The 144179-nt window shown below is 41.1% G+C and overlaps 3 protein-coding genes across 12 annotated transcripts in view; 2 read left to right on the top strand and 1 right to left on the bottom strand.

Moving 5' to 3' along the window:
• The window catches only part of agap3 (ArfGAP with GTPase domain, ankyrin repeat and PH domain 3), a 325912-nt gene extending 299997 nt beyond the window's left edge, over positions 1–25915 (bottom strand). Inside the window, exon 1 of the mRNA XM_023977106.2 lies at positions 25068–25915. Coding sequence (XP_023832874.1) covers positions 25068–25437 — 370 coding nt within the window. The 5' untranslated portion in view covers positions 25438–25915. The remainder of the gene's footprint in view (positions 1–25067) is intronic.
• A 26904-nt stretch (positions 25916–52819) lies between these two features.
• On the top strand, positions 52820–71987 carry LOC111956524 (RB1-inducible coiled-coil protein 1). Of its 3 annotated transcripts, none has more exons than XM_023976994.2 (23): positions 52820–53171; positions 54589–54721; positions 54836–54962; positions 55147–55317; positions 58591–58793; positions 59371–59797; positions 59993–60163; positions 60369–60553; positions 60797–60983; positions 61154–61235; positions 61373–61437; positions 61522–61625; positions 61783–61915; positions 62029–63956; positions 64687–64879; positions 65864–65972; positions 66190–66505; positions 67093–67147; positions 68751–68798; positions 70517–70575; positions 70815–70942; positions 71299–71363; positions 71560–71987. In XM_023976994.2, the coding sequence occupies exons 2-23, from the start codon at positions 54651–54653 to the stop codon at positions 71635–71637; spliced, it is 4905 nt and encodes a 1634-aa protein (XP_023832762.1). In that variant the 5' UTR covers positions 52820–53171; positions 54589–54650; the 3' UTR covers positions 71638–71987. The 3 variants fall into 3 exon arrangements, with proteins under 3 accessions (XP_023832762.1, XP_023832761.1, XP_023832760.1); XM_023976993.2 differs by having other exon boundaries at positions 71293–71363; XM_023976992.2 differs by having other exon boundaries at positions 71275–71363.
• A 6840-nt stretch (positions 71988–78827) lies between these two features.
• On the top strand, positions 78828–142587 carry LOC111956814 (suppression of tumorigenicity 18 protein). Of its 8 annotated transcripts, XM_023977459.3 has the most exons (23): positions 78828–79341; positions 80767–80923; positions 114021–114139; positions 116901–116952; positions 117892–117922; positions 118366–118559; positions 125064–125885; positions 126883–127017; positions 128476–128566; positions 128652–128744; positions 129501–129787; positions 130208–130413; positions 132238–132486; positions 133206–133318; positions 133990–134052; positions 134232–134300; positions 134637–134699; positions 134972–135052; positions 137578–137802; positions 137915–138003; positions 138201–138304; positions 138388–138534; positions 140283–142587. In XM_023977459.3, exons 2-23 carry the CDS (start codon positions 80773–80775, stop codon positions 140421–140423), a joined length of 3525 nt encoding a protein of 1174 aa, XP_023833227.1. In that variant the 5' UTR covers positions 78828–79341; positions 80767–80772; the 3' UTR covers positions 140424–142587. The 8 variants fall into 8 exon arrangements, with proteins under 8 accessions (XP_023833227.1, XP_023833229.1, XP_023833228.1 ...); XM_023977460.2 differs by lacking the exons at positions 78828–79341; positions 80767–80923 and adding an exon at positions 98195–98497 and having other exon boundaries at positions 129561–129787; XM_023977457.2 differs by lacking the exons at positions 78828–79341; positions 80767–80923 and adding an exon at positions 98196–98497.
• Positions 142588–144179: the final 1592 nt, after the last annotated feature.

Raw genomic sequence — 144179 nt, 5'->3', positions numbered from 1 at the left:
AAAGTTCGACAGTTGGTAGGGTTCAACTTCCTGTCGTACTAATAAAATAAAAGGTTAAATAAAATAAATGACGATATCCATAGCTAATTCCTTGAGTGCAGCACAAGTCATTATTCTTGRAGGGTGAGAGCAGTGCTTGTTAAAATTGATTACACACGGCTAAAGTACAATACCAATGTACTTTGAAACAAAACTTCCTTAAACAAGCCTCTATTTGCATAATGTAGCATTTCAGAGAACATGATCTGAATGATTCATGAGTCCGTCGCAAAGTGTTGCAAGCTGTCAAAATATGATTTATCACGTCCATGTTTCCATATGGTTGACGTTTTAATATTTTGTCATTCTGTCAGATGTCAGAAAGCACGGCAAAAGATTGTGAGGGTTTTTATAAATCTTTAGGCAATATGAAGTCTCCTCATAACAAATGCTTTGTTGGGCAAAATTACAGCCAGTATTTGAATMATATTTTGCGATGGATATCCTTGGTGTATCTGAGCAAACTTGAGGGGTAACAAACAAAAATGCTTATGAGAGAATATTTAGCAATAGTWAATTTTTTTACTGCAAAGCAATGTCCGGCTTTCCTCAGTGTGCACAATATTTCCTCAGAAAGTGTAAAGTAAAAATGTGATATTTCCTAACTTATATTGCCAGCCAGCATGACAGTAGTTAGCTCTTCTCTCTGTCTATTGAGTGTATCTAAGAGTGAGAGGTGCTGTCTTCAGTCCTCTGAATCTGTTGACTACTGGAAGCTCAATTAAATTACTGTAATTTGGTTGTCCATCCACCTTCCCGTCTGCCACGGCTGTAGTTTTGGATACTCCGTTGTTCCTACCAGAATCAGCAGCTTGAACAAYACTCACTGCTGTGCAATGGGCCTGTACCTCTTGTTTGTGGTTTTATTTTATTATTTCACCTTTATTTAACCAGGTAGGCTAGTTGAGAACAAGTTCTCATTTACAACTGCGACCTGGCCAAGATAAAGCAAAGCAGTTCGACACATACAACAACAGAGTAACACATGGAATAAACAAACGTACAGTCAATAATACAGTAGAAAAAATCTATATACAGCATGTGCAAATGAGGAAGGATAAGAGAGGTAAGGCAATAAATAGGCCATGGTGGCGAAGTAATTACAATATAGCAATTAAACACTGGAATGGTAGAACATGCAGAAGATGAATGTGCAAGTAGAGATACTGGGGTGCAAAGGAGCAAGATAAATAAATACAGTATGGGGATGAGGTAGATTGGATGGGCTATTTACAGTTGAGCTATGTACAGGTGCAGTGATCCGTGCGCTGCTCTGACAGKTGGTGCTTAAAGCTAGTGAGGGAGGTAAGTCTCCAGCTTCAGAGATGTTTGCAGTTTGTTCCAGTCATTGGCAACAGAGAACTGGAGGGAGAGGCGGCCAAAGGAAGAATTGGCTTTGGGGGTGACCAGTGAGATATACCTGCTAGATCGTGTGCTACGGGTGGGTGCTTGCGATAAGGCGGGGCTTTCCCTAGCAGAGACTTGTAGATGACCAAGAGCCAGTGGGTTTGGCGACGAGTATGAAGCGAGGGCCAGACAACGAGATCATACAGGTTGCAGTGGTGGGTAGTATATGGGGCTTTGGTGACAAAACGGATGGCACTGTGATAGACTGCATCCAATTTGTTGAGTAGAGTGTTAGAGGCTATTTTGTAAATGACATCACTGAAGTCGAGGATCGGTTGGATAGTCAGTTTTACGAGGGTATGTTTGGCAGCATGAGTGAAGGATGCTTTGTTGCGAAATAGGAAGCCGATTCTCGATTTCATTTTGGATTGGAGATGCTTAATGTGAGTCTGGAAGGAGAGTTCACAGTCTAACCAGACACCTAGGCATTTGTAATTGTCCACATATTCTATGTCAGAAGCGCTCAGAGTAGTGATGCTGGGCGGGCGGGCAGGTGCAGGCAGCGATCGGTTGAAGAGCATGCATTTAGTTTTACTTGCATTTAAGAGCAGTTGGAGGCCACGGAAGGAGAGTTGTATGGCATTGAAGCTCATCTGGAGGTTAGTTAACACAGTGTCCAACGAAGGACCAGAGGTATACAGAATGGTGTCGTCTGCGTAGAGGTGTATCAGAGAATCACCAGCAGCGAGAGCGACATCATTGATGTATACAGAGAAAAGAGTCGGCCTGAGAATTGAACCCTGTGGCACCCCCATAGACTGCCAGAGGTCCGGACAACAGGCCCTCCGATTTGACATACTGAACTCTATCGGAGAAGTAGTTGGTGAACCAAGCGAGGCAATCATTTGAGAAACCAAGGCTGTTGAGTCTGCCAATAAGAATGTTGTGATTGACAGAGTCGAAAGCCTTAGCCAGGTCGATGAATACGGCTGCACAGTAATGTCTCTTATCGATGGCGGTTATGATATCGTTTAGGACCTTGAGCGTGGCTGATGTGCACCCATGACCAGCTCTGAAACCAGATTGCAGAGCGGAGAAGGTATGGTGAGATTCGAAATGGTCGGTAATCTGTTTGTTAACTTGGCTTTCAAAGACCTTAGAAAGGCAGGGTAGAATAGATATAGGTCTGTAGCAGTTTTGGTCAAGAGTGTCTCCCCCTTTGAAGAGGGGGATGACCGCGACAGCTTTCCAATCTATGGTAATCTCAGACGATACGAAAGAGAGGTTGAACCGGCTAGTAATAGYGGTTGCAATAATTTCGGCAAATAATTTTAGAGAGGGGTTCAGATTGTCTAGCCCGGCTGATTTGTAGGGTCCATATTTTGCAGCTCTTTCAGAACATCAGCTATCTGGATTTGGGTGAAGGAGAAGTGGGGGAGGTTTGGGCGAGTTGCTGTGGGGAGTGCTGGGCTGTTGACCGGGGTAGGGGTAGCCAGGTGGAAAGCATGGCCAGCCGTAGAAAAATGCTTATTGATATTCTCAATTATTGTGGATTTATCGGCAGTGACAGTGTTTCCTAGCTTCAGTGCAGTGAGCAGCTGGGAGGAGGTGCTCTTATTCTCCATGGACTTTACAGTGTCCCAGAACTTTTTTGAGTTTGTACTACAGGATGTACATTTCTGTTTGAAAGAGCTAGCCTTAGCTTTCCTAACTGGCTGTGTATATTGGTTCCTAACTTCCCTAAAAAGTTGCATATCACAGGGGCTATTTGATGCTAATGCAGAACGTGGTACTGGGGCATTGGAAGCAAAAGAGGAATGAGAATCGAAAAATAATAAATTATATCTGATACGAAACAGAGTTTCCATCTTTTCATGATGTTCTGCAATCTGCACTTCACTGTCCATCCACCCACCCAACCATAGTACACACTAGTTTTCATCATGGTGGATGAATGTCTGAAAGTGTTCTTTTCACAAATTGAAATGATCTGTGAATCAGTTTGCTGAGCTAGAGAGAGACACACTCAGTTCTTCAGCTTCTACTTGAAGAAAGTGTTTGCAGTGAATGTCTTAAGAAGCTTGGGATACCAAAAAAGTCCCATATTTTTTAAGTGACAATGTTTAGTTCCAACTGGCAAATGTTTTAAAGAGAACTCCCACTAGAAGAGGATCAGGTAGGGTTCATAGACCACTCCCAACACACCAAGCTTGTTTTTAAAAATTGGAATGAAAGTTGMACGGGTGAAATGGTTCTTCTCAGAGCATCTCCAACCCTTCACACCATCCAAAAACCTCCCATGTTTGGCTTTACCATTATGTTCCACCCTTCCACACACACAGCCCTTGACAATGTGCAGGCTAAAAGTGTTGCATTGCTCAGCTAGCGTTTTCAATGCTACGTTTGACCTTTTCACTTCATCATGAGCATACTGTATATAAGTGTAGAGACCATTTTTTCACTCTTTGATATACATTGAAGTTAAGTATTTGCCCTCTAATTCTCTCTATTTTGGCCCCCTCTTCCATGCAGAACTGCTTTAACTCAACATTTGTGGGTTTTCGAGCATGAACCGCTCGTTTTAGGTCCTGCCACAYCATCTCAAATCAGATTTAGGTCTGGACAAGGCCATTCCAAAACTTCAAAATGTGTCGTTTCATCCATTCTGATGTAGACTTGCTTGTGTGTTTTGGATCATTGTCTTTCTGCATGACCCAGCTGCGCTTCAGCTTCAGCTCACAGACGGATGGCCTTACATTCTCCTGTAGAATTCTGATAGAGCAGAATTCATGGTTAATTCAATGGCAAGTCATCCAGGTCCTGAGGCAGAAAAGCATCCACAAACCATCACACTACCACCACCATGCTAGACCGTCGGTATGAGGTTCTTACTGTGGAATGCAGCGTTTGAATTTCGCCAGACATAACGGGACCCACATCGTCCAAAATCGTCCACTTTGTCTCTCTGTCCATAGAACATTCTTCCAGGAGTCTTGACGATCATCCAGGTGCTTCTTGTCAAACTTGACTGGACTTTTGGGTGACGTGGGTCCCGTTATTGCTGGCAAAAACCAAGCACTGCATTCCACAGTAAGAACCTCATACCAACGGTCAAGCATGGTGGCGGTAGTGTGATGATTGGGGAGGCAGTCATTCCAGTTAAAGATGGCGCAACCAGTTATTGAGTGTAAAGGCGTCCGCGTGCTTCTCAGCCGAAACATTTCAGAAGAGTTTGTGCATATATTATGACATTGTGACGTTTTTGTTAGTTTGGACTTCGGTAAGGTTCCCCCCCAGCTGTTCGGGCACGCATTTCTTCTTGAAGTGCGCCAACGTCGGTAGCCGAAGTCTACGCCCCTTGCCAGTGATTGGTCAACAGTAGGGATTATTCAATAAAGTCTTTCTTGTCCTTCAACTTTAAGAAGACTCATTTTCAGGCACATTTTTTCATTTAGAAATATTGCACCAAACATCGTAGTTAGATGTAAAATTTAGCGATTAAMATCTCCTTTGCAAAAACGTCAAAATCAGAAAGGGTGCAAATACTTTTGATAGCACTGTACATTTCCTCGTGCACCTTTTTTGAGTCTTCTGGTTGGGTCTAATTATATACTGCATGTATAACAGACCCAGTGCATAATAAATCCAGAAATACAGTGGTGCAGCAGAAAGCCATGACAAATTTGCATGGCTAGACAGTCCAAGAATAGGTCAACAAGGCTTGAGGCCTATACAATCAACAGACAACATCCCCAGTCAAAACAAAAACATCCAAGCTGTTGAAATCATATACAGTCCTTCAATAAGAACATTTCAGAGAACAATGTGTTGCAATTGCAGTCAGGGACCTTGTTATGAATGCAGCAGAGACAATACAAGCCATTGATCGGCCCCTCCTGAACAGCTTTGAACTGCAACCAACCGCTCGCTGTATGACGTGTGACGCCTTAACAACACTTCTATCTACAGTAACTGATTTCTACGGCCATTCATTTGTTCATTGAGGCAGTGCCATGAGGACAGGACAGAGTCAGATGGCCCTCTGGATGGTCTGTCCTCAGGCTACTGCCACCCTATCTGACAAGATCACATGTCTTTGTCAGGAATAAGGGTGTCTGGGAGGGCTGTAAACAACGGGAGTCAGGGAGTCATAGCGCCAATAGTGAGTGTAATAGGCGAGTGATTACTTTGAGTGAAGATTGAGGAGAGATCGGGGAGGAGCGATAGAGAGAGTGAGAGCATGAGAGAGGGGGTAGTTAGCAGTAGCAGTTGTGTGAATTGGCCCTGTCAGGCAACTAGGGTGAGGGTAGGGGGGGGGCTGCTGAGGTGGAAGACTCCTCTACCACCCCCATTACATCCCATTCATCAAACCCCTCAGGGCTTCGCACTCAACAGCCTTCCTTCCACCCAGGCAGGCGAGGGGGATGTACAGAGAGGGAGCTTCACACCTCCAGGGAGCCCCTCGACACAGAGACACCCTCCCTGGCCAACTCCTTCCTTGGCGGTTACATAACAGGCAGCCGTGCCTACTTACCGCCCACCACCCACCAGCAGCTTCGCACTGTCCTCAAAGACAGTTATATAGACTGAGATCCACTTAGAGGAAGATAGATAGGGATGCACATAAGAGATGCACAAATATAGATATATCGAGAGTGAGTCCATGGAAGTTGCATATCTAACTCAGACTGACAGGTAGGTGTATCCTACCTTCGGTCAGAATAGGTATGACAGTGAAGGCCGTAAAGTCGAAACATTGGTACAAAATAAATAAATATGTTAGGCCTTTATTAGGCAAGTTTGTGTAGTGGGCGGGGACTTCTTTTGCTTTATACTCCTATTTAACATTTCCTACTACGCACCTGCAAAACAATCCCGACATGTAACTACTTAGGGTATTTTACTGTGATTCTGGTTCACCTCACACAAACGGGAAAACCTTGATACTCCCTGTATTTGCATGGACAGAGGAGGCTCATGTTGTTCAACCTCCGTCACCAATGGTACGCCAAAGCTCCAAGGCTCTGTACAAATACTATAAGTGTTAATGGCGTTCTCTCCACCCCAACTAGCCGCACACACACACACACACACACACACACACGGCAAAATCTTGAGCCCTCTCACAAATTACACATTCAGAGAAGACGAAAGACAAGACAGTGATGGCTAATTGGGCCAATTCCTGACAAAATATCTTGCAAATTGAGATGAAAAGGGCCCCATTGTCCTCATGCAGAAACCAAAGCCAAATCTTTTGACCAATACACAGTCCAATTTCCCCAACCCTAAGGGTTATGGCACCACTTGTTCCTGAGCTGTACTAGAGTAGACTCTGAGCTGTACTAGAGTAGACTCTGAGCTGTACGTTACTGCAAGTGTCATAATTCTCTTTTTTATTTAACCTTACAGTATTTTCTGTGAGGCTAGCAGTTTGCCCCTGTGTATGAGAGGGAGAGAGATGGCAGAAAAGAGGAGAGCTCATCTTCTGAGAGCTTTTTTCTGCCTGGCCTGCTGATCACTGCACTTTTGCACACAATATGCCTACATTTCATCTCAGGTTTTGTCATATTACGTTTTGCATTGGAAGTTCCACCTCAGAGCATGACAACATTTTTGATGAGGTGTAATTAGAATGAGTCGGTCTGTGTGTATGACATGGCTGCTCGGCAATGCAGCGTTAGGATGACCTTCCTGTGCCCAAATCTCTATAGTAACCGCTTTCCTAACGAACCCGGCAGGCTATTGAGGAACAGGTCATTCATATTAATAACTCAGGATGCAACACAAGTGGTCTCCATTCCTTATTCACATCTGCCTTCTGGTGCTTCTTATAGCCTTGCTTTTATTTCTTGGTGGTGCTTTTATTTATAATAATTTCAGGACATTTGGCTTGTCCCCTTGAAAAATATGTTGTAGTTTTTCCGTTAGGGTCTACTTGTTTAAAACAGAGCAGGGTCTCTCAGTGCTCTGTTTTCTGAGATATTGTCCACCTTAACCAATGGATCTTTGGAATTGTTATAATATAATGGCTTAAAATACAAAGAAAGATATTTTCTACAAAACCACCTGTGTGTAATGCATTATGGGTGCAGTAACGCATACACTAGGATCTTGTTAGGGGGGGGTATGAGCTGTAATGAATGCTTATAGCATGTTTATCAATGTGTGTATAGTCTTTGTGTCATAAACATTGTACATATATCGGCCATAGAAAGTGTTACCAACCAAAGTGTTGAAATAAGGAAACTCCAGGATACTAGCATTCTGGTTTGCATCACAATGCTCTTTTACAGACCACTAAAACCAACTAAAGTCCTCCATTAGGATTTACAGAACAAACCAAAGTGTCAGAATCTATTCAAGCTCAAGCCAGGGCCAAAAAGTAAAACCCAACAAAGGCACAAGTTCAGTAGGGACATAAAACCAACTGAACCACATCCAGCCAAGACCGACCTAGACAAGAAACTAACAAACACCTCCTCACAGCTTGGAGCTTGTCCGTGCCCTGGCCCATACCAGTTACCCTCCCCGTGCTAACAGATGAATGACCAGCCTGGAAACTACTTCAAAGGTGGGGTCCAAAATGGCTGCCAGGGGTGTATGTGTTCCTTCCTGGGTCATAGTTACACACATGGTTCACATACTACACCACATGACACGGGTCCTGGATCAGGGCCAGGGGGAGTGGAATGAACAGCTTTGGGTTATTCCCATCAGGGAACGCAGGAAATGTGGGAATAAACCGTAACGGGGTCATATTAGTTCCCTCTGCTGTATTTCCTTTTAGAAATGGTCCTTTAGACAGGCACTCTATTAAAATGAGTCTTACCTCTACTGTTATGATAAACAATGCATGGACGGAACCCCCAAAACATAGACACTCCCCTCCGTATTTATTTGGACAGTGAAGCTAAAACTTATCCAGTATTTTGAATTATCTTACAGTATTTTCATACACCCCCCCATTTTAAGGTGTCACAAATTCACTTWTCGTGTATTAATATGGTCAAAAGTTTAGTATTCGGTCCCATATTTCTAGCACAAAAATCACTACGTCAAGCTTGTAACTTTACAAACTTGACATATGCATTTGCATTTTGTTTGGTTTGTGTTTAGATTATTTTGTGCCCAATAGAAAATGAATGGTAAATAATGTATTGTGTTATTTGAGTCACTTTTATTATAAATGAGAATATAATATGTTTATGAACACTTCTACATTAATGTGGATGCTACCATGATTATGGATAATAGGTAAAAATAATGATTAGTGAGAAAGTTATAGGCATAAATATCATACCCGCAAAAAAATGCTAACCTCCTGTTATTGGTAATGGTGAGAAGTTAGCATGTTTTGGGGGTATGACCTTTGTACCTCTAAGTTTACATTCTCAATATAAATATCTAAGAGAATGACCTGTTAAGCATAGGTTACAGAGTCCACATGTTTGATGTTGTTTGCAATGTTACTACTTTTACTGTAATTGATCTAAAGTTGGTGAAAAATAGCTCTAAAAAGAAACAGTTTGTGTGCGTTTGTAGTTAGTTGCTCCTACTTGGCATGTTTCCAACAGAAGTCCTTTGAAGTCAGTGTACACAGGGTCACAGAGCTGGCTGCTAGTCTTCAACATGATGACATCTACACCAGAAATGTAGGACGGAGGCGATAACTCTGACGCATTAAACAAGCTCTATTGACAACTGACTTGCCTCAGTAAAACAACCAAGAACACCTACACTACTAGAAAGCAGATATGCTTGTTGTGTTCCGTTAAACATTATATTAAAATGACAAGAAAATGTATATGCTTGTTGTGTTATATAATATAGTATAGTGATACTTGCCTCAGAAAAACTACAACCAAGAGCAACTACAGTATATATAATTCCATGAGAAAAATAGCGATCTGTGTGTGTTGTGTTTGTGTAATACACTGAACAAAAATATACAATGCAACATGTAAAGTGTTGGTCCCATGTTTCATGAGCTGAAATAAAATCCCAGCAATGTTACACACGCATAAAAAGCTTATTTCGCTCAAATGTTGTGCACAAATGTGTTTACATCCCTGTTAGTGAGAATTTATCCTTTACCAAGATAATCCATCCACCTGACAGGTGTGGCATACCAAGAAGCCGATTAAACAGKATGATTATTACACAGATGGACCTTGTGCTAGGAACAATAAAAGGCCACTAAAATGTGCAGTCCTGTCACACAATCCCACAGATGTCTCAAGTTGAAAGAGCATGCAATTGGCATGCTGACTGCAGGAATGTCCACCAGAGCTGTTCCTAGAGAATTGAATGTTAATTTCTCTACCATAAGCCATAACCATTTCTCTACCATCTACAGCCTCACAACCGCAGACCATGTGTAACCACACCAGCCCAGGACCTCCACATCTGGCTTTTTCACCTGTGGGATCGTCTGAGACCGGCCACCCGGACAGCTGATGAAACTGTGGGTTTGCACAACTAGGGCTGTGGCAGTCATGACATTTTGTCAGCCGTTACGGTCATGCAAAAGATGTCCGGTCTCACGGTAATTGATCAATAATTAACATAAAACACATTTAGCATATCCAGCCCTCCACACATACAAGCTGCTGATTCACACATTTGGAACATCTACATGTAAAAAAAAAAGTAGAATAAATCTATTGGATATACACCGTCACAGTAAATCCATTATTTTTTTTAGGCAGGTCTAAAGAAACATGAAGAAAATGTATTTCAGAATAACAAAATATGAGTTGGTCTACTGTATGTTATATGGCTAGGCACCATGCCGTAGTCTGTAGGCTTGTTCATTTAGCAGGCAAGATATGCTTATAAGTACCATGTCATTATTTTATAGTAAGAAGATAATGAATTTAGCTGAATAAAATAGAAAGAATATTTTCCCCATTCCAGAGGAGAGTGTGCATGTGAAATGGCTATTTTGAGTGTAAAAGTGAACATTTGAAACAGCTCCTACATGCTAGATTTAGAATTATTTGGCAACTTTAATTGTAAATGATAGAATGCCTTCGAAATCAAAAGATATGGGCTGCATGATGTGACTATAGGCTAGTGATTTGTGAAAGTTGCAAGAAATGCTTGCGCTCTGTTCCTTGCCTCAGGCTGCACACGCTGTTCTCTCCAGCTCTATTCAAGTGATCATTATGTCACCCATTGGACTATTCACAATTTAATCTGGTCTTTACTAATATGTCAAATGAGTTTAGATTTAGAATGTCCCATTATCAAATGGGCACGAACAGTGGCAAGAGAAAAAAAGCCTGTATGCACTTGAATAGTGATTGGAGGCCATTTTCCCACTGATTAGTCCCATGTCAGATAGGCTACTCCGGTTATTTCGCTGTGCAACCGGTGAAATTCTGCCCTAACTCTATATGCCATGGGCTCTCCAAACCTGTTCCTGCAGCTACCCAGCGCTTCATTTGGGAAATAAAGTTATATCTGTTCAGGAACATCGATAGTAACAGGTTTTCACAACGAAACATATTTCATTAAACTGTTGCCAGCACCTCTCTCTGCACAAAGGATTGAAGGAGAGAAGGGAGGAGATGGAAATGCACAATGGTGAGATTCTGTAGTCAAAAGGTAATGTGTCAGCCTATTAATTATGAAAATTACTGTATAAAAAAATGCCCTATTACTAGGCTATTCAAAATCAAAGGCACTATAATGCTGGCGAACTGAATCTGTTTCATTTAGGCTAGACCAATTATGTAACAAAGATCTCTTAAATCAGATTTRTGTATGTTTTTCTGCCTTCTGTAATATGTGGTAGGCTATGCATAAAAGGCACAAACATTTTAATTCAGAATTGTTTTCATATATAAGCCTATACATAAGCTCTAATATGCATATAAAAGTTTTCAATTCATCGTCACCTTAGAAAGACCTCTCCATTTCGTTGTGTTAGGCTTTGAAACATCCACAAAGACACATTTTTTCCCAACTCAGTTTCAACCAGTTGTTGAAGTTTTCAAATTTATCAATCACAGTGAGGTGAGTTTTAAAAGCACATACTTTGATATGATTTTTTATTGCATTTGCAGATTTCAGACTGGTTAGAGAGACAATAGAGCCCTGAGTACAAGGCCATTAGCGACCTGATGATTGTTAGCAAGTTGGGTACTACTAACATGTCCAGAGTGCATAAAAAGSAGATTACCATGATTCAACGGTCAAATAGAATTTTACTGTGGTCATTAATGCCAGTGTGGCGGTAATGCAGTCACCGCAACAGCCCTATGCACAACCGAAGAATTTCTGCACAAACCTTCTCAGGGAAGGTCATTTGCGTCCTCGTCGTCCTCACCAGGGTCTTGACTGCAGTTCAGCACCGTAACTGGGGCAAATGCTCACCTTTGATGGCCACTGGCACGCTGGAGAAGTGTGCTCTTCACGGATTAATCCCGGTTTCAACTGTACCGGGCAGATGGTAGACAGCATGTATGGAGTCGTGTGGGCTAGTGGTTTGCTGATGTCAACATTGTGAACAGAGTGCCCCATGGTGGCAGTGGGGTTATGGTATGCGCACGCATAAACTACGGATAAACACAATTGCATTTTATCGAGGCAATTTGAATGCACTGAGATACTGTGATGAGATCTGGAAGACCATCCACTGCTATTACCGCACGTTTCAGCATGATAATGCACAGCCCCATGTCGTAAGGATCTGTGATCAACTCCTGGAAGCTGAAAATGTCCCAGTTCTTCCATGACCTGCATACTCACCAGACATGTCAGCCATTGAGCATGTTTGGGATACTCAATCGATGTGTACGACAGTGTGTTCCAGTTCCCGCCAATATCCAGAAACTTTGCACAGCCATTGAAGAGGAGTGGGAAACATTGCACAGGCCACAATTAACAGAATGATCAACTCTATGTGAAGGAGACGTGTGAAGGAGACGTTTGCCTGCATGAGGCAAATGGTGGTCACACCAGATACTGACTGCTTTTCTGATCCACACCCTACCTTTTTTTTAATACATGTATTCCCAGTCATGTGAAATCCATAGATTAGAGCCTAATGCATTTCAGTTGACTGATTTCCTTATATGAACTGTAACTCAGTAAAATCTTTGAAATTGTTCCATGTTGTGTTWAAATTTTTGTTCAGTGRATTAATCTAATTCTATTTCAAGAGCATGAAGAAAACAAAATGTTGGGGATTATACCATATTATCAACACATTTAACCTAGAAACTATACCAAAAGACCAAATATGCCACATGATTTTGCCAGTATTGCAGAAAGTGGAAGTCCTATTGGCTCTGTACTTTCTGGTGGAAAACAGATTCATCATTTCATGACAATGTGACTGTCAATTTCCACTGAGACTTTCAAATGAGAGCAGACCTTTTCGGAAATCCGTGCAGCACACTCAACTGCACTGAGGTGTTAGTAATGCTGGCAGTGAAGGGAGCAATAAGACACTCCAAGAACATTACCCCTGAAAGAAACCCATTCACATCCTTCAACAGAACTCATCAAAACAACTCCACCAGCTATTCATTGCTCTTTTGATGGCATGGCAGCACTCAAAACTGTCCACAAATGTCCTTGAGAAGTGACTGATGCACAAGAACTGTGACATGGCCTTGTGCTAGAATTGCTATTTAAGAAATTCATTTTAATATCCCAGTTCCACAGCCTGGCCACCAACCCTTAAATAGACATTCCCAATTAGCTTTCTAGGAGTGGGAGATACAGACTCAGACTCCTGACTCCAATGTAATACCCAGCACCAGGTTAGCCCATGCGGTCATGATACTACTCTACATTATGGCCCCGCATATGCCACCTCCCGTCTCGATTTCCCTTATCCAGTATTTTCTAATCAAGGAGGAAAACGTGGTGGGCCTTGAGGGAAAGGGAAGGAATGTCACGGTCTGAAGGTTCTCTTCAGAGAGGCCGAGTAAAGTAGAGCCCTGTGGTTCAGCCGAACCCCACAGCTCCCCGCTACACCCCAACCTGTCTAGATCTCCACACAGTGAGACACGGGACTGTTGGCAGGCCTGGAGGCCTGGAGCCTTTCACTCCCCCCGTCACTGCTTTCTAAATCAGAGCCCCTTCCCTTCCAGAGACCCTGTGTGTTTTTGTTTAACTATCCTTATGGGTACCAGAAGTCCTCACAAGGATAGTAAAACAAGGACAAGTCGGACAAGTGGGGTTAGCTTTAGGTATATTTTTAGGGTTAGGGGTTTGGCGTTAAGGTTAGATTTAGGGTTAGGGGAAATAGGATTTTGGATGGGAATCAATTATTTTGTCCTCACAACGATAGCAATACAAAAATGTGTGTGTATGTTATTGKCTGTATGTTTGTTTATGTGTAACTCTGTGTTGTTGTTTTTGTCGCACTGCTTTGCTTTATCTTGGCCAGGTCACAGTTGTAAATAAGAACTTGTTCTCAACTGGTCTACCTGGTTAAATATAGGTGAAATAAAAAAATATTAAAATTACTGCTTTCCAACACCCCTTCCCTTCCTCTGTCAGTGGCCATCTGCTTGCAGGCCCAGCCTTGCAGGCCGAGCCTCACTCTGGCAGGAGAGACAGTACTTCCATGATGTGATCAGGACGGATAGAACACAGCCGGGTTGAGAAAACACATCAAATTATTTTGACCACTGCGAAACTTTGGCGACAAGGTAATTACAGGTATCAAGTGACGATACACTAATTTGTTCATGCGGTGCATACAGATAGTGCCGAAAGGACAAGCCTTCTACAAACTTTATAGAGGTACATTTCTCATCACGATGTATCACTAACAGTAATTGTGAAGATCACACTCACTTTGTATGGAGTAACACAGAGCTCCTCTCCACATTCATTATGCTTCTAGTCCTGGTGTGATCATACATTACCATAGACATGGAGTAGCAGAGAGCTCCTCTCCACATTCATTATGCTTCTAGTCCTGGTTGATCATACAATTACCCATAGACATGGAGTAGCAGAGAGCTCCTCTCCACATTCATTATGCTTCTAGTCCTGGTGTGATCATACATTACCATAGACATGGAGTAGATGGAAACATGTCTCAAAAAAGCTTTTCAAGTTTTTTACAATTCCCCACAACCCTCTACAGACGAAACCAGATTACTTAAAAAATAAAATAAACTGTCCATCAAATGAGAGAGAAAGCCTTTGTTCAACGAAACAATGGAGGACATTCTACTGTGGAGGGAGCATTGTATCACATTATTCACTAAGACCTATGCAGTAATGGCCTTGTGCAGAGAGTACAGAGGGGACGACAGAGCCACAGAGATACTGCAGTGCACACAGGCAGCCCTACCACGACCTCACAGACACATTCATGCCCTGTGATTGGCTTTGCCGCTTGGCACATCCCTGACAACTGTAGGAGTCAGAGGTCAGAAAGAATGTTGGAACTCATCTGAATAGGGATGAATGTAAATGAGCATTTTGACGCCGTAAAATCGTATGGAGTAACGATGGGACAAAGGGGCTTTTGACACGGAGAGCGAGGCGTGCGCAATCGTCATTTCCTAATGCCACCCATCCATCTGTCAAGGCTTGGGGGAAAGGCTCTTACTGTACTCCCATATTAAATGATTAAATGTTACAATAGGCTGGGCTCGATGGAAAAAAGCGATTAAGAGGATCTTTGACAGTTCTCTAAGATTCAACATAGATGAATGGTCTTAATTTTCTTGTTTTCTCTCCAGATAAATCAACATTGTGCTGCTAGGTTGGTCGATATTCAGTTGCTGGCGTAGATCTAGTATTTTCTTCTCTAAAGTGAAAGTTAAAAGCAACAGTAGAGAACACTTTGTAGAATGAGCCAATCCCCACAAGGGTGACAGGCATGATGGCTTCATACACCTTACAGGTGTTCACTCCAATCTTTGTTGGTTCACATGAATGAAAGACTGGGGATGTGGCACTCTACATCTCTTTGAAGAAAAAGGAAGCTTTGCAGTCACATTCTTTAGAGCATATAACTACCATCTTCCAGTCAACCCTATAGTAATGAGGTGCATTGTGGGTTTTGTTTTCCTCTTCCTTAAAATGAGAAAGAAAATGTGTCCATTTACAAAATAACATTTCAAATTCAAAACRGTTGGTGTCAAAATAAATAGTCAAATGTCAGAGAAACAAAAGCGAAAATTTCAACAGTCAGAGACACATTGTACTTCCAGTGATCTAAAGATGGCGGTATTTTGTTCCAGTTTGTGCTCCTCTCAGAGGTTGAATACATGAGAAATCCAACAAGCTGCAGGCTTATTTCAGGTTGTCCTAGTGTGGCAGGCAGATGTGTTTATACGCCAAGCTTCACTTTGGTACAGATTTAGAGCCAGCAAACAGTCTCCCAGCTACTCTATAAACACAACATTCCACATTAAAACATTTCATAAGAGACGCAGGTGGTGGGGCTGACTGACTCGTTCACTCTACTCCCTTGTAAAATGACTGATTCTGTGATTACAAACTGAAATATACTGGACTGGTTTTCTTTATACACTAGTAGCAGCAGTGCCTTGGCTTTGCCAAGGATGCTCCATACTGATCAATACCTGTGGACGTTATATCCCACCAGTATCCAGAAAAAAAACTATTCACTACTCCCACACATCTTATACTAGCCTCCATAATATCGATCCACCACCTAGCAGAGCTCCTGTGCAGAAAACACTCTAACTTCAATTTCCGCTCAACAGTGTGGGCCTAAAACWGTTTTTTTTGTGGATGACTGAAGGTTATTTGCAAGTGCAAAGTAAGTGAAAAGGAGAAACAGGTGCCTTAATTGGGGCACACAGACCACTTTGTCCATACTACCAGAGGAGAAACCAAATCCACAGGAGCATGCCTTACTGTTTAATTATTAGTCTGATGGGCAGTGTGTCAACACTGTGAGAGCATTGGGAATGCAAACAGCACTTGCCATAACCCCACATAAATAATCGCCATCACTGAATATGACATCAGTTAGTCATTTCATTCTCATTTCAAGGGTAGAGGAAAAATCAGCAAAAAGGAGAGACGCAACGTCTTCACTACGTTCTTATGGGCCTCTAGAGAGGTTACGTTCACTATGGTAATTGACTAAAGGAGAGAAGCATAGTGTTTAGGCAGGCTGCTTGTGCCAGAGGACAGCTTATGTTATGTGCCACACTCTGGCAGCAGGTTGGGCTCCCCTGTGTCTTCCGCTCTCTCCCGCTGCCTGCTCTCTCCCGCTGCCTGCTCTCTCCCGCTGCCTGCTCTCTCCCGCTGCCTGCTCTCTCCCGCTGCCTGCTCTCTCCCGCTGCCTGCTCTCTCGCTCTCTCCGTCTCCTCTGTGTTGTCTCTTCTAGCATTTTCTGTACACAATGTGACATTGTGCTGGACTCAATACTGAAGTGAGTGCAGCCTTGTTCGCCCATGCTCGAGATCCCCATATTGCATCACTACCTGGGGCAGCTGTGGGTTCAGGAGGTAAGGCCACCGGCCTGTCCTTGACATTGGTTAGTGTCTGGGTGAGTCCCTTGAAGCCAACGGGAGTTTGAAACAACACGCAAAGAGGTACATGAATAGTAATAATCAAACAAATGATGAACAGATGTTAAGATTATATAAACAGCAGTTTATTACAACAGTCACAGACGTCAGTTGTGTTTATTACTGTACAACTACGCTATCTTAAGACACCTCATACTAAAACATTGAAAATCTGAGATTCTATAGAAGAAAGCTGGGTTAGGTTAACTCAAGACTGACAGTCAAATCGTTTCCATACTGAACTGTAAAGGTTTAATGTAAAACATAAATGAGGGTAACAATTACAACAGCCTTCATCACCAAATGAAACAAGCCATATTCCCAAGGCAAGGAGTCTTGTTAATGGAACACTACCCCGGTCCTCATTGGAATGACTGGCTAAATATAACACAGAAATAATCGGAGGAGCTGCTTCTGTATCACACTGATCTAGATTTTACTTTTACACTTTTCACAGCTAACCCAAAAGTGTTTTCTTCCTAAAACAGGCGTGCCCTCATTCGAATCCGGCCTACCGGTAATTCCATTGAGGCTATGTGGTGTGAATGACATTACTGTTTAAAAAAATAACAAGCCTCTCTTCGCAGCCTTTGACCTATAAAAATCTCAGTCACATCTGAGATGATGTATTTAATCTGAATGGTCAGTCTCCCCGCTCTTTAAAACAAATAGATTACCCAGAGGGGATGTAATATCACCAACATGCAAACATTGGACAATAAATTCGACGAGGTACGATCACGAATATCCTACCAAAAGTACATCAAAAACTGTAATATCTTGTGTTTCACGGAATCGTGGCTGAATGATGACATGGATATTCAGCTAGCGGGATATACGCTGCACCGGCAAGATAGAACATCGACAGGGCTGTAGTGGAGCAGCATATTTGTAAACAACAGCTGGTGCACGAAATCTAAGGTAGTCTCTAGATTTTGCTCGCCTGAAGTAGAGTATTGTGTGATAAAATGCAGACAACACTATTTGCCAAGAGAGTTTTCAGCTATACTTTTCGTGGCTGTTTATTTACCACCACAGACGGATCCTGACACTAAGACAGCACTCAGTCAGCTGTATAAGGAAATAAGGAAACAGGAAACAGGAAACCGCTCACCCAGAGGCGGCGCTCCTAGTGGCCGGAGACTTTAATGCAGGGAAACTGAAATCAGTTCTACCAACATGTTAAATGTGCAACCAGAGGGGAAAAAAAATTCTAGATCACCTGTACTCCACACAGAGATGCGTACAAAGCTCTCCCTCGCCCTCCATTTGGTAAGTCCGACCACAATTCTATCCTCCTGATTCCTGCTTACAAGCAAAAATTAATGCAAGAAGAACCAGTGACTCGGGCTATAAAAAAGTGGTCAGATGAAGCAGATGCTAAACTACAGGACTGTTTTGCTAGCACAGACAACATGTTCCGAGATTCTTTCGATGGCATTGAGGAGTACACCACTGGCTTTACCAATAAGTGTATCGAGGACGTCGTCCCCACAGTGACTGTACGTACATACCCCAACCAGAAGCCATGGGTAGAGCTGCCGCTTTCAAGATGCGGGACTCTAACCCAGAAGCTTATAAGAAATCCTGCTATGCCCTCCGACGAACCATCAAATAGGCAAAGCGTCAGCACAGGGCTAAGATTTAATCGTATTACACTGGCTCCGACGCTCGTCTTATGTGGCAGGGCTTGCAAACTATTACAGACTACAAAAGGGAAGCACAGCCGCGAGCTGCCCAGTGACACGAGCCTACCAGATAAGCTAAATCACTTCTATGCCCGCTTTCCAGGCAAGCAACACTGAGGTATGCATGAGAGCATCAGCTGTTCCGGACGACTGTGTGATCACGCTCTCCGTAGCCGACGTGAGTAAGATCTTTAAACAGGTCAACATACACAAGGCTGCAGAGCCAGACGGATTACCAGGACGTGTGCTCCGGGCATGTGCTGACCAACTGGCAGGTGTCTTCACTGACATTTTCAACATGTTCCTGATTGAGTCTGTAATACCAACATGTTTCAAGCAGACCACCATAGTCCCTGTGCCCAAGAACACAAAGGCAACCTGCCTAAATGACTACAGACCCGTAGCACTCACGTCCGTAGCCATGAAGTGCTTTGAAAGGCTGGTAATGGCTCACATCAACACCATTATCCCAGAAATCCTAGACCCACTCCAATTTGCATACCACCCAAACAGATCCACAGATGATGCAATCTCTATTGCACTCCACACTGCCTTTCCCACCTGGACAAAAGGAACAGCTACGTGAGAATGCTATTCATTGACTACAGCTCAGCATTCAACACCATAGTACCCTCAAAGCTCATCAATAAGCTAAGGATCCTGGGACTAAACACCTCCCTCTGCAGCTGGATCCTAGACTTCCTGACGGGCCGCCCCCAGGTGGTGAGGGTAGGCAGCAACACATCTGCCACGTTGATCCTCAACACGGGGGCCCCTCAGGGGTGCGTGCTCAGTCCCCTCCTGTACTCCCTGTTCACCCACGACTGCATGGCCAGGCACAACTACAACACCATCATTAAGTTTGTAGACAACAGTGGTAGGCCTGATCACCATCAACGACGAGACAGCCTATAGGGAAAAGGTCAGAGACCTGGCCGGGTGATGCCAGAATAACAACCTATCCCTCAACATAACCAAGACTAAGGAGATGATTGTGGACTACAGGAAAAAGAGGACCGAGCACGCACCCATTCTCATCGACAGGGCTGTAGTGGAGCAGGTTGAGAGCTTCAAGTTCCTTGGTGTCCACATCACCAACAAACTAGAATGGTCCAAACACACCAAGACAGTCGTGAAGAGGGCACGACAAAGCCTATTCCCACTCTGGAAAATTTAAAGATTTGGCATGGGTCCTGAGATCCTCAAAAGGTTCTACAGCTGCAACGTCGAGAGCATCCGGACTGGTTGCATCACTGCCTGGTACGGCAATTGCTCGGCCTCCAACCGCAAGGCACTAGAGAGTAGTGCGTACGGCCCAGTACATCACTGGGGCTAAGCTGCCTGCCATCCAGGACCTCTACACCAGGCAGTGTCAGAGGAAGGCCCTAAAAATTGTCAAAGACCCCAGCCACCCCAGTCATTGACTGTTCTCTCTACTACCGCATGGCAAGCGGTACCAGAGTGCCAAATCTAGGACAAAAAGGCTTCTCAACAGTTTTTAGCCCCAAGCCATAAGACTCCTGAACAGGTAATCAAATGGCTACCCAGACTATTTGCATTGTGTGTCCCCCCCCCCCCCCAAACCCCTCTTTTTACACTGCTGCTACTCTCTGTTTATCATATATGCATAGTCACTTTAACAATACATTCATATACATACTACCTCAATTGGCCCGACCAACCAGTACCCCCACACATTGGCTAACCGGGTTTCCTGCATTGTGTCCCGCCACGCCCTCTTTTACGCTACTGCTACTCTCTGTTTATCATATATGCATAGTCACTTTAACCATATCTATCTACATGTACATACTACCTCAATCAGCCCGACTAACCGGTGCCTGTATATAGCCTCACTACTGTCATAGCCTCGTTACTGTTATTTATTTTTCACTGTTGCTTTTATTTCTTTACTTACCTATGTAACGGATGTGAAATGGCTAGCTAGTTAGCAGGTACGCGCTAATAGCATTTCAATCGGTTACGTCACTTGCTCTGAGACCTGAAGTAGGGTTTCCCCTTGCTCTGCAAGGGCCGTGGCCTTTGTGGAGCGATGGGTAACGATGCTTCGTGGGCGACCGTTGTTGATGTGTGCAGAAGGTCCCTGGTTCGCGCCCGTGTCGGGGCGAGGGGACGGTTTAAAGTTATACTGTTACATTGATGCTGTTGACCCGGATCACTGGTTGCTGCGGAAAAGGAGGAGTTTGAAAGGGGGGTGAGTGTAACGGATGTGAAATGGCTAGCTAGTTAGCGGGTACGCGCTAATAGCATTTCAATCGGTTACGTCACTTGCTCTGAGACCTGAAGTAGGGTTTCCCCTTGCTCTGCAAGGGCCGCGGCTTTTGTGGAGCGATGGGTAACGACGCTTCGTGGGTGACTGTTGTTGATGTGTGCAGAAGGTCCCTGGTTCGCGCCCGTGTCGGGGCGAGGGGACGGTCTAAAGTTATACTGTTACACCTATTGTTCACCTAATACCTTTTGCACTGTTGGTTAGAGCCTGTAAGTAAGCATTTCACTGCTGTATTCGGCGCACGTGACAAATAAACTTTGATTTGATTTAATATCATATCTTGCTTAATGATTATAGCTTAATATTAGAAAAATACGAATAATCAGTTAACTAAAGATTAAACAATGAATAAGTAATCCCCTCTTTTAATTGGATAAGAAACAAGGCCCAGAAGTCAAATGGAGGACATTTGAATGATCGACCGATCCGATTCAGATTCTACTGCACATGATTATCTCTCTGGCCCTCCTGTAATACTGTAAGGGACAAGGAACCATTTGGTCATGTTTAGTTAATGACAACCAGAAACTGACCCAAATTCATCTTCTGCTTTGATCCTAACCCCTCCAAAAGACACACACAGGTTGGAGAGGTTAATGTTAAGTGTTCCACCTAAATCTATTTACTTCTCTTACATAAGTGGTCAGGGTGGACCCTAGCATGGAATCTTTCACAGATGCTTCCAATAAAAAGGGACATTTTGTTCTTCCCCTTGACACGCTTGGTACATGCATACACCGCTTCTCAAAAAGTCACATTCATAGCTTGTCATATTCCTCAACACCAGAAAATGTTCAATCAGTTATATCAGACAGTGAGCTGTAAACAAACAAGGTAAAACATTTATATTAAACAAACTGTCACTATAAACCATGTCTTCTGCACTACATTGTTTGTATGAAAAGCATTGGTTATTCTGTATTTTCTAAAAATCAATAAAACATTGATCACCCACAACAAAAAACAAGCTCCTGCTGCTCCTTTGTCTCAGTTCTTGTAATTGCATTAAATGTGCTCACTGAGACAAACTGGTGCTTGGCATATCAAACATTACTGTGAAGGGAGTGGTGAGAAGAGAAACCTCACCTAGTATTATCACTACTCCCTATGATCTGTCCCTAACGATTCACACAGAAGAAGATATGTTCGACAGAGGCTGCATTTTTCTGTTAGCATAGAATTGTTATTCTCTCTCTAGTAGTTTCAACTGAAGGCATGAGAGCCATTGGTTTCTTAGCAACAGAGACTGCAATGATGCAAGATGGAAGGGGAACGTGCAGTCCTACAGTACAGGTGAAGTCTAGTCGACTACACTAATGTCTCCTGTTGCAGCTCTTCAGGCTTTCTGCAACGGGGACATTAAGAAAAGAGRTAAAACACAGGGTGTGTCAAATATTAATGCATCTAAAAATGGGGAGCGGAGAAAAGAATACAAATAGATGTTCATTGTTTTGGGGCATTGGACTTCGTCATAAGGTACACTAAAACAAATGCATAACTTGCCTTGCCTGGGGAAGAAAAATAACTGTCTTTCATTTCAGACTAATAATTGTTTTGTATAATTGAACAATCTAAAATGATCAGATTTTAGAGGGGAAATGTTTTTTCCTAATTTGTGTCACACTCCGATCTGGCAGTGAACCAGAAAACTGCTCATCCTCATTAAAACAAATACTCTGCATTTTTTAAGAGGGCAACKTAAAAGGCTCTAGTGTTACCATATTCAGCCATTGCATAAAGCCACGCATTCATTGATAAAATGATGTAATAATTTTCATCAGAACAAGTCGGTGCTATTCCTCAAAGCCTAAAAGGAGACTTTTATCTTAACACATCCATGACAAGTACTACAGGATCAACCCCATTCGCTGAAACACTGCTGTGTCAGCCACGGTGAATGTTATGATGGTACGAGGCACAGGTCATAGACCTCATCGCGTACCCACACCAAGGGAACATTTCTCATTCAGCACTAATGGCTCATGCCTGAGTAGAGCTGCTACTAAGAAGAAGTTTCTCAGAATCTATTAAAACACGCCTTGAGAAAAAGTGAGGTCATTGTCTGCCATTTAAAGACGGCATAGTGAAGTTTGTGTAACTTGGAGGTTAAATCTGATGGAAACATGGTTCCAGTTGGTGAGAACACACAGAGTACCTAATCTAATATTTAATTATGTTAACTGCACCTCTACTCAATAGTTATCAAACCCATACAACTGCAAATACACTGGGTGTACAAAGGAACACCTTCCTAATATTGAGMTACACACACACAAGGTGTCGAACGCGTTCCACAGGGATGCTGGCCCATGTTGAAGCCAATGCTTCCCACAGTGGTGTCAACTTGGCTGGATGTCCTTTGGGTGGTGGAGCATTCTTGATACATATAGGATACTGTTGAGCGTGAAAAACCCAACAGCGTTGCAGTGCTTGACACAAACCGGTGCGTCGATCACCTACCACCATACCCCATTCAAAGACACATTTTTTGTCTTGCCCATTCACCCTCTGATTGGCACACATACACAATCAATGTCTCAATTGTCTTGAGGCTTAAAAATCCTTCTTTAACCTGTCTCTTGAAGTGGCTTTAACAAGTGACATCAATAAGGGATCACAGCTTTCTCCTGGTCAGACTATGTCATGGAAAGAGCAGCTGTTCTTAATGTTTTGTATACTCAATATACAGTAAGCATCATTCTAGCAAGTCAGCATAATGGTACAGATATTGATTTCTGTGTAGGTTAGACAACCCAACCTATTCTACCTGTTCCCTTGCTGCTCTGTTGATAAGTTTATGCCTGTGAATAATAGTGTTGCTCCAATGCATTTATTATGTTAGAGCTCCCAAGTGGCGCAACGGTCTAAGGCACTGCATCTCAGTGCAAGAGGCATCACTACAGTCCCTGGTTTGAATCCAGGCTGTATCACATCCGGCCGTGATTGAGGGTCCCATAGGGCGGCACACATCCTGGTTTGGTGGTCATTGTAAATAAGAATTTGTTCTTAACAGACTTGCCTATTTAAATTTAAAAAATGTAACGTTACACTGTCTGAGACATGAGAATTCACTGTTGGTGGAAGTGAACCCCTGGCTTTCACATGGTCACACAATAGACCTACATCTTAGGTTTATTCACAGTTCCTCTTATGACAACGACCTGTGTGGGTCATTTCACTAGATAATGGCTCATGTTACAGGTACTATTAACCCCCCTGTGGTTTGAACTGACTACTTTTCCTTTCAGTCTCCTATGCAAGTAACAAAATACATTGGTAAACACTTGATGTTAGCACAAGAATTTGCCACCACTTAGACCAGCTCTTTATCTTAAATCCTTAAACATGAGTGTAAGAATGAATCTCTAAATCCAAATGAGGATTTAAGTCAATGAGCCTAATTTAAACCTTTGGAAATGGATAGAGCGGTGGTGGAAACGTGCATTAGATCTAGGTGTCTCGCCAGAGCTTAAAGTGTGATGTACAGAATCTAAACCACTATGTCACAGGTGATGCAGAGTACAGTTTGAGTGGCATCTTTTAAGAAATAGGTGTTCTTACTGTTAGGTTATATGGGATACTGCTTAGCATTTGAGAGAAATAATGTGTGCTGCAGTGAGGCATCTTTATGCAAATCTGTAGGCTACTGAACTCAGATTGCAATGTACAGCAAATCCATGCATGTTTTTGTTGTTATTCAGCTGTGAAGTATATTTCCCTGTGTAGCCCTACTGTCATAAGCACTACTAGTAGGTCATATTCTATGATGTGCCTATATAAGAAGCAATAAAATAAGAAATGTACAAAGAAATGGTGGTTCAACACAGGAGCACTGAGAAAAGGTTTTCTATTCACCTCGCATGACTTCGGAAAATTCAGGCATATGGAATACTCATTTATCTGCTTGTATCCTAGATTACAGTAGGCTAGCCCTTGGATGAATGAATGAATGCATTTGCAATGTTATTTCCTACACTCCTCCTAGGAGGTTCCTGCGCTGAGCCCCCCAGAAAGTGAGATTGTTGTCACCAAACAATGAGCTGTAGACTACCTCCATGGAGACCATGTTGCCATTGCCCATCAGAGGAGATGACCGACTTGGGGGTTACATTGCAAGTAGCCTACTTGTGACAATTGCTGAGAACCACACTAGCTTTTATCCCTCCTACTCACCTTCAATAGAGATCACATGTTCTCGGATCTGGTTCTGCAGGGCCATGTCATCGATGCGTTCGATCAGGTCGTAGATTGAGTAAATGTTCGGGTGGACCGATTCGAACCGATGGATCTCAGCCCGGATGGCTGCCGAGTTGGACAAAACAAACTGCTGGTTGCCTTGTTGGCCGGCCTGGGAAGCCTGTCCTGATACTGTCCCCGAACCGAACTGACCCTGCCCAGAACCTCCGGATGATCCTGATCCGAACTGGGACGGGATGGACTGGGGTACTGGTACAGGAACGGGCGCTGGGACCGCGCCTGGGGTGGGCATGGCTGGTTGAGACTGCTGCGCGATACCGGACACCGACCCCGATTGGAAATTCATCTTGGTTTGAACAAGTAAGTCTTTACAATTGGAAAACAAATGAATAGACCCCTATTCTAGGAGTTAAAAACGATGTGATCAAAATAAGTCCGCGGGAACTAGCTAGTTGTCTGAAAACGAGATTGCACAGACGCATCAATAGTTGGTCACCAATTGCAACAAAACGCGGTTCTTATTCATACTATCAAAACTTGAATGTGGTTCATTTTCCGTTATAAGCTATAGGCTACTGGGCACTTCCGCTTTGGCCGTGTCCTGCCCTTTTCCGGAGATCACAAACCGCAATGCCTACCACTAGACACTCCTTTTCTGGGCTATTCGGTCCCTTTTAATGGTTTAATTAATCGAACGGTTTTCTTTGGCTGCTCTGTCAAAAGCATACGATGGGCTCGGCTTCGGCACTGCCCACTAAATGCGTTGTTTCTGCGTTGAAATGAAATCGCGTTGATTCCTCTTTGGTCCAAGTGGTCCCTGCCCAGCGCCCTCCTCCGCATTTGGAACGTCACATATAACGTAATTGTACTTGAGATGGGGGAGGGAGTAATTCGATTGGATGATTATGTGGAGGAAGAATAAAGCAACGTGCTCATCATTTTAATAACCTAGCCTATTTGACAGTTATGCAACCAAATAATTTGGATGATAAGAGAAAATAATTACTCAGATACGTTTTATGTAGGCTACTATATTGATGTATTCCCTTTTACCCCCTCCCCAATAGGAGACACACGGTCAGTTGCTCTGGTGTGTCTCCTCTCTTATGGTTTACCTAAAAAGCAACATTGAGGGGGGAGCTATTATCTATGTGTCTCTTCAACATCCTTCATCATGTCACAATACCTTCAGGGAAATATTTTCAGCTTTATACCAAACAAGCAACACTATTTTGACCTATACAATATACAACCGAATGTGACATTTAGCCAATTTCTGCTTTCATACGTTGAGTTCAGACTATTCTCTGAGGGGTTCCCTTCCTCTGATTATTTTCCTTCTATAAGGAAAGGATGTTTGCAGTGTTTCAGTTAAAAAGTCTACAGAGCACCATTCAGCCAATTAGGTTGAAAAGTATCCTTTCAAAATACATCATGGCCGATCTTCAAATAGCCATGAATATTATGTAGAAGACATAACTTCTGAATGCATCAATCAAATGTAAATATCACTTTTCTCAAACAAGCAACATAAATGTAATGCATTTCTCAACATAATCAAAGATATGCCATCACCATGATAGGATACTGAGGCATTAGTTATCCTTAGTTAGAAGTTACGCCAAGTGAAGAGAAGAAGCAATCTACTGGTCTGGCTGTACAACAGCCATTCTGCAGTGGTGTGGTGTGAGAGTCTGGATACAAAATTATTCAGACTAATGTGACTAGAGGAGATTCCAGACAAACACTAAAATAACCACTTGTGGGAAAACGGAGAAACATGTATTCAGCATCACATCACATGTTTTGTAGAATGAGCTCTGATGAAAAACCTTTTCTGCAAATAAAGTACATAGGCTCATCCTTCTGGGTAATATTTGACATTAGTAACGCTGAAATTACCAGTCACAACACAGTGGTATAGAGAATGTTGCTACATTGCCGTCATCGCAGTCCCAGTTTCAACATAGTTTCATTAGATGAGATTCATAAAATGTTATGTAATGAAATAATGCGTCTACCCCTCTGGTAGATTACAAAACAGGAATGAAAAAGTCTGCATGCAGTACATACAGTGCATTCCGAAAGAATTCAGACCCCTTGACTTTTTCCACATTTTGTTACATTACAGCCTTATTCTAAATTGTATTAAATCGTTTTTGACCTTCATCAATCTACACACAATTTATAGATTTAAAAAAAAAAATATTTAACAAGGTAAGCCAGTTAAGAACACATTCTTATTTACAATAACAGCCTACCCCAGCCAAAACCGGACGACGCTGGACCAAATGTGCACCGCCTTATTTGACTCTCATTCACAGCCGGATGTGATGCAGCCTGGATTCAGCCTGAACCAGGGACTGCAGTGACACCTCTTGTACTGAGATACAGTGCCTTAGACCGCTGCACCACTCGGGAGCCCCATAAGTACAAAGCAAAACAAGGTTTTCTGAAAATTTTGCAAAAAAACAACAACTGAAATATTTACACAAGTATTCAGACCTTTTACTCAGTACTTTGTTGAAAAACTTTTGGGTATGATGCTACAAGCTTGGCACACCTGTATTTGGGGAGTTTCTCCCATTCTTCTCTGCAGATCCTCTCAAGCTCTGTCAGGTTGGATGGGGAGCGTTGCTTCACAGCTATTTTAAGGTCTCTCCAGAGATGTTCAATCAGGTTCAAGTCCGGGCTCTGGCTGGGCCACTCAAGGACATTCAGAGACTTGTCCCGAAGCCACTCCTGCGTTGCCTTGGCTGTGTGCTTAGGGTCATTGTCCTGTTGGAAGGTGAACCTTTGACCTAGTCTGAGGTCCTGAGCGCTCTGGAGCTTGTTTTCATCAAGGATCTCTCTGTTCTTTGCTCCATTAATCTTTCACTCGATGCAGACTAGTCTCCCAGTCTCTGCCGCTGAAAAACATCCTCACAGCATGATGCTGCCACCACCATGCTTCACCATAGGGATGGTGCCAGGTTTCCTCCAGACGTGAAGCTTGGCATTCAGGCCAAAGTGTTCAATCTTGGTTTCATCAGACCAGAGAACCTTGTTTCTCATTGTCAGAGTCCTTTAGGTGCCTTTTGGCAAACTCCAAGCGGGCTGTCATGTGCCTTTTACTGAAGAGTGGCTTCCGCTCTTTCATAAAGGCCTGATTGGTGGAGTGCTGCAGAGATGGTTGTCCTTCTGGAAGGTTCTCCCATCTCCACAGGGGAACTCTGGAGCTCTGTCAGAGTAACCATCAGGTTCTTGGTCACCTCCTTGACCAAGGCCCTTCTCCCCTGATTGCTCAGCGGCCAGCTCTAGGAAGAGTTTGGTGGTTCCATTTAAGAATGATGGAGGCCACTGTGTTCTTGGGGACCTTCAATGATGCAGACATMTTGTGGTACCCTTCCCCAGATCTGTGCCTTGACACAATTCTGTCTTGGAGCTCTACGGACAATTCCTTCGACCTCATGGCTTGGTTTTTGCTCTGACATGCACTGTCAACAGTGAGACCTTATATAGACATGTTCAATCAATTGAATTTACRACAGGTGGACTCCAATGAAGTTGTAGAAACATCAAGGATGATCAATGGAAACAGGATGCACCTGAGCTCAATTTCGAATCTTATAGCAAAGGGTCTGAATAGTTAGGTAAATAAGGTATTTCAGATTTTTATTTGAAAACATTTCTAAAAACCTGTTTTTGCTTTGTCATTATGCAGTATTATGTTTTTTTTATTTAATCAATTTTAGAATAAGGCTGTAACATAACAAAATGTGGAAAAAGGGAAGGGGTCTGAATACTTTCCGAATGTACTGTACATTAATAGTGAATGTGTACTGAAACATTGGTATTTCATCTTGGCTTGCCACTCTAAAGAATACAAATGTGAGCCGGGTGTTTTATAAATGTTGTATTGCCTCAAGAGTGAATTTCAATGGCACAATGTAAAACTGAGCATTTAGATGATCAAGGCAACTTTTTCACTTCGATCCCCAAGAGAAGTACATTCTTGCCGTTASAAACAGAATAGAAAGAGCTATTAAAAAAGGGTTAATTTGTAATAAATGGTACCTATATCTATAGAATGTGCATATGCCCCTATAATATACACTGCTCAAAAAAATAAAGGGAACACTAAAATAACACATCCTAGATCTGAATGAATGAAATATTCTTATTAAATACTTTTTTCTTTACATAGTTGAATGTGCTGACAACAAAATCACACAAAAATGATCAATGGAAATCAAATTTATCAACCCATGGAGGTCTGGATTTGGAGTCACACTCAAAATTAAAGTGGAAAACCACACTACAGGCTGATCCAACTTTGATGTAATGTCCTTAAAACAAGTCAAAATGAGGCTCAGTAGTGTGTGTGGCCTCCACGTGCCTGTATGACCTCCCTACAATGCCTGGGCATGCTGAGGTGGCGGATGGTCTCCTGAGGGATCTCCTCCCAGACCTGGACTAAAGCATCCGGCAAACTCCTGGACAGTCTCTGATGGCAACGTGGCGTTGGTGGATGGAGCGAGACATGATGTCCCAGATGTGCTCAATTGGATTCAGGTCTGGGGAACGGGCGGGCCAGTCCATAGCATCAATGCCTTCCTCTTGCAGGAACTGCTGACACACTCCAGCCACATGAGGTCTACATTGTCTTGCATTAGGAGGACCCAGGGCCAACCGCACCAGCATATGGTCTCCACAAGGGGTCTGAGGATCTCATCTCGGTACCTGATGGCAGTCAGGCTACCTCTGGCGAGCACATGGAGGTCTGTGCGGCCCCCAAAGAAATGCCACCCACACCATGACTGACCCACCGCAAACCGGTCATGCTGGAGGATGTTGCAGGCAGCAGAACGTTCTCCACGGCGTCTCCAGACTCTGTCACGTCTGTCACATGTGCTCAGTGTGAACCTGCTTTCATCTGTGAAGAGCACAGGGCGCCAGTGGCGAATTTGCCAATCTTGGTGTTCTCTGGCAAATGCCAAACATCCTGCACGGTGTTGGGCTGTAAGCACAACCCCACCTGTGGACGTCGGGCCTCATACCACCCTCATGGAGTCTGTTTCTGACCGTTTGAGCAGACACATGCACATTTGTGGCCTGCTGGAGGTCATTTTGCAGGGCTCTGGCAGTGCTCCTCCTGCTCCTCCTTGCACAAAGGCGGAGGTAGCGGTCCTGCTGCTGGGTTGTTGCCTCCTACGGCTCCTCCACGTCTCCTGATGTACTGGCCTGTCTCCTGGTAGCGCCTCCATGCTCTGGACACTAGCTGACAGACACAGCAAACCTTCTTGCACAGCTCGCATTGATGTGCCATCCTGGATGAGCTGCACTACCTGAGCCATTGTGTGGGTTGTAGACTCTCGTTCTATGCTACCACTAGAGTGAAAGCCCGCCAGCACAAAGTGACCAAAACATCAGCCAGGAAGCATAGGAACTGGAAGTGGTCTGTGGTCACCACCTGCAGAACCACTCCTTTAATTATAGGCAATTGCTAATTGCCTATAATTTCCACCTGTTGTCTATTCCATTTGCACAACAGCATGTGAAATGTATTGTCAATCGGTGTTGCTTCCTAAGTGGACAGTTTGATTTCACAGAAGTGTGATTGACTTGGAGTTACATTGTGTTGTTTAAGTGTTCCCTTTATTTTTTTGAGCAGTGTATATTGGTTGGCTATCCTACACTCAGAAAAAAAATATTCGAAAAGGGTTATTTGCAAAAACCCTTAATAATWAAAAAAACCTTCTTCCCTTCCAAAGAATCATAAAATATATTTTTGATTCTTCAAAGTAGCCACCCTTTGCCTTGATGACAGCTTAGCACACTCTTGGCAATCTCTCAACCAGCTTCATGAGGGATGCTTCTCCAACAGTCATGAAGGAGTTCCCACATATGCTGAGCACTTGTTGGCTGCTTTTCCTTCACTCTGCGGTCCAACTCATCCCAATGAGTCTAATGTCCATTGCTCATGTTTCTTGGCCCAAGCAAGTCTCTTCTTATTATTGGTGTCCTTCAGTAGTAATTTCTTTGCAGAAATTTGACCATGAAGGCCTGATTCACGCAGTCTCCTCTGAACAGTTGATGTCGAGATGTGTCTGTTACTTGAACTCTGTGAAGCATTTTTATGGGCTGCAATTTCTGAGGCTGGTAACTCTAATGAACTTATCCTCTGCAGCAGAGGTAACTTCCTTTCCTGTGGCTGTCCTCATGAGAGCCAATTTCATCATAGTGCTTGATGGTTTTTGCGACTGCACTTGAAGAAACTTTCAAAGTACTTGAAATGTTCCATATTGACTGACCTTCATGTCTTAAAGTAATGATGGACTTTTGTTTCTCTGCTTATTTGAGCTGTTCTTGCCATAATATGGACTTGGTCTTTTACCAAATAGGGATATCTTCTGGATAGCAACCCTACCTTGTCACAACACAACTGATTGGCTCAAACGCATTAAGAAGGAAAGAAATTCCACAAATTAACTTAACAAGGCACACCTGTTAATTGAAATGCATTCCAGGTAACTACCTCGTGAAGCTGGTCGAGAGAATGCAGAAAGTATGCAAAGATGTCATCAAGGCAAAGGGTGGCTACTTTGAAGAATCTCAAATATATTTTGATTTGTTTAACACTTTTTTGGTTACTATATGATTTCATAGTTTATGTCTTCACTATTATTCTGCAATGTAGAAAATAGTCAAAGTAAATAAAAACCCTTGAATGAGTAGGTGTGTCCAAACTTTTGACGGGTGCAGTAGCTATCACAAAGGCACAACATTTTATTGCTATAGTGCAGTGTATTGTACAATATATACAGTACAGTGATTTGACTACTCATCCTGGTACAACACATTTAGTTTACATCCAATAAATAGAAGAAAAACAATCAGTCTAGATGTAATTTGAGATCCTCATTTCTGCAGAGCTCAAATCCCTGAGTTCAATATTCATCCATTACAGAATAATGCTGATGATGCGGCCACTGATTATACAGGACTTTCAGATTATGCAAATTAACATAATTCTCTCATTTTATTTAAGAACATTGCACTCTTGCTTCTCAGCATTTTCCACCACCAGTTGTACTACACATAAAAAGAGCTGTGGTTTGGAGAAATGTCTCTGAATTCCGTTGTTTATCAAAACATTCAGATAGAGGCCCTCTGACTGGACCATAGGCTATTCAATCAAACTATGATACCAGGTTTCCTGGAAAATTAAAATGATGATTATGCTTACACTAAAAGCATAGTTAAAGGCCCAGTGCAGTCAAAACAAATGTGTTATATATATATATATATATATATATATATATATATTTCCACTCTATGAGGTTTGAATAATATTGTTAAAATGTTAAAATGTAGATAATCTTTTCAAACAGCTCTTTAAAAAAAAGTACCTGCCTATTTTGGTTGGATGGAGTTTTTGCCTGCCTGGTGACATCACCAGGTGGTAAATTAGGCAATAGACCAATAAGAAGGACCGTTCCAAACCGCTCTGATTTTCAGTTTTCCCCTCCCCACTCAGACCACTTCCAGACAGTCCTTGTAACATTCTTGCTTGAGAAATGTGTATCCGCCTTTAAGCTATTTTTGTTTATTTTTGATAATTTTATTTGAAAACAATCACAGTAAGGTACTTAATTTTACCCAGAAATTATTTGATTAAAACGGCTGCATTGGACCCTTAAGGTTTTAGGTTCAAGTGTGTATAAATTCACATTCATTATTGATTTTTGTTAGGCGACCTGGTTTCTAAGCATGATGGTGCTAACCATCATGCTAGTTACAGCTAAGGGTTTGAGTATGAGGATAAGAGACATGCACATTTTAACAATATATCAATGGAAAAGTATGTAAAACCCATTATAGCTGTAGGAGAGCCAAAAGAAGAGCCAAACTGTGTGGTATTCACTGCCTTCTGCCACCATCTGGTGACCAAATCTGGAACACTCTCAACCACATTCTTATCCAAACTCATCATTATGCTCACTAGCCATGATTGGGAAACCATAGTGTTGTCAGTATTTCTGATCTGACTGGTTCTGAGGTACATTTGTCATGAGGATGGAAGAGAAGGGGATTCCTTAATTGTAGAGCATATGAGTGTATATATACAGATTTTTAAAATATAATGTTTAACCCCATATTCAAGCAAAATACTCTCAAAAGTGAAATAACACATTATGCAGTGCATCTGATCTATAAACTGTGACATGCCTGATTAAGATTTATCGGTTAATCGGCACATCCCAAATCAGCATGTTTCTGTACATATCACACATAAACTATGCAGCCCTTTCCTCTTGTACCCATTTATAGCCTGAGGACAGATGGCTTTATTGGCACCACTATTATGGAGCGTGATCTATTCCAACAAATGAGGGATGAGTACACAGTCTGCAGGGTTTTCCTTTCTGGTGTTGGCCAACAACCATAACCAGCTTTCAGGATAACAACAGTCCAAACTTCCTTCCACCCACCCACTCTCTGACTGGGGCGTGAGCTTGTAACATGGTGTCTATGAATGCTATGTATGCATATTACAATGCATCATATTCCATTATCTCCGATTTTATATTTAGGCCAGAGATTTTGCTGAAAATTACTCTCAGAATCCTATGGTTAAGCCAGTGTTACGCGTTTTGTGTTGGTATGTGCTTGGCATTTTTACGGCAGTCTACTTAAAAAACACAAACACACATGCACACACACAGTACATTTGAATATTTCTAGATGGAGTTTGTTCCCAATTTCACCTACCTTGGTCTTAATGGTCTTTATGGCCTCAGTAGATGAAGTGTCTCTCTACTCCACTGATTGCTTCTTCCTCTTCCTCCCAGTGCTGTGGGGAGCCTATGGAAGCATGCTCCAGGACACTGAGTTGACGTGAATACAGGATCATCAGCAAAGTGTGGAAAAAGTACCCAATTGTCATACTTGAGTAAAAGTAAAGATACCTTAATAGAAAGTTACTCAAGTAAAAGTGAAAGTCACCCAGTAAAATACTACTTGAGTAAAAGTCTAAAAGTATTTTGTTTTAAATATATTGAAGTATGAAAAGGAAGGGCCTCCTGAATGGCGCAGCGGTCTAAGGCACTGTATCGTAGTGCTTGAGGCGTCACTACAGACCCAAGTTCGATCCCAGGCTGTGTCACAGCTGGCTGTGACCGGGAGACCCATGAGGCCCAGCGTCGTCCGGGTTAGGGGAGGGTTTGGCCGGCCGGGATTTCCTTGTCCCATCGTACTCTAGTGACTCCTTGTGGCGGGCCGGGCGCCTGCAAGCTGACAACAGTCGTCAGCTGGATGGTGTTTCCTCCGACACATTGGTGCGGCTGGCTTTTGGGTTAAGCGAGCAGTGTGTCAAGAAGCTCTCGAACTTCGCTTCTCCAGAGTCGGGGAATTGGGGAGTTGCAGCGATGGGACAAGACTGTAACTACCAATTGGATATCACGAAAAAAGGGTAAAAAGTTAAATCTTTTCAAATTGCTTATATTAAGCAAACCAAACGAATCAATTTTATCAAAAGTAAAAGTATAAATGATTTCAAATTGCTTATATTAAGCAAACGGCACGATTTTGTATTTATTTTTTTACAGATAGCCAGGGGCACACTTCAACACTCAGACGTCATATACAAATGAAGCATTTTCCCATCCTGCTAAGCATTCTAAATGTAATGAGTACTTTTGGGTGTCAGGATAAATGTATAGAGTAAAAGGTACATTATTTTCTTTAGGAATGTAGTGAAGTAAAAGTAAAAGTAGTGAAAAAATAAATAGTAATGTACAGATACACCAAAAACGACTTAAGTAGTACTTTAAAGTATTTTTACTTAAGTACTTTACACAACTGAGCAGGGGTTCATGGGAACAGAACAGAAAGCCTGGAGGGGCAATGCATATGAAATCTCCCTGAATGATTGATCTTCATTGTTCCCCCTGTAGGAATGGAGACTAATTCTTCATCTTCAAGATTACTTTAGTTGCTGTTTAAAAGATCTTCCAAACTTGGGTGTTTAATGTTCTCCAGTCTCCCAGCCATTAATATGGAGTATGAATTGTAACCTTTATTGATTCAGTGGGGAACTCTAATTTCTGGCTACACCCATAAAGCCTCAAGGAGCACCATACTGTACCCCAGTTGAATGGAATAGAATGGGTGGGGAGAAGTTCCCAACTGACCTCTATGAATTTGCATGAGGCGATGGTGCAACATACATAGACCAGGGTCCAATATTTTGGTTCAAACATCTAGTAATTACATACATAGGTAAATTATAATTAACAACCTTTTTTGGGGTAAATGTTTTGATATATCTGCTGGATATTCTGAAAATTACACCATGCTCTGAGAAGCTATTGTAGAATTAGGCTAATAAATCCATATATATATATATATACAAAAGTGTGTGGACACCCCTTCAAATTAGTGGATTCGGCTATTTCGGCCACACCCATTTCTGACAGATGTATTGAATTGAGCACACAGCCATGTAATCTCCATAAACAAAAACATTGGCAGTAGAATGGCCTTACTGAAGAGCTCAGTGACTTTCAATGTGGCACCGTCATAGGATGCAACCTGTCCAACAAGTCAGTTCGTCCTGGTCAACTGTAAGTGCTGTTATTGTGAACTGGAAACGTCATGAAGCAACAACGGTTCAGCCGTGAAGTGGTAGGCAACACAAGTTCACAGAACGGTACCGCCGAGTGCTGAAGCGTGTAGCACCTAAAAATGGTCTGTCCTCGGTTGCAACACTCACTACCGAGTTCCAAACTGCCTCTGGAAGCAAAGTCACCACAAGAACTGTTCGTCAGGAGCTTCCTGAAATGGGTTTCCATGGCTGAGCAGCCGCAAACAAGCCTACGATCACCACGCGCAATGCCAAGCGCCAGCTAGAGTATTGTAAAGCTTGGCGCCATTGGAGCATTGGAAACGCTTTCTCTAGAGAGTGAAGTGTGATTCATCAATCTGGCAGTCCGACTGACAAATCTGGGTTTGGTGGATGCCAGGAGAACGCTACCTGTCTGAATACATAGTGCTACTTGTAAAGTTTTGTTGAGGAATAATTGTCTGGGGTTGTTTTTCATGGTTCGGGCTAGGRCCCTTAGTTCCAGTAAAGGGAAATCTTAACACTGCAGCATGCAATGACAACCTAGATGATTCTGTGCTTCCAACTCCATATTATTGCCCATGATTTTGGAATGAGATGTTCAACGAGCAGGTGTCTACATACTTTTGGTAATGTAATGTAAATCAGACAGTGATACCAGCTTTCTGATATATAGTCTGAAATAAAGCACTGCAACGACTTGGAAAAATTGCTTACAAGCCAGAATGTTGAATAAAGACAAAACAGTGACAAAATATACACAGGAAAGTATTAGTTATCCAACTTTTTAGTGCCTCAGTAAATCACCTGGCAAATGCGCAAAACCATGTAAACTCCTACAAGAATTTGGTTAGTATGCATGCATCGCGTGCATAGAAAAATATAAAACGCAACATGTGTTGCTCCCATTTTTCAAGAGSTGAAATAAAAGATTCCAGAAATGTTCCATATGCACAAAAAGCTTATTTCTCTCAAATTTTGTGTCCAAATTTGTTTACATCCCTGTCAGTGAACATTTCTCCTTTGCCAAGATAATCCATCCACCTAACAGGTGTGGCATATCAAGAAGCTGATTAAACAGCATGATCATTACACAGGTGCACCTTGTTCTGGGGACTATAAAAGGCCACTCTAAAATGTGCAGTTTTGTCACACAACGCAATGCCACAAATATCTCAAGTTTTGAGGGAGTGTGCATTTGGCATGCTGTCTGCAGGAATGTCCAACAGAACTGTTACCAAATAATTTAATGTTAGTTTCTCTACCATAAGCCTCCTCCAATTTCGTTTTAAAGAATTTGGCAGTACAGCCAACCGGCCTCACACCAGCAGACCACGTGTAACCATGCCAGCCCAGGACCTCCAGATCTGGCTTCTTCACCTGCGGGATCGTCTAAGGGGGGGGAGCGGTGCTGAGGAGTATTTCTGTCTGTAATAAAGTCCTTTTGTGGGGAAAAACTCATTCTGATTGGCTGGGCCTGGCTCCCCAGTCAGTGGACCTGGCTCCCAAGTGGTTGGGCCTATGTCCTCCCAGGCCCACCCATGGCTACGCCCCTTCCCAGTCATGTGAAATCCATAGATTAGGACCTAATGAATTTATTTCAATTGACTGATTTCCTTCTATGAACTGTAACTCAGTAAAAACTTTTAAATTGTTGCATTTATATTTTTGTTCAATCTTGTGCATGTGCCTTAGGTGATGAGCAAACAAATCGTGATAGCCACACACAGAGACCCGCGTTTTGAAGTTGGTTTAATAAATCTTCCCTGTGAATATTTTTCAAAAATTTCCACCAGGATAAGAACGAAATCAGTGGACAACAGGTAAAGTTCAAATTAAGTTTATTCAACATTCTGACCTATAAAAGGACAGTTTGGAATTTTTTAAAATCTAAAAGTTAGAGAGACGAGAGTGGACCAGTCCACACCCGGATTCGTAGAGGCTATTGTAGAATAAATATTGCTTAGCCTACAATAGACTACTATTGTGTAACTGATTCAATATTGTGACATATTTATTATTACTAACCCCAGGTTCTATGCCCATTTATAGGGAAACAGTGAAGTAGATATAAAAGAACAAGCAACGTTTATTAAAGGATTGGGGTTTAAGTTTGCTTGTAGTGAATAGGTAACTGTATAAACCGTGGACAAGCAGGAGTGGAGTAGACTACTCAAGATGTTCTCAGTTCTACTTCTGCTGGAGGGTCTAATCACAGCATAGTCACGAAGTGTGGCGATGCCTTCAATCGTGTAGGCAACACCTAGCACATTTACATAGAAAAAACCTAAACGTCCCTTGTCTGTCACGAATGTTGAATAAAATTATATTTTAACTTACTCTGTCGATTGTCTGTGGTGTTGGTCCTTCAGCTGGTCGAAATTTGAGACAAAATATCCACAGGAAAGTATTATTAAACCAACTTCAAAACATGGGTCTATGTGTGTGGCAATCAAGATGTGTGTCACGTCTGCTTCCAACTCACACTCTCAAACATGTAGATCCCCTGAATGCAGCTCACACTCTCAAACACATGGATTCCCTGAACGCAGCTCACTCTCCAGATCCCAATCACCTGAATTCTGATCACCTGTATGCCATTTAGACACACTATTTAGTTCAGTTCTTTGCACCCCCATAATTGTGAGGTATTGTTTGTTTTGATACACATTTATATTTGGCGCGCTGGGTTCCCTTCCCTCATCAACCTCTTGCCTGATCTCCTGGACTATGTCATTAGCCTTCTCCCTGCCTGTACTGTTGCCTTTTTGGACACCTGTGTATGAACTTCTGCCTGCCCCTGGACCCAGCTACCTGCCTCCTCCTGTGGTCCTTTATAAATAAACACCTGCAACACCCTGCGCTTGAAACCAGCTCTCTGTCTACAATCTTATTCATTACAATGTGTTCATGACCGAAGGCACGTGCACAAGACGGAAGTACATGCACACCATGTATGCATAATGACAGGCGTTTACATGTTCTTGCGCATGTGCCAGGTGATAGAAATGTTAACTTCAGTATAGGCACTATAAAAAGTCAGGTAAACAATACTTTCCTGTGGCTATTTTTGTCGCATTTCGAGGAGCTGAAGGATCAACCGCACAGACAACCAGTAGAGTAATTTCAAATGAAATGTTATTCAACATTCTAGCTTGTAAGGAAAATGTCCACGATTTTGCAGTGCTTTGTTTCAGACTGTATACCAAGAAAAATCTGACTTGTTAGGCAAATCACTAGCTATAAATTAAACAGGATATGTGATGCTCCATACCTGTTGCAGATTGGCTAATGGAAAGCCTCGCAAGGAATTTCACACCTAACCTGTTCTTGGTATTACTTTGTTCTCAATTCGGTAAAAAGTGTATCTTCTAAATGTCTGTGTCTAGTTGCAGGTGGATCTCCAAAAACCAGAGAATATTTACAAAGATATTAAATGCATGTTTTTTATTGACTGACCCAGTACACAAATAAACCAAACAAAATCTCAGATATTGAATTGGAATGAATTGAAATAGGTATACAAAATTAAAAACAATCACCTTAGGTCACTGGAGGACAGGTTCCTTAGGCCTTGCATAAACTGCAACAAAAAATACATTGCAGTAGCATAACTTTCAAACAAACATCTTGAATTATTGTATAACTTAAATGAAGAAACACTAAACAAATTCAACCACACCCCAAACATTTATTAAAAAGACTGCATGGCCCTAAAAATGGTCAAAAAGACACCACCCAGTCTGGACACACCTTCAGGTACAAAAGCTCTCATCAGAACTGCTGTAATGCTGCGTTCATAACCAAGTGGGATGGTGGTATATACCACATAAGACCTGGAAAAATTTACTTGGAAACTCGGCTATCATCCCTGAGCGCTGACTTCTCCCACATGCTGACCTCAGACGTCAGCTACTACAGAAAGAGCATTTTCGGCAGTTAAATGTAACAAAACATAATTTATAAAAATGTATTAATATTTTTTTGCACATAATTTGTTTACAAGTATGATAGCTGTACTTTTAGTTCATGGTTGATGGAGCTTGTTGCCATTAGCCAATCTGTGTTTCTCAATGAGTTCAAAGCACAAGAATGCATCCAATTGGTATTTACGACTTCACAACTGGTAATTAACACCTTCCTTCTTGGTTATGAACACAGCATAAGCATTGAGCTATAAAAGAGGCTGTAAGGGGCATGCTTTTATACTTAGCTGTTCCACGCTAATTAGCCTCGTCAGAAATAGTGACAAAAACAAAGGTTCCCATCCTTTCATATTTAAGCAATTGAATGTGTCATTATATTGAATTACTACAGTGCAACTCCAAATACTATATAAAGAGATTAAAACCAGATGCAAGTTCATCCAKAAAATTATTCAATCAATCATCAACAGTTGTCACAGTGTTTATACAGAAACCCAGCCTAAAACCCCACAGATGTAGATGTAGAAGCATGGTGGCTATGAAAAACTCCCTAGAAAGGCAGGAACCTAGGAAGAAACCCAGATCGTTCTTCAAGATGTTCAAATATTCATAGATGCAAGGTCAAATAATAATCTTGGTACTTATAGAGGGTGCAACAGGTCAGCACCTCAGGATTAAATGTCAATTGGATTTTCATAGCCGAGCATTCAGAGGTCGAGACAGCAGGTCGAGAGAGAGGGTTGAAACAGCAGGTCTGGGACAAGGTAGCACGACCGGTGAACAGTTTGGGGTTCCATAGCCACAGGCAGAAGACCACAAACTGGATCAGCAGTACGACCAGGTGGATTGGGAACGGGACAACTAGGAGTTGTCAGGCCAGGTATTCCTGAAGCAAGACTGGAGAATTACACCAGATAGGCCAGACTGACCCTAGCCCCATGGCACATAGACTATTGCAGAATAGATACTGGAGACTGAGACGGGGGTTGGGGACACGGGCCCTGTCCAAAGTTATCCTCCAGACAGGGCCAACCAGGCAGGATATAACCTCACCCACTTCGCCAAAGAAAAGCCCCCACACCACCAAAGGGATATCAACAGACCACTAACTTACTTCCTTGAGACAAGGCAGAGTATAGCCCACGAAGATCTCCCCCACCGCTCAAGCAAAAGGGGGCACACTCAACCTACTCAAGCCGAGTATAGCGAAAAAAGCAAAAATGTAATAGGGTAAGTAAGAGAATCCCAGTGGAGAGAGGGGAGCCTGGCAGGCAGAGACAGCAAGGGTGGTTCGTCACTCCAGTGCCTTACCGTTCATCGTCACACCCCTGGGCCAGACTACACTCAATCATAGGACTTACTGAAGACTTAAAAGTTGAGACTGAGTGTGTCTCTCACATGGATCGGCAGACCATTCCATAAAAATGGGACTCTGTAGGAGAAAGCCCTGTCTCCAGCTGTTTGCTTAGAAATTCTAGGAGCAATAAGGATAGCTACATCTTGTGAGCATAGAGTACGTGTAGATATGTACGGACCAAATCGGAGTGATAGATAGGAACAAGTCCATGTAATGCATTTTAGGTTAGCAGTAAAACCTTGAAATCAACCTTAGCCTTAACAGGAAGCCAGAGGCTTGCACTGGAGTAACAMGCTAAAATGTTGGGGTTCTAGTCAAAATTCTAGCAYCCGAATTTAGCACTAGCTGAAGTTTTATTTTGTGCTTTATCCGGGTAGCCAAAGAGTAGCGCATTGCAGTAGTCTAATCTTGAAGTGACAAAAGCATGGATTAGTTTTTCTGCATAATTTTGGGATAAAAAAAATCCTATTCTTTTGCAATGTTACGAAGATAGAAAAAAACCTGCTCTTGAATTTTTTTWAATATGTTTGTTAAAAGAGAGATCAGGGTCCAAAGTAACGCCTCACAAGTCCTCAACTGGGAGCTTCATTAAATAGTACCTGCAAAACACCAGTTTCAACGTCAACATTGAAGAGGCGACACACGGGATGCTGGCCTTCCATGCAGAGTTGCAAAGAAAAAGCCATATCTCAAACTGGCCAATAAAAAGAAAAGATTAAGATGGGCAAAAGAACACAGACACTGGACAGGGAGATGTCTTTTTCTTTGCAACTCTGCCTAGAAGGCCAGCAACCCAGAGTCGCCTCTTCACTGTTGATGTTGAGACTGGTGTTTTGCGGGTACTAATTAATGAAGCTGCCAGCTGAGGACTTGTGAGGCGTCTGTTTCTCAAACTAGACACTCTAATGTACTTGTCCTCTTACTCAGTTGTGCACCGGGCCCTCCCACTCCTCTTTCTATTCTGGTTAGAGCCAGTTTGCGCTGTTCTGTGAAAGGAGTAGTACACAGCGTTGATCTTCAGTTTCTTGGCAATTTCCCACATGGAATAGCCTTAATTTCTCAGAACAAGAATAGACTGATGAGTTTCAGAAGAAAGTTATTTGTTTCTGGCTATTTTGAGCCTGTAATCGAACCCACAAATGCTGATGCTCCAGATACTCAACTAGTCTAAAGAAGGCCAGTTTTATTGCTTCTTTATTCACCACAACAGTTTTAAGCTGTGCTAACATAACTGCAAAATGGTTTTCTAATGATCAATTAGCCTTTTAATATTATAAACTTGGATTAGCTAACACAACGTGCCATTGGAACACAGGAGTGATGGTTGCTGATAATGGGTCTCTGTACGCCTATGTAGATATCCCATAAAAAATCTGTCGTTTCCAGCTACAATAGTCATTTCCAACATTAACAATGTCTACACTGTATTTCTGATCAATTTGATGTTATTTTAATGGACCAAAAAATATGCTTTTCTTTCAGAAACGAGGACATTTCTAAGTGACCTCAAACTTTGAACAGTAGTGTACATACCTACTTCAAATACCTCATACCTCTGCACATTGATTTGGTACTGGTACTCCCAGTATATAGCTCCATATATAGTATTTTATTCCTCTCTTGTTATTATTTTTAATTTTCTTATTATTTTTTAACTCTGCATGATTGGGAAGGGCTCGTAAGCAAGCATTTCACGGTAAAGTCGACACCCAATGTATTCGTCGCATGTGACAAATATTATTATAATTTTACAAATTAAACCCACCCCCTCCTCCCCCACACACATCTGGGGGACAAAACTATTATTATTACATGTTTTATTTATTACATTTAATCATTTTTGTTAATGTATTCTTTTTGTTGTTGCAAGGAGATGTCTTTTTTGTATTTCTGGGGGGATATTTCTTTCCTTGTCTTTCGTCCTCCAAAAAATCAGTCGTAGGCAAGTAATACCATTGACAGCCATTACAAATAACCTTCACACAGTAGGGAAGTGGGAGCTAAAGGTTCATGGTCCCCCAGACTACCCGTCACACCTCCCCCAGAACACCCCACCCAGCCCACTACCTCTACCTCGATGTGGTGGACACAAGCAATAACCTAACAAACTAAGAAAGGATATAAAAAGGAATTACATACAAAAAAATGAACAATCACAATAAATACAACTCAACAAACAAAAACAAACAATAACTAGAATTGTCGTATTACTGGCGATCTGGACCACCTTTCCTTTGTATATGAATGTGTATATGAGTTCGGTCCCACTTATCAGTAAAAATGTTAGACCTCCCACTTTCTTTTGCAATCCATGATTTTAGTGTATAAATCCTGTTGAGGATAGAGGGCGCTATTTTCACTTTGGGGGAAAATCGTGCCCAATTTAAACGGCCTCGTACTCTATTCTTGCTCGTACAATATGCATATTATTATTACTATTGGATAGAAAACACTCTCAAGTTTCTAAAACCGTTTGAATTATATCTGTGAGTAAAACAGAACTCATTTTGCAGCAAACTTCCTGTCAGAAAGTGAAAAAGATCTTGAAATCGAGCTCTGTTCCAGGCCTCCTATTTAATTTGCTTGAAATTTATGACTATACATGCACTTCATATGCCTTCCACTAAGATGTCAATAGGCAGTGAGAGGTGAAATGGGGAGTCTAGCTATATCTATGGTCAAAAGAGAGTCTTGGAATGACATGACCCCAATTCCTTTTTTCAGGAAGACGCGGGAAGGACATCGGCATTGGCTTCTTGAAAAGTTTCGCTTATAGACGGCTAATATCTCCGGCTTTGATTTTATTTGATAAATGTGATAATATCATCGGTAAAGTATGTTTTTCAATATAGTTTTATCAGATTATTGAATTTTTTTCGGGAAGTATTTGGCGTGTTCCGTTCTTTGCGTTTGGTGACGATGGACAGCTTCGCGCCACTTGGCTAGTTTGGTTGCTAATTCAACAGACGAAGAGGACATTCTAAATCCAAACAATGATTATTCTGGACAAAGGACCCCTTGTACAAGATTCTGATGGAAGCTCACCAAAAGTAGGACCCATTTATGATGTTATTTCGTATTTCTGTGAAAATGTTTACTATTATTTTCCGCCCAGATTTTGGGCGCGTCTCGCTATAACGTAAGCTGTATGTCGTACTAAAGTTATTTTTAGAATTCTAACACGGCGATTTGCATTAAGAACTAGTGTATCTAATTCATTTGCCTGTACCACATGTATTTTTTAGTAAGTTTATTATGAGTTATTTTGGTCAGAATAGCGTGAGTGTCAGAAAATATATCCGGAATTCTGGAAAAAAGTTGCACATTTTCACAATGTATTAACCACGGATTTCAGCTCTAAATATGCCACATTTTCGAAACAAAAACATTAAGTGTATGTATAACCTGATGTTATAGGACTGTCATCTGATGAAGCTTATCAAGTTAGTGAAAAATTATATATCTTTTTGCTGGTTTTTTACGATCGCTAACTTTTGCTGCTGATAAATGGGTTGTGTTTTTGGCTATTGTGGTAAGCTAATATAATGTATAATGTGTTTTTCGCTGTTAAAACACTTAAAAATCTGAAATAATTGGCTGGATTTCACAAGATGTTTGTCTTTCATTTGCTGTACACCATGTATTTTTTCATAAATGTTTTATGATGAGTATTTAGGTATTTCACGTTGGTCTCTGTAATTACTCTGGCTGCTTCGGTGCTAATTTGATGGTAGCTGCAATGTAAAACTATGATTTATACCTCAAATATGCACATTTTTCGAACAAAACATAGATTTATTGTATAACATGTTATAAGACTGTCATCTGATGAAGTTGTTTCTTGGTTAGTTTGGTTGGTTCTTGGTTAGTTTGGTTGGATTTGTGCAAGCTACCTGTGCTGTGAAAGAAATGTCTGTGCTTTTTTGTATTTGGTGGTGAGCTAACATAAATATACGTGGTGTTTTCGCTGTAAAACATTTAAAAAATCGTACATGTTYGCTGGATTCACAAGATGTTTATCTTTCATTTGCTGTATTGGACTTGTTAATGTGTGAAAGTTTAATATTTCTACAAAATATTTTTTGAATTTCGCGCGCTGCCTTTTCAGTCGAATGTGGGCGGAGTTCCGCTAGCGGAACCCCTGTCCTAGACAGGATAATAGTGTTTGACAATTATTTTGAAAGAATCCAATACTAGCATATTACTTTTCTGAGTTTTAAAAATGAAAACCTTTCCCAGCAGAATCAAGAGATTGTATATCGTGTTGCGTCTGTCCCTTAAATCACCCAATATAAATGTTTGTGGAGAGATAACAAAATTGTGTAAAACAGGAAGTAACCCCTCCCGAAAGGGAGCCACTATGGGGCAATAACTTAAAATATTTAACAAATCTTCCACACAACAAAAATGTCACAAAGGAGATTCGTTGATGCCCTGTAGCTGTAACATATTCTTAGTAGKCAGAAATGTGTACAATATCTTCAACTGAAACATTTGGATTGTGGAGTCTAATGTTGTTTTATAAATCAAACCAAAAACTTGTTTCCAAGGGATGGGAGTAGTAAACTGCTCCTCCCAGTAAACGTGGATTTTGAGTGGGATGGCAACCAATTGGTTGTTTTCCAAATGAAAATGGTACATACTTATTTATTTTATCTCTAGTTAACCATCTGTGAGATTTAATGTGAGATCTACAAACAAACAGTTTCTCCTTTCTTTCCCTTAACTTTTTCTTCTATTCTGTTGGAATTTCTGCCGGTAACTGATTGCAATTCTGATTTGTACATATGTTCCCATACCTTGTGCACAGTGTTTCAAACCAAATAAAATTCCCATTCCTATCAATGATATCAATCTAATTTGATTTGAAGCCACTTTATAATGACCTCAAATGGCCGGAAGGCAAATGTAATACATTCAAATGTTCTCTCCCAGTTTGCCAACAGTAGCAACACCTGTGCTTTTCGTCTCTTGGGTCATCAGAGCAACAAAGTCTCTGACATCACCATCAATCCACAGCTGTCTGCACCACAGGACTGACTACATTAGTTTTCCCCAATTGTTTACACACTAAAACTGCCCCATGAGGCACAATGACCAAGACCTGTAACTCATTTAGCAGAACCATACACCGAATCTGCAATACTACTGGCACGTTTTGCTTTACACTCAGATTGAAATTGTATAACAAACATTTGGCACAACCTTCACAACTAAAATCTCTTGTGTGCAAATMAAAAGCAACACTGTTCAACAAGCTAAGCTCAAATACCAACTGATCAAGACCAAGAACAAGGGCAATGGTGGTGGACCATGTGGTCAACCATGGTTTGACCTTGAGAGAGGCTGGGCAGAGAGTGCAGCCCAATCTGAACCACTTCACCGTAGCATCCATCATCCGGACGTTCCAAAATGAGAATAGGTCCGATGTCTGCAGTACATACTGTACCTATCTACTACTTTTACTACTTGACAGTAGTTCAACATAAAGCACAGTAAAGACTGTAGATTCCAATACATACTGTACGGGGAAACTGTTTCATGTATTACTGTTATGTATGAAATTGGGAGCTATACTACTTTGTCACATGTTTATCTTGTATACTGTATAACTGTAGTGTTTACTGTACTGTAAGCTATTTTGGTTTTATTGAACTGAAAGACTACCACCAAGTGGTGGTAGAACGTGTCTATTTACAGACGAACAGGAGACTGCCATTGTACAAATGGTAGTTGAAAATTCGGCCATAAAACTACGGGAAATCAAACAACAGATTATTGAAAATCCTGCCATCTTCCATAACATCAGAGTGAGCTTATCAACCTTAAGAAACACCATCTCCGGATGAAGCATATGTACAGAGTCCCATTTGAAAGGAATTCCCAAAGAGTGAAGGATAAATACGAATATGTGCAAGTAAGTAATGTACTAGTATTACACTCTTGAAACATTAGAGACTCATTGATGTTGTCAGTGAACTTTACTATACAGCAATTACAGTATTTACTGTCATTTCAGAGAATCATGGAGTTGGATGCAAGTCCCATCCCCCAGCAACTCATATTCAGAAATGAGGCTGGATTCAATTTAGCGAAGATGAGGAGTAGAGGTAGGAACATAATTGGTCAAAGCGCCATCATTGAGGTACCTGGGCAGTGCGGAGGAAATATCACCACATGAGCAGCTATGAGCCACAATGGGGTCCTCCCTTGGACCATACAACACTGCCCATCTCCTTAATTTCCTGAACACCTTACATGACAATATTTTTCAGCCAGAGCAGAGAGGGCCAGGTGACCCTTAGCAGCAAATGTATGTTCTAATTTGGGACAACGTGACTTTCCAATGGGCTGCTTAGGTCCTCAACTGGTTCCATGACCATCCCAGGTTTACAATTCTCTATCACCCACCATATTTCCCATTTCTCAACCCCACTGAGGAGTTGTTTTCAGCATGGCGGTGGAAGGTGTATGATTGTAAACTCAATGAACGTATGGCCATTCTCCAGGCAATGGAGGAGACCTGTGGTGACATTTCAGCAGAGTCCTGTCAGGGGTGGATGCGTCATGCCATAAGATATTTCCCCCACTGTCTGGCAAAGGAGAATATCGCCTGTGATGTTGATGAAAAGCTTTGGCCAGACCAATACAACAGACATGCATGCTTCTTATTTATTTTTCGCAATGGAGTATTTCTTTCTTGACTTATGATTTTAATTTTACTGTATTTTAACAGTTTCCTTATCTGTTCTGTACATTTGATCTAACATACAGTACAGTAGTACAAATAAGACTCTTCCTTTGCATATGCAAAAAATATATGTACTGTATGTTTGCATTTTTACTGTATTTGTGCTTACAGTATGCTGTTTGACTATGTATCGAGTCATGTTGTAATATAAAAAAAATACATTTATGTTCCTTTCTTGTTTGAGTACACACAAACAATATACAGTGTAACAACAAAATCATAGTCTTTACAATGAAATTGGTTCTGAGAATAATGTTATGAATATGTCACATTAGTGTGATGTCGGTAGTCACTAAATTTGATTAATTTGATGTGTGTGTGTGTTTCATTTTGAGCATAGAGTACATGATTTTGATTGCTGTGTTTAATTCTGCAAGATGTCTGTGGGGTTTGGGGAAATTGGCTAACTGTTTTGTGTTTAAAGTTTTGAGTACCTGAGATGTAGTTTCAGCAAATGTGTGTTAACTGGGAAAAACTGTAATTAGTATAGCCTTGTTGATTGAAATGTATGATTGCAAATTGGTCTAGAACTTAGTCTATGACTGCGAACTACAAATAAATGCTAATATGACTACTACTTTCCCGATATAAGCCTTGTAGAAGTCTTTAAACAGCTTGGAAAATTCCAGAAAATGATGTCATGGCTTCAGAAGCTTCTGATAGGGTAATTTACATAATTTGATCAATTGGAGGTGTGTACCTGTGATGTTCACAGGCCTACCTTCAAACTCAGTGCCTCTTTGCTTGACATCATGGGAAAATCAAAGAAATCAGCCAAGACCTCAGAAAAATATGTAGACCTCCACAAGTCTGGTTCATCCTTGGGAAAATTTCCAAACGCTTGAAGTACACGTTCATCTGTACAAACAATCGTACGCAAGCATAAACAAAAAATGGGACCACGCAGCCATCATACCGCTCAGAAGGAGACGCATTCTGTCTCGTAGAGATGAACGTACTTTGGTGCGAAAAGTGCAAATCAAGTCCAGAACAACAGCAAAGACCTTGTGAAGATGCTGGAGGAAATAGGTACAAAAATATCTATATATACATATACACTGCTCAAAAAAATAAAAGAACACTAAATAAACACATCCTAGATCTGAATGAATGAAATATTCTTATTAAATACTTTTTTCTTTACATAGTTGAATGTGCTGACAACAAAATCACACAAAAATGATCAATGTAAATCAATTTATCAACCCATGGAGGTCTGGATTTGGAGTCACACTCAAAATTAAAGTGGAAAACCACACACAGGCTGATCCAACTTTGATGTAATGTCCTTAAAACAAGTCAAAATGAGGCTCAGTAGTGTGTGGCCTCCACGTGCCTGTATGACCTCCCTACAATCCGGGCATGCTGAGGTGGCGGATGGTCTCCTGAGGGATCTCCTCCCAGACCTGGACTAAAGCATCCGCCAACTCCTGGACAGTCTGTGGCAACGTGGTGTTGTGGATGGAGCGAGACATGATGTCCCAGATGTGCTCAATTGGATTCAGGTCTGGGAACGGGCGGCCAGTCCATAGCATCAATGCCTTCCTCTTGCAGGAACTGCTGACACACTCCAGCCACATGAGGTCTAGCATTGTCTTGCATTAGGAGGAACCCAGGGCCAACCGCACCAGCATATGGTCTCACAAGGGTCTGAGGATCTCATCTCGGTACCTAATGGCAGTCAGGCTACCTCTGGCGAGCACATGGAGGGCTGTTGCCCCCCAAAGAAATGCCACCCCACACCATGAATGACCCACCGCCAAACCGGTCATGCTGGAGGATGTTGCAGGCAGCAGAACGTTCTCCACGGTGTCTCCAGACTCTGTCACGTCTCACATGTGCTCATGTGCTCAGTTGAACCTGCTTTCATCTGTGAAGAGCACAGGGCGCCAGTGGCGAATTTGCCAATCTTGGTGTTCTCTGCGAATGCCAAACGTCCTGCACGGTGTTGGGCTGTAAGCACAACCCCCACCTGTGGACGTCGGCCCTCATACCACCCTCATGGAGTCTGTTTCTGACCGTTTGAGCAGACACATGCACATTTGTGGCCTGCTGGAGTCATTTTGCAGGGCTCTGGCAGTGCTCCACCTCCTCCTCTTCACAAAGGCGGAGGTAGCGGTCCTGCTGCGGGTTGTTGCCTCCTACGGCCTCCTCCAAGTCTCCTGATTACTGTCTGTCTCCTGGTAGCCCTCCATGCTCTGGACACTACGCTGACAGACACAGCAAACCTTCTTGCCACAGCTCGCATTGATGTGCCATCCTGGATGAGCTGCACTACCTGAGCCACTTGTGTGGGTTGTAGACTCCGTCTCATGCTACCACTAGAGTGAAAGCACCGCCAGCATTCAAAAGTGACCAAAACATCACCAGGAAGCATAGGAACTGAGAAGTGGTCTTGGTCACCACCCGCAGAACCACTCCTTTATTGGGGTGTCTTGCTAATTGCCTATAATTTCCACCTTTTGTCTATTCCATTTGCACAACAGCATGTGAAATTTATTGTCAATCATGTTGCTCTCTAAGTGACAGTTTGATTTCACAGAAGTGTGATTGACTTGGAGTTACATTGTGTTGTTTAAGTGTCCCTTTATTTTTTGAGCATGTATATATATATACAAGATCCTATATCGACATAACCTTAAGCCGCTCAGTAAGGAAGAAGCCACTGCTCCAAAACCGCCAAAAAAGACAGACTACGGTTTTCAACTGCCATGGGGACAAAGATAATACTTTTTGGAGAAATGTCCTCTGTCTGATGAAACAAAAATAGAACTGTTGACCATAATGACCATCGTTATGTTTGAGGAAAAAGTGGGAGACTTGCAATCCGAAGAACACCATCCCAACCGTGAAGCACGGGTGCAGCATCATGTTGTGGGGTGCCTTGCTGCAGGAGGACTGGTGTCACTTCACAAAATAGATGGAATCATAAGGGAGGAAAATGATGTGGATATAATGAAGCAACATCTCAAGACATTAGTCAGGAAGTTAAAGCTTGAGAAAATGGGTCTTCCAAATGGACAATGACCCCAAGCATACTTCCAAAGTTGTGGCAAAAGGCTTAAGGACAACAAATCAAGTATTGAGTACCATCACAAACCCTGCCTCAATCCCATATAAAATGTGTGGGCAGAACTGAAAAAGCGTGTGTGAGCAAGGAGGCCTACAAACCTGACTCAGTTACACCAGCTCTGTCAGGAGGAATGGGCCAAAATTCACCCAACTTATTGTGGGAAGCTTGTGAAGGCTACCCGAAACATTTGACCCAAGTTCAACAATTTAAAGGCAATGCTACCAAATACTAATTGAGTGTATGTAAACTTCTGACCCACTGGAATGTGATGAAAGAAATATAAAAACTAAATAAAATAATGTTCCTATAATTGACATAAACACACTTCACATTCTTAAAATAACGTGGTGATCCTCACTGACCTAAGACAGGGAATTTTTACTTGGATTAAATGTCAGGAATTGTGAAAAACTGAGTTTAAATGTATTTGGCTAAGGTGTATGTAAACTTCCGACTTCAACTCTATATAACACAAGGAATAAATACATAATGAGTAACGATAACTTAGCTATATACACGGGATACCAGTCCCGACTCGATGTGCAGGGGTACAAGGTAATAGAGGTAGATACATACAGTACATATAGGTAGGGGTAAAGTGACTAGGCAGCAGGACATATAATAAACAGCAGCAGTGTATGTGATGAGTCAAAAGATTTAGTGCAAATAGTATCAATGCAGCTAGTCCYGGTAGCTATTTGGTTAACTATTTAGCAGTCTTATGGCTTGGATGTAGAAGCTGTTCAGGGTCCTGCTGGTTCCAGASTTGGTACCTCGGTATCGCTTGGATGACTTGGGTGACTGGAGTCTTTGACAATGTTTTGAGCCTCTGACACCACCTGGTATAGAGGTCCTGGATGGCAGGGAGCTTGCTTGGCCCCAGTGATGTACTAGGCTATACGCACTTGCGGTCAGTTGCCATACCAAGCGGTGATGCAGCCAGTCAAGATGCTCTCAATGGTGAAGCTGTAGAACCTTTTCATAATCTGAGGGCCCATATCAAATATGTTCTGCCTCCTGAGTGGGAAGAGACGTTGTTGTGCCTTCTTCACAACTGTGTTGGTGTGTGTGGACCATATTAATTCCTTAATGTGGACACCAAAGACCTTGAAGCTCTCAACCGACTCCACTACAGCCCCGTCGATGTGGATGGGGGCGTGCTCACCCCTCTGTTTCCTGTAGTCCACGATCAGCTTCTTTGTTTTGCTGACGTTGAGGGAGAGGTTGTTGTCCTGGCACCACATTGCCAGGTCACTGACCTCCTCCCTATAAGCTGTCTCATCGTTGTCGGTGATCAACCCTACCACCGGCGTGTTGTCGGCAAACTTAATGGTGTTGGAGTTGTGCGCGGACACACAGTCTTGTGTAAACAGGGAGTACAGGAGGGGACTAAGCACGCACCTGAGGGCCCCCCGTGTTGAGGGTCAGCATGGCAGATGTTTTGTTGCCTACCCTCATCACCTGGATGCGGCCCGTCAGGAAGTCCGTCAGAGTGCTACGGGGCGATAGTCATTTAGACAGGTTCTCCAGGAAAGACTGTGACCCGAATCCAGTGACATGCCTTGCTTATTTCAAGTTTGCTAATGCTGCATGGATGTCTGCTTTCAAGTATAATGTGTAGGCAGGTAGCTTAGCGGTAAAGAGTGTTGGGCCAGTAACCAAAAGGTCGCTGGTTTGAATCCCAGAGCCGAATAGGTGAAAAAAAATATGTTGATGTGCCCTTGAGCAAGGCACGTAACCCTAATTGCTCCTGTAAGTCGCTTTGGATAAGAGCATCTGCTAAACTTACATAAAATGTAAAATATGTATTGGAGGTGGAGAGTTATCAATCTCGACATACAATGCCATATGTGTTTGTCGTTGGATTATCAAGTTGGTGGGGTAGATCATTAATTAAAGGTCCCCAGTCTATGTGTAGTGGAGCCCCTCTCTACCACACCCCTTCACATGTTGCAGCAAAACACTGCCATTATTTTTTCTTCTCCCAGAATGCACCTTGCTGTGCAGTGACGACGAAGACAACAACAAAACACAGCTGCAGAGTAGGGTGTTAGCTTGCTAGCTGACGTTACTTGAAATAAACCTTAAGTCTTGTCACATAACCCTGGGCAAAAAAAGATACCCGTAACAAACCATGCACATGTGTAGTTACATAGCAATATGAATCAATCGTAAAAACTAGGATTGAGTCAGACTAGCTAATCATTCCACACAGCTAGCTAGATTTTCGGCTAGCTTTCTAAATCCAGCTAGCTATTAACGTTAGCTAAATCGATGCCGTTAAAGCTAAACCAAGCTAGCCAGCTAAGTTAGCGTGCTACCGGTAGCTCGCCAAAGCGGAGGAGGAGATGGTATTAAACAAAAAAGGTAAGAGTTTGTCTTATTGTTAGACACATGTCAGTCATGTAACATTTATGTAAATAGGAGAGGGCACTTTGCGGACCCATTCACTGTCATGGTTGTAAACTTGCAGAAATATAACGCTAGTTAGTTAGCCAACGTTAGCTAAACTAGTTAACAGTAGGTAGTGATTAGGCAACGTCTGCCAACGCTAAGTTGTTGAGAAGCGTCAGAGAAAATTGATTTAAGACATTTATTAGTTAGTTCATTAACCAAATAGCTATTTCGATATAAATGTGTCTTTAGTTCGTACTTTTCTTTGCCTTTTATTTAGTCCAACCTTGACTTCAAGCTAGCTGGCTAACGTTAGCTACTAACGTTAATGGTCTATTACGCAAGTATAGCGAGCTAACGTTAAAGCTTGCTAGCCACGGCCGACGGTGTCAAGGCTTCGTATTTGATCGGCGGAGAGGCATACGGTCATGTTTCACATGTAGACAAATCATTGTTTTTTTCCCGCTGGTGCGTGCCGGGGCGTATTTCCAATGTTTTTACGTGTCTGTTGTGTTTGGCTGATCAAACCTCTAATTTAGTTGGCAGCTAGCCATATTGCTTGTTGTTTCTAGACCAGTTTCAATGTGAGACAGGCGTCCTCAGTCTTGTTTACAATGTAGTTCGCCGACGTTAGCGTTTGCTTGCTAGCTAGTAGCCACCATGACTCAGCCTGTAACTAAACCCCCTGACTGCCTATTTAGTGAGTGTGTCCAAATGTAAATCTTGCCTGATAATAATTTTGCTGGACAATGAACGTTTGCCCAACTAGGAAAGTAGCAGCGTCTATTCACTTTGGAACAAGCCAGATGCTGTGAAATTGAAATAAACATTATTTAGTTGAGTTCAAGCAACTACTGAATTAGTTTAGGTTAGAAGCTCCACATGTGTGGCTGCTTTTTAGTTATCTTCTCAGTAAGGCACGAGGGTGTGTGGTATATGGAAAATAGACCAGGCTAAGGGCTGTTCTTAATCGCGAAACAACGCGGAGTGCCTGGACACAGCCCTTAGCGATGGTATATTGACCATATATCACAAACCCCTGAGGTGCCTTATTGTTATTATTAACTGGTTACCAACGTAATTAGACCAGTAAATATAAATGTTTTGTCATATACCACGACTGTCAGCCAATCATTCAGGTCTCGAATCATCCAGTTTGTAATTATATTTTTGGGATTAGTTTTCTTACCAGTACAGGACCACTGTCTTTCAAAGAAAATTAGCTCGAGATTGTGATTTATGTGTCAATAAATGTCTTTGGTAGACTTGAACGAATTGTCTAAAATTTAAGGTAGCTTCCAGTAGTATAAATAGTAAACAGTATAGAAAATCATAACCAAAAGTAAATACCTAGCTATTGTAAATACCTTTTTTTTTTTTATCTTCACAGGGTGGTGTTGAATGACTAAATGATCAAAATAAAAGAGTGTGAAGATCGCTGGAGGATTCAACATGAAGTTGTATGTGTTCCAGGTCAACAATGGAAGCACTCTGACATTTGACACAGAGCTTGCTGTCCAAACGTAAYACCCATTTATTTAATCTTTCAGATTATCCTTATCCATTTTCTACTAGTCTCTATAGAAAATGTAATTTGTGCGGAAATTAAAACATTCTCTGAACCTGTCTTCTTGCAGAGTGTTGGACCTCAAACATGCCATCCAGGTCAAGTACAAGATTGCAACCCAGCATCAAGTCCTGGTTGTCAATGGAGGGGAGTGTATGGTTGCAGAGAGGCGTGTCTGCAGCTACAGTGCTGGCACGGTAAATTTTGGAATGATTGTGTGTTTTTGGAGGTGATTGTGTGTTTTTGGTGGGGATTGTGTTGTAGAAAGGAGCTGGTTTTGACTTGATTGATGGCAGTATTCTGATGCAAAAAAAAAAAAGGATGTCATAATTCCAGATGTGTTCTGTTCAAGAGTCTTGACACATTGTTTTTGTTTCCCAGGACACCAACCCCATATTCCTGTTCAACAAAGAGATGATTTTGTGTGACCGGGCTCCGACTATCCCCAAAACCACATTCTCTATTGAGAATGAGATGGAGCTCAAGGTGGAGGAGTCACTAATGATGCCAGCAGTCTTTCACACCGTTGCCTCGCGAACACAACTTGCTGTGGTAAATGTTTTGTTGCTTTCTGGTCTAGTTACTACTTTCTCAAAATAAGCCATTAATGTCGCTCTACCTTGTTTTACCATACTCAATATTACAAAAAGGGTATTTAATTTTTTATTCAACCTATATTTAACTAGGCAAGTCAGTTAAGAACAAATTTTTATTTACAATGACGGCCTACCAAACGGCAAAAGGCCTCCTGCGGGGATGGGGGCTGGGATTAAAAAATATACACTGCTCAAAAAAATAAAGGGAACACMTAAACAACACAATGTAACTCCAAGTCAATCACACTTCTGTGAAATCAAACTGTCCACTTAGGAGGCAACACTGATTGACAATACATTTCACATGCTGTTGTGCAAATGGAATAGACAAAAGGTGGGAAATTATAGGCAATTAGCAAGACACCCCCAATAAAGGAGTGGTTCTGTAGGTGGTGACCACAGACCACTTCTCAGTTCCTATGCTTCCTGGCTGATGTTTTGGTCACTTTTGAATGCTGCGGTGCTTTCACTCTAGTGGTAGCATGAGACGGAGTCTACAACCCACCACAAGTGGCTCAGGTAGTGCAGCTCATCCAGGATGGCACCTCAATGTGAGCTGTTGCAAGAAGGTTTGCTGTGTCTGTCAGCGTAGTGTCCAGAGCATGAAGGCGCTACCAGGAGACAGGCCCAGTACATCAGGAGACGTGGAGGAGGCCGTAGGAGGGCAACAACCCAGCAGCAGGACCGCTACCTCCGCCTTTGTGCAAGGAGGAGCAGGTGGAGCACTGCCAGAGCCCTGCAAAATGACCTCCACAAGGCCACAAATGTGCATGTGTCTGCTCAAACGGTCAGAAACAGACTCCATGAGGGTGGTATGAGGGCCGACGTCCACAGGTGGGGGTTGTTGCTTACAGCCCAACACCGTGCAGGACGTTTGGCATTTGCCAGAGAACACCAAGATTGGCAAATTCGCCACTGCGCCCTGTGCTCTTCACAGATGAAAGTAGGTTCGCATGAGCACATGTGACAGAGTCTGGAGAACGCCGTGGAGAACGTTCTGCTGCCTGCAACTCCTCCAGCATGACTGGTTTTGGCGGTGGGTCATTCATGGTGTGGGTGGCATTTCTTTGGGGGCCGCACAGCCCTCCATGTGCTCGCCAGAGGTAGCCTGACTGCCATTAGGTACCGAGATGAGTTCCTCAGACCCCTTGTGAGACCATATGCTGGTGCGGTTGGCCCTGGGTTCCTCCTAATGCAAGACAATGCTAGACTCATGTGGCTGGAGTGTGTCAGCAAGTTCCTGCAAGAGGAAGGCATTGATGCTATGGACTGGCCCGCCCGTTCCCAGACCTGAATCCAATTGAGCACATCTGGGACATCATGTCTCGCTCCATCCACCAACGCCACGTTGCACCACAGACTGTCCAGGAGTTGGCGATGCTTTAGTCCAGGTCTGGGAGGAGATCCTCAGGAGACCATCCGCCACCTTATCAGGAGCATGCCCAGGCATTGTAGGGAGGTCATACAGGCACGTGGAGGCCACACACACTACTGAGCCTCATTTTGACTTGTTTTAAGGACATTACATCAAAGTCGGATCAGCCTGTAGTGTGGTTTTCACTTTAATTTTGAGTGTGACTCCAAATCCAGACCTCCATGGGTTGATAAATTTGATTTCCATTGATCATTTTTGTGTGATTTTGTTGTCAGCACATTCAACTATGTAAAGAAAAAAGTATTTAATAAGAATATTTCATTCATTCAGATCTAGGATGTGTTATTTTAGTGTTCCCTTTATTTTTTTGAGCAGTGTATATATATAGCACAAAACACACATCACGACAAGAGAGACAACACAACACTACATAAAGAGAGACCTAAAATAACATAGCAAGGCAGCAACACATGACAACACAGCATGGTAGCAACACAACATGGTACAAACATTATTGGGCACAGACAACAGCACAAAGGGCAAGAAGGTAGATATAACAATACATCACGTGAAGCAGCCACAACTGTCAGTAAGAGTGTCCATGATTGAGTCTTTGAATAAAGAGATTGAGATCAAACAMTCCAGTTTGAGTGTGTGTTTGCAGCTCGTTCCAGTCGCTACCTGCAGCGAACTGAAAAGAGGAACGACCCAGGGATGTGTGTGCTTTTGGGACCTTTAACAGAATGTGACTGGCAGAACGGGTGTTGTATGTTGAGGATGAGGGCTGCAGTAGGTATCTCAGATAGGGGGGAGTGAGGCCTAAGAGGGTTTTGTAAATAAGCATCAACCAGTGGGTCTTGCGACGGGTATACAGAAATGACCTGTTTACAGAGGAGTATAGAGTGCAGTGATGTGTCCTATAAGGAGCATTTGCGGTGTCAGAGGAAGGCCCTAAAAATTGTCAAAGACCCCACCCACCCCAATCATAGACTGTTCTCTCTACTACCGCATGGCAAGCGGTACCGGAGTGCCAAGTCTAGGACAAACAGGTAATCAAATGGCTACCCGGACTATTTGCATTGTGTGCCCCCCCCCCGAACCCCTCTTTTTACGCTGCTGCTACTCTCTGTTTATCATATATGCATAGTCACTTCAACTATACATTCATGTACATACTACCTCAATTGGCCCGACCAACCAGTGCCCCCGCACATTGGCTTACCTGGCTATCTGCATTGTGTCCCACCCGCCAACCCCTCTTTTACGCTACTGCTACTCTCTGTTCATCATATATGCATAGTCACTTTAACCATGTCTACATGTACATACTACCTCGATCAGCCTGACTAACCGGTGTCTGTATGTAGCCTTGCTACTTTTATAGCCTCACTACTGTATATAGCCTGTCTTTTTACTGTTGTTTTATTTCTTTACTTACCTATTGTTCACCTAATACCTTTTTTGCACTATTGGTTAGAGCCTGTAAGTAAGCATTTCACTGTAAGGTGTTGTATTCAGCGCACGTGACAAATAAACTTTGATTTGATTTGGTGGCAAATCTGATGGCTGTATGGTGAAGAACATGTAGCCGCTCGAGAGCAACCTTACCTGCGATCTGTAAATTATGTCTCCGTAATCTAGCATGGGTAGGATGGTCATCTGAATCAGGGTTAGTTTGGCACCTGGGGTGAAAGAGGAGCGATTACGATAGAGGAAACCAAGTCTAGATTTAACTTTAGCCTGCAGCTTTGAAATGTGCTGAGAGAAGGGCAGTGTAGCTAATCAAGTGTAGGATTGTTTTGGCATTTTTAGTGTGATCAAACTTCTGAATACCTTTTTATTATGCTTCTCTAGGAAATGTTTGAAGTTGCCAAGAAACTTTGCTCTTTCTGCGAACGCCTGGTTCACGATGAACACCTCCAACACCAAGGCTGGGCTGCCATCATGGCCAACCTGGATGACTGCACGCTGTCCTATCAGAAGCTACTGTGGAAATTTGACACAGCATACATGAATTATCAACAAGACTTTGAGGATATCAAATTGAAACTGACAAAGTAAGTGACTCCCTGCATAAATTTTAAGTTCAATGCAATTGGAAAGGAGTGGGGGGGAATAATGGAATTTGGATGTGTTGGCCTGCTGTGATACTTCAGTCAATAGGTTCAATTTCAATTAATTATTCAGGTTAAATGAATGTATCTCACAGATAGGGCTGTATCAGGTTATAGATCTCTGTGTGGCATACCACATCAGCTAATTATGTTCATTACATTTGAGTCATTTAGCAGACACTCTTATCCAGACTGACTTACAGTACTAAGTGCATACATTTTCATATTATATATTTTTTCTTTCATACTGGTCCCCATGGGAATCAAACCCACAACTCTGGTGTTGCAAGGGCCATGCTCTACCAACTGAGACACACTCTTTCTCTGTCTCTCTCGGTCTGTCTGTCTCTCTCGGTCTCGCTCTCTCTCGGTCTCGCTCTCACTCAGTCTGTCTCTCTCTCTCTCGGTCTGGTTGTGTGTGTGTCCTCCCCCTGCCACACTTGCATTAATGAATCTGTATCCAAAGATGTAAATCTATATTCTATGGTTGTGAACTGAGATTTGGCATGTCTTTTTCTAGACTGGGGACAGCAGTCTCAGTCATGGCCAAGATCCCCCTACTGGAGTGTCTGACCCGCCACAGCTACAGAGAATGTCTAGGGAAGTCCTGCTCCACTCCAGCCAAGGACTCCGATGAGACCGAGGACGAGAAGTCCACTGACTCTGTGCTCTGCCCCACCCCCACCGAAACACAAAGGAGCTCCACCAAGTTACCTATGTCAGTTTGTGCTCCGGGGGCMGGGGGCTCACCCGACACCGCCCAAGCCCAGGAAAGCAGTGAGATGACTGACAGTAGTGGGCTGAGGGCAGCCCTTCAGGAGGCAGACTCTCCAGAGAGGGCCAACCCCCCGTCCTTCAACGTCACACTGCTGGACTGGATCAACGTTCAAGACCGGCCCAATGACGTGGAATCAGTTGTGAGGAAATGCTTTGACTCCATCAATAGGGTAAGTCACTGTTGTTTGTGTCTGTATGTTGACTTTACTGTGCCTGTCTGTATTTGTGTATGTGTGACTGAATAGGCCTCTGTGGCCTTGCCATGACTCCACAGTGTAATTCTTTATAAACATGAGTCCACGGTCAGTTATGAGAGTTTATTCAGAAACAGTTCGGATGGAGCCACATCATCCTTTCTATTTCAGCTCGACCCACGGATCATTCAACCATTCTTGTCGGAATGTCGAGACACGATAGCCAAACTGGATAATCAGAACATGAAAGCCATCAAAGGGCTTGAGGACAGGTTATACGCTCTAGACCAAATGATCGCAAGCTGTAACAAGTTGGTCAATGAACAGAAGGAACTTGCTCAGGTAAACAAAATAAATCTTATCTAAATTATGTTATTGTACCAAATGCCAATAGTGATTAAAACACTGCATAGAAATGTGCCTAATCATTCAAATGACTACTTGATAAAATGATGTACTGTATGTATACTGCAATCAAGCTTTTAGTTGAAAATGTGTTCATGAAATCTAACTAAACTCCCCTATTAATCAATCTATTGGCTGTTAGGGATTTCTGGCCAATCAGAAGCGTGCTGAGAACCTGAAGGATACGTCCGTGCTGCCTGACCTGTGTCTTAGTCACGCCAACCAGCTGATGATCATGCTGACCAACCACCGGAAGCTGCTGGACATAAAACAGAAGTGCACCACTGCCAAACAGGAACTGGCGAACAACCTACAGGTTCGACTCAAGTAAGACATCTGTTCATCTGTGTCATTTTTTATTAAGATGTTCTCCGTGCATCTTCATCCCAGAAGCCAGAAAACATACTGCTGAAAATCCCTTGACCAATGAAATTAACAAAATTGCTCTACTGAATCCAGATGTGTAACTGGTCAAATACAGCCATTGAAAGCACGAAACGAACTAAGCTAACACTGTAGAAATAATGGTAACTTAGCCAAGCTAAAGCATCCTGACCACTGTGAATGTAGATGGTGCTGCTATGTGATGCTGCACGCGGATCAGGATGGAGAGAAGCTGCAGGCCTTGCTGAGGCTGCTGACAGAGCTGATGGAGAGGGTCCGGGTGGTGGACGCCCTCAGCACCGTGCCTCAGATGTACTGCCTGGCCGTGGTGGAGGTGGTCCGCAGGAAGATCTTCATAGGCCACTACAGAGAGGTCAGAGCACAGAACCATCATGTGACCACTTCTCAAAACCCAATCCCAACCCACATCTCCCCTCAGTTCCAACTTGCAGACCTAAAACAAGCCTCAACCTCCAGCCGGGCCTATAGATATGCGGCGAAACTCAAAATAGTGCTCTTCTGTTCTTCTCTCTCTCTCCTCAGTGGGCCTGTGCTCTCGTGAAGGATGGAAAACGTCTCTATGAGACTGAGAAGTATAAAAGGGAAACGTTTGGCAAGTTGTTCAGTAAGTTCCTTTATTTAATAAAAAAAATAAAAAAAATCTCATTTGATGATATTTAACAAGTGTCCCCTCTGAAATTAACATACATTCATTCCTACCAACAGCTGAGCTGACATAAAGCTCTGTGATCCTCTTTGCAGGGAAATCTTTTCTCAGAAATCGCTTGTTTAGAGGACTTGACTCATGGCCCCCCACTTCATTTTGCGTAAGTAGTCAGTCAATTCCCAAAATATTGTAATCCAATCCATTTCTCATGTTTTTGTTGTTTATCCCTCTTTTATCGTGTTAGACGCGAAAGCCCAGAAAGTTTGACTTTGAGCTTCCAGATATTTCCCTTGGTGACCTGCAGTACTTAAAGACCTGTTGTCCTACAGAGGTGCAGCCTTTCCTCAGGTAGGCCGTGGTTTCCCTCTCGTGCATAGTGGAGCAATTACCAGGCATGCCTGCCTTATGTTTTAGTTAACTTGTGAACACTTGGCTGTATTATCTGTTGCGATATGCAGTGCAATAACCCAATATGCAGTGCAATAAACCTGCTACTTTTCCCCAGGCTTCCAACACTGTGTGACTTTGAGCCTTTGCACCAGCACGTGGAGATGCTTCAACAGTTGGTGCTAGCTACTCAAGCTGCCAGTGTGGACGAGATGTCTCGAACTATCACTGACTTGCTGAGCGAACAAAGGGTAATCACAATCTACAATGGAATATGCACTGGAAATAATCCAAAAGCACAGAGATCACTGTCCCTTAATTGCATATTCTTCACTCACTCCCCTTCTAATTTCTGTTCCTCCAGGTGTCGTGCAGCCAGAGTGCTCAGAGATCCACGGCAGCGGTGACCCCGTTAACCACGCGGTCCAACAGCACCCCGGGGACCACCTTTACCTCCTCCATGACCCCATCCTCTCTCAGTCTCCCGGGCCCACTCTGCCAGCCCCTCCCTGGCCACGGCCCCACAATGCTGGAGGACCTGTCTCCAGACAGCATCGACGCTCAAACCTTTGACTTTGAGACCATTGGCCACCCCAACATGGACCCTGTCCTGCAGCAGGCCGGTTCCCTGGACCTGGACTCCCTGGCTGAGAGCCCCGAGTCAGACTTCATGTCGGCGGTCAACGAGTTTGTGATTGAAAACTCGCCCACCCCCATCAGCGACCCCACCAGCCCAGGGATGATGGTGGAGTCGCTGTACTCTTCGGTCATCAACGCTATCGACAGCAAGCGCATGCATGACACCACCACTTTAGAGAGGGAGAACTCCAAGATAGCCGCGCTAAAGCTGAGCATGGAGAAGTACCGCACTGCCGCCGAGGAGTCCCAGACCAACCTGCGGAGCGTCAAGGATGACCTGTACCGCCACAGAGACCTGCTGCTGAAGGAGCAGCGAGACTTTGGTTTCGCCCTGAAGACCATGACAATTGAGGTGCGCAACATGGTGGACACCATCCGTAAGAGAGAGGAGGAGGAGCACCAGGCCGAGCTCCTCTCCCTGCAGCAGGACCACGAGAATCAGCTTCAGGCCCTGATGGAAGAGAACCAGGTCAACAAGAACATTGTGAAAGACGTGCAGCGGGCCATGCTGGAACTGGAGGGGCTGCTGGAGCACAAGAAGAAGGAGCTCACCCAGTTGGAGGTCGAGAGAGAGGACTGGGCCGAGGCAGAGAACGGACACACTCAAACAGCCAGGGTCCTGGAGCAGAAGATCAGCGATCAGGCCCAAGAGGTGKAGACCCTGGCTGCCTCCAGAGACTCCCTGGCCAGCCAGCTGGAGACGCTGCACATTGAGATCGAGCGCGGCCAGCAGAAGATCCGCCAGGAGCTGGAGGGGGKCAAGCAGTCCCACCTGCAGGAGCTGGAGGAGAGGATGAGGCACCAGCACCAGGCCCAGCTAGATACCCTGGCCCGGGAGAACCAGGAGGCCCTGGAGCATCTGGCCACAGAGAACAGGGCCAAGCTGAGCGAGGTCACTGACCTGCACACCGCCACCCTGACAGAGAGGGACTGCCAGCTGAGGGACCTGGAGGCCCGGGTCATCGAGCTGGCTGACCTGCGCTGCAAGCTGGAGGTGGAGCTGGCCCTGAAGGAGTCTGAGACGGAGGAGGTGAGGCTGCTGTACGAGGAGGCCAAGCAGGGGCAGCAGGAGGCCAATGTGGGGAAGGCCACCGTGGAGGCTGAGACCCAGTCCCTCAGCGAACAGCTAGCCCAGGTTAACAGGCAGCTGCAGGCCAAGAACGAGGAGTACGAGACGGACCTGGCTGAGCTGAGGAGGCTGATGGAGAAGGACCAGTGTATCTCTGAGTTGGTGGACAGGCACGAGGAGGAGAGGAACCAGCTCCACAGAGAGCTGACTGCCCTGCAGCAGCAGACCCTGGACACCGAGAGGAGCCAAGTTGAGCAGCTGCAGAACCTCCAGCGAGACCTCGACCTGCAGACAGTGGCACTGTGCGAAGATAAGGAGAAGCAGCGGGGGAGTTCTGAGGAGCAGGAACAACACTTAAGGACTGTTATCTACGATTTGCAGGTGGAGAACGACCTGCTCGCCAAAAGAATAGAGCAAGACACACAAACAGCCCAGGAACGTTTGGAGAAAGAGAAGGCCTTGAAGGCTGCTGTACCAGATGTCTTTAAAGACTTAAAGCAACAGAAGGTGGAAATGGAGAAAAGACTGTTAGACAAAATTAGACAACTTGAATGTGACCTTCAGGAAAGACAATCCTCTGAAAGGTAAGAGCTGATGAATGCCCCACTGCTCTCTACTTGCATTAAACAGTGATTTGCTATAAAAATGTCATTCGCCCTGTAATGAACAAGGTAACTATTTATACAGATCATTATTAGTTGTGACATTAGCTTCTCCATGTGATATACTGTATCTAATATAGCAAACATTTGAGTGAATCCCACCCAGACTTCAGCCTGTGTTGACTTCAGTGAGCTGTAGTATACGCTGAAAATAGCACTTTTGTAATGTGGCATAGCTGCATTTTGGGTTGGGGTACCACTAAGTGCAATGTTTACATCATGAAAAAAGGGGCCTGTGTTAAATGCTAGGGGAAACCAGCGCTTGTACCGTGTACTGTGTCAAGCGTGCATGTGGTTGGATGTTTTTGACATACCTGTTGCCAAAGGGATTAACATGAGTTTAAGTTGTGAGGAGTTAGTTTTTATTTTGACCTGGTGTGTGTGTGTGTCTGCCTGCCTGCCTGTGTCTCTGTCTGTCTGCCTGTGTCTCTGCCTGCCTGCCTGTCTTTGTCTCTGTCTGCCTGCCTGTCTTTGTCTCTGTCTGCCTGCCTGCGTCTCTGTCTCTCTGTCTGCCCGTGTCTCTCTGTCTGCCCGTGTCTCTCTGTCTGCCCGTGTCTCTCTGCCTGCCCGTGTCTCTCTGCCTGCCCGTGTCTCTATCTGCCTGCTACTTGTGTCTGTCTGCCTGTTACTTGTGTCTGTGTGTGTCCCTCAGAGAGGCAGGGTTGTCGGAGGTACAGACAGAGGGTCGGGGGTCTGATGCAGGGGCTCCTCTCTCCCTGGACTCTGCATTGCAGGAGCATCTGCAGCAGGAGACTGCCTCGCTGCACACCCAGCTGGAGCTCCTGGAGAGGAGGAAGGACGAGGAGATGCAGAACCTCAAGACCTCCCTCATTGCAGAACAACAGGTCAGTGTTAGGCTAGTCCTCCCCAGATCTTCAGACGGTTCCTCTGTCAATATTGACCAGCACCAAATCTAGGAGCAGCACCTAGATACACTACAATTTAAATCCTATAGTCTGTCGTTTGTCTGCCTAAAATGTTTAGCTTTTATCTAATTGTTAGCCAAATGTTTAAGTTTTTTAGCGTTTGTCTCCAATTAGCTTTCCATTAAGTAGGTCTAATTGTGATCCACTGGCAACTGCAAACAAACTGACCGCTAGTGACCAATATCTAAAATTCTTCAAATACTCCATTACATCACTACTACTAAGTCTTAGTCACCCCATAATGAAGCAGGTCTGTGGGGCAGTATGTGTGTATTATAATTAGAGCACAGTGTTCTCATGTCGTCTTGCTTGCTGGGGAGCAGTCCAAATGGGAATATGATACTGGTCACTGTGTGTGACCCTCTTGGTGGAACGTGGTTAGGCCTAAACCATGTTGTTGGGAGAAAAAGCGTTAGAACAAGTCAAACATTGGTGAGAACACATTCTGCCTCACAAATATATATATATTTTTACTATTTTTATAAATTATTATTATAATCATAGATTTTGCTACCAAGCCTAAGGTCCTCCGAGCTAGCCTAAGGTCCTCCGAGCTAGCCTAAGGTCCTCCGAGCTAGCCTAAGGTCCTCCGAGCTAGCCTAAGGTCCTCGCGAGCTAGCCTAAGGTCCTCCGAGCTAGCCTAAGGTCCTCCGAGCTAGCCTAAGGTCCTCCGAGCTAGCCTAAGGTCCTCCGAGCTAGCCTAAGATCTTATGTTAAAGTGAGCAGGCTTGATTGTGGTCTATTGTTCTGAGCCATGACTCAACCCTCAGTTGACTCACTGAGCCTGTCACCTGTCTGGTAGTTCTTTGTACTCTGTGACTGCCTCACTGTGTGTTAACTTACCTCCCAGACAATGCAGTAGCAGTATCTGAAAGCCTTCATTTCCCCCTCCTCCCTCCCCAGACTAACTTCAACACTGTGCTGACGAGAGAAAAGCTGAAAAAGGAACAGATCATCAATGATCTGACAGAGAAGCTGCGGAAGGTTACCCAGCAACAGGAGAAGGACAAAGGTACAGGACAGGCAGACACGTACAGCTATGGCACTGAGAGAACGGAATGATTTCTGCCTTCTGAAAACTTAATGTGCTGGATATACTGAAACTAGATTGCATTTTCTATGCTGTTATTGGTTTGTGGTTCGTTCAATCCTTGAATATGTTGGTTGATTGTATTGAAAGTCAGTCTTGCTGCAGTCCAGTCATGCTGATATGTTCACTGTGTCTCCAGGTCTAATAGAGACACTGTCTGAAGACCGGGCCATCGTCATGCAGGAGAAGAAGCAGTTGGAGGAGGACCTGAACCGGCTGCGCAGCACCGCCCTGGTGTCCTCGGCCTACTACAGCCCTAACCTCTTAGCTCTGGGGCCCACTGGAGCCGGGCCTGGACCTGGGCTTTGTCCTGGTCCTGGGACTGAAGTTGAGGTTGGGGCTGGAGCCTGCTACTCAGAGCCCTTCCTTGACACAGACAGACTGGCCTCTGTGGCCGCCATCAGAGAGGACGACAAGGTGGACTCAGCTGTGGAGGCCAGTATGGTGACCGTACAGTAAGCATCTCCCAAACATAAATAGTCCAATAAACAGTGACTCATAATAACCCCCTAACATCGCAATGAATCTGTCATTTTATAGAAATAAGTTAAGCTTTGACAGATCTACTTGTCAAAATATTTGTCTAATGGTACTTGTTTAAACTTGGAGACTTATTTGGTTGAACTGAGGACAGTGACGGCCTTTGAAAGGCATTAGACCATTTTATGAATAGAAGTTGTAAGCTGTCAAAGAATAATGTTGAAGATAGTAGTAGCATGTCAGTTTTAATGTGTAAAAGATTAAGAAGGATGTTGAAAGTACTTGTTTGAGATAGCCAGACAAGGATGGACAACGTGAGGACAAATAAGACAGAACAAGGGAGGCTAGGATTAGAAAATGTAAGTTATTTATTTATTTTTACTTTTAACTACAATCAAGCAGGCTAGCAATCATTATTACCCCAGAGAAGGTCACTCTAAATTCATATTTATGCTTGTTGAATCTTCATATTTCAGAGTAAGAATTTGTTTGAATGATTCTCAAATGTGTTAAAAGCTGTCACCACAGTGATCTGATTATTCATCCGTTGTTTCCTTATCAGCGATAACATCCTGATGATGTCCGAGGAGAAACAGCGGATACTGTTACTTGAGAGGGTGAGTAGACACCTCTATGACATAATCTTCTAAATGGAACCGGAGGAAGTTGGGCTCATTGAATGAGGAATTACAATACTAAGAGGATCTAAACTCAGCAACAAAAAGAAACGTCCTCTCACTGTCAACTGCGTTTATTTTCAGCAAACTTAACGTGTGTAAATATTTGTATGAACATAAGATTCAACAAGTGAGACATAAACTGAACAAGTTCCACAGACATGTGACTAACAGAAATTGAATAATGTGTCCCTGAACAAAGGGGGGGGGGGGTCAAAATCAAAAGTAACAGTCGGTATCTGGTGTGGCCACCAGCTGCATTAAGTACTGCAGTGCATCTCCTCCTCATGGACTGCACCAGATTTGCCAGTTCTTGCTGTGAGATGTTACCCCGCTCTTCCACCAAGGCACCTGCAATTTCCCGGACATTTCTGCGGGGAATGGCCCTAGCCCTCACACTCCGATCCAACAGGTCCCATACGTGCTCAATGGGATTGAGATCTGGGCTCTTGGCTGGCCATGGCAGAACACTGACATTCCTGTCTTGCAGGAAATCACGCACAGAACGAGCAGTATGGCTGGTGGCATTGTCATGCTGGAGGGTCATGTCAGGATGAGCCTGCAGGAAGGGTACCACATGAGGTAGGAGGATGTCTTCCCTGTAACACACAGCATTGAGATTGCCTGCATTGACAACAAGCTCAGTCCAATGATGCTGTGACACACCACCCCAGACCATGACGGACCCTCCACCTCCAAATCGATCCCGCTCCAGAGTACAGGCCTCGATGTAACGCTCATTCCTTCGACGATGAACGCATATCCGATCATCACCCCTGGTGAGACAAAACCGCGACAGTGAAGAGCACTTTTTGCCAGTCCTGTCTGGTCCAGCGACGGTGGGTTTGTGCCCATCTTTTGTGCCCGTCTGGTGAGGACCTGCCTTACAACAGGCCTACAAGCCCTCAGTCCAGCCTCTCTCAGCCTATTGCGGACTGTCTGAGCACTGATGGAGGGATCGTGCGTTCCTGGTGTAACTCGGGCAGTTGTTGCCATCATGTACCTGTCCCGCAAGTGTGATGTTCGGATGTACCGATTCTGTGCTGGTGTTACACGTGCTCTGCCACTGCGAGGACGATCAGCTGTCCGTCCTGTCTCCCTGTAGCGCTGTCTTAGGTGTCTCACAGTACGGACATTGCAATTTATTGCCCTGGCCACATCTGCAGTCCTCATGCAGATGAGCAGGGACCCTGGGTATCTTTCTTTTGGCGTTTTTCAGTCAGTAGAAAGGCCTCTTTAGTGTCCTAAGCTTTCATAACTGTGACCTTAATTGCCTACCATCTGTAAGCTGTTAGTGTCTTAACGACCGTTCCACAGGTGCATGTTCATTAATTGTTTATGTTTAATTGTTCATTGAACAAGCATGGGAAACAGTGTTTAAACCCTTTACAATGGCGATCTGTGAAGTTATTTGGATTTTTACGAATGATCTTTGAAAGACAGGGTCCTGAAAAAGGGACATTTCTTTTTTTGCTGAGTTTATATGGGTTGTTCTAGAGTTTGTCCTGAGTTGTTTGTCCTAACGTGTGCTGTCATATTTCAGACTTTACATATGAAGGAAGAGGAAAACAAGCGCCTCAGTCAAAGACTGGTAGGTTTGATTCATTTTGATGACTGATTAGAAAATGTGGAAATGTTGCTGTTAATATAATGTGATTGTTTAACTGTTCTAGGGCAGATATACAACCAGATATTGCCATTTCTTGATACATACATTTTTTACATGGTTTCCATGTGTATAGTTGTCCCCCACGATGAAATCGGGGAGGGGACTGTGCATCTGTCTCTGTACGTTTGTACGTTAGTCACACGCAATATATCAGACAACACTGGCCCGATTTTGATAAAACTTGGGTGAATGATGCGTTTTGCCGTAGACATACGGCATTTACAAAATTACACTGATAGACCCAATGGAGGTGCTATAGGAATCAACTGAAATTCTAAACTTTCAGCATCCGTATCTCCTGTACCGTTTGAGCTTGAATTGTTGTCACTAATTGGCGCTGCATCATTTGTGGGGGACAGCATATTTACTATTGCCTTGTTACTTATGGATATACACTCATTGGCCAGTTTGTTGGGTACACCCATATTGTACTGGGTCGYACCCCCCTTTGCCCCCAGAACAGCCTGAATTCTTTGGGGCATGGAAACATTGCTCAATTGGTATCAAGGGACCTAACGTGTGCCAGGAAATCATTCCCCACATCATTACACTACTGCCACCAGCCTGTATCATTGACACCAGGCTGGATGGGGCCATGGACTCATGCTGCTTAGGCCAAATCCTGACTCTGTCATCAGCATCACGCAACAGGAACTGGGATTCTGTTTTTCTTTTCTTCAATTGTCCAGTGTTGGTGTTAGTGTGCCACTGGAGCGGCTTCTTCTTGTTTTTAGCTGATAGGAGTGGAACCCGGTGTAGTCGTCTGCTGTAATAGCCCGTCCGTGACAAGGACTGACGAGTTGTGCGTTCCAAGATGCTGTTCTGCACACCACTGTTGCACTGCGCTGTTATTTGCCCATTTGTGACCTGCCTGTTAGCTTACACGATTCTTGCCATTCTCCTTCGACCTCTCGTCAACGAGCTGTTTTTGCCCACAGGACTGCCGCTGAGTGGATGTTTTTTGTTTGTCGCACCATTCTCTGTAAACCCTAGACACTGTTGTGCGTGAAAAGCCCAGGAGGCCGGCAATTTCTGAGATACTGGAACCAGAGCACCTGCCACTGATGATCATACCATGCTCAAAAGTCGCTTAGGTCACTCGTTTTGCCCATTCTAACGTTCACTCGAGCAGTAACTGAATGCCTCTCCTCCTGTCTGCCTGTGTTATATAGCAAGCCACGGCCACGTGACTCACTGTCTGTAGGAGCGAACCATTTTTATGAATGGGGTGGAGTACCTAATAAACTGTTTTAGTGTATATCCCATTTGAATTCATTTAGCTTAGACACAGGTATTGTCAGTGTACCCCAGTCTATTTTACCCCAGCACCACTAGATGGCAGTAGCATCAAAGCTTATGTCCCTGTCCAGCAGACCTAGGAGATTTCTGAGCCCTAACAGTAACTTCCTCCATCAAAAGGAAAATCAATACAGTCCTTCAGGCAGTTAAACATATTGCACCATTATTGCACACATACCTTAAAAATAAGTGCCAAAACGTGTATGTTCCAGCAAATACATTTCACGCCATACGGTGGTGGTATTGACAGCTGCCATGCAAAGATCAGTCAGACTAGGAAAGCATCCATGACCAGCAGTGTCAAGAAGATCATACTCACCATTACCTTTCTCTCTTTGTAGATGTCTCAAAGCATGTCCTCGGTGTCGTCACGGCATTCAGAGAAAATCGCCATCAGAGAGTAAGCTTATAAGATTGCCACAAGTGCTGATGTGTAGAGTGTGTAGATACAGTGCTTTCTCCTTTGTAAAAAATGAAATTAGTTTTCTCCAGCAAATCTCTGTTTTTCATCAGTATGAACATCAAAGCTTTTTTATGTGTTTTTTATTTCATTTTTGTCTCTTAATATCTGGTTCATCCTTTTGTTGTATCTAGTATCTAGCACCATTTTGTGTCAAGGTTGACCTCTGTCCTTTTCAGTTTCCAGGTTGGTGACTTGGTTCTGATCATCCTAGATGAAAGGCATGACAACTATGTACTGTTCACCGTGGGTCCCACCCTGTACTTCCTCCACTCCGAGTCCCTCACTGCACTGGACCTCAAACCAGGTCAGACAATCACCATAGCCTATACTTAAAAAACAATATGTAGCTATTTAAGTTATTATAGAATATTTAGTTACTAAGTTATAATATACAAAGTTATATACAATTTTAACTTTTGTTGCGTAGATACAAAGTTGCATACAATTATACAAATTTTTGTATAAATGAAGATATGTTTTGTCGAACAAGTTGTGCAAAAAACAAGCATTTATCTCCTCTTTACAAACTCTAAATATTGTTGAATTTATTAACTTGGACAACTGAATTGGAGTAAGCTATGTCAAAATGTTTGTGTGTATTGATTGTATTGGTTTTATTCTGTCAATCGCTGACAGATCCTATGTTTACTTCAGCATCAGGAGCCTCAAGACGCCCGTGGGTTCTTGGAAAAGTGATGGAGAAGGAATATTGCCAGGCGAAAAAGGTAATTAGTATATAGGTAATGAATTGTAATAGTCATTTAATAGTCCAGTAGTATAGCACAGTATCTTTTCTTAATATAGATTGTCATTAAAGAAGGTAAAATGATAATTATAATAGTAAATTAATAACTGACTAAAATAATCAACAATCAAAGGGTGACGTTTTAAAAACATGTATGTGGTGACTGTTTCCCTTAGGCTCAAAACCGGTTCAAAGTTCCTTTGGGCACCAAGTTCTACAGGGTGAAAGCTGTTTCATGGAACAAGAAAGTATAATATAGCCAAGTTATGATCTAAAATGTATGTTTATATTGCATAAAGTTTTAAATAGACTCTCACATCATTCATAAATACATCTCTTATCAACTTGAAAATGAAAAGAAAGATGATAATCAGGCTATTATTTGGGCTTTCAGTTCAACATCCCATCAACCCTCTCTCTTTTTAATCCAGAAGATTTGTTATTGTGGACCAAACGCTATTTCTTTATTAGGGCATGGCCCTAAACACTGGCAGAAAGCATTCATACCTGGGTGTAAATTAAACAAAAAGTATTTGGATGTTTATATATTTCATTCATTATCAGCATTTGTCCTCTTTGTGGAAAATACTGTATCATTACCAACAACAAATGAAAATATACATTTATTATAAATGTTTATGAAGGAATGTTCATGGCATGCATATTGATATATTTTCTTTGATTTCACTTATCCAGTTAAATGTCGTAGTTGGAAGTGTAGTCAATGCTGTTTGTTACTCACAGCGCAGTATGGCCCTGTGTTAATACTGACATGTACATTTTGGCCGACTGGTGAAAGCGGTCGTCATTGCAATCCTTGAAAATGCACTTTCAAAAAAACAATGCTTTTTGTTGATTCAAAAGGGAAGGAATTGTGCTGACAAATAAAATAAATACGTAAAAATGAACTACAACAGCTCAAAACTTCCCGCTGTCATAGAATATTGATATGTAGAAAGGAATACTTTGCTTGTGACTGTTTCATTACTGGATGACATTGTACATTACCCATCATTCAAATCACACAAGTAACAATAAATGACTGTATTGTAAAAGACTTTAGAGTTTTGAAACAATAAAAGATTGACCCCAAAAAACTTTACTCTACTGTTATTTCTATACATAACTGAAATACTCACCCATAAAAGCATTGGTGGTTTACAAAATATTTACACACAAAATATAAGACATAAAGACATGACAGATTATGTTTTAAAAAGATGCAATTCAGTAAAGTATGACATAAAATGTCCATGATGAGCAACATCTCAAAGTGCAGCATTAGAGAGAATATCATATATCGAATATACCTCTAATGACCTGATTTCTAAAGCTCATTTATAGAAATCATGTCACTGAGCTGATCCTGCCTTTAGAATGCTCATAAGGACATAGGAAGGAAAATGCTACTTCTGTAGTTAAAGGACAAGCAACGCATTCATTACACTTAGTGACAACCTGCCTGTTTTAAAACCTGGTTTGTTGGCTCTTCAGGAAATATAGTAGGCCAATATTAATGCTCACTATCTAAGGACATTTAATTAGAATATTTTCATTGTACAACAACAAAATCATTGATAAGAGACCAAAGAAAAAGGCTCTTTATTGCTATGGATTTATTTTAATGGCATGGTGTTTTCCCCCACCAGTATGACCAATTGAAAAATTACAAATAGACAAAGAAAATGTGTAACGTTTTGATAATAGCAGTTGTTTCAGAAATCATTGGTTTGGAAATCCGTGTAAGTTCCCACAAGCTATAAAGAAAATACWTTCTTATTTGATTTAGAATTTCTGCTTTTGTGGAAGGCATTAGCTAACGTGGCAGTAGTGTTGGCATGCTATGGCAGGAAACAGACTTCAAAAAGGCTTCAAATCAGGACCCAAGAACGGTGCGGCCCTCATGGAGGAGGAAGCGCACCAACATCACTTTCCCAGATCACAGCAGGGAGCATCGCAGCTCTCTGCAGAGCAAGCGCTCACTAACCGTGTGGGTCTAGGGGTGTTTTAACAATGTTTAGCTCTATTTTCTCCATTTAGCATAAGCCTGTTGTCACATTTGGACAGCTTCTTCATAAATGAATGGTGTGATTCCTACAATTTTTTTCGGGACGGGCCTGAATGAGAAAATATGCGACACAACACAGCATTCGATGATACCGAGGTGGCCTGGCACCCACCAACCATGTGCACTGGACAGGCTCTTAGTGTAAATGTTTACGACCCCCCTCTGAGCTTGGAGCTGCTTGGAGTCACTTATCAGGCTAAATGGGATTTTAGCATTGCCATGTTCACAGTCAATGGTTTAGGATTGTACTCCAACTAGTTCCATTGATTCCACCAGTATTAGTTTAAGACTGCTAGCTCCCTCAAACGTGTCTCAACACTAGCTAAATTTACTATCACACCAAATAGTCTATTATTCAAGTCAATTCGATGGGCAAGTGACGATGTCATGCTTATGGGTCCTGTCCCCTAACCCTTTGAATGGGCTTGATTATATCATCAAATTCATGAAGAGGCATTTTTTTTAATTCCTGGAAAATGACACGTCACTTTCATACCATATAGGCCTTGTGCTGCTCCAAATGCATCAGATTTGAGCTATACCATACAAAATATTCAACAACTCAAGTAGTTGTGCAAGGTGAATAAGGAGCTAAAAATGGCTAGCAGGGAAGAAAGTGTTGTCTGTCTAAATAGACAGGTTGTTCTCTGTATGTGGAGGAGCATCTGAACACAGTGGCTGTCTAATACAGTATTTGTCGGCCGCAGGAGTAGGAATGAAAAGGAAAAGAAAAGGACTGCAATGCAGGAACGTTGGCTTATTTATAGAACCATACAAGGAACGTTGAGAGTTATTTGTAAAACTATACAAGAAGTGTTGAGTTATTTGTAAAACCATACATCTGCAGTAAATGTGCAACCTGTTTTTCCAGAAACATCTGAGAAAACATTTTAAAACGTGATATTAGAGATTGGATAGCTACATGCATAATACCCAGAATGCTAGCTATGCAAAAAATAGTAGTAGCTTGTCATATTGAATTGATCTCTTGAATACCATCAGTGCAACAAGAACGATCTTGACTCTCAGCTCATGTATGAAACAACAATAATRATCAAAGATACTCCAAACTGTAAAAGGCCAAGGGATAACCAACCACCCCTGCCTTGAAATGGCATAGTCAAAGGATTCTTTCCTCCAGGCATTTATTCACCTGTCATCATGCTATAGAAACACTCAATGTTGTGGAGAGTTATAGTGACATATCAAAAAGATTAAGTGAAGACAGGACACACAAAGAATGTCATATTTAGTGTTAGATTCTACCCTTTGTTACTCATCTCATTCAAGATCATACATACGTTGCATTAGATTTTTCCGCATCTTTGACACTATACATTAGATAGCGGGGCAGCAAATAAACAAGTATTGTTCACGGAGTAAATATGCACTTAAAATGGTGGATAAATGAATGGGAATGCATTATAAAAATCTTATTTTTGGAAAATCAAAATGAAAAGAGTCTGTTGAAGAACACCCAGTGGCATCAAGAAGGCTGAAACAGCAAACCAAGGAGTAAATTGACTTAATGCCATCAAATTCCCCCCTATTCATGCTATAAGAATGGGGTAAGGGAAAGAGATTAGGCTATAAATCTGCTGTCAGAGACTGTAGAGACCAAGCAGAGAACTTCACCTAAACAGAATGATGATCAAACAGACATGCCTCCTATCTTCTCCTTTATTGTCCCTTCTTTCCTTCTTTCACTCGACTACAGGCACAAACCCAGACAGGGGCAGATTTAATTCCTGATGAAACGAGTGAGAAATATGAGGGAGTAAGCAGCAATATCTGGATCTGAAATGTTCTACCCACCACATGAAACCCCCCCTCCCCCCACAATGTCACTATTAGTAACACATTCACATAAATATGGATATTTTTTTATTCAAACATTTACTGTGTTAGTGTAAATCTACATCTGATGACATAGCTTTGTAGGTAATTACTACCGTAGAGATAATTCACCATAGAAAGCCTGAGGCTTTGGGGCTTCTGCACTCACTAGGAAGAGAGAGTGCGTAGGTTTATAGTTGAGTAGCTATGCTGTGCCCTAAAGGCACATATGAGGCAAAGTTTGGTAAGTAACATTCTAACYTGTGGTTAACAAGATTTTTTTCTTATCTTAAGTGCAACAGAAAGTATACAAAATTATAACTAAACGCATTTGAAGTGCTTCTCAAGTAATTTTCACATTCAGTTCAGAATTGTATGTAATCCTCTCAAATAGAGTGAACTATTCCATTTGCAAATGAGAATAATTATTTGAATACCACAACACTGTAAATCCTATTGATTAGTGTGCATGACACATTTTTTCCGTTTCCTCCTCCGAAACAAAACCGCTAAGAAGCCAGTAAACATTACAAATATGTTGTTTTATTGGGGTAATCTGGCTGCTTAGTAACTGACAAGTAAATTAAATCAATACAAATAGTTTTGGAGTGTCTGAAAATAGACAGTGATTTAAACTGTAACTAACAGCCATGCATTTTCCAGCTGCAGTGGCAGTGTTGAGGAAATGACACCAGCTTTGATGGGTTGTATAGCTTTTGAGATGAGTCTCTTCATGTTGCTTGCAGTCCCATCATGGCTTTGTTCGAAAGCTTGTTTACCTGCTGATAACATACACTGGTGGATTCAGGAGCACCGATCCAAAATCTGCTGCCAAAGTCACTCAAGTTTCATTGTACCGCAGGAGGAGAAGAATGAACTGTTTACACGGAGGGTAATGCAAAATGCTAAATGTGAAATCAAACTATGGGACCAATAAAGAATCACAATAACTTTGCCAAGGTTTTATTTTTAGCCCCAGTTGCAATGCTAGCGTTCTGGAAAACTGTAAAAAAAAACTGCCTGTTTGCTCTGTATGGCTAGGTTTGCACTATCGGGGGGGTTATATCATTTGTGCAAAATGGACAATGAAAAAGCAACATTTATGTTAGTTGTGGATTCAGTTTTTGAGGTGAAATTAAATTAAATAAAGGATTCAACCGAAAATCATTTCTAAATCATGCATCTCATTTGGTCTGTAGATGTTTCATTTTAGAGAAGAAGCTATGTTTGCAGGTCAAAGGCATCCTTTTGCTTTGTATATATAATAACGTGGTCCTCCTTGAGCCATGGCCCAAGCATTGGGCCCCACACCCATCCACAGGCAGGTATCCAGGGGGCCAGCAGGGCCCCAGACGGCCATCTATGGGGGCCAGGTGAACCTGTCTCTGGGGTTAGCAGGATTACCACTAAAGAGGGATGGGCAGAGAGGCTGAGGAGCCACTGAGTGCGAGTGTGCGAGGCTGGTGATGGCAGCTGTCAATGGTTTGGAAGGAGAAGCCAGACAGATTGTGCGTTCTGTTGGTGCAGCCAGTTCGCCACCTGGCAGGCTTTTCCTTGTTAGAACTTCTTGCTGTTTCTGTTCTCGTCGACAGAGAGATGGAGAGATGTTTCTTTCCCTCCTCTCTCCTCATTTGCGTTTTCATCTAGGGGGGAGATTTGGGATTTGTCAAACGGTTTAGAATGCTTTTGTATGAAATTATGGAAGATATGCACTCTACGTTCTAGACAAAGTAAGTAGGTTAATCAAGGGCACTATGTCACGTCACATCTACAGCTATAGAAGTATCCCATTGATTCCCACAATGACATTAGTGATTAGCTTTCCCATGCCCATAAAACACATCACCCATTATAGCTCATTATGACAGTAATTAATCAGACATGTAGCAAGCCAGACAGACAAAACATCAGTTTGATCATTTGAATATTGCCCTCGTCATGATATGTTATTAAGAGGCATTAATTACCATTAATTAATTAACATGTGCAATAATGTTTAATGATTAATTCAAGTTATCAGTCACCTCTCCCTCCAGGCATCTGATTGACAAGATAAAGTATAACACTTAGATGTTTTTTTAAAGGCTAACAGCCTGATGCATCCCTTATTAGTTAGTCATTCCAACATGTACTGTATCACACCCAGAATCTAGCTGTCACTTCACCATTTCCTTCTATAATGCATATGTGCCTCACACCACACTCACGTCACAACAGCCACTGCCATCTCACAAGTTGATACAGAGGGATGTGATTCAGTTCCAGGTTTATCTAGGGTTCAGAATCAAGATGTAGCCCACCAGTTGTCCACTGTGAGATGTCTACAGAAGATGTATTGTAGACTCTAAATATGTCTACAGAAGATGTATTATAGACTCTAAATATGATGTCAATAGAAGATGTATTGTAGACTCCAAATATGATGTCAATAGAAGATGTGTTGTAGACTCTAAAAATGATGTCAATAGAAGATGTGTTGTAGACTCTAAAAATGATGTCAATAGAAGATGTATTGTGACTCTAAATATGATGTCAATTGAAGATGTGTTTGTAGACTCTAAAAATGAATGTCAATAGAAGATGTATTGTGACTCTAATATGATGTCAATAGAATATGTATTGTAGACTCTAAATATGATGTCTACAGAAGATGTATTGTGACTCTAAATATGATGTCAATAGAAGATGTGTTGTAGACTCTAAAAATGATGTCAATAGAAGATGTATTGTGACTCTAAATATGATGTCAATAGAAGTTCTAGGCTTTTCAGTTAAGTTTTAACACTGACTATCAAGTAACACGTGTCTTTCCAGTGGCTGAAGACCTCTTCATCCACATACAGTTATGCCTCTTTAATTCCTTAACCTCATACTTTAACAGTATGAGCTATACACATTGTGGGGTATTTTAGGAGGTGGCACAGGTCAGAGGAAGTTCCCTCCAAACAGTCACAGTAGGCGGAGACCATCAGAAATCGACTAGGCATTTGTAAAAAAAATAAATGTAACTAGGCAAGTCAGTTAAGAACAAATTCTTATTTACAATGATGGCCTACTGGGGAACAGTGGGTTACGTGCCTTGTACAGGGGCCGGGACAGAATTACATTTTTGTTTTACCTTGTCAGCTCGTGGATTCGATCCAGCAACCTGCTGGCCCAATGCTCTAACCACTAGGCTACCTGCCGTCCCAAAGTATAACTGGTTTCCAACCTTTCCCAACCGTTCCAGGGACCACCAAATCTCCGCCAAAAGAACCACTATTTGCGGAGTCCTGGATATATTTTTTTACATAACATATCGTGGACGTCAATTTTAGCAGTGAACGTATCTTATTAAAGACCTATTATTATTGTTATTATTCTAAACAATTTGCATTGTGAAAACTATTTAAATTGCTTATACTACGATTAATACTCGCAACTGTTATTATTTTTGGAAAAAAATAAATAATTATTATTAAAAAAAAAAGATTTATCAACACTTTTTTTGCGGACCCGCTGCAGTACCCACACGGACCACAGGTTGGTAACCGCTGAACTAGAGATACACCATCTTTTAATACAGCATACCTTTGCAACACAGGGGAGTGACATCAAAGGTAATGTATTGATCAGAAGTTAAAGATTTCATGAACAACTTACAATAAACATGTTGGTTGGTGTGCTAGCTTAGAAAATATGCTATGAAAAGGGCACTTCACACCAGTTTGCAAGCTAGCTAGTAGCTATATAACGTTAAGCAAATACGTTAAAAATGACTAACGTGTGTGGTTGAAGTCCACAATTTGTGAAGCTTAACTATAAGAAGTGAAAATATAACTTGTTAATTTGTAGTCTTCAATGTTTTTTTGTGACATGAGCTACAACTTTACAAAGCTAACTATACTACTTCTGAACACCACCAGAGGTAGCTACTGAAATCAATGTGTTGATACAATTTATCCATCCTGTTTCTTTATTTGTTACGGCTATTTTCCAAGAGACCACCGCAACTCCTAGAGAGACTACAGGACGAACATGGCTGTGTCCCCAAAAAGAAGAATGAGGAGCAGAGGTAAAGTGTTAAAGCCAGCTGCTAAACTGAAAAGCTCACTGTCTGTTCAAATTGGGAGGGAGGGAAGATTTTTTGCAACAGAAGTTGCACTGTTGGCCTGTTGAGTGTGGTGTCAGCTGGTCCCAGACCCAGTGGCCCTCACCGGGCTATGCTCTGCTGAAGGGAGGGAGAGTGGCTAATGGCTGGCCACAGCTCAGGACATGGCCTCGTTTGTTCATGGTCCCCCATCTCTGAAAAGAGTTATGCTGTCTGCTTTGAATGGACAGCGTTTTTCTTTGTGTGCTCGATCAAAACAGAGGGGCAAAGTTAGTCAGCAAGTTGCATAGCTATCTGCATTCTAATTCTTCCAGCCTCTCTTGTATCAAGTTTGGAAACAATGTTTGACACTATGTTTGACTGGACTGGGATGCTGGAGGTAGGAGAGATTTGTTTACCTCCCCAAATACTAGATAGAACTAGATTTTAATTCAGTAGTCAGCCACTTCTCAAATATATCTACTACAGTAGTGTACAGTAGCCTACAATCATCATATAGCCCTCAGAATATAATGCATACAAATGATGGTACAGTGAGTATAAGCTATGTAGTTAAAATATTTATATGCTTTAAAAAAAATCTGATCTATTTTCTAACAAGGTATTTGCCTATGAATCCCTGGCACTTTTGATATTACCTGAAGGCAAATTGTACAGATTTATACAAGTTATTTACAACAACAGCCAAGCCATTCCTCTGGAAACTAGGCTGCAGATCAAAGGATTGGTTTGATCTCTACTTAGCATATTTGTTTAACCTAGCCAGTGATTCAGAAAAGTGCACAAGCTTTTGCCGTGATATGCAGAGCACCCTTTATCTGTCTTTTTCTTGTGTTAGCTCTGGATTTAAGTACTTTCTGTATTTAAGAGACAACTGGATTTGCCAGCTTTTGAAATTGAGTTGCCCACTGCTAGCTGTCTTGGCACCCATGGATAGATAACTAGGTATGTTCCACCGCTAATCCTGATCGGCCTTGTAATAGTATTTGTGGACTGTACAGCACTCAATTAGGGCATAATGTGCTATTTTTATTTCCTCTAAGTTGGATTAAATTTGAAATCATGTGCAGTTTTTGCATATCTACTGTTTACTTTTTGAAGTATTGTTTTATAGCAGTTTTATTCAGGCAATGATGCTCTGCTCTGCACACACAGATGCAAAATGTCAAGCAAAGAAACAATGTTCAAGTGCTCAAAAAAAAATATGCCAGGGCAATCGGGCCATTTTCTGGAAAGCTTAAGAGAATGCATATGCACACAATTCCCTAATTCTCTCTTACTTTGGGCATGGGGAAAGATGAGCACTGGTTTATTGAGAGCCAGAAAAGGGGGCACATAACTCACAAGAGGGATAAACCTGGGAAGTCATGCTGTAAATGTGTTTTACAGAAAACAATGAAAGGAGCAGACAAAGCGATTGTGGCAAAGTCCTTTGGAATATGGAAAAGCAGCTCTCAAAGGTCCAGGACCATGGAGAAGCCGGATGAGCCGTCCGAGGAGAGCAAGGAGAACCTTTCCAGCTGCACCTGTGAGTCCCTGAGAAAAGGTAAGGAACCAACAACCGATGGAGGAAAAGTGCCTCTACCTTATTTCAAATAGTCATAGGCCTATGTCTCTCAGCTTATTTTTCTTGTGGCCATTTTAATTATTACTAGCAACATTGTTTTTCATTTTACTCTCCAGCTAGCCTGCTCTTTCCAGCCAGTGAACAAACAAACAAACAAACCACATTGTTGGGCAGGAGAATTCCTTTTGAGGGAAAGTGTGTCTCCAATGATACCACGCTGCCAGGAAAAAGACAAAGCAAAAAATAGCTAACACAAAAACGGTCACAGGTGCATGGGACTGAGAGAAAACCCAGTGAATGGTCACCGCAGTCCCCAGGAGGTCTTTCAGTGTAAGCCAGTGCGGTGGGTGGACTTCTGACAAGGACATTGGTGAGCAGCCAGGTGGAGTGTGTAACTGTGAATGCTCCTGTTTATTCTTTTCACATGCTAATGTTCCTCCAATCTGACTTCTCTATGTGGCAAAAACTTTACTTTTAGTTTACGTTTATCCCCACTAAATATTGTACTACACTTAACAAAATATAAACTCAACATGCAATGATTTCAAAGATTTGTCAAAGAGTTACAGTTCATATAAGGAAATCAGTCAATTGAAATGTATTCATTAGACTCTAATGTATGTATTTCATATGACTGGAAATAGAATATGCATCTGTTGGTCACAGATACCTTAAATAGAAGTGGCGCTGTGGATCAGAAAACCAGTCAGTATCTGGTGTGACCTCCATTTGCCTCATGCAGCGCGACACATCTCCTTCGTGTAGAGTTGATCAGGTTGTTGATTGTGTCCTGTGGAATGTTATCTCACTCCTCTTCAATGGCTGTGTGACGTTTCTGGATATTGTCGGGAACTGGAACACGCTGTCGTACACGTCGATCCAGAGCATCCCAAACATGCTCAATCGGTGACATGTCTGGTGAATATGCAGGGCATGGAAGAACTTGAACATTTTTAGCATCCAGTAATTGTGTACAGATCCTTGTGACATGGGGCCGTGTATTATCATGCTGAAACATGAGGTGATGGCAGCAGATGAATGGCACGACAGTGGGCCTCTGGATCTCGTCACGGTATCTCTGTGCATTCAAATTACCATTGGTAAAATGCAATTGTGTTTGTTGTTCCTGGCTTATGCCTGCCCATACCATAACCCTACCATGGGGCTCTCTGTTCACAACGTTCACATCAGCAAACTGCTTGCCCACACAACGCCATACACGCTGTCTGCCATCTGCCCGGTACAGTTGAAACTGGGATTCATCCATGAAGAGCACACTTCTCCAGCGTGCCAGTGGCCATCGAAGGTAGGCATTTGCCAACTGAAGTCGGTTAAGACGCTGAACTACAGTCAGGTCAGTACCCTGGTGAGTACGACGAGCACCCTGAGACAGTTTCTGACAGTTTGTTCAGAAATCTTTCGGTCATGCAAACCCACAGTTTCATCAGCTGTCCGGGTGGCTCGTCTCAGACCAACCCGCAGGTGAAGAAGCCGGATGTGGAGGTCTTGGGCTGGCGTGGTTACGCGTGCGTCTGCGGTTTTGAGGGTGGTTGGACGTACCGCTAAATTCTCTAAAACAATGTTGGAAGCGGCTTATGGTAGAGAAATACACATTCAGGTCTCTGGCAACAGCTCTGGTGGACATTCCTGCAGTCAGCATGCCAATTGCTTGCTCCCTCAACCTGAGACATCTGTGACATTGGGTTGTGTGACAAAACTGCACATTTTAGAGTAGCCTTTTATTCCCCCCAGCACAAGGTGCACATGTGTAATGATCATGCTGTTTAATCAGCTTCTTGATATGCTACACCTATCAGGTGGATGGATTATGTTGGTAAAGGAGAAATGGTCACTAACAGGAATGTAAACAAACATTTGAAAGAAATAACATTTTTGTGCATATGGAACATTTCTGGGATCTTTTATTTCAGCTCATGAAACATGGGACCAACACTTTACATGTTGCATTTCTATTTTTGTTTATTATATAAATTGTGCCTTCCTGTATTATACTTACGCAAAAATGCATATTCTATTCTTCTGAGCCATTTACTTTATGTTCGTATTTTCATCTTTTATTATTTCTTACTGCAAGTAAGCTTTTCGTTGGATAGTGTATACCATGTGTATCCTGTACATACGACTAATAAAGAATGCATCTTGAAACTTGAAAAACGTAAAACATACAGAAGCATTTTGATAACTCGTTTACATTCAATGTAATAATTGATGATATGCATTGAAATTGAATTAGTATGCAGTATGGTGCAGGATGGCAATCTAGTGTTACATGGAGATTAACAGGCCTTTTTATTGGTACTGTAGGGTCTGACTTTCCATCCTTAATTGATGTAACTCTGTTTTGTCCACGCTTACAGTACCATGTATTTGGTTTATCAGCATACACTTTTGGCATCAAATCTTTGCAAAGGGCAGATCAAATCAAATTGTATTAGTCACATGTGCAGGTGTAGACAGGTGTAGACCTTACAGTGAAATGCTTACTTACGAGCCCCTAACCAACAGTGCAGTTTCAAAAAATATTGATAAGAGATAAAAGTAACAAGTAATTAAAGAGCAGCAGTAAAAAATAAAATAACAATATATATAGGGGGGTGCCGATACAGAGTCAATGTACGGGGGCACCGGTTAGTTGAGGAAGTATGTACGTGTAGGTAGAGTTAATTAAAGTGACTATGCATAGATGATAACAACAGAGATGCGGGCAGAAGTTGTTTAGAAGCCTTTCAGACCTAGACTAGACTCTCCGGTACTGCTTGCCATGCGGTAGCAGAGAGAACAGTCTATGACTAGGGTGGATGGAGTCTTTGACAATTTTTAGGGCCTTCCTCTGACACTGCCTGGTATAGAGGTCCTGGATGGCAGGAAGCTTTGCCCCAGTGATGTACTGGGCCGTTCGCACTACCCTCTGTAGTGCCTTGCGGTCGGAGGCCAAGCAGTTGCCATACCAGGCAGTGATGCAACCAGTCCGTATGCTCTCGATGTTGCAGCTGTAGAATCTTTTGAGGATCGGAGGACCCATGCCAAATCTTTTCAGTCTCCTGAGGGGGAATAGGTTTTGTCGTGTTCGCTTCACTACTGCCATGTTGTGCTTGGACCATGTTAGTTTGTTGGTGATGTGGACACCAAGGAACTTGAAGCTCTCAACCTGCTCCACTGCAGCCCTGTTGATGAGAATGGGGGCGTGCTCGGTCCTCTTTTTCCTGTAGTTCACAATCATCTCCTTTGTCTTGATCACGTTGAAGGAGATAGGCTCCACATTCTGTTCCCACGCACCACTATGTGGACAGTATGAACAGAGAAGTATGTGTATTATACGAATAAGATCATTCAGCCCATCTAGGTCGATGGACCCACAATTCTGTCCACTTTACCAATACTCCATCTTGTTAATCTCACATAATTCCAACCTTACAGTAAATAGCTAACTTTAAAAGATATCATAAGCTTTCATCATAGTAAAATCATTTATCTATCTGTGGATATGTCTCTTTCAAATTCAGTTTCTGGAAAGGGATATATGGCTCCTCTATACTAGAAACATTTCCATACCTTCTAGTGTGTACTCTATTAATAGCATCAAAGGCAGCATTAACATCTGCACCTCTAGCATATTTTCTGTATAACCAACCACTACAAATGACATGCTGTGTTCCTAACCCAGCTCCAACCCTGAATTACTGTGTGCTCAGTGTAATTATAAAGGAGGATTGTTGTCAGGCTATAATGCAGAATGCCAGGTACACACTGGCGGTGTCTCCCATTCCCACAAACTCACAGAGCCGTAACGATGTAGCCTACAATATGTACCCTAATCTCTAAGGTCAGCAGTAATTAGTTTAGATTTCTCTCTCTTTCTTGTTGAAACCTGAAATCAGCCATTTGTCTGCTGATAAAAATAAAACATGAGGGAAATGGAGAAAGTGCAATACTTTGGTGCTCCATTCTTCCTAAGCCTGTTTAGGTCAGGGAGATCATTCAAGATTAAGTTCGAAATTGGACGTCTATCCATGTCCTTATGATGTCGGGAAATGCCTTCAAAACTGTCAGTAGGGGAAACGGTGAGCGCTATTACGGTCAAGTAGGCTTTGGTGGTGTAGATGGCTGGAGGATGGGTGTAATCCCATGACTCTGGGGCAGAATGCTGTGTGTTCAATCCCAGTGGTGGACACAGATTTAATTTTTTTAACCCTATCCCTAACTCTTACCATAACCATTTGGAATGAATGCCTTAACTTAACCCTTAAAGGCCCATCTCAGAGGAAGTTGCTGCACCTATTTTGAGTAATTCCTTTCCTAGAGCGTAAATTCTCGTTTACATTCCACCTCGAAGACTGACGCAGGCTGCTAATTCAGGAATTGGGGGTGGGAACATTGTCGTAGCAGAGAAATTACAACAAATATGGCGCTGACTGACAGCTGTCAGTGTAACTAGCTAGCATGTTAACCTTAGCCAGCTAATGACAATTATGTGAGCACCATTTCAGTTAAGAAGGTTGAAAATAATTATATCAGAAAAGATTACCAGCCTACCTGTCAGGAGATGAGTCCCAGCCAAACCATGCCTCTACCGGCTCCCGAGTGGCGCAGCGGTCTAAGGCACTGCATCTCAGTGCTTGAGGCATCACTACAGACCCTGGTTCGATTCCAGGTTGTATCACATCCGGCCGTGATTGGGAGTCCCATAGGGTGGCGCACAATTGACCCAGCGTCGTCTGTGTTAGGGTTTGGCCAGGGTAGGCCGTCATTGTAAATAATCATTTGTTCCTGACTTGCCTAGTTAAATAAAATCTAAAAATATATATACTAGCTGTTGATATGTTGAGGGTTGACATTTGCCCGACTTTTTCCATTTTAATAATACGAGTGAAACCGTGTCGGTTTCCAGATGTCATGAATATTTGGACATGCACACGGACATGATCAAATAGCTATATTGTTTGTTCTCTCTGTTTATCATTTTCTCTTTAGGATCAATAGAATGGTTGAAAATGAGAACCCTGCATACCCAGGGCACCGGGCCATGCAAAACAAATTTGCCTAAAACGTTAGTGGTCAAAACCATTCATCTTGGGGGAGTGGGGTTCTAAAATGCAATCATATCACGCAATGTTACCGTTTGTAACCCACCATGTCCATGGCGCTTTTATTGCAACAGTCCTGATCTTCTCAAATATATGTTTGCTGGGTTGTGTCCAGTCCGGGCGATGCTTTCACATCTCTGGGAGGAAGGACGTCAACATTGCACAGCAGCTGAAATCTGGTTCCATCTGAGTGAAAGCTCCTTTGTCACAACAACACCAGTTTCCAGACAATTGAAGCTGTAAAGGAGGAAAGCAGACAAAAATAGACAAGACATTAAAACATTGCATACCAGAAATAACATTCATTGACCCCCAAGTTCAAGTAATAAGCTCAAAGTACAAAGACAAAATACCTAAAGTGTTGCTTGTTCACCCTCGATCATCTCCTTGTATTGGTGACGGAGAGCAGGTTTATACTGAAAGACAAATTCCAGAAAAATAGGTTAAAACATTAATGAATTCATCTCCTATAGCTTGTTATTGCCTGTTGACTGCTACAGCTGTACTAAAATGCCCACTACACGCTCAACCTGCTTCCAGCCAAACAATGACAATGCAGACACTACAAGATAACTAGCTAGATTTAGCAAACATTTGTAAATATAAAATTGGTCATCTATTTTTTTTTTTATGCAGACTAGCTATACAATTTGTAAATCTTAACAAATGATCTAAAGGATTCTGATTTATTTGCTGGTAAAAAAAAAGGGGAGCTGCAAGAACAGTAGTTTGCACCCTCTATTTTAATGGAAAGGTGGCCGTGTGTAGGGTCGTCACTAGTTAACACAGACACAAAGTCACAAACCCCATCTATTTCTACTTTTTCTCTTAAAATTGCATTTTAATTCTCTCACATTTACCCTAACTTTAACCACACTGCTAACCTTAGCCTAACATTAAATTAAGAACTAAAAGCTCATTTTAGTTTTCATAAATTTGTACGATATAGCCAATTTTGACTTTGACTGTTTTGTCTAATGGAAACCAAAGTATAGGCTACAGAGAAAAGCTATTTGTCTCTCAGACGACTCATAATTAGGAAGAACTTTGCAGCAGGTGTTTCTGATTTAATTAACATTGCCATGCTGGTGGTTGGTAACATTTTAAATAAATCCAGCACTGAAATTAAACGTAGGCTGAAAAGAAAGTGCACATCTCATAGGAAAATACACGTAACATGCTGACAACACCGCTCGCGCATGTTGATTTGTCAACCCACACCAGATGCGATCAGGACATGCAGGTTTCTAGTAATCGCTCCTCCTTCAGGCCTCTTCTTCTTTGGACTTTATATTGCGGTTTGCAACCAACTTTTTAAGGTGCTTTACCACCACCAACTGGACTGGAGTGTAGACCTCAGTTCATCTTTCAATCACCTACGTGGGTATATGCTCCTAAAAACCAATGAGGAGATGGGAGAGGCGGGACTTGCAGCACGTCAAGCGTCAAAAATAAACTCAGCAAAAAAAGTTACGTCCTCTCACTGTCAACTGCGTTTCTTTTCAGCAAACTTAACATGTAAATATTTGTATGAACATAACAAGATTCAACAAGTGAGACATAAACTTTACAAGTTCCACAGACATGTGACTAACAGAAATGGAATAATGTGTCCCTGAACAAGAGGGGGGGTCAAAATCCAAAGTAACAGTCGGTATCTGGTGTGGCCACCAGCTGCTTTAAGTACTGCAGTGCATCTCCTCCTCATGGACTGCACCAGATTTGCCCGTTCTTGCTGTGAGATGTTACACCGCTCTTCCACCAAGGTGCCTGCAAGTTCCCGGACATTTCTGTGAGGAATGGTCCTAGCCCTCACCCTCTGATCCAACAGGTCCTAGACGTGCTCAATGGGATTGAGATCCGGGCTCTTGGCTGGCCATGGCAGAACACTGACATTCCTGTCTTGCAGGAAAACACGCACAGAACGAGCAGTATGGCTGGTGGCATTGTCATGCTGGAGGGTCATGACAGGATGAGCCTGCAGGAAGGGTACCACTTGAGGGAGGAGGATGTCTTCCCTGTCACACACAATGTTGAGATTGCCTGCAATGACAACAAGCTCAGTCCAATGATGCTGTGACACACCGCCCCAGACCATGACGGACCCTCCACCTCCAAATCGATCCCGCTCCAGATTACAGGCCTCGGTGTAACGCTCATTCCTTCGACGAGAAACGCGAATCCGACCATCACCCCTTGGTGAGACAAAACCGCGACTTGTCAGTGAGGAGCACTTTTTGCCAGTCCTGTCTGGTCCAGCGACGGTAGGTTTGTGCCCATAAGCGATGTTGTTGCCGGTGATGTCTGGTGAGGATCTGCCTTACAACAGGCCTACAAGCCCTCAGTCCAGCCTCTCTCAGCCTATTGCGGACAGTCTGAGCACTGATGGAGGGATTGTGCATTCCTGGTGTAACTCGGGCAGTTGTTTCTGCCATCCTGTACCTGTCCCGCAGGTGTGATGTTCGGATGTACCGATCCTGTGCAGGTGTTGTTACACGTGCTCTGCCACTGCGAGGACGATCAGCTGTCCGTCCTGTCTCCCTGTAGCGCTGTCCTCATGCCTCCTTGCAGCATGCCTAAGGCACGTTCACGCAGATGAGCAGGGACCCTGGGCATCTTTCTTTTGGTGTTTTTCAGAGTCAGTAGAAAGGCCTCTTTAGTGTCCTAAGTTTTCATAACTGTGAGCTTAATTTCCTACCGTCTGTAAGCTGTTAGTGTCATAACGTCCGTTCCACAGGTGCATGTTCATTAATTGTTTATGGGTTCATTGAACAAGCATGGGCAAGAGTGTTTAAACCCTTTGCATTGACGATCTGTGAAGTTATTTGGACTTTTACGAATAATCTTTAAAAGACAGGGTCCTGAAAAAGGGACGTTTCTTTTTTTGCTGAGTTTAGAACCAAGTTCTATTTTATTGCCAAGCTATGCAGACGTGTGGGTGCAATGATTGAATAACATGTACAGTGGGGAGAACAAGTATTTGATACACTGCCGATTTTGCCGATTTTCCTACTTACAAAGCATGTAGAGGTCTGTAATTTTTATCATAGGTACACTTCAACTGTGAGAGACGGAATCTAAAATCAATATAATCCGCGAAATTCACATTGTATGATTTTTAAGTAATTAATTAGCATTTTATTGCATGACATAAGTATTTGATACATCAGAAAGCAGAACTTAATATTGGTACAGAATCCTTTGTTTGCAATTACAGAGATCATACGTTTCCTGTAGTTTTGACCAGGTTTGCACACACTGCAGCAGGGATTTTGGCCCCATCTCTCATACAGACCTTCTCCAATACCTTCAGGTTTCGGGCTGTCGCTGGGCAATACGGACTTTCAGCTCCCTCCAAAGATTTTCTATTGGGTTCAGGTCTGGAGACTGGCTAGGCCCTCCAGGACCTTGAGATACTTCTTACGGAGCACTCCTTAGTTGCCCTGGCTGTGTGTTTCGGGTCGTTGTCATGCTGGGAAGACCCAGCCACGACCCATCATCAATGCTCTTACTGAGGGAAGGAGGTTGTTGGCTAAGATCTCGCAATACATGGCCCCATCCATCCTCCCTCAATAGGTGCAGTCGTCCTGTCCCTTTGCAGAAAGAGCATCACCAAGAATGATGTTTCCACCTCCATGCTTCACGGTTGGATGGTGTTCTGGGGTTGGTACTCATCCTTCTTCTTCTCCAAACGGCGAGTGGAGTTCTTAAGACCAAAAAGCTCTATTTTTGAATCATCAAAACCACATGACCTTCCCCATTCCTCCTCTGGTCATCCAGGGTCATCTGGCAAACTTCAGACGGGCCTGGACATGCGCCTGCTTGAGCAGGGGGACCTGTGTGTGCGCTGCAGATTTAATCCATGACGGCGTAGTGTGTTACTAATGGTTTTCTTTTGAGACTGTGGTCCCCAGCTCTCTTCAGGTCATTGACCAGGTCCTGCCGTGTAGTTCTGGGGCTGATCCCTCACCTTCCTCATGATCATTGATGTGCCCCACGGAGGTGAGATCTTGCATGGAGCCCAGACCGAGGGTGATTGACATCATCTTGAACTCTCTATTTTCTTCTATTTCTAATAATTGCGCCAACAGTTGTTGCCTTCTCACCAAGCTGCTTGCCTATTGTCCGTAGCCCATCCTCAGCCTTGTGCAGGTCTACAATTTTATCCCTGATGTGCTTACACAGCTCTCTGGTCTTGCCATTGTGGAGAGGTTGGTCTGTTTGATGTAGTGTGTGGAACAGGTGTCTTTATACAGGTAATGAGTTCAGACAGGTGCAGTTAAATACAAGTAATGAGTGGAGAACAGGAGGTCTTTCTAAGAGAAAACTAACAGGTCTGGTGAGAGCCGGATTCTTACTGGTTGGTAGGTGATCAATACTTTATGTCATGCAATAAAATGCAAATGAATTATTAAATCAATACAATGTGATTTTCTGGATTTTGTTTAGATTCCGTCTTCTCAGTTTGAAGTGTACCTATGATAAAAATTACAGACCTCTACATGCTTTGTAAGTAGGAAAACCTGCAAAATCGGCAGTGTATCAAATACTTGTTCTCCCCACTGTATGTGTACATTTATTTTGCAAAGCTTGCGCGGGCGTTGTGGTCAGCAATTAAGAGTCACGAAAACATTCAAAGTCACACATTCGAATTTGGCACTTCAAGCCCAAATACAGTGAGCTCCAAAAGTATTGGGACAGTGACACATTTTTTGCTGTTTTGGCTCCAGCACTTTGGATATCAAATGGTACTATGGGTAAGCTCTGGCCATTGTCTTTCAGCTCAAAAAAGTGCATTTCTATTCGTGTGGGCGTTTTTAAATTAAAAACTTTTGGAGAAATTTAACAATACTGAGCAGCAGCTTCAAAATTTGAGTAGGGTGTCCAAAACACTTCCAAATGTTATGTTTGGAGCAACTTTGAAATTTGATGTTTGGAGAAACGTGGATGAACATCTAATTCTGCCGTGAGACTGTGAGAGCTTGTTGGCTTAGGTTATGTGACTGAGCCATGGTTGCTGTGTGAAATTGTATCCCGATACTGGCACTGCGTCCTTGTGAGGGAGTCTTGTAAAATGGGTTTACTTAGCGCCTTTGCTGGCATTTTCCGAAGATAGCAAATGCACAAACACTGCCCCCTGATCGTATTAACTGTAAAACAAAGTGATGTAACTCTTTGTCTTGCTTGTGTGGCATAGGTTTCCTCTGTATGAGTTTAGTGGTCAGCTCAAAATGTATGTTGCCAGGGATGTTACAGAACCAACATGTAGTTCAGCCAAAAGACAAGTATCACTATATAATATATATGACTGATTGTCTCTTCTGTGGTTTATCATTGGACATGAATTGACTGTAAACGTCTGTCTCCAATGCACCATGTTAAACTAGAGACCTGCTGAGTGAGATACCCTTGCCCTTGGGCAACCATCCATGGAAGCAATCTCCTATCGTAACACATACAGTACTTTACATTAAAGGAACTAGTATGAGACAAGTTATTAATACTGTTGCCCTCTTTTGCAAGCACATGTCTTGCTGATATGGTGTTCTCCGTTAGCCCTTCCTATGGACACATTGTATTTTTTAATCATGCATAAAAATAATAAACTGTATAGTATACTGTACAATGCATACAGTACATGGCCCACATGTGTACTGTACACCTAGTATTTTACAGATACTAGAATACCAAGGTGTGTCGAGACCTTTCTTTAATCACTCAATTTACAGTACAAATCAGTTGAAATATCTCCACGCATCCCACTTATTTACATTTTAATTACTACTATTACTTATTTTTGGGATGTGACTATAGCAAGGCCTTGCACTAGAACGAAGCAAAAATACTTTTTCACTGGAGGTTTAGGTGCTTGTTTCTTTTAAATACCATCATCTTTGCTGAAATCCCCTCTCAAAAGAACCTTTCACTTGCTGGAATAAATTCAAATTTAAATTTAAATCCCTCTTTGCATTTCTTCAGCCTCTTTTAAAATAGCTGCCTCCTCTTAGAAAGCTGTTTATGTAGTGATCTGTTCATAATCCAGTTTGTTTCTCAACAGCGAAAAACACAGAAATCGTATTATCACTATCTTGGAGAGATGATGCGAGAAATCAGGAACTATAAATGTCTGGATCTGTAGAAGTTTTCTAAGTGCAAAAGACCATTGATGTAGAACAGTAACATTTGACTTGCAAATATCGATAGTACATTGTATTGAGAGATCTCAGAATGTATCAAATACCTTTTGTGATGTTATTCAGAAAATTAGACAATGGCTGTACAGAAGTCTCAAATATCTGCTAGGTAGATAACTTATCAAAAATGTTCTACCATGTGATATACAGCTTTTGTACTGAGCATATGAAGATTTAACTATTGGCACATTGGGTGAACCTTACATGTCATTGACAATCTTCCAGACTTCTACAAACAAAAACCCTTCCCAATCTCACAAYGCCTTTTAATATTTTGTAGAAAACAAGATTTAAACAAGAATGAAATTAATAAAAACATAAAACAGCAACACATTTATATGGAAGTACCTTGTGATATCTATCCAGTTGAAAATATGTCAAATAACTGGGAAGAGCCTGTTGGGAGATTTTAATTTGCTCCAGCTAGATTGGGTTCATTGTTTGGAAACAAATTATAATTCTGTCTCCAGAAAGTTAACAAATATCTAAACAAAAGGAAATCAATGGCCAAGTCCATTAATCACTCAAACCAAGCTACTTGTGCTGAAGAAACTTACTTCATAATCAATTTCTTTGTTTTGCTCAAAAGGGCATTTGCATTCTGATTCATGTCAGCAAGCTTATTGTATTGGGCGCAATCAAAATATTGTAAACCACATTAATGAAAGTATTTTTGTATTTTCAAGTGTCTCTGAATAGTCATCATGAAAAACTGTGGTTGTCTTACAAACTGCTGTAAAAAGCTGTTTTTAACATAGACCACTGCGCTACTGATAAGYGTCATGTGTTGATTTGTCAACAACAAAAGGTATCGAGGTGGAACATTGTGCCAGACTCTTGTGTCTAGTGATTTAAGACTTATGAGTCTGGCATTGATAATACTGACCTTTAAGCACAAGTACAAGCAATCCAACTCTGCAGAGTTTCTGCTAAAGATCGTTTGTTATATAACTGAGACAAATCTGTGAGCTACAGAATGTGTTGCTGAATGCTACTTATTATTCATTATTATTATTATCAAGACAATCTACTGCTCATCAGCATGATCATTACAGAAGCCACAGACTCACCTGTTGCCATTTTTTGTGGTCATTATTTTGCCTGGCCATCCCAGGGGAGCCACTTTGTGGATGGGTCGGGGGTTATGTCGGTCTGTTGCCTCGAGTCAATATCTGAGACTGCTAGAGTAGACCCAGTTGAAAACCAGTCCCCAAGACCCAATACTTAGACCCAGAACTAGACCTAGTGTTTCAAAACTGTGACAAGATCAAGACCAGTTTAAATGTTGAAAACGAGATCCAGGCCAAGACAATTGTAAGAAGTCAGGCATCTTATTCCTAAACATAAGCCATTGCATTGCCTAACAGCTCACACATAAGGGAAGCAAGGCACCCTGGCACTTGTGTGTTAAATCATTCCTTCTTGGCCACATAACTCTGGCAAGAGGAGGTATTGAGCGATATGTCTTGACCACAAGTTGAGTGACTACGAAGACCATGTTGTCCAAACATTAGCCCAGACCCAGACCAGTAGTATTGGATCCAAAGACACCGATCCATACACCTTTGGCACTGAAACCCTGGTCCATGCGGTCTTAAGTGGTGTTGACCTAGACCATGAGATCAAGTCTCCATCTTTGCTACATTTCACTAAAAGATGAACAACTAGTCCATTTTAATCACCTAGCATACTACGATATTCAGAACTGTTGAGCATACAACTTTTCCCAGAGATTGTGTTTGCCATGGTAAAGCACGAAAGAACAGTCAAACTTTTGTCTGCAATCTGACTTCTTCACTACTACAGCAGCAGATCACCCAACGGTGTTATGTAGCTTTTGAATCACTGCAGTACCTCAAGTCCTCGAGTCGCGAAGTTGTCATTAAGCATTGGGGGTGTGTCTTTAAAGGTCACCCACCGTTATACCCTAGTTATCCCCAAGGGGACTGTTGGGTAGTACTAATTGTTTCTTTAACTGTGATTTAGTTATATGCGGGTGAAGATAATGATCCCCATGGAAAATGTGCTATCTTTTCAAAGAAACTTTCCCAGCCTGTTGACATCAACATAAGGATAGTTACATATCCTGGAGCTATATCATCAACATAAGGATAGTTACATATCCTGGAGCTATATCATCAACATAAGGATAGTTACATATCCTGGAGCTATATCATCAACATGCACTTACAGTGCCTTCAGAAGTATTCATACCCCTTGATTTATTCCACGTTTTGTTGTTACAGCCTGAATTCAAAATTGATTAAATTGATTTCCTTTCTCCCCCATCGACACACAATAACCCATAATGACAAAGTGAAAACATGTTTTAGAAAATGTAGCAAATTTATTGAAAATTAAATGCAGAAATATATAATTTACATAAGTATTCACACCTTTGAGCCGATACATGTTAGCATCACCTTTTGGCAGCGATTACTGCTGTGAGTCTTTCTGGGTAAGTCTTCTAGGAGCTTTGCACACCTGGATTGTACAAAATGTGCACATTATTCTTTAAGCTCTGTCAAGTTGGTTGTTGATCATTGCTAGATAGCCATTTTCAAGTCTTGCCATAGATTTTCAAGACGATTTAAGTCCAAATTGTAACTAAGCCATCTATGAAAGCGGACAGAACCAAGTTTTCCTCTAGGATTTTGCCTGTGCTTAGCTCTATTACGTTTCTTTTTAGCCTAAAAAACTCCCTGGTCTTTGCCGATGACAAACATTTCCATAACATGATGCAGCCACCACCATGCTTGAAATATGAAGAGTGGTACTCAGTGATGTGTTGTTGGATTTGCCACAAACATAATGCTTTGTGTTCAGGACATAAACTTCCTTTCTTTGCCACATTTTTTTTGCAGTTTTACTTTAGTGCCTTATTGTAAACAGGATGTATGTTTTGGAATATGTTTTATTCTGTTCAGGCTTCCTTCTTTTAACTCTGTCATTTAGGTTAGTATAGTGMAATAACTGCAATGTTGTTGATCCATTCTCAGTTGTCTCCTATCACAGCCATTACACTCTGTAACTGTTTTAAAGTCACCAATGGCCCCATGGTGAAATCCCTGAGGGGTTTCCTTTTTCTCTGGCAACTGATTTAGGAAGGACGCCTGTATCTTTGTAGTGACTGGGTGTATTGATACACCATCCAAAGTGTAATTAATAACTTCACCATGCTCAAAAGAATATTCAATGTCTGCTTTATTTTTTAAATGTTTTCATCTACCAATAGGTGCCTTTGTGAGGCTTTGGAAAACCTCCCTGGTCTTTGTGGTTGAATCTGTGTTTTTTTAATATATATTTTTTATTGAACCTTTATTTAACTAGGCAAGTTTGAAATTCACTGCTTAACTGAGATGAGGTAGTCATTCATTAGTCCATGCAACTTATTATATGACTTGTTCAGATTATTTTCACTCCTGAACTTGTTTAGGCTTGCCATAACAAAGTGGTTGAATACTTATTGGCTGAATACATTTCAGCTTTCATTTGTATTAAGTTGTACAAATTTCAAAAAATACAATTCCACTTTGACATTATGGGGTATTGTATGTAGGCCAGTGACACAAAATCTAAATTGAACCCATTTTAAATTCAGGCTGTAACACAAAATATGGAAAAAGTCAAGGGGTGTAAATACTTTCTGAAGGCACTGTATGCTTTGTTGCTCTTTATTTGCATATGCAAATTGCTAAAACATTTTTTAATTCCAATAATTTTATGTGACTATTTCTGTGATGAACAAGGCATCAAGTGGTTGCACAATGGCAGACAGATGAGTAAATGGGGTTTCGCACTATAAACCAGGAGGTGGTGATTGGCTATTCGTATTATTTGAGCACAATTCTGAAGCATTTTATCTTAAATTAACCTCACTTTATTTTAGTACATAATGATTTCAACATTTTAGATTAATGACTGAATGAATATTCATACCTACTCTGTTGTATTGCATGGAAACCTAGAACTAGAACCAGCTTTGGGTTGCCGGTTACCTAGATTTGAATTTAGATTTTTTTAAAGCATCGTTGGTTGACTTCATAAAGATAATTTATTGTTCTTACAGTACATTAGAAGAATTCCGGAAAACATTATATTTGTGTAGGCTTTACACACAGCCCGTATTGTGCTCAAAAACAATGGGGTGCTTTGACATTTCACTTCTTTGCTTACATAATTTGCAGCAGAATGCAAAAAGCTTTTAGACACAGATGTGACCCGTTGTAATACTTTTCTAAATGCAATCAAACACTTTCTACAAACATGAGCAGGACTTTTTAAATGTGAACCCTTGTCTGACATGTAATTTCATCCAACCCACTCCTCTTTTCATTCCTCCACTATCTCCCCCCAGTTTTCCTGTTGATGAAATAGTTTTGAAAAACACTATATGCTGGTTCATGGGTCAGTCATGTTGTAGGCTTTGGAATAAACCTTTTTGTAGATTAATCAGGGACAACGAATATTTTTTTTGCGATTTAATTTCACTGAATTTGTGAATAACTGAGCTGCTGGGCTTACTACACTGTCCTCTAATGTTTTTCATTTAGGATTGCTGTCTTACAATAGTTCAGGACATGACGTAATCAGTACTTTCTTGGACAAGCGCTTAAGATGTTCTTTCACTATGATTGTCTGCATCAGATAAGAAAGAAAACATGATTTTATTATTATATGATGTTGAAAGTGATGGCTCTATGCTTTCATATTTTCTAAACCACCAACACGCACGAATGGTGCATAAGAAAGAGCAAACGGAACAAGAATGTACTCTTGACGACCCTCTTTTCAGTATGTACCATGAAATGGCTCTTGAAAGACAGTTACAAAATTAGACGTTAAATTGGGCATTAAACAAGGTGATGATCAACTGCCAAACCTTAAGTAATGATATGCCCTAGCCATCCTCAAGTCCCCAGCCTTGCTTAACCAAATTGCGCAGATAACAAAAAGCACAGAAAATACATTATTATTATTATTACACACTGTGTTCACACGTCTCTCCCCGGAGACTGGGATGACACAACCGTGTTGATAAGCGTGTTTTGGGTGGCCTCTGTCATCAGCTGGGGAAGGAGATGCTTGCATCTCTAAGAGGCCCCCTTATGGGTATCACTTATTTTAAATGCTAAACCGCGGCACCCTACCCCCATACACCCCCTCTCCACTCCCCCGCCCCTCACCTCTCCTCCCGCCCCAGGCTCCACCCATAAGTGTGGCTTGCCTTTGTCATTGTAATCTGGCCCTGTTTGCTAAACGCTTCCAATGTTTACTCTCTGCTACGGGGGCTTGTATTAACAGGAGTCAGCAGGATGCGCATGACATCACTAGCACTGGGGCTGGGGGGATTTTGTAGGAGCTGCGTTTGTGATGTCTCGAGGCCTCTGTCTTCTCTCTCTTTATTCCCCCTTCTCTCTATCCAGGCTTGTCTAATGCATGAGCTAACTCCTGTCTCTTATACACATCTAGATGTGTATAAGAGACAGCTGCTATGCAGCAGCTAGCCTTCCTTCCTTAGTCACCAAAAATAATTTCCAGGTCCCTGGCTTTTAATGATAGCTTGTCCTCTCTGGTAACAGAAAAGATCTAGGACAAAATGGGTTTTCATTCATTCAAATAGGAGAGAGGGAAATAAAATAAGACAGACAGGTACTAAGATACAGAAGGGGGAAAAAATTCCAATTAACCGACAAGGCTTTCATGACATATACTTTGGTTGTTGTTGCCGTAGCGATAAAGTCGCAGACATTGAAACTCGTCTGTTGAGCCATTGTTATCATCCCTGGCCATCTGCTGCCGAGGACTGACATTCCCGCTCATTTGCATGATGAGTGATATGGGAAGCTTGGGAGGGCGTATGCCCCAGTCAGTCCTATGACAAAGCAAGTGAAAGTTTTTGAAGCAGAATGTAAGGGGTAAGAAAAACGAGATATATATATATATATATATATTTATATCAAGCATGTGTGTGTGTAGAGGGCTAACGCATGCATCTGCCTCCTGTTTGTGTGTTTTGCGGATGTGGGAGTAGAATGAGGAGGGGGTTGTCTGCTGTTGATGTGCAAATGTGCATCATATTGAAGGACTGTGAATGGGGAGGTGTGACGTAAAAAGGGACCCGAACGCAGGTGCTTATCTCCAGGCTGTCAAAGGCATAGTATGTCATATTCCTGGGGACTACCTTTCAAAGACACTGCACCAGCTCGGCCATCAAGCGACTGGGGGGAAATCAAACTTTCTGGATRATAGAAGTAGGTTTGTGTCAAAAGTAATTTTATAATAATAATAATAATGTATAGTGGTTATGGTGGTTCGTTTTTTTTGTCATTGACATCAAGCGCTGAGTGTGAGTGCATGTGAAAGACAAGCATTTTATCCTCTTGATGTTTGATGCTGTCATATGACTTCATAAAAAGGTGATTATATATGTTAAAAAGTTAATGCACATGTTTATTGCTATAGGACAGTAACTACTAATGTGTTAATAAGTTTGCTATAATTTTACAATATGAATACAGAAATAATATAAATTGTTATATTTATAAATGTCATGTCTGCACTTCAAGAAAGTATCTGTCTGCTAAATACAGGATTGTTGCCATGATGTGGATCAGTGCTCTTAGTAAAAGTGCAGCTTCTACAAGGGTCTCAGACAGCTAGAGAGGACATTATATTGCTCAAATGGGGTTTTAAGAAGCACAACCTATATTTGGATCATCCAGATCGCATTAAACGCTGTCGACACAAATGCTGTATGTTTAATTCAGGTAGAGTATAAGCTAAGGTCTTAGAAGAACACGTTAGTATTGTGTCTGAAGACAATGCTTTGTCAGGTTGTGCTGGGCAAAAGTTGCATTAATGCTTGTTGAAATCCTGTTGTATTCTAAATGTTGTATAATGGTCGATAATAAGTGATCATTGAGACTTCTGTGGCAGACATGGTCCAGACCTTACACTTGAACAAACTCTGAAGAGACACAGTACACGGTCTCCAGGGAAACTGTTGATTTAGTGGGAAGGATGGATGTTTCAAAGGTTTATCATCAGGACCGTCAATAGACTTAGGCCTATGCCTCYGAAGGGCAAGGATAGAAGAATATGTTAAGGGATAATTTGGAAGAAAATTAATAATTTTTTTCATAACATACTGCAGCTAGGGATTTTGTCAAGACAACTGGTGGGTTGATAAGTGAGTTGTGTATTGAGAAAAACAACTTGTTTTTTGAGGCCTTTGCATAGGTCACATGATTAAATGAATATATTTTCAGGCGTAACATGTTGTGTGGGTAAMAATACTTTAATTCTAGTCAGTCCCCCCTAGCGGAAACTTATTTTCAAGATGTAATTTAAAAAAATATTTGTTTGTGTAGTTCTCTTTTTGCAACCTACTATGTTATTTTAAGCTTGAGTAAGTGTGCAGAGCAAAATGAACATCCCAACTTGTAATTTAAATAGTCTGTTCCTGTTGGAACTGTTTAGAACATACATTTGAATAGATTTTAGAGATTTTCAGAAATTTCTCAAATATTACATTTTGTGTCATGTTTTTGAAAAACCATACTGAAACAAACAAAAAAATGACTTGTTAATCAACTCCCAAATCGCTGACTCCCATTTGAGCTGTGATATTTCAAAAAGYCAATGTGATATACAGACCAATATGCCATGTGTAATATATAATATGCCAAATATAATATATTTAATTTTCCATGTATAATAATTATTGCTGCAAGGTGAAATCTTTTCAAAGTTAGGTATGCACAATACAAAGAGTTGGAGATGTGATAATACTGAGACAAACCACTGAAATCATGAGCATATGGTCAATCTTTGGAGGGTATTTTAATACCACAGTTACAACAACACAAAGATGACAAATTATATGGTATTGAAGTGAAGTCATCTACTCTCTTGCTGTACTGTATGTAGCCCCCTTCCTGCTCCAAGCAGGATACTAATACAGTTGCTACACAACAGGGTAATGTTAGCTCTCTTTGCCTGCACTCCAGTACGACAACAGGAGCTGTCCATGGTACCTAGAGAATAAAGACTGTCGTCCAGAGGGGGAGGTGAAATTACAAACTCCAGTTTATTTATTTGTGTAAAACTTGATTATTTAGTTCTATGATGATAAAATGATTGTTCTATAGGATATCAAGTGCCCTGCTGTGACTTGTTAACTTTGTCACTTTTCACTTGACAAATCTTTCCATAACTCAACAAATAGATTCAAACAGAGTTATTCAAGAAAAGAGCACTCTTTACTTTTCAATTTCCAGATTGAAGAGCAAGTCAAATATAGACAAAGTAGCTGTCATGCATTGTGAAACAATGCAAGCAGCAAAGAGTTACAGTAGCAAACATGGTGGTAAATATCCATCCAACATGTACTGTGTTACCTGTTTTTCCCCACTCAAACTTCACTTAGTTCATCTAGGGAAATGAATTATGTGGATTTAATTCAGCAAGGTTTCAGAAATGTTCCATCTGCTCTTGAGCAGCTGGGGAAAGGATACATGTAATTAATTACTTAACTTTTGAACAGTATTCCAGAGAAACTTTTGTATGATTGGGAATACATTTACAATCCTAAATGTACAACATAAATATGTATTTGTTATGACAATGCTGAATGATCCTTTTTGCTGCATGTGATTTGTTTGGGCCAAATTAATATCACTTGAATTGACAGAAAACAAGTATTTTTAATGCCTAAAACATAGGCCCTCTAATAGATCTATATGTAGAGGATTTCAGAAAGGAGGCACTAAAATACTGTCTGTTTAGTAACCCATGTTTGTCCTTTGGCTATATCAACTTAATTTGAAACCCACATAAATATATGCAATGGATTCTATATAATGATAAAGCAGTACTCCTCTGAAGATCAGTTTACTTAAGGTTATATCTGTTTTAAAATGAGTCTGACTGGGATAGACTATACATTCCTGGTTGCCATGTTGCAGTTAGAGGTTTCCTGATGCACAGACTATGAAGTATTTAGTGATAAATAGGAAATATTGAAATATTATATAAAATATGTATAGTAACCTAACCAAGATCATCTGAATATAATTGATCTATAAATAAATTACAGGTAGTATTCTTTTTAAAGAGAATACATGTAAAATMTTAGTTTTTTTTAGTGAGTGGTTTTATATGCTTGACATGGTGGCGCTATAAGCGATGTCCCTAATTAAAATTACATGGGATTTTTTTTCGCTCTTTTTTAATTCAAAATATATTTTGAATTTACCTTGATTGTAATGTTACCTCATTGGCTGTGGTTTTGTTTGTTGGCCTAACTATAAAGGATCTGCTTGTACCCTTGTGGGTTGAGAAGAATTAGGATTTATGAATTTATTTCCTCTGTTGTATTGTTTAAACAGCTTTGGTTTAGTTTTGATCCCTTCCTCTTGCCTTTGAGGCTGTTCCACGGTGTCAGCTGTTGACTGATAGTAAGAGAACTGCCTCACAGTGTGAATGAAAGAAAACTAGCGGTTGGTAAACACTGATAAGGGATAAATAGAAAGCGGTCAGGCAGAGATAGTTCTGTGGGAGCCCAGATTGTGTGCGGTCTGTTAAAATGAGATTCTGAGCCTGTCCCTGTCTCTTATACCCCCCCCCCCCCCCCCCTCTGCTGCGTTTGTCTGGAAAATCTCCAGTGACCCCGCACAACAGTCCCAGGCTGCACTATTCTCTTTTTGTGTTTTGTTTTCTAACAAGGGTCAAGTTGGCTGATAGACATGTCCCTGATGCTTATAGACAGCTGTCATGACTGCAAGTACTTACAATAATTAATGTTACATGGAATTATAGTTCTGCTGCACCAGAAACACAGCATCAGGGAAATAGTGAAAAGATAAGTATAATGTCTAGAACATTCTCTGAAAATGTCCAGCCTTTGTCTGTTTGACATTTTATTGTCGAATGGTTTCACTTCATGTTTCTTCACAATTCCTTTCAATGTTTTTTTTTTATCTACTTGTTTATGAAAGTTTTGGACTGAATTGAAATTAAATGTTGTAAGAGTTAATACTTTAATGATAAAAAGTGCAACGTTTGAACAATTTTGAACAAACTAATGCACATGCTTACTTACAGTACCAGTCAAAAGTTTGGACACACCTACTCATTCCAGGGTTTTTCTTTATTTTTATTATTTTCTACATTGTCGAATAATAGTGAAGACATCAAAACTATTAAATAACACATATGGAATCATATAGTAACCAAAAAAGGGTTAAACAAATCCAAATATATTTTCTATTTGAGATTATTCAAAGTAGCCACACTTTGGCTTTTGGTATTCTCTCGACAAGCTTCATGAGGTAGTCACCTGGAATGCATTTCAATTAACAGCTGGGCCTTGTTAAAAGTTAGTTTTTGGAATGTGTTTGAGCCAATCAGTTGTGTTGTGACAAGGTAGGGGTGGTATACAGAAGAAAAGCTTGGTAAAAGACCAAGTCCATATTATGGCAAGAACAGCTCAAATTAGCAAAGAGAAACGACAGTCCATCATTACTTTAAGACATGAAGATCAGTCAATCCAGAATATTTCAAGAACTTTGAAAGTTTTTCATTAACAGTCGCAAAACCATCAAGCGCTATGATGAAGCGGTCTCATGTGGACTGCCACAGGAAAGGAAGACCCAGAATTACCTCTGCTGCAGAGGATAAATTAGAGTTACCAGCCTCAGATTGCAGCCCAAATAAATGATTCACAGAGTTCAAGTAACAGACACATCTCAACATCAACTGTTCAGAGGAGACTGCGTGAGTCAGGCCTTCATGGTCGAATTTCTGCAAAGACACCAATAATAAGAAGAGACTTGCTTGGGCCAAGAAACACAAGCAATGGACATTAGACCGGTGGAAATCTGTCCTTTGGTCTGATGAGTCCAAATTTGACTCATCAGTGTCTTTGTGAGACGCAGAGTAGGTGTACGGATGATCTCTGCATGTGTGGTTCAAAAGTTTGGACACCTACACATTCAAGTGTTTTTCTATGTTATCACTATTTTGTACATTGTATAATAATAGTGAAGACATCAAAACTATGAAATAACACAATCATGTCGTAACCAAAAAAGTGTTGAACAAATCAAAATAAATGTTCTTTTAAATTCTTCAAAGTAGCCACCCTTTGCCTTTATGACAGCTTTGCACACTCTTGGCATTCTCTCAAACAGCTTCATCTGGAATGGTTTTCCAACAGTCTTGAAGGAGTTCCCACATATGCTGAGCAGTTGTTGGATGCTTTTCCTTCACTCTGCAGTTCAACTCATCCCAAACCATCTCAATTGGTTTGAGGTCGGGTGATTGTGGAGGCCAGGTCATCTGATGTAGCACTCCATCACTCTCCTTCTTGGTCAAATAGCCCTTACACAGCCTGGAGGTCTGTTGTGTCATTGTTCTATTGAAAAACAAATGATAGTCCCACTAAGTGCAAACCAGATGGGATGGCGTATCACTGCAGAATGCTGTGGTAGCCATGCTGGTTAAGTGTGCCTTGACTTCTAAATAAATCACAGACAGTGTCACCAGCAAAGCACCCCCACACCATCACACCACCTTCTCCATGCACCACCTTCTCCATGCTTCTCCATGCTTCTCCATGCTTCGTTACAACCACTGCAGTTGTAACGAAAAATCTCAAATTTGGACTCATCAGTCCAAAGGACAGATTTCCACCGGTCTAATGTCCATTGCTCGTGTTTCTTGGCCCAAGCAAGTCTCTTCTTCTTATTGGTGTCCTTTAGTATTGGTTTCTTTGCAGCAATTTTACCATAAAGGCCTGATTCACACAGTCTCCTCTGAACAGTTGATGTTGAGATGTGTCTGTTACTTGAACTCTGAGAAGCATTTATTTGGGCTGCAATCTGAGGCGCAGTTAACTCTAATGAACTTATCCTCTGCAGCAGAGCTAACTGTGGGTCTTCTTTTCCTGTGGCTGTCCTCATGAGCCAGTTTCATCATAGCGCTTCATGGTTTTAGCGACAGCACTTTGGATATTGACATTTTTGGGTATTGACTGACCTTCATGTCTTAAAGTAATGATGGACTGTCGTTTCTCTTTGCTTATTTGAGCTGTTCTTGCCATAATATGGACTTGGTATTTTACCAAATAGGGCTATCTTCTGTATACCACCCCTACCTTGTCACAACACAACTGATTGGCTCAAATGCATTAAGAAGGAAAGAAATTCCACAAACTAACTTTTAACAAGGCACACCTGTTAATTGAAATGCATTCCAGTTGACTACCTTATGAAGCTGGTTGAGAGAATGCCAAGAGTGTGCAAAGCTGTCATCAAGACAAAGGTGGCTAATTTGAAGAATCTCAAATCTATTTTGATTTAACACTTTTCATTCCACGTGTGGCATTTGACTGGTACCTGAGATACATACATAGAAACTGTATGTACATACATACATATACACTGTACATACATACATACATACATACATACATACATACATACATACATACATACATACATACTGTAAATACATAGCTACATATGTGGCAGGTAGCCTAGCGGTTTGAGCGTTGGGCCAGTACCAAAAGGTCTCTAGTCCGAATCCCAGAGCTGACGGGGGAAAAATAAGCCGATGTGCCCTTGAGCAAGGCACTTAACCGTATTTGCTCCAGGGTCGGTATTGTTAATGGCTGACCCTGGCCATGACCCCAATCTCCGAGGGTGCCTCAGAGGGAGTTGCAAAAAATGAATTTAAATTTCACACGTGTATAATGCGCACTTGTAATATAAGCATCCCCCAAATTATTATTACGTAGATACATACACAGATCTATAGTTACATACATGCATACACTAACTTATAAATGTATAAATATAATCACGTGTTCTAAATACATAAAGCCATGAACTGTCAACATCAAACCTCACACTGAATATCTACCATTTTTCAAGKCTATTTTAGGGGCAATCTATTCATTCTTTTGGTATAGATTTTTAAGGGGGATTCCATCTTTTATGTGATTTAAAATGACCTTCAGAGTTCTTACCTTGAGGGTCACCATGTGGTATATTTACACAGAAAATAATTCAGCCCATTGTAGCCCGCTAGCTAATGAGATTGGTCGTTTAGTGAATGACACAAAGGCTACAAAAAAAGCTTAGTGGCTCCGTTGAATATTACAGTGTCCTCGCACACACACACACACACACACACACACACACACACACACACACAAACCTCGCGGCAGTGACACACTGGACTAGCCTGGCTACCCACCCACCCCACCTCGATTTCCTTCTACACCATCACCTCCTTGATGTTACTATGAAAGGCAAAACAAAGGCTAACAGGGGCATGGTAAGTCAGGCTAACAATTCTGCCCTGTCGGAAATGTTAATGTCTCTGTGTCTACGTATGAGAGTGCGAGTGAGTGAGTGAGTGAGTGAGTGTATCTGTGCCTGTTTAGTGAATGCAGAGCTTTCAGTCTCAGAGTAAATAGTGCTCTCGACAGATAAATAGATTCATGAAAGGTTAGCGCAGTGCCTAAGGAGACTGTCACTTCCAGACATGTTGGCTAATGTGACAGAAGACAAGACCCAGCTGTTTCCTCTTGCTTGATTCCTAACTGTAACTTTACTCGCTAGCAACCCTCTCTTTTCTTTTCCCCCTGAACTTACGTCTGATGTCTTCTTTATGGAAGTACTGTAGTTTTGTCTTTTACCAGCTCTAATTACAGCTCTACTCAGAAAATATTATCAATGTATGTTTTTTAAGTTACTTGTGCGTTAGCTTCTATTTTCCATTACAGGACGGTAGTTTCATATTGACATATCTGGTTCGTGCATTCAATTCGTGTCCATAATAGTTTTWAAAATTAATTTCTGGCTTAGACATTTTGTTATTGCGCGTGAGAATTCAATATGTAGATGTTTTTTTGTATGTATAACCATACTCCTGAATTTGACATTTAGACCTGTCACTGCCTTGTACTTGTCCTATGCTTGCAGGTACTCTCAACAGGTTTAAGCTGGTTGTTTTACATATAAGTATATTATGTATCCTATATCATTTATATTGTATCAAAATAACATGCACGACCGGCAGACTGCATAGTGGGTTAAAGTCCATATTTTTTATTAAACCCTAGAGTTAAGTCAAATTTACATTTTATTGATGCGTATAATCATAATCACAGACCATCTGCTGATCTGGCAAGCTCGGTTCAAACTCACAAAACAGTCCTGCTAACCTTTAAGTACAAAATACTATAGTCAGGGTTTAACTCGGCTATCCCGGAAGAATGTGTGTGTTAGAGGAGATTGTATAGATTTTGCATAATGCTTCATTCAGATCCTCTAMGGCTGCTCCTGCCATGTGTGTTATATATATCACAATCACTTCGATAACCACCATGATATTAAGCATGATCAATGTTAGCAACAGCCTGGCTAAGAGTACACATTACTAACTTTTTGACACATGTAGTACTACAACCTGCATTGCCATGGTTTCAGGCATTTAACTGCACAGAGGTTTTGTATTATTTCACTATTTTTCCTGGTTTGGAATAATGTTGATAAAATGATCAATGAAAACTTATTTTCTTTTCACATTTAGAATAAGTAAATTACAACACTTTTATAACAATTTTCTTGCCTGATGGTGAATTTCTTATTTTTTGAAAAAAGGCATCTCTATAAGGCATAAAATACTTATGTACAACTCATTCCAAACAAAGCTTACGCAGACTGAGAATTCATATGCCAGAGGTAAATCCCAGTTAACACGGATTTATACTGGCATGAGTTAAAGGACTAGAGTTTGTAATCCAGGTGGCCAGGGGATTTTGCCACACAGTGAAATCACTTAAAACTCCCCCAACGTCCTGAGCCATGGAGCTCAGAGAGCTGGGAGATTTTTCTGAATTTATGACAGCACAGCTGAACTCTTTCTGTGTGCCGTGCTCATGCATCGTGTTGCAAGCGCCTGTCCACCTGTGTGTGTGTGTGTGTGTGTGTGTGTGTGTGTGTGTGTGTGTGTGTGTGTGTGTGTGTTGTGTGTGTGTGTGTGTGTGTTGTGTGTGTTGTGTGTGTGGTGTGTGTGTTTATTTTGATAATTTACTTCCTTTTATATACTCAATTAGTAAGATTGGGAGCCAGTTAACAACATGAGACCTTGACAGATTGGTATTATCCCCCTTTGACAGGGCGAGTGGATAGTATTGGGAATTCAGCGTCCCATCTGCATAAACAGAAATACATGTTTGTAGCTGAAAGTAAAGGATAATGGCCTCTATTTTAACAGCCGTTGACTCCACCTCTTCATTAGTAAAGTGACCAAGTGGTTATTGGAATAATTTCCCTTTTTCCAAGTTTCTCTCTATGAGCTCCATGTACTGTGAATGTTTGGATGTGTGTGGCTGTGGAGGATGAGAAGACGGGAATAGTTTGTGTGTTTGTATGTGCGTGCGCATGTTTGCGTGCATTTGCATGTACGTGCACACTTAACGTGTGTGTGTTTGGAGGACAGGACAGAGGAGCAGAGATGGAGTGGAGTTGTTTAATGACAGGAACAGCTGACTTGTTTAGAGAGCAGTGAAAGGTAATTAACCCTGGGAAAACTACAGCTGCCATGCGAGCTGTTCACTTCAGTGCAATCTGATTAGGAATCAATGCTTCAGCGCTGCCTGGCTCCTTTCAGACACACTGTGTGTGTCTGTGTGTGTACTGTGTGTGTTTTTTCTAGGTAAACTTTTCCCACCCGGAGGCCTCTGGGCACGGGAGACCTGCCTTTTGTGGCACAGGATTAGCTCGAACGGTTACTACGTTTCTCCAAATTACCGACCACCTGGTAGCATTCAGGCAACCCTCCTCCTGCATGAAAAGGGTCTCCTTGGAAAAAAACAATGGCCAGGATTACTCTGTAGTGATGACAGACACCCGGGCTGGAACTTCTTGTCCCCCAAACACCTGTCAATGAATTAGTCCTTGTTAGTGTTTTGAAAAACTTATGTTCAATAACGATTTGAAAGGTGCAAACTAATGTAGCATACAGTATTCGCACCCTTTGACTTTCCCCCCATAATTTCAAAGTGGAACTCTGTTTTTGGACATTTTTACAAATGAATAAAAAATGTAAGCTGAAATGTCTTGAGTCAATAAGTATTCAACCACTTTGTTATGGCTAGTCTAAATACGTTTAGGAGTAAACATGTGCTTAACAAGTCACATAAGTTATAATGACTAGCTCATCTCTGTACCCCACACATACAATTATCTGTAAGGTCCCTCAGTTGAGCAGTCAATTTCAAACACAGATTCATCCACAAAGACCAGGGAGGTTTTCCAAAGCCTCGCGAAGAAGGGCACCGATTGGTAGATGGGTACAAATAAAAAAGCAGACATTTAATATCCCTTTGAGCATGGCGAGGTTATTAATTACACTTTGGATGGTGTATCCACCCAGTTATTACAAAGCTACAGGCGTCCTTCCTACCTCAGTTGCTGGAGAGGAAGGAAACCTCTCAGGGATTTCACCATGAGGCCAATGGTGACTTTAAAACAGTTACAGAGTTTAATGGCTGTGATAGGACAAAACTGAGGATGGATCAACATTGTAGTTACTCCACAATACTAACCTAAATTACAGAGTGAAAAACAATAACCAAAACAATAACCTAAAACATAAAACAAATTTCTTACCAAGACAACATTGAATGCTCATGAGTTGCCTAGTTAAGGTTTTGACTTAAATCAGCTTGAAAATCTATGACAGAGCTTGAAGAATTAAAAAAATATATATATTGCAAATATTGTACAATCCAGGTGTGCAAAGGGCTTACAGACTTACCCAGAAAGACTCATATCTGTAATCACGGTCAAAGGTGATTCTAACATGTTTTGACTCAGGGGTGTGAATACTTATGTAAATGCAATATTTCTGTGTTTCATTTTCAATAAATTAGCTAACATTTCAATTAACATGTTTTCACTTTTTCATTATGGGGTATTGTTTGAATCTGGATGAGAGAAACAAATGTAATCAATTTTGAATTCAGGCGGTAACACAACAAAATGTGTAATAAGTTAAGGGGTATGAATACTTTCTGAAGGCACTGTAGGTGTTAATTGATTGTGTAGAAGCTGCAATCCTGTGATATAGGTTTAATTTCCTTTGGGTTATTATTAGTCTTGGTAGTTATAGATTGCATGGTAGCAAACCATTCCTTAAAACAAAGCAATATGCTGTTTTTGAATATTCAACATTTCTGTTCTGATTGAGATTGATATTTGATAATTAATTGCAATTCATCTAAAAATCCATCTTTCATAGAATAATAGAACTATAAAAGTGCCCCAAATTTAGTGAAAAAAATGTCTCTCTGATGGCGGAACAAGAAGAAGAACCAATCTGGACTTTGTGCCACTGTGACTGTGGACCTGGTCCAGATTAACTCAATTTAGAAGGGAAGGCTTTGGGATGACTTTGGAAAGCGATTACAAGATTTTTAAATCACCTCAGCGCAGGTGTCACCGTCTGACTCTTTTATGGGGTGCTTTGCTAACTGGTTCCAATAACAAGTTTCCCCTGTAGTTATGCCATCATAACAAATCATTGAAGCGATAGTGGCTGGCCAGCCAGGCTCCTAATTGTCTGTTAAGAATTCTGTGGAGCCTCGTTCTCTTTATTGAAGCTTCTCAGTCTTGGGGAAGTGATAAGACAGAAGCCAGTTTGTAGAGCCCCGTATAAAAGTACTCATTTGGCATGAGACAAACACTTTGCTTGGCGGCCAGGATGGCTGCATTGGAGACGGTAATGTCTGAAATCACAGTTGTTTCTGGAAGTCCGGAAGCGCCCCTCTATGAGGATTTTGGTGTATAAAAAGTGCCCACTGATCAGATGATATTCTGTTTCCCTTTTACTGTATTTATGTGAATGGATTGGTGTTCTACACTTTGGCGATTGTTCATATGTTTTCTCTCCTTCTCACTCTCTCTTTGAACTTATATTATCAGTATAGAAATAGCGTGGAATTGGGCAAGTCCGGTATGGTTACCTCCATACCTTACCTGGCTTAGCTTGTGTTAGTCTCTTGAGCCTATTTGCTGTCACTGTCCACAGTTGGTTCCACTGTATTTAGCACCATTCTATCATCTTCTCATGGTACTGAATATACAATCTTTCATTGGAAGAGGTATACTGTGAGATTTTTGATGGGATGAGTTTGGAGCGTTACAAAGAGAACTACATTGTATGATACTTTAAACTTGTATAGCCCTTAAGACTATTTTCAGTACAATTGGAGCTCACAGAGGTGTTGCTTGAGAGGTCAAACTATTAGTTCAATAATATCTTTATTAATTCTGCATCATAAGAAAGTCAACAATAACTGAAAATCTTGGGACCCATTTGTTTATATTTAAGGAATATTAAATATATTACTTTTATAGGAACATTACCCTATTATTATTTTCAAGAGTTTATAAAATGCATTTGTATAAAAAAAGAATCACCATCATTTTAAGCGCCGGCATTGATATGAATAGGAAAATCAGAGCCCCCCCCCCCKCCCTTCTCGCTTTCACCCTCCCCCTCCTAAAACGTTTCTTAGCTATTATTCTAATGTCCAGCTGCTAGCTTTTAAACAGAGGGCATCTGATGGCTGCTTGGTCGCAGCACCGCAAATGAAAATAATTTTTTCAAAAACTTGTTTATCAAAATCGTCTCTTACGCTATGAATGAATTAGCATTTCAATGAAAGGTGGTGAAATCAGTTGTGTTCCTTATCATCATATACCATTTCAGTTTGGCTCTCCACTGACAAGGAATCACTGTCTGCACACAAGCAACCAGCGTTATTGTAAAGCGCACCTTTTTTGTTTAAAAACACTACGTATTGCTGATTCTAAGCACGGTGGAGGATAACAAAAACCCAACCGGTCCTATTTTACATATACAAATATGATCAGTTTACCGTATACACTTAGACATTCATTACAAGGAAATATGAAAGTAAATTGTACTATCTATCGTTTGCTGTTTGCACTTTATTATTCAGAAACAGAAAACACTTAGCATGTCAAATTAATCTGGAAATTATTCCCGGGGTAAACTATAAACACAGAAGTTACCCCGCACATTTACCCTCCTTTTTTCTCCTTCTTCTAGATCAGAGTGTAATTGCCAGTAATCAGGTCTGTTTGCTGCTGATAAAACCTCTCTGAATGCGAGGAACCCTCTTTGTGTGATGACTCAATTATGCCAGAAGTGGCTCATCAAACCTGGCCCATCAGCTGCTTTAATAAATAAGGAGGAAAACTTGCTGCGGGCGCATTATAATTCCATTCATTCCATAATTAAATTCATTCCAGTTTTAACCCTTCATTCGTATAGTCTGCCTCTGGAAGAGGAAACAAAAACAAGGGAGGAGGGGAGGGAGCGGGTACTGAACAGACAGTGACCTTGCATAGAGCATCTACCCATCCCCATAATTCAAAATGATACTGCTGAAGAAAGGTTAAGAGAAAAGGCTCAGTGAGAAGAGAATGGATGGTATCAGTTCAGATAGAGCCCTTCTGTCTGCATGCATTGTTTCCACACAGCTTTAGACAGTAATTATGTTAAAAGTGTAATCTAATCATAGCAGTTGGTTGGGGGAGTATGCGGGAGCTGACATTTTAAAACCTTATTTGGTGTTATTCTCATTTGCCTAGCTATCATCTTGCATCTGCCCCAATCTAAAGGAAATGTAAGCAAAGTAATTCATGTTTATGGTCTTCGCACTTTTACTTACCCAACTGTAAGGTTTTATTGTTTTCTAAATTAAGTACCACTAGTACCATTGACTCAGTTTTACTTTATCACTATAGTGTCTGTTAATTACATGAGGGTGTCCCAAGTGCAGGGATAAGCTGGGAACAAGGGGACATTTGAATGACTCAAGGTTAATGATGATTATTATTATACTAATGAATATCACTATTAGTTGGAGCAGTAGCTTTACAGTAGTTGTTGGGATGGGTAAAAATTGTAACAGCACCACTTGTATTGATGGTGACATACAAGTACCGTTTGGCTTAGGAATCATCCACAGTATTAGTTGTCATAGTTGCACAGATGTAGGATCTTCATTTGACCAGTTTCTCACAGCAGGAAAATAATCCTGCAGCAACAGGAAATGTGAATTATTGTGTGGATTATAATTAATGGAAATTTCTGTAGGGGTTGGTCCATTTTTTTGTGAGGGCAAATCAAGTCTTTAGAAGCCTTTTTAAACTGTGAATACACTACACGTTTGCATTTCCTGCTGTGCAGGGTGTTCAAAAAAGGGGCTCCCGAGTGGTGCAGCGGTCTAAGGCACTGCATCTCAGTGCTTGAGGCACTACACTACTGGTTCGATTCCAGGCTGTATCACAACCTGACGTGATTGGGAGTCCCATAGGGCGCCGRACAATTGGCCCAGCGTCGTCCGGGTTAGAGTTTGGCCGGGGTAGGCTGTCATTGTAAATAAGAATTTGTTCTTAACTGATTTGCCTAGTTAAATAAAGGTTAAATAAATGTTAAATAGAAACTTAAAAAAGAAAGCTCCTACACCTGTAGTAGTAGTTGTTTTAAACAGTAGCAGGTAGCTTCAGTTTCAGCAATATACAAAACTGCATGACCTTGTCAATAGTTGATTTCCAACAACACAAATAACCTCATACTTGTATATTTAACCACTTGTAGTTTGTATGGCTATGATGAACAATAATTATGAACAATAATATGCTTGATTGCATTTATATTTTGAATTAGAGCAGGGAAAACCACAGTTGGATCCAAAGTAACAGATCCAACGTATAAGCAGTCCCCATTCAACCCCTCTCCAAACGGTGTGTGAGGCCATGGTTATTCATGACTGTTGGACTGGGAAGCCTTCTCCTCTCCCAGTCTCAGTCAGTCACAGCCCATTCTCTCCTATCCTCTGTGGTGGGAAAGGTAGCAGATGGAATAGGGTGGGGAATGGGCTGGTCCCAAGGACAGCATGCAAAGCAGCCAGATTAGCACATAGAGAATCACATAGAAACCCTGCGCATCAGGCATTAGGCAACTCTGCTCAGTATCCCCAGAGAAATCTGTTCTATACATGGGCAAATAGTCCTCAGAGAGCAAGACGTTATTTGTCTATTTGTGTTGGGGGGCAGGAAAATGATTCAGCAGATGACAAACCCACCAGCCTTCCTTAAATAGTAGTGAGTCTCTTTTTTCTTTTTCTTATGCTAATGATTCCGAGTCCCCCCCTTTTGGTTTGCAGAGGGGAAATGCTCTGAGTGCTGTAATTAAGATGTTTTTTTCTTTTTCTTTTTTCCCCCCAAAGCTAACAGAAATAAATAATTCCTGTAATAAGATCTGTGAAGTGAAGAGGCTTAATGTACTCATTGTGTTTGTCCTTGTTTTCCCTCTTGGATGTTTTGTGTTAATTAGACTGTGAGCAATTTGATCTCTGTCAAGCAATCAATTTGCATATTGGTCCTTATTCAACCATGTGAGGTATTATCTTGTTTCCTGCCCGTCAATATCTCTGACTGACTGCACGTTCACCAACAATGTCTGTCACCAACAGCACCTTTAGCATTGAGGACAATATTATCAATATGATTAATTAGTTAACCAACCTACAGTATACTACAATTTAGATGGAAAACTTGGAAATTGAGAATTAGTAAAAAGTTAGTTTCTTTCCACTCCACATTTGATTTGTAGGCCTATATCTATTTTTATTAAAGGTATATTTAAATTTTTTTGTTACAGAGAATGAATTTCATGCTCACATCCTGAAAAAAGTCAAGAATTGTGCACAAATCGACCACGGTGGACTGCGTGGACCTTGCAGCACGTCGTATATATTTCCAAGAAAACTGCAAGTAAAGGTAGGCTTAATATAATTTGATGATCTATTTTCCAGTGATGGGTTTGGGTACTATACATTTGGATGAAAGAGCATGGAGCTAGTTGATGCCCTCTACAATAAGGTTGAAAGAAAGCCAAGTTCATGTTCCTGAAAAAAAAAAAAAGAGTATATTTTACCAATTCACTTTATCTGTGAACGGATATAGTCATGCATTTGTATGGCTAATGGAAGTGGTAGCCATGATGTTCTGGATAAGCAGCATGTTTAGCAGTGTCGTGTCAATGCTCTTTTGAGCCCTGCAAAATATGAGACACAGATATTGTTTTACATATGCAGGGATGTGGGTGTTTGCAGATTTTGTATATTCGATATGTAGCTAACTTTGTTGAGTCTGCTGCTTTATTTTTATACCACAGCACTTGTATTGTAGCCTACTGTACGTTGAATGTGACCATGCCTCCCAGGCTGCATTTAGACAAGCAGCCCAATTCTGATCTTTTTTTCACTAATTGGTCTTTTGACCAATCAGATCAGCTATGAAAAAGATCTGATGTGATTGGTCAAATGACCAATTAGTGGAAAAAATATCAGAATTGGGCTGCCTGTGTAATCGTAGCCCCAGTGTTCTACTTTTGAAAGCCGTTCCTAAGTCCAAAATGGCTGGCTGAAACCATGACAATGTCCAGACAGCCTTGGATAAAAATAGTATGACCATAATGTCCACCGTAAAGAAATGGGAAAACATTTTGTACTGACCAATGACCACCAAAGATCTATCATGTGTATGTGTTATAGTTTTGTGCAGTGTCAGGAATATATAACACAAACAAATCCCCGCCTGAGAGTGTAGTAAATATTTAATACAAACAAAGCCTTATTTGAATAGCATGTACTGTATCTACAGTATTTGTTCTGCCTGTGTAAATATATTCATTGAACGTCATGTGTTCTCTGCATGTCTACTTCTCTCTCTCTTACTCGTAAACATCTATAGGAGATTTCCACGTTGCTCCATTACTTCTGATTCATCCTCTGCAGAATTAGATACAGCTTTGAGTTTGTGAAGGACCAACAATAGCTTTTGTCGAATGGGTGTCAAAAGCACATGCTCTATACCCTCTCAGAACCTCTGTGCTGCTCACAAACCAGAACATATCATACTTGAACACAAAAAGTTTGAGCTGTTTTTCCATCTCCCCTCAGATGACAATCAATCACATTTATTTACATCAGCTGATGTCACAAAGGGCTGTACAGAAACTCAGCCTAAAACCCCAAACAGCAAGCAATGCAGGTGTAGAAGCACGGTGGCTAGGAAAAACTCCCTAGAAAGACTAGATACAGGCCTTTGAAGGAATACAGTATGAACGTTCTATTGAACGTTCTAACAAACATATTGTGCGCAGTTGAAAAAGCATGAACTGACAAAATATCAGTCAAATGTATACTCCTCAGGGTCAAAACCAAGTTCATCAGGTATCTTACGAAGATAGAAGCATTATTATATTCAATATAGTATTTTCAATATATTCAAATAAGTATTTTCAAAATACATGATATTCTGGCTTTACTTGTAAGATAGAGGAATTTAAATGGTTCATGTACAGAGCATTAATAAGGCATTAAATCAGAGGTTATGTTATGAAATATTTAAAAAGTGTTTAAAACAAGTAGATTTGCATAATGTGAGTGTTGCCTCTCAATAACACAGAAGTGCCTAATGTGAAAATATTAGTCAATCTGTGAAATTACACTATCTGAATTTGAAATTAATTTGTATTATTGTAGACATTTAACACATACACTATCTATACAAATCTTGTTTAATAAAATCAAGTTACTCACTCATTTTGTATGAATTTATATATCTCTTGTCTGTTTGTTTGTCTGTTCATACGATGATGGAAAAATTGTAATGAACTAATGAGGTAAATGAGTTTTTACAGAATGTAATCTATAGTGTTTGGGTAGTTGTTTGTCTCAATAGGGCCCCTAGTAATCAAAAGTAATGAACCTATTATGAGCAGGTCCTCCGAGGGCCCGGCGTGGCATTGAAGAGTGTGGCACATAAAAGGTTTATTAAAGTAAATTAAGGTCCATCACTGCCACACCTGCTCCCCTATTATAAATGTATGACAGGTCAGTGCCTTCAATCACAACAGCAAACCAGAGAGAGGAGTCATGTTTCCCATTACCAGGAAAAGTAACAGCGTATCTATCCTGTGACTCACAAATTTCACTGGCCTGTGACCACTATACACTGCCATCAGCCCAGAATAATTACCTTTAATAGGTTTTATTTGGGATCCACATGAGAAATGGTGGCGAGGGAGAGTGGATGGATTTGAACAACTATTTTGGTCTAAACACACTGCTGTCTGTCTGTGTACCACCACCTGCACTTTAATGTCATTATTTTGCATTATGATGTTTTTTCCACCTCCAAAGTTTATTTTGTTTTATTAACTTCACCTTCGGTTGGTGTTTTGCTTTTACATGCGTTTTCATGACTACACCCATTAAATGCRGCAGATAATCAACACGTAAATACATAAATGTTCTGAGAAATATAGGGTAATGTTGATAGGAAGGTTCAAAGTTACTTCAAATAAACTTCAACCACTAACGTCAAGAACCCTCAAATTGGATGGATACAGCATCTGCTGAGCAAATGTTAACATCATTATTCCAGTCCCAGTTGTCAATATTAACAGAATCTGTATTTTGTTAGAAATGAGTGTTACATGCTAAAGAATACATTGTGTGTTCTTTATCAACAGATGGATTCAGAAGGAGAGGAAAACACACTCCAAACATGCAACGGTGGTAAAGGTGAGCAGCGTTGACAACTCTTACCATGTTCAAGCAAGCCCATCAATAGCAGTAACTGAGCACTTCAGCAATTCACGCACATTCCACTTATACATCTATGGGGTCTAGGGAGGAATCAGTTCAACAATCCAACTTTACAACTGTCAGTTTTACAAATTATCTTACCAATTTGAAGAGCACTGCATTGCCATTATTTTATTCAGATGGGGAATTACTTCATCAAATTGGAACTGTGGCTCAAATTCGTTAAGGAGTGAATATATATAGTGTGATTGAAAACCCCTAGACAGGGGGATGCCATTATGCTAGTGTTCCAAGCCTCTAAGGTCTGGCTGGTGGCACCAGAGCCATTACTATGTCTGGGAAATTCATGGAAGCTTTATTATGGGGTTGTGCTTCATGGGAATACGGTGGACTTGAATGAGAATGAGATTTGCATCTGTGGTGCATGGCCCTCAGGGAAAATCGATTTGCCTTTTCAGATCATGTTGTCAAAGCTGTCAGGAGGATGAGCTACAGCAGATCTCAGAAAGAGGAGAGCAGATTGGGGTTGTGGATATTACAACAAAAAAAAAATCTATATAAAGGGTATCTTGACGATGATTTTAATCATATCAGAAGGCTTTTGTTGAAGTAAAATAGTTCATTATAAAAGGTTGCAAAAAATCTATTTTGATAAGTAGCTGTAAAAGTAATCTTTTCATAGAACATTTGATAGAGTACAATCCAAAATCATACTAGGGGAACACCCCACTACCATGAGTGTAGTCGGCCCACAGTGTATTCATTCACAACTGCTTATCAAAAACATGGAGCTAGTACAGTAGATCGGTAGCTTTGATCGGGATTGTGTTTCCCCAGTAGCCAGATGCGTAGTCACTCCACAGTGGAAATGTAAACATTACTATTTACCTGACGTACTTCTGTTTCTGTTTACAGTTCCAGCTGACTGCATCACCCAGGCTCCAAGGTAAGAGTTCACGACCTCTTTGTGAAAATAAACACTTACAGGTAACCTCTAATACACCCCAGGTTTCTATGCCCTTGCATACAGAATGAAATAGGCATCCTTTGTTCGTAGATGTGGTATGCTGGCCATTCTCTTATCTTGATAATACCGGTTATAATTGAATTTGGCCCTGTAGCTCTTCACTGCGCTTCTAGGTACTTAATTTGTATTAATCATCTCAACCATATACAGTTTCTTCAACCTCATGTTGACCTTTTTTCACTCTAGTTACAAAAAAACACTTGTTTTTACTTTCTGAATCCTGAAATACAGTTGGGGAATAAACTGACAATGTTACATTTTACGTTCACTTTCAGTTCGAAGTTTTCAGATGAACCCCAGTAACGGCTATGGCCTTTTGTTGACCCTGTTGCTCTTTTTATTCATTCATCTCCCCACAACAGCACATATGGGTCTATGGCTGCTAGGAAGAGGCTCGCCCAGGAAGGGGTGCAGGGCGCCCCCGTCAACAAGAGAAAGTCTCTCCTGATGAGGCCCCGCCACTACAGCCCCAGTGAGGCGTGCTGTGAGGAGGAGAACGAGGACCTGGCACCGCCACAGGACAAAGAAGAGCTGAGGAACATTGACACTCCAGCAGGTAGACAGATGTCCTGTTGTTTGTCTGTTTTGATGAACAATTGACGCTGAATTTTAAAATCCCATCTGTTGCATTCATATTTCCCTCCTTCTCTATTGCCTGTCTGCTCGCCATCAGCCAGACCCCATAGTCATTGTGTATTGGAAGTGAAAGACGAGACTGCTGGGTTCACATTAGTTGTGTCTGTCTCACGTCCTCAGTCCTACTTTTGACAGCTTATCTGCCATGATATTTTTGGCATGGCTTTTCCCCCTATTTTTGATGAGGCCAGATTTCAGACTCATCCTTTTCTTTTTGTCTGTGTTTGGTTTTTCTGAAAAGCCATTCAAAAATGGGTTGAAAACACAGAGAATTGAATAATGATCATGTCTGCTTTAGGCCATTCTAATTAGAATGTCATCTGTTGATGTTTGTTTAGTAAAGTGAGTTGAGTTTAGAATATACACACGATTTATTGATTATTAACACAAGCTAATGTTGCATCTTAAACAGAACCAGGTTCCCTTCTGAAGTATGCTATTGCTTAACCATCTTCTTATAAAGCCAATGTCACTGATACAATAGAATAAATTAGTGATTATTTGTCGAAAGATACTAAGACCAAGGTGCGTACTCAACAATGACATAAGGAAATGTTTGTTTATTTCATTGAACCCCCCCCCCCCCCAAAGCAAAACATTTCTATTTCCAAATGAATTGAATTTTGAGCATTTTGGCAACAATACCCATGCTTTACATGTGCATTCTCACCCACTATAATCTGCACTTATTTGGTATAGTTTTAACGATGTAACTAAGCAACAAACGTAATTGTCCCCTTCGAAAGCTTTTGTTAGGCCCTCTAACACAGTCCAAATATACATAATTAGGCATAATGTCTACAGCTCATTATAGTACACATGTGGGTAGTTAAATGGACCAAGAGAGTAGCTCAATGAATTGTGCGGATTAATTGGAAATGGAATGTATTTGTTTCTGGGGTTCATATAACATTACAATTATCATAACCCTTTCTGCACTAGCTTCGCTATCTGTTTTTTTCCCTTTGATATCTTTCTTTGTTCATATACCTCCCTCTCATGGTCTGTTTGTGTTTCAAGCAGAGCTTTTATGTGTCTGTATTCAGTCACCACTACCTACTTGTACTGTATTATAACCTTTTAATCAAGAAAAGTTGATCTTTTTTATCAAAAGAAGGCACCTGCAAACAGCAAGCCCTATACAATACAGTGAACATGTATCAAAAGGCAGGCAACACAAAGCAATGACTGAACATTGTGTGATTAACATAAGCCTACATACATTTGTAAATATATTTTTGTCACAATCAGGTCTGGGGATATTTTATGTGAAATGTCGATGACAGTTAAAGTGGATAGAAAAAGCAATAAGAATGTAACAGCGGGATACTGTTCATATCTGCATTTTAAAACAAGAGGGAAAAATAAGCCGCTAATTTGGTCGAGCCGCACTGCGTTCAACTCCAGCCAAGCTCCAACCACACTGCAGAGCGCCTGTAATGGCTATTCTGGAGTACAAACTGTTCACCTGTTCCAATACACAAACCACAGGAGGGATCCATGTTTTTCTCTCCCATGCGGTCTCTTTTCCACTGCACTTCTCACTGTGTGTGTACAGTTGAAGTCGGAAGTTTACATACACTTAGGTTGGAGTCATTAAAACTCGTTTTTCAACCACTCCCCAAATGTATTTTTAACAAACTATAGTTTTGGCAGGTCGGTTAGGACATCTACTTTGTGCATGACACAAGTAATTTTTCCAACAATTGTTTACATACAGATTATTTCACTTATAATTCACTGTATCACAATTCCAGTGGGTCAGAAGTTTACATACACTAAGTTGACTGTGCCTTTAAACAGTTTGGAAAATTCCAGAAAAGGATATCATGGCTTTAGAAGCTTCTGATAGGCTAATTGACATAATTTGAGTCAATTGGAGGTGTACCCGTGGATGTATTTCAAGGCCTACCTTCAAACTCAGTGCCTCTTTACCTGACATCATGGGAAAATNGTGGATGTATTTCAAGGCCTACCTTCAAACTCAGTGCCTCTTTACCTGACATCATGGGAAAATCAAAAGAAATCAGCCAATACCTCAGAAAAAAAATTGTAGACCTCCATAAGTCTGGTTCATCCTTGGGAGCAATTTCCAAACGCCTGAAGGTACCACGTTCATCTGTACAAACAATAGTACGCAAGTATAAACACCATGGGACCACGCAGCCGTCATACCGCTCAGGAAAGAGATGCGTTCTGTCTCCTAGAGATGAACGTACTTTGGTGCAAAAAGTGCAAATCAATCCCAGAACAACAACAAAGTACAAAAGTATCTAAATCCACAGTAAAACGAGTCCTATATTGACATAACCTGAAAGGCCGCTCAGCAAGGAAGAAACCACTGCTCCAAAACCGCCATAAAAGAGCCAGACTACGGTTTGCAACTGCACATGGAGACAAAGTTCGTACTTTCTGGAGAAATGTCCTCTGGTCTGATGAAACAAAAATAGAACTGTTTGGCCATAATGACCATCGTTATGTTTGGAGGAAAAAGGAGGAGGCTTGCAAGCCGAAGAACACCATCCCAACCGTGAAGCATGGGGGTGGCAGCATCATGTTGTGGGGGTGCTTTTCTGCAGGAGGGACTGGTGCACTTCACAAAATAGATGGCATCCTGAGGGAGGAAAATTTGGTGGATATATTGAAGCAACATCTCAAGACATCAGTCAGGAAGTTAAAGCTTGGAAGCAAATGGGTCTTCCAAATGGGCAATGACCCCAAGCATACTTCCAAAGTTGTGGCAAAATGGCTTAAGGACAACAAAGTCAAGGTATTGGAGTGGCCATCACAAAGCCCTGACCTCAATCCTATAGAACATTTGTGGGCAGAACTCAAAAAGCGTGTGCGAGCAAGGAGGCCTACAAACCGGACTCAGTTACACCAGCTCTGTCAGTAGGAATGGGCCAAAATTCACCCAACTTATTGTGGGAAACTTGTGGAAGGCTACCCGAAACGTTTGACCCAAGTTAAACAATTTAAAGGCAATGCTACTAAATACTAATTGAGTGTATGTAAACTTCTGACCCACTGGGAATATGATAAAATAAATAAAAGCTGAAATAGTAAGATTTATCTACTATTATTCTGACATTTCACATTCTTAAAATTAATTGGTGATCCTAACTGACCTAAAACAGGGAATCTTTACTAGGATTAAATGTCAGGAATTATGAAAAATTGTGTTTAAATGTATTTGGCTAAGGTGTATGTAAACTTCTGACTTCAACTGTATGTGTGTGTCATCCATCTGTACAAAAATAAGTTATTTTCTGTCTGCTCTGTTAATTGTAACTAAACATAACTGACTTTTAATCTTTGTTGAACAGGCTGATATTCGTATGCCTTTGTTTAGAATTAAATGTCTCTAGCAACAAAAAGATTATCAGCCACGTCATTGCATGTCTCAAAAAATCCAGCTTCATATTTTGCATCAAAAAAGGAGTTTAACCATGTCTATTTCATTCACCTACTTCCTCTGTTGCTGGTCTGTCTTCACCTGCCTTGTATTGTGGTAGTGAATATACATCACATCCCTACATTTACACAATCCAAAATCATATGCTTCAAAACAAAAGCCGTTTTTTTTGGCAGAGGTTCGCCAGTCAGAGCGCTACACTTCCTGCATTTAGCAGCTTTTATTTTGAGGGATTAAGTTGTATACTATGACCTGATAATGACTAGTAGTATCGGTTTGATAATGCCTTTATCATCCTCAGTGGAATCCACTTACTAGATTATATAGCCTACAGAATTGCATCCTAAATTATCTCCAGATCTATCAACCTATTGGATCCCCCCCTCTTACATTTAATTTGCTCTGTGACGTCTTAAGAGGATAGATCTACTCCGTACTGTACAGCCTACTTATGATTTATAGAGTAAACACTCTTATGGCCTCAATAAAGAGCTTTAGCACTGAAAATAAGTTTCAGTGATTTGGGGGATCAAAAGATATTTTAGTGAATCAATCCAGATGATAGCATTCCATTGTTAATCATCGACCATGACTTAATATTAATATAATCAGGGGTGTCACTATATTAAGTGTCATTTAACATACATTTTGGGGAACTGAGAGCCTAGCTTTTCTGTTTGTTTCACTTAAACTGAACAATGCTTGAAACCAGAAATTCAAATGTCATGTCAAATATATTTGACCATTACACGCAGTCCTGGGATATAATAAACATTTTGATATGTCCATAAAAATGTCCACTGATAAAAAGAGGAAAAGCTTTATTTTAAAAGCTTTTAGTAAAGAATCAATGTACAAATCAATTCTCAGGTGCATTCAGCATAATGACCTATTGAAAAAAGAGTAATAAAAAGAAAGAAGAATAAAGGGAAACCAGGATTTTTGTAAAAAATGTAATACTGAAATGTTTTCCTCTTTCTTGGTTCTTGTGCTTACATATGAATATGGGTTCTTAAATGAGTTGTGTGTGATTGACAAGTTAATATCTTTAAAATCATAAAGCCCTGCTTGGCGTACACCTCAACTACTTAAAACTGATGTTCAGTGCCACAAGCCATGTAAATCTCTGTCATTATCTGGTCCGTCTAAATCCACATCAAGTTGTTGTATTCTGATTAGAGATTTCTAAGAAGAGGAAGACAATCTTGTTCTTCATCTTTAGGTTTCATGTTCAACTAGCCAAAACAAGTGTCTTGTGTATTATCTCTGATGTACTTGAGGAATTGCCAGGAAATCTTGCAGTTGCTGTCCTGTCCATACTATTACTATTTTCATTACATATTGTATTTGCCAATCCTCTTAACAGTAATTTCAAACGACAAGACATGCGTTTTCTAGATAGGAAAAAGTGTCACAAAATTCACGTTGAATGTCTCTACAAAACATTATGACTAAGCTGAAGTTGGSACATACAGTGGGGCAAAAATGTATTTAGTCAGCCACCAATTGTGCAAGTTCTCCCACTTAAAAAGATGAGAGAGGCCTGTCATTTTCATCATAGGTACACTTCAACTATGACAGACAAAATGAGGAAAAAAAATCCAGAAAATCACATTGTAAGATTTTTTATGAATTTATTTGCAAATTATGGTGGAAAATAAGTATTTGGTCACCTACAAACAAGCAAGATTTCTGGCTCTCACAGACCTGTAACTTCTTCTTTAAGAGGCTCCTCTGTCCTCCACTTGTTACCTGTATTAATGGCACCTGTTTGAACTTGTTATCAGTATAAAAGACACCTGTTCACAACTTCAAACAGTCACACTCCAAACTCCACTATGGTCAAAATGATCACAAGAACGGTGAGCAAAAATCCCAGAACCACACGGGGGGACCTAGTGAATGACCTGCAGAGAGCTGGGACCAAAGTAACAAAGCCTACCATCAGTAACACACTACGCCGCCAGGGACTCAAATCCTGCAGTGCCAGACGTGTCCCCCTGCTTAAGCCAGTACATGTCCAGGCCCGTCTGAAGTTTGCTAGAGAGCATTTGGATGATCCAGAAGAAGTTTGGGAGAATGTCATATGGTCAGATGAAACCAAAATATAACTTTTTGGTAAAAACTCAACTCGTCGTGTTTGGAGGACAAAGAATGCTGAGTTGCATCCAAAGAACACCATACCTACTGTGAAGCATGGGGGTGGAAACATCATGCTTTGGGGCTGTTTCTCTGCAAAGGGACCAGGACGACTGATCCGTGTAAAGGAAAGAATGAATGGGGCCATGTATCATGAGATTTTGAGTGAAAACCTCCTTCCATCAGCAAGGGCATTGAAGATGAAACGTGGCTGGGTCTTTCAGCATGACAATGATCCCAAACACACCGCCCGGGCAACGAAGGAGTTGCTTCGTAAGAAGCATTTCAAGGTCCTGGAGTGGCCTAGCCAGTCTCCAGATCTCAACCCCATAGAAAATCTTTGGAGGGAGTTGAAAGTCCGTGTTGCCCAGCAACAGCCCCAAAACATCACTGCTCTAGAGGAGATCTGCATGGAGGAATGGGCCAAAATACCAGCAACAGTGTGTGAAAACCTTGTGAAGACTTACAGAAAACGTTTGACCTCTGTCATTACCAACAAAGATTATATAACAAAGTATTGAGAAACTTTTGTTATTGACCAAATACTTATTTTCCACCATAATTTGCAAATTAATTAATTAACAATCCTACAATGTGACTTTCTGGATTTTTTTTCCTCATTTTGTCTGTCATAGTTGAAGTGTACCTATGATGAGAATTACAGGCCTCTCTCATCTTTTTAAGTGGGAGAACTTGCACAATTGGTGGCTGACTAAATACTTTTTTGCCCCACTGTACAAGATTGTTACTCTCTCTGCCTAACCAAATGTTCTCTGAAAGCATGGCTTTAATATGAACAATTGTTTCAAGCTTGAAAAAAAACATCACAACATAGTTTTTGTTCTCTTTTGCTTTTATTTTGTTTCTAAGATGGATACTCAGAAACACTTAACGAGCCCAAGAGAAATGGCTGCCAGGACGCAATAACAAAACCCAATGATTCCTTTGGATGGTCTGAAGTGGTGACTGACTCTCCCCATCAGGAGGCTGCAGCCTCAGAAACTCTGGAGGACGAAGAGGTGGCGGAACAAAACCAAGAAGAAGAGGAAGAAGACCAAAGTCAGGACAGAATGAGTATGACTTGCAGTTCGTCGCCACGTAAAAGCCCATACGGAGACAGCTGGGAAGCCAAGTGGGAGCCTCTGTCCCTGTCTCATTCTGCAAGGGTGAATGGCTCCAATGGCTCTATCAGCAGCCCCTCTAAAGCCACCACCAGAGAAAGATACCTATTGGGAAGAAACGACTACCTACACATGAGAGACCATGATCCTGACTRGGTCCTTAGTGGGTACAACATGGGCAGAGCAGGTCCCTTCCAGACAGGGCCTCTGCGGCTCTACCGATCAACCCCCAGTGAGGAGGACAGTGAGGGGGAGCCAGAGGTGGAGAGTCCTCCTCGGCTGGAGGCCTGGGCCCTGGGCCTGCAGGAGATGGAGAGACCCCTGAGCCTGGAGATGGACAGAGGAGACAGAGGAGAACGGGACAGAGACAGAGGAGACAGAGACTGGGAGAGAGGGAGGGTGAACCTGAGCCTCCTGGAGCAGGCCATGGCATTGCAGTCAGAGCAGAGGCAGGTCCTCCACAATGCCTACAGGGAGATGGATAGGTTCCTACTGGAGCAGATGACCAATGAGAGGAGGCACCAACGGCTACTGGATGTGGACACCAGGGTGAGCTATCATGGATGCAAAGGTACAAATACTTCATTTGAAAATATCTTATTTCTTTGTCAATTCAAGATTCTAGATGTTTTATTTTAAAACCGGTTTTTATCAACGTAATGACAGTGAGGACCTTTTTAAGTCCATCCTTTGTTTTTGTATGTGTACTATTAAGGCCACTTGAGAACAATAGAACTACATACAGTGGATATTGCACTTATTCTAATGAAGAGTAGTGGGCATAAAATAAGTATGCAGCCGACATGATTATGCATGTTTATCTAGTATGAATTAGACCACTTGTGATTTCAATGATGAGGCGCTTCGAAACGTCAAAATAATAAAGAATCATATTCAGAGGGGGAAATCCTCTTAAGTACTAAACACATTTTGGCAACAATTGAAGTAATAAATAACCAGACTAAAATAAAAAAATCTTCTGATGGAATTGCTACTACCCAGAATATTGGATTTTGATAGGAATCAACTGGATACTTAACCATGACCATAAGTCTTAAATCCGCCCAAAGTACCCCTCATGTTTTCCACTGATTCTTCAAATGACTGCAGCCTAATGTGTAATCCCAAATGTAATCTTTCGATGGATGGGCATTAAGAAGTCAATGCCCCGTGTTGAACTGGAAGCCTTAACTAAAAGGACAGATTAATATAGAAGCATTTTGCGAAAAGTGTCTGGCTCTTTGCATGATACTGTACTTTAATCTGTTTGTTTCTATGTACATACAGATTCATTTTAGCATTTCTCAGAATCTCACTTAAAATAGTTTCGAGGAACATTCATGCAAGCAACATTTACAAGTTTAATGAAATATCAAATTGAAGTTCATTAGAATTTTGCCAAAAGCTATTACCTTTGTTGCACTCTTTGCTTGTGTGGGTAATGAAGGTTACAKAGCATGCTAAGAATGATACTGCAACATTCTTGAAGGTGTCATAAGATTGTTATGAATGTATGTGTGAATGTCTATGTATTAATCTAAGCGCCCCTGTTATTTGCCTCCTCCCAGACTCTCCACGACCAGATAAGAAGGATATAAGATGTCCTACCCCTGGTTGTGACGGCACTGGCCATGTCACTGGTCTGTACCCCCACCACAGGAGTCTGTCTGGCTGTCCCCACAAAGTCAGAGTCCCCCCAGAGAGTAAGTCACTCAGACATACATCAGGTATTCTTGAAAGTCAGGACAAAACCAATGTATCTTCACTTACATCTACATGTACATATAGGTGTAGGATCTTAATTTGATCACTATTTTGTTGCTGAGAACTTTCCTGCACAGCTGTAAATGGAGATGAGCTTCGTGATGTACATAAATTCACTGAAAACCCACACGGTTATATTAACAGAATTGTACTTTCCCTGTAGCCTACTTTAGGCCAGCTAATGGCCTAACCACCGATTATGGACTAAATGTTCACATCATGTTGCTGCAGGATTATTTTTCTCTGACAATATAGGTGAAATTAAGATCCTACATATGTATAGAATAGAAAGTGATGCTTTTTTACTGAAAATAAGTACTGATGTTTAAATAAAACCTTCAAAGTTATCAAGTGGTTCCAGAAACTGATTGAGGGGCATTCATTCTACATTTATAGAATCATGAAGTGAGACTTGTTGTCACCTACAGTTTTCTTGTAATTTCTGAATATTGTAAAGGTTTTTTATTGGCTGTGGTTTAGTCATTTCAATGTAACATAACAAGCATCCAACATTAAACAGTAATGTTACAAAAGGAACAGAAAAAGTAATTAACTTTTTTCAATATGAAAGCATGTGCTCTTAGACCAGAAGCAATGTTTGCAAATCAAAGGGGTTGCTAATGCTGTATTCAAAAATAAATAGACAACTCCTGCAAACTAATTGGAAAATATGTACAGAAGAGAAAAGTTCCCAAGGACACAGAGTAGAACTCCAACTCTAGCTAGGTTTCCGTCCAATTGGCCACAGATTTTCATGTGAATATTTAAACATCTGCATGAAATCATATGAGCTTTTCCCCACCAGAGATGTTTCCATCAAATTGTGGATAAAAGGCTGTGCGTGATGATGTGGTGCTTTTTGTTCTATTTTTATTGCCACTACGGTATTTATATTATGCGACCAACACACAGTGCACTGATAATGGGAACAGTGTTAGTTAGATATGCTTGTGTCCATAATTGTATGACTTTTCTAAGGATCTGTGCTCTTGGTTTTTCTCTGATGTCAGTACAAAGAACGTGTGAATTGAATTGATGTATCTATAAATGAACAAGCAGACTGTATGCCTTTAGTTTACCTTGATCACTCTGGATACATTATTATTTTCCAGTATTATAATTTTGTTCTCTGTTATTGTGTTAACTCTTGATCCCCCCATGAACTCGGTCACCACTGACGCAGTACATTCGTCACCGCTGACGCAGTACATTCGTCACCGCTGACGCAGTACATTCGTCACCGCTGACGCAGTACATTCGTCACCGCTGNGTCACCGCTGACGCAGTACATTCGTCACCGCTGATGCAGAATATTCGTCACCACTGATTGTATAGTAAATCTCTCCTTCTACTGAGCCTACTGTTTCACCTACTGTCCCTCTCCTATCTGTCTCCAGTCCTGGCCATGCATGAAAACGTCCTCAAGTGTCCTACTCCCGGGTGCACAGGAAGGGGCCATGTAAACAGCAACCGTAGCACCCACCGGAGGTACATCCTGCAGGACTAACCCATTAAACATGACATACTGTACATAGACAGGTTCAATGGGTTTGATCTCCTCCTCCTCCCCCAGTCTCTCAGGCTGCCCCATTGCTGCTGCAGTGAAAGTCTCCAAACCTCAAGAGGAGAGCCCCAAATGCAGACAAGCACCTGAACGATTGTCCAGGTAAAATCACGAGGGGAGAATGTATGTTATAATATGTGTTATAGCTGTAATTTTGCAATATTGCCATTTTGACATTACATTATGATGACAGTAAACCATTGAGACATTGAAAAATATACTATGAAACTAATTGATTGAAGTTCGGAGAGAGCATAGTCCCTTTGATACAAAACAAAGTGTGTCAATTGCAATATCATATAAAATCAGGAGGTATATTGGTTAACATTTACAGTATCGTATCCAGTTTATTTATTCAGTGTATTGTAAAAGGAATTACAATATATAGCCTATCAAAACTTCACAGACATGGTTTCTCACTATCACTTGTTCTTAAGCAATGGTTTAAGGTCCCATGAGATTCTCCCTATTAGGGACACAGAGCATCACAACTCTTTGTTCCCTGTAGAAAAATCACAGGCAGACTGCCAACCCATACAAAATTAATTAGTTGGGTAACATGTCTGTGTGTGCGTCTACAATACAGATCAGATCCCACATCCAGGAGGAGGACATTGATATTATTCAAACAACACTGTGTCCATTACTTCACAGCCACCTCATATGGATATTATTCACACTATATTGTAGATTACGTCCAAAATCATCACCACCTCTTCCACAGCCCATGCCTAATGTGCATTCATGTGTCTATCATATCCTATGCATTTTATTTGACACTGTAGCCACTTTCCTGCCCACTTGTGTGCATGTGTCAATTTCCTGGATCCTTACATGCGTTTCATTTGACACATACAGTAGCCACTTTCCTCATCAAATCCAACAACACCTCGTCTTCTTGGATTCTTCTCCAACCAGGCCTCTCGGCCCCCTCATGAAGAAGTTGGAGTTGAATCAGTACAACTACAGGTTCGCCCATCACCATCCTGTCACCACCGCCTTGCAAGCCAACCTCACCAAGGACATGGACAAGTACAGCAAGATCCGCTTTGATTACGCCAGCTTTGATGCACAGGTCTTCGGCAAACAACCTCTGATGGCACCCAACCAGGACCAAGAAATCTCTTCTTCACACTTCCCTGACTGTGAGTTTCGCACATTTGATTTGATTCAAAGGGGGGCGGAGGGAGATTGGCTGTACCATAACAGCGTGTCAAGCCACATTAAAGGGATTTAATGTGCAAGCGTTGCTCATCCTCTGCCACAAATGTGCAGCTCAGTAGGACACTATGTAAATACATGATCAGACAACAACCAAACTAAGAGTATGCAACACACTTACAAGGTTCCTGTAAACAAGACATTCATGCTTGTTTAATATATATATATTTTTTATCAACACAGACCTTTTCTATTCAAGCACAGACTGATCCCACTGCAACCACAGTGTAAAAATTAACGTGCTGATGACATGTACCATGCTGTATGTTATAATGTAGGGGGTATAATCATGTGTTCCCAGATCTCTGTGAAAGTTTCTGTATCTGAGTTCTGTTATCCAACAGCTCTACAGTACACTGGCTTTCTGGGCTCCCCCGGCAACCGCCTGCCCACGCCAGGCCCTGGACGCCACAGCCCACCCAGCCATTACAAACTTGGAGGTGAGGGGCTCCAAGCCACCTCTGCCACCACTGCCATCCTCAACCTCTCCACCCGTTACCGAAGCAACATGGAGTCCATCTCGGGTCGGCCCCTGGCGTCCTCCACAAAGGTAGTCAAATTAGACCAATTATTTAATGTGGTCATTTTAAAGCAACTCTGATTTGTTTATAAAAAGGGTGAAACATCAAAAGGACCGTTTTTGGCAAAGGAAACGTTGTCTCTGGTGGCGGTGAAACAAGAGGTCCCCCTCCGTAAAGCATTAATGTACACAAAATAACATTTGTGTAATCACATCATAAGAAGAAAATACAACAAACATTTCTCAATTACAGTAAGATTCTGTAGTTCCTGTAAAACATGTGGTCATGCATTTAATTTCTACTTTCATGGTAATAGACAAAGAGAGAGAAAAAAAAAGAATAACTGTATGAAAGTGTCTCTTGCATGCTGCAGATGGCGTAAGATATTTAGCTTAGTAATATATTATCCAGGATAAGCTCTGCCTCTATCAGATGGCCTATACAACTAGTTCAGTGGCTTAAACCAATCAGCTGAAGAACTCATTAGCTGAAATATTTTATTCTCTCAAAATCCCCCCGATTTTAATAAATGTGCACTAGTTTAGTTTACAATTTGACACCTTTGTGCACATCCTATATAATCTCTAGTGGGAAAACCCCCAACTTCCCTGTCCACTACGCAGAAAACTGTGATCCTCTCGACTGAACTGAAACATGGCCTTCCTATGCATTAACTTTAACTGCATGACAATGAATGTCTCAAAACCCAAACAAGGTCTCTCTACAGTATGTAATTAATGTCAGAATATTGATAGATAGATGATTCAAGGTTTCCAACACCTACACAGTACAGGACCCAGCTTGGTGAGCTGATAATGTGGCCTTGTACCAGGTACCAACCCACTGAATGAATAAAACAGTGTTAACAAGTTAATCATCTGTCCTCTTCTGCAGAGGATTTATGTAGCATACTCCGTATGGGGCCATGCTACTCCTATGTGTCTGTAGCTCTGTAGGCTACCAGTAACGCAAAGGCAAGAAAAGCATCACAACTCAATGTGGAATGCTCATCTATCTCTCCTGCGATTGAGATGTTACCACACATGTCTACCACATGTCACCATCACACACATCATTAAAATGGATAGCCACACATGCAATGCCCATGAAAATTATACCCATTCATTAATTTGAAAGGCTGTCTTTTGTTAAAAAAAAAAAAATAAAAATAATGTTTTTTTTGAATATAGGTATAATGGGACATATGCCAGATGTAGGCCACATTTCAGCATTTAATGAGGTAAAACTTCTAATACTATAAAACCTAATAAGCCACAAGTGCACATAGCATTTGACATAGCACAGAATGAGTAACACATCTGTCAATGAGAGAACTTATGCTACATTAAGCTTTTAATTTTTGTTTTAATGGTGATGACCTAAAACCAGCACCCACAGCTGCCATCTTGGTTTTGTGTCCTAGAAAACAGACCGATGACACAGCTGTCACTGACAAACTATACACCAAGGAGCGATTATTATTTTGTTCAACAGAATTAATGCTGGCTTAACACCATACTTTACCCTGGTGTTAGATAATCACGACATGTCTTATTTTCATGTAAATGTATATTTGAGGGGCAATTGAAGTTATTTCTCACAGGAATTATACACGTTGTTATTTTTAGAAAGGTATACCGTTAAAGTATTGCATTAGGTAAAAAGGGCATATCATAGTGGTGTATTAATTTCAGTCTTCACTACTTCATACAGTAACTCTCATTTCTCATTCCAATACAGACTGACATCACAGTCTCTCCTTTTTTGTGAACCGTTGACTATTTAATAAAAGTGACTCCATTGTAACCTTATGACTATAACTGAGTCTACCTTGTGAATTTATTCTCCTTTAGGACATGCCCATAGAAGTGGATGAGAACGGCACTCTGGACCTGAGTATGAAGAAGGGTCGGGAGGTGAAAGCCCCACCCCAGGTGCCTTTGGGAGACGCTACCCAGTCCCCTCCTGAGTCCACTCTGTCCAAGCAGGCCGGAAGTGTGCACATCAGCCCTGCCTTCTACCAGGCTCTGTGCGAGAGAGACACCTGGGACACCCCTCTCAACTTCAGCAAAGCACAGCAACAAATAATGCACAACAGAGAGGTAAAAATAACAACTTTGCTGTTCCTCCTTTTAAATACTCAAGAAATACTGTACAAGATACCTATGAAACAGAAGAATAAAGCTTGTTTTGTTAACTTTGTTGATAAACAGATGAACATTAACATACCAACAGGCCCCTGGTCTATAAGGGTGATATGGGCATACAATATATAATGATAGATAACTGTGAACACAGTGTATGTTCCTAATAAATCTCTTGTTAAAGAGCATGAACTTCATAGCTGGTATTCCTGGTTGTTGTTGACATTTGTCCTGTAAATAATTCACTGACGACAACATCTGGTGCTGAACACAGAATCTTTGAGAAAGTAAATCCAAATGTTTTACATTACATATCCATATAAATACCGTTCGTGTGGATTATCTGACTTTAAATGGATGTATGGTTTACTGTAAGTATTCTTAAGCGTAATCACTGACTTACCCCCCCACTCCTAGGCTTGTGTTTTAAGACTTTTTTTAAGTGGGGTGTTTTCATTGATAATTCACTTTTAGATCATGTTCAAGACTTAAGACTGACACAAGAAGTCAGGTGGTTAAGGAGATTTTTAAGGACACTATTATTAAGACTGCATCAGAAATGGCACCCTATTCCCTATGTAATGCACTACTTTTAACCAGGGCCCATAGGGCTCTGTTAAAAAGTAGCTCACTATATAGTGAGAAGGGTCCATTTCGAATGTACCTATGTCTCTCAGCAGGAAGATTTTGATGACGCTTCTCTGGAGGACCAGAGCTACTCTGGAGACGCAAGCATGTTCAGCCCCAAGACCGATATGCTCTTAAGAGACTCTAAGAAAGAGCTGATGAGGTATATCATGTTTAACGTTGGGTCTGCTCGTTCTGGAGGTACAGTGAAGGGAGAAGTTGACATCTTGCTGCTTCTTTGCTCAGTCATCTGTGTATCATGTGCATTTCCCTCTAAAAATGTCAGCTGACAGATGGTCAGTATTAATAACAAAAGTGTAATTCCCAACCAGACCTGTTTAAATAGGGCATTATAATTGGGGTGAATGAATACACGCTCAGTGAAATGCGCTGGACACAATCTTTCCTGTTATTAGCTCTTATATTGTTACCTATTATATATTACATGTTGTTGTGACTGGTATGTCTGCAGGTTCATGTGAAGAATGTATCTTGTTAAAAGTGAGTTTTTACATGTCCGTATGTCCTCAAAATGAGCTTACCACTCTTGACTTTGTAGTTAGACTGCATGTTCTATGGAATTAGTATCCACTCTATGGTAAGGTATGATTGAGTAGTTTACAGAAAACAATTAGATCTGCCAAGGGATTTACGAACAACTTCTGCCACACCAAATAAACATTGAAAATAAACATCGAAATTACTAAATTTCCTGCTGTACTAACTTCCGCTTCCACTAATGCAATTCAACGTCATGTTAAAAAGGTTAATACACTGTATCAGAAGTCCATGTATTGTAGAGTATGGTCTAACTAAGTGTTGTGTTCTCTGCAGCTGTCCTACCCCTGGCTGTGACGGTAGTGGCCATGTTACAGGAAATTATGCATCACATCGAAGGTAATTAGACACTGTTAACACCAGCTAGTAAATACTGTACGGCCTGGTTCAGAGGAACTATGTTGACTGTTTCATATTGATCAGTATTATATGCTGCTGAAAATGAAAGGGAAAAGTTTTTTTATTTTTTACATTCAAATAGCATTGTAATAACTCTGGTGTGGATCCTCTGTCTGTAGTGTATCTGGGTGTCCCCTGGCTGACAAGACTCTCAAATCACTGATGGCAGCCAACTCTCAGGAACTAAAGTACGTGTTGTCCTGTCAGTCATCATCTTACCACTATTTATAGACATATCATTCACCTGTTTGGGTTCACTGATTCAACTTTGTGCTGTTTTATTGGTTTACATTATACATTCCACCTGGTCTCATGCCGCTTTAGTCATACATTGACTATATTGAATATGGACTTTTCTCCAATTCATGTGATCAGGCTGCATACATTTACATTATGCAATGTACTGGGTATCTACTGACCTCATACGTTTATTTTCTTTAAATTCATGCATTTAAATATGATATCATTGTCCCAGACAACGTGGCACTGAGTTTCGCCTGTTCTGTCGGTCTCTCCGCCTGCAGGTGCCCAACACCTAGTTGTGATGGATCTGGACATGTGACAGGGAATTATTCTTCACACAGAAGGTAGTCTAGACTGGATTGCACAAATTACTGAGTAGATGAATAGGGATGTGTTTGATTCTCATTGTCTAGGTATTTATTTTTTATTAGTTTATACATTTTAGACAATTAATAAACTGCGATTTAACTGATTGATTCTTGTTGTTGCTTAATGTAGTTTCCAATGACAGGCTATGTGAGAACATCATCTTATCACTGATGAAAGAGTTAGCTTTATTTTAGCCCTAAAGTAGTGTTCATTATTGTTAAACCGTATCGTCTCTAAACATTTGTAGTTTGTCAGGATGTCCACGTGCCAGAAAGGGAGGCTTGAAGCTTACACCAAACAGAGATGAAAAAGACGACCAAGAAATAAAGTAAGATATTTTTCTTCTCATTATGATTTCTGTTTCATATTTGTTGTTTTAGTTTTGTACTTTTCTTGTTAACTATTCTAGTGCTGGCATGCATGCCTACGTGAATGAAAGTACTTGTATCATGTTGTAAAGAGGTCATCATACTAGAAAGACAAAAAGGAAATGGTTTTCCTGTCCATAATTTACTAAAGCTATCTTTCAAGGATTAACAACGTATTAAATACATGTTTCAAACGTTGTAGTATTTTTCGTTGTCTTAATAGAACATCTGGCTTATCATGCTCTTGTGTGCATTGTGTTCTTGTATTGTTTATTTAAGGTCCCCCATACTACGGGATGTGATCAAAGCTTAATTGTTCTAGATGCAGTTGTCTCTGTAAAAAGCAGTGTGTAAAGTACTTAAGTAAAAATACTTAAAGTACTACCTAAGTAGTTTTTTGGGGTATCTGTACTTTACTATTTATATTTTTGACTACTTTAACTTTTACCTGACTAAAGAAAATAATGTACTTTTTACTCCATACATTTTCTCCGACAACCAAAAGTACCCGTTACATTTTGAATGTTTAGCAAGACAGGAAAATTGTCAAATTCAAGCACTTGTCAAGAGAACACGTGGTTATCCCTACTGCCTCTGGACTGGCGGACTCAATAAACACATGCATATTTTGTAAATAATGTTGAAATGTGCCCCTGGCTGTCCATACATCTTAAAAACAAGAAAATGGTTCCGTCTGCTTTGCTTAATATAAGGAATTTAAAATMATTTATACTTTTACTTTTGATACTTTAGTATATTTAAAACCAAATACTTTTAGACTTTTACTCAAGTAGTATTTTACTGTCTGACTTTCACTTTTACTTGAGTAACTTTCTATTAAGGTATCTATACTTTTACTCAAGAATGACATTTGGGTACTTTTTCCACCACTGGTAAAAAGTGTTATTGTGGGAAAAGTATGTACTTGATTACTGCTTAAATCCAAGCTCAGATGTATGAGACCTTGTTTACTTCTACATCTGGACAGATTTACCCTTCTTTTGAGATACTAATGCAGGGCCAAAACGTTAGGAGTTAGACTGGAATATATCTCATGCACAAGAGGGTGGGTGAGAGAACCTACATGTAGTGCATCTGTAAGGTTATTCGATTATTGTAAATTGTAGGCCATATGGCATGATTCCATTGTCCCGATGCCTTACACTCTTAGAAAAAAGGGTTCCAAAAGGGTTCTTCGGCTGTCCCCAAAGGATAAACCTTTGTGGTTCCAGGTGTAATTTTGGGTTCCATCTGTGGAATGGGTTCTACATGGAACTCAAAAGGGTTCTTCTTGGAACCAAAGGGGTTCTTCTTGGAACCAAAGGGGTTCTTCCTGGAACCAAAAAGGGTTCTTCAAAGGGTTCTCCTATGGGGACAGCCAAAGAACCCTTTTAGGTTCTAGATAGCATTTTTTCCCCTAGGAGTCTACATATACCTGTAGTGTATGGATGAATGTAAGTAATGTGGTTGGGGTTGTTTTGTCCTCTAAGTGCTACTGGTACTCTACTGAACAACAGAGTGCAACAATCTTTGTTACAGTAGCACTCTGTTCTGTTTGTACACTAGTTCTATGTACCATCTCAGCATGCCTTTCACCTTTACCAATAAGGCAAGGGGTCGGAAACCCTCGGGATACATGACAATTATGTGTAATTCATGTCACTCCATTACTGACTTGGAGAAAACAGAGCTGGGAAATGTAATTACCCTTATAACTCTTAATAATATTCAACAAGACTTGTGCTTATGTTTTGTTTATGTAGGTTATATCAATCTGAATGTGTTAATTATTCCAAAGTTTTTGTGGATTAACAACTTGGTTGCTACGATTATTTGAGCCTGTTGTCAGTTTTGTTGACTACATTTTTAATCAGCATTTTACTGGATTAATCAACATAATGGTTTGACAAATCTTCCGGTCTAGTTATTGAGGGATGTTTATGAACTGTGAAAATGATTTGTTTCAGTATATATGCATTTATTATGTGTGGTTTAAGAGGTTAAGTAAAGTCGTCTCAACTCAGTTCGACAGCATTTTGATCTACTTACATTTCCATTGTACCGAAACTGTGAACAGCGATATATTGACATATCTCAGATCATACGGTATTTACTACCTCTGTCATATCAAATGGTTTGAACTGCAAAACTATTCTGAGGAAAAAACAGCTTACTGGTGACAATCTTTCTCCTCTGCCTCATCTGAATGAGAATAGGCATCTCTCACAGGGGCACTCTGAACATTGTCAACAGTCTGTGTTACAACATGACTCCCTCCACTACAGTAGCAGTACAAGGGGAGGACACCAGGTAGTAATTAACCTGACTCCTGGGGTGTATTCAGTAATGTTAAACGTTCTGAATGTTGCTGAAATAGAATGAATAGACCTGACATAAGCATATCTGTTCTATACGATACATTATAAAATGTTCAGATAGAAATGTATCACCCTCCTTAACGAACCCCTTGTTTGTCCCCTGCTAGGTGTCCAGTGATGGGTTGTGATGGCCAGGGCCACACATCAGGGAAGTACACATCTCACCGCAGTGCAGGGAGCTGCCCCCTTGCTGCCAAGAGGCATAAAGAGTCATCCATCAATGGCCTCCCCTTCCCCTGGAATAAGGCCTGCAAACAGGAACTGCCCCACTGTCCCTTGCCCGGCTGCAATGGCCTTGGACACGCCAATAACGTGTTTGTCACCCATAGAAGGTTAGCCTGCATTCACTCCATTCATTGTGTCCCATACAATACTAATGAAACAAGTTTATTTTTAAGTTTGTAAGTGAAGTTTCTCATTATTTTTCATTTTCTTTGTAAATAGTTTGTCTGGATGCCCTCTTAATGCTCAGAGTATTAAGAAGAAGTTGACAGGAGAGGAGATGATGACTATTAAACTTCATGCCAGCAGTGGTAAGCCATTATAATATGATTGACAAACATGTTGTTTGTGCTGGTGGACTGTACATGTATGCTTTGGCAGGATAATATATGTTATGGAAATGTTCATCTCAGTACCATCAGAGAATGTTTAGTCCCCCTGCTAGTTGAATCACTGAAGCAGCAGGTTTAGCTTGATTTTCATGCGAGTATTTCCTATTTTCAAACAGGAGTCGACAACAACGATGACGTGCAACACTTGGATCATGAAATCAAAGAACTGAACGAATCCAACCTGAAAAWAGAAGCTGACATGATGCAACTGCAGACACAAGTAAATATCCACAACTGTGATGATATGTTTTTTAAAGGATTCATGCCCGGTTCAGGTTGACAAGTTTCCCTCTCCCCTGAAAGCAGATTTCATCGATGGAATGTAACCTGAAGACAATTGAGGAGGAGAACAAGATGATTGAACAGCACAACGACAGCCTTCTGAAGGAGTTAGCTCACCTCAGCCAGGCTCTRATCAACAGTCTCACAGACATCCAACTGCCTCAAATGGTAAAGTGGGCCTCATACGAACCTCCTCACTTGCACATGTAGCTTTTATCAAATAAATACAAATACTGAGCTATATTGTATGCTAATACAATTATTTTGTTTAACAAGTAATCATTTATTTTCTCAGAAAGATAGGGGTCAAAATMATTGGCACTCCTGTTTTCAGTACCTTTTAATGCCTCACCGTGCGAGGATAATGGCACTGAGCTTTTTTCTAAAATGTTTTATGAGATTGGAGAACACATGGGGAGAGAGCTTAGACCATTCCTTCACATCTTTCCAGATCCTTGATATCATTCGTCTGCTCTTATGGACTGCCCTCAAATTCAAACCACAGGTTTTTAATGGGGTTCAAGTCCGGACACTGAGGTGGCCATTTTAAAATGTTGATTTTGTGGTCAAGTAACAATTTCTTTGTGGATTTTGATGTGTGCTTGTAGTTATTGTCTTGCTGGAAGATCCACTTGCAGCCAAGATTCAGCCTCCTGGCAGAGGCAACCCGGTTTTTGGCTAAAATTTCCTGGGCTGTGTCTGAAATCTGGCTTGCATACTAGTTACATAAACGACATACTGTGTACTAATCGTACTACATACTATTTAGAACGTACTCCCTAGTAAAAAGGTATACTGTAAGCAACAAATATCAACATAATACTCATTCATATTGATAAGACGTCATCTAATGCCCATTCTCCCTTGTTCCCTACCATTCCTTCATTTTTGTAAAGTGTGTCCCCTATTCTGATTATCAGCTGTTATCAGCTGTGAAAAGACGATTCTCTTCCTCAATAGTGTGCAGTGAATTCTAGATGAAAAGCCCAAATGAGTATGACAACCTGGCATTTAAAGCATACAACATCAAAATGTCACATACTATAAAACTGCCTATTTTCGCATACCCAAAATGCCTACTATTTAGGACGTAAGTATAGGTGTTCAGACACAGCCCTGGAACTGGGTAAAGTTGATTATGCCGTTGACCTTAACAAGGGCCCCAGGACCAGTGGAAAGCCCCGTAACATCAAAGATTCACCACCATATTTTACAATATGTTTGGGGGTATTTTCTGCTTATGTATATCTATTTCGACGCCAAACCCACCACTGGTGTGCTGGGCCAAAGAGCTCTATTTTCATGTCATCCTACAATTTAAATGCCTTGAGTTTGCTAAACGGCATTGGCACTTGGATTGGAACCAGTGCTATGGTCAGATGGCTTGAAAATAGAGCTCTTTGGCGACGCATCTCACTATCTCAGTCTCCGGACTTGAAACCCATTGAAAACCTGTGGTTTGAATTGAAGAGGGCAGTCCATAAACGCAGACAAATGATATCAAGGATCTGGAAAGATTCTGTATGGAGGAATGGTCTAAGATCCTTCCAAATGTGTCCTTCAATTTCTTAAAACATTTTAGGAAAAGGCTCAGTGCCATTCTACCCGCAAGGTGAGGTATTGATAACAGGGGTGCCAGTAAWMTTGACACCTATCTTTTTGAGAAAAACAAATGACATTTTTAACAACATCTCTTTATCTGAGCAATTATGTAAGTCTAAAATAATATCATTTTTGAATGTTTTTGAGCATAGAATATGGCTCAGTACTGTATTATTTTATACAGTATTTTTTGCTCATCTTTATCAAGGGTGCCAATAATTCTAGATCGGGTTGTGTATCTATAGTGACATAAAATTATTATTGTCACTAAGCTTCAGTTTGTGAACTAATATTTGAAAATGTTTGTGTTTCAGGGGCCCATCAGCGAGCATAATTTTGAAGCCTATGTGAACACATTAACAGATATGTACAACAGCTCTGAGCATGACTACTCTCCCGAGTGTAAGGCTCTCTTGGATAATATCAAACAGGCTATGAAGGGAATCCACGTTTAAGCTGTCGAGCCATCAAGAGGAGGTATCTTTGAGTTGGGATAATGGCACTGGATGGCTGTGTGCAGTGATGGCTTAGTTGCATGTATAAGACAAGGCTTTGGGAAATGTGTCGACATTTCACCGTTGAATACATTGCACTGAGACAATTACCAGCCAAAAATAATTTGTAATGTTTTTTAACGCTTCTGTATTCACTTGACATGTTTCTTCTGGTGAGATTTCTACCCCCCTTGCACTTAATTATTTTGAATGGTTTGCTTGATTTAAATCTGTATTTATTTGTTGTCTTTTTTATATTATTATTATTTATAATCCTTATTCATCAATGTATTTATTTCCACACATTTGTATTTATTTCTATCATTGTAAAATGCTAAATATTTGAAATCTTTTGACTAATTCTGCACATTGTAAATGACATTGAAGCACGTTCCAGTTTCAACCATAGCTCTCTTTCGTCATCTAGTGGTGGTTTATTTATATATCAGATCATGTCATAATACAAATTATTTTATCTCCCATGAAGGTGGAGAACTCCACCAGAATAATCCAGAATCAACATGTTTTTTAATTGTTGCTTTTGCTTTCTATTTAATATTCAACACTGAATGTATGGTAAGATCTAAAATGCAATGTTAGTGTACATCTCTTAATTCAACAATATGTTAAGTTGACTGCAATTAGGGGAATTGCTTTCAGCTGTTCGCAAAATGCAACATTATTTTATTTCATTCAATGAACTGAATGTCAGATTCAACTTGAGTGTGTCGCTCGAATAGAGCAACTGACAGCACTAAGAAAATTGAAAAATCCACTTTGACTTTTTTCTTAAATGATATAGATATTAAACTGCCTTCTGTGCACATGCTGTGTGTGCATATATGTGCCTACATGTAAATGAATACATAAAATATACAGTACTCTGTTTTGTGGTAGGACAGTATTATGTGGCTGGTGTCTAATTTATTGTACAGTACACTTTTCAAAGGAGAAAATGTTCTTAATGTTTATATGCCATTTCAAATCTTTAAGCATCGTCTCGGTACTGTAGCTGTAATCTCAAAGTCAGGTCTTGAAGTTTCACAGGTTAGGAAGTGTTAGTGCTTTTCTACTTTTTACTTCTCTTCGGCGTGGGAAAGCAGAAGTTGCTCGAAGAAATGTAACACCACCATACAAACATTTACTCTGGTTTAAGCTATTCTGACATTAAATTTGAGCTAATATATACTTAATGGTGGTCAGTGTCATTTCAGTTTCTGTATGTCACATCAATTTCAAAATATCCCCCAAAAGCACTTGGTGGCGTAAATATTACTGCAGGTTCTTCAGGGCCAGATTCAATAAGCGTTTGCACCTTGGTAAATTAAGACCATATTGTCAATAATGGACAACTGTCAATAGAAATGTTCAGTTCATCACTATTTTGAAGCAAAAAGAGACAAACAAACAATGATATTGTTAGTTCTTAACTGTTTATTTTCAATTGTTTATTATTTCTTTTTAAATTGAGTTGTGAATCAGTTGCACTTTTTTCTTTTGTATTTCAGATTAGTTCTATTGCCCTGGGGTTCCAGAAAAAGATTAAGCTTTCTTTGTTTGTAAGCATTGCTCTTGATGTCACAGGAAAATGTTATTATTTTGACGTTTGCATGGGTTGATAGTCTTATCAAGTTACAATAAATTGAGTTTGACTTGGTCTGCTACACATGTCCTGAGGAGGAATTGGAAGTGCATATCTGCAAAACAAAGCCAAATTTAGGACACTTGTTGAGGAAAATACTTTATTTTATCCAAATACTCAACTCATTCTAAAGAATTGTAATCTTTAAAAATGTAATCATTGACAGTTTGTTTAACTTAATAATTGTGTTAATTGATCATTCGTAATATTTAATTCACATACCACACATTATTTGCTCAGGAAGTTTCGTGAAGAATATTTATTTTTCTCTGTTTAGTATTTGATGTTTTGTAATGTGAACTGGATTTTTGTGGAATGATATTAGTATGATGAAACTGTATTGGACATTTTCATTAAAATGTTGTTTTTTCAGTTCAAGTAGTTTGTAAATCGAAAGTTCCTATTACTTTTACTATTTCATAAGCAGATATGCGCTGTGCTGTACAGTTTGTGTATGGTAGAAATAAAACTTTTTAAATGGTTGTGTGATTCTCAGATGTAAAGTAGTATGTTGGCAATGCCTTGCAGCACAAATAATCTTCTTTTGATTGAAGTCTACTTAACACTGTATTATATAATCTCTCAAAATACATTTGAATGAGATTTAACAACTGCTCCTCGGGCAGTAATTATCTACTAGAAATGGAGAAGAAAATATTGGATGGCTCAATATTGGTTAACCCAGAATTTCCATATTGGTGCCTCCTTTTCATCTCCATACTCTCATTGTAGCTTCATGAGATTGATACCAGAGTATGACAAGTCTGCCACCTGGTGGCGGGTATCAATAAGACAAGACATCTCAGACGAGAAAGTAGGCCATCTGTGTAATACAGTTAAATAGGCCTATTCTTTGCGCATTGTTGACCATTTTGTTGCGGACAACGGAGTATATTCATTGAAATTCAATCAATTGACAATCCTCATAGAATAGTTTGTTTATAATACAGTGTGTTATGTTTATTCACAATGAAGTTAAGACTAGAGTGAGCAGCAGGCCTTGCCAAGCAGCAAGACTACAACAGTGATAGTTCTCAAAGAGAGTACAAAAGCAGAGAGCAGTAAGAATCAACCCATTTGAACTTGTCACCTTATGTTGAGGTTTCTTGCTAGCTAAGCTTACATGACATTCAGATACAGTTAGCAACTTAGCGGTTTACATTTCAGCACACCTCATAACCAAGTATAGGCCAGCTATAGGTTACTGCCAAAATAATGGAAACACAAGTAAATGAGGGATACAAAGTATATTGAAGGCAGGTGCTTTCACACAGGTGTGGTTCCTGGGTTAATTAAGCAATTAACATCCCATCATGCTTAGGGTCATGTATGAAAATGCTGGGCAGGCCATTATTTTGGCTACCATGACTATGCCCCCATAGGACGATAATGCATTCATGCACGACTGGTCACAATGGTTTGATGAGCACGAKAATCAATTGCCAAGACCATTTCTGTCACCAGATCTCAACCCATTGAACACTTATGGGAGATTCTGGAGCGGCACCTGAGACAGCGTTTTTCGCCACAAATGTTTCCGTGGAAGAACGCTGTTGTATCCCTCCAATAGAGTTCCAGACACTTGTAGAATCTATGCCAAGGTACATTGAAGCTGTGGTGTCCCAACGCCCTGTTAAGACATTTTATGTTGTTTCCTTTATTTTGGTAGTTACCTCTACGTTATGGTCCCATGTACCTCAGTTGGTAGAACATGGTGCTTGTAATGCCGGTGTTGTGGGTTCCATTCCCACGGGGGACCAGTATTAAAAAAGTATTTAGATCAATCCACTCACTACTGTATGTCACTCTGGATAAGAGCATGTTAAATGACTAAAATGTAAATGTAATTATTATACCTTTGATGAATAAGGAGAATGGACAAAAAATGCATAAATGAAGAGAACAAGTCAAACCATGCAAAACCGTTTATTTTGTTAAAGAAAATGTATCAGTTCTGAATACTTTGGCAGCAAAACAAATACTCCATGTTGATCTATACAAATAGCCTTCGAGTGACACGCCTCCATCCCTGCACCAGCCGTTTGGTGGTGGAAGCAGTGTGGATTCCTGAGACG

Source organism: Salvelinus sp. IW2-2015, linkage group LG32 (assembly GCF_002910315.2).
Source record: "Salvelinus sp. IW2-2015 linkage group LG32, ASM291031v2, whole genome shotgun sequence".
Lineage (NCBI taxonomy): Eukaryota > Metazoa > Chordata > Actinopteri > Salmoniformes > Salmonidae > Salvelinus > Salvelinus sp. IW2-2015.
The sequence above is the reverse complement of the archived record's forward strand: the minus strand, read 5'-3'. Positions and strand labels throughout refer to the sequence as shown.